Genomic DNA, 120,260 nt, shown 5'->3' with positions numbered 1-120,260 from the left:
ATATACTCTCCCCCGTATAACTAATCCCGTCCTTATAACCCGTTATATCCCTGTATATTCCTCATATTATATATTATATATTCTCCGGCCGTATAACTAATCCCGTCCTTATAACCCGTTATATCCTGTATATTCCTCATATTATATATTATATACTCTCCGGCCGTATAACTAATCCCATCCTTATAACCCGTTATATCCCTGTATATTCCTCATATTATATATTATATACTCTCCCCCGTATAACTAATCCCGTCCTTATAACCCGTTATATCCCTGTATATTCCTCATATTATATATTATATACGCTCCCCCGTTTAACTAATCCCCTCCTTATAACCCGTTATATCCTGTATATTCCTCATATTATATATTATATACTCTCCCCCCGTATAACTAATCCTGTCCTTATAACCCGTTATATCCTGTATATTCCTCATATTATATATTATATACTCTCCGGCCGTATAACTAATCCCGTCCTTATAACCCGTTATATCCCTGTATATTCCTCATATTATATATTATATACTCTCCGGCCGTATAACTAATCCCATCCTTATAACCCGTTATATCCTGTATATTCCTCATATTATATATTATATACTCTCCGGCCGTATAACTAATCCCGTCCTTATAACCCGTTATATCCTGTATATTCCTCATATTATATATTATATACTCTCCGGCCGTATAACTAATCCCGTCCTTATAACCCGTTATATCCTGTATATTCCTCATATTATATATTATATACTCTCCCCCGTATAACTAATCCCGTCCTTATATACCGTTATATCCCTGTATATTCCTCATATTATATATTATATACTCTCCGGCCGTATAACTAATCCCGTCCTTATAACCCGTTATATCCTGTATATTCCTCATATTATATATTATATACTCTCCCCCCCGTATAACTAATCCCATCCTTATAACCCGTTATATCCCTGTATATTCCTCATATTATATAATATACTCTCCAGCACTGCTCCCTGTCCAGATATGATAGTGAGTGTCCCGTAACGATGAAGGAACCGTCCACTAACACCAGCGGGGATCCCTCAAGGTAGCCAGAGCCAGAAAGTTCCCAGGTATGGCTGCCACCCCCCTGAGTTGCTGCCATAGTGTCACACAAGAATATTTTGCATCAGAAAATGTATTAGATCTGCCACTGACTGCCACATACCTTATCTTCCTTGAACTGTAAAAGTTTCTAAGTTTCTAAAAGTGTGACACTGATAAAAAAAATATATATATATTAGCGGCAGGTAGTTCAGTAATTTAGTATTTTTTTTAGTAATTTGTATTGTTATTTTTATTATTATTACTATTATTGTTACTATTATTATTATCATCTTTTATTTATTTATTTAGCGCAAGCATTTTCCGCATCGATTCTTGCGGTCCGAACATTCAAAGGGTCAGACAGAACTAGATCTGACAGACTAAGACGACCCGATACGTTAGATAAAGAGTGCCCCGGGCTCAGAAGCTTACAGTCTGATTTATTTTATAAACCGATCCGGCATGCGGAGACAGCAGGCATTGTGCGAGCGATACAGGAGACATTCCTCCCGTGTTGTGGGACGCCGTGTTGGTGACATTCTTAGATTATTCTGTCCGCGCTATTTTGTTTCTGTCAGGAGCCTCTGAGTCACGGCTGATGATAAAACCACCTCGGCTCTTCTAATGGGCGCTGAGACGGAAATCTAATTGTATATTTTAGGGAAATTCGGTATTGTAGGTGTTAATTTTTTTATGTTTTTTTTTTAATAATTATTTGTAGTTTACTTGTAAACATTTAGTCTGAGGGACCCAAAATTACAGGGGGGGGATTTTATTTCAAAAGAGGAGAAAAAGTTACAACAAGAGACCAGAATCTAACACAAGCGGGTCAAAGCCGTGGATGGAATGGAAGGGAGTTTTACTTTACTGAGGTAGATAAGTGGAACAGCCACCCAGCAGAAGTGGTAGAGGGTAATACAGTGAGGGTGTTAAACATGCATGGGATAGACATACGGCTCCTGAATCTAAGACGAGACCAACGACTGATTAAGGTTTGAGTCGTTACAGCAGGAGAAACCGGCAGACTATAGCGCCAGGAGATTCCGAAGCTCTGGAGATATTGGTACAGAAGAAAAAAATGACCGTGATCCTGTGAGCTTGCAATCTATTGACCTATTTCTAAAATCTTTCAGGTTTCATGGTTATTGTTGATTTGATTCTTTTGGTAGATGGATCGTTGTCTGGAGGACTTTTATTCTCCGCTGGCCACTTGAGTTTTTGGGATGGGGTGTTCAGTCTGAAATAAAGGTTTCTGGGCTGTCATCAGGGCTGGACTGGCGAGGGTCTAGCAGCCCAGCGGAAAGGCATATCAGGTGAGTTTGTGGCGATGTCCTCTAGCAGCCCCAGGGCATTTGTTTGGTGTGCCAGGTGGCCCATCGGGGCCTGGGCATCATCATTCATTGACACAGAAGGACCTCTTTTTAAAAAGCTTCTGTTCTAACTTCCCACCCATTGTCCTGAGTGTCTTGTTTTTATGGTCTTGTCTGGTGATTCCTCATTTGAGATCTTGGAGCATCAACGACACCTCAGCGGCTAAACTTCAACCTCACTCTCAGCTCCCAAGGGCCCTTCCAGCCACAGAAACGTGTGACACCGAGGAGATGGAAATGAATGGAAATTAATGGATTAAAGGATATGTTGATAGCACACGTTTTACCTAAGGGTTTGGACAAAGGGCCTGATAAAACTAGAACGGACAGACTAAGACAACTCGATAACATTAGGGAAAGAGGGTCCGGCTCACAAGCGGGCAACCACAAAGGTTCAAATTGTGTTGAGCTGACAGTCGAGTCAACTTGCCAAGGTCAACCCGACAGAGTTGGCAGAAGAGTGACAAACTGTTTACTTCTTCAACTTGGCTGCCAATTTGGAATCCATTAAAGTCGACTCTACTCAAGTCTACTGGACTGCCAACTCCTAGCTCTGAAAAGCAGAACGTCTCGTCTATTCACAGACAGTAAAGCAGAGCCCGGCTGGCTTTTGAGTTGTTCGACAAAATCAACTCAATGTCACAGGAGGCGAAGAATTGACCCAAAACTCCATTGAACCCAATATGGCTCCTCAACTAGATGATGAACTCGACCGCTCATTCCGTTGACTGACAAACTCAACCTCTTAGCTTCACGATCCATTCGACTGATTGACTCAATGGTCAGGAACTCAGCTTGACCCAACCTGACAGGAGACTCGCCTTTAACGACTCAACAGCACTCAACTCAGTTTGAGTGCCACTCAACTTTATATAGACAGGGTTGTAATTCTAATTGATTTAGTTAAGTGCCATCAAGCTGTTTCCAGTTAAGTCCGTCTGTCTCACCCAAACTTTTGGAACTTGACTTGTGGCTTTGAGTTAACATCTCCGACATACCTCAAAAAGAATATGGCAGCAAATAAAGAACTTTCTCCTAATAAAGAGCCAAAGCATTCGATGGCGAATGGTATAGTTTTCTATATTAACACATATTACTCTTTGGAATGTGAGCTCCTGGGATCACCACGTCCGAAGTATCAGAGATAACATCACCGAAATATTCAGTGATCGATTCTCTCGGACGCTGGGATGACTTCACTCTTCTTTTTAGAACGCTCTGTCATTCAGGAGTTCCGTGCCTCCCCTCATCCCATCCCAACGCTTCCGTCACGTCTGATACCCCTCCATATGTACAGAAATAGCCCCTCTTCCGACCTGGCAGCTATAAAAGCCAACTCTCCCCCCCGTCTCCCTCTATAGAAGGTCAGTCGCAAGAGTAGAGTTGGTTTTTGAGAACGGGACATTAATGTGAGCGGCTGTCAGCTGTCCACCCGACCGAGCTGCCTGGATTATCAGACTCCGCACCCTTTTCTAAGGCGTATTTATTTTTGGGGTGTATAGAACCGGTTTCAGAATGAATGTGGTACCCTGTGCCCGCTGTGGTTATGGAGTATATCCGCCCGAGAAGATAAACTGTATAGACCAGGTTAGTGAGCAATATCAATCATTCCAAATGTGATGCATTCGTCGCTCAGATATTAATAGAATTATTTCTCTTAAACCTTAAAAAGTTGGTTAAACCGAAGGTGCTGCTTTCTTTTAGTGTAGAAAACTTTTTTTGGTCCCCTTATGACATTATTTGCGCTGAACGTTCTTTTCTGTTGTGTATTAAAAGTAGAGTTTGAGATAATTAGAGACGGATAAAAACAGTTGACGTTATAGTTGGATTATTTATCAAACCTTAATCAGTCGTTGGTCTCGTCGTAGATTCAGGAGCCGTATGTCTATCCCATGCATGTTTAATACCCTCACTGTATTACCCTCTACCACTTCTGCCTGGAGGCTGTTCAATTTACCCTCCCAGTTAAGTTATCAAAAAGTTGCCAAGCAGATTAATAAAAGATCGTCTGTGATTTCCCCGGGAGAACTGTGACTTAATCCGTAAAACAGCCAATTATATTCTCTTGACAGATAAACTACTGTTCAAACGTTTGGAGTCGCTTAGAAATGTCCTTGTTTTTGAAAGAAAAGTACATTTAATCCATTAAAATAACATGAAATGGATCAGAAATCCAGCGCAGACGGGGTTAATGCTGTAAATGACTATTTTATCTGGAAATGGCTGATTTGTAATGGAATCTCTTCAAAGGCTTACAGAGGCCTTTATCACTCCCATCACTCCTGCGTTCCAACGGCCCTTTATCACTCCCATCACTCCTGTGTTCCAATGGCCCTTTATCACTCCCATCACTCCTGTGCCCCAATGGCCCTTTATCACTCCCATCACTCCTGTGTCCCAATGGCCCTTTATCACTCCCATCACTCCTGTGTTCCAATGGCCCTTTATCACTCCCATCACTCCTGTGCCCCAATGGGCCTTTATCACTCCCATCACTCCTGTGCCCCAATGGCCCTTTATCACTCCCATCACTCCTGGGTTCCAATGGCCCTTTATCACTCCCATCACTCCTGTGTTCCAATGGCCCTTTATCACTCCCATCACTCCTGTGCCCCAATGGCCCTTTATCACTCCCATCACTCCTGTGCCCCAATGGCCCTTTATCACTCCCATCACTCCTGTGTTCCAATGGCCCTTTATCACTCCCATCACTCCTGTGTCCCAATGGCCCTTTATCACTCCCATCACTCCTGTGTTCCAATGGCCCTTTATCACTCCCATCACTCCTGTGCCCCAATGGCCCTTTATCACTCCCATCACTCCTGGGTTCCAATGGCCCTTTATCACTCCCATCACTCCTGTGTTCCAATGGCCCTTTATCACTCCCATCACTCCTGTGCCCCAATGGCCCTTTATCACTCCCATCACTCCTGTGCCCCAATGGCCCTTTATCACTCCCATCACTCCTGTGTTCCAATGGCCCTTTATCACTCCCATCACTCCTGGGTTCCAATGGCACATCAAGTGTACATTGAGCTCTGAAGCAATAAAAAATACTTTATGTTTCTTATTATGCGGCTCCATTGTCTGACACTGGAATGAATAAATTCACATTTGTTCCAAGTCTTGTATTTATTACTATTATCTATAATGAAAAGAATGTAATAAAACAGGTGAAGAATTAACAGAATTCATACGCATCAGCATTAGATAATAGCAAGTGTGACAGGATCTTTTTTTCCAAAAATAGTAGGATTTTTGTTTTATTAAAGATGCTGTTCCACCCGCTCTGCTGAATTTGCAGCTTTTATAACTAAATGCAGCATTAGAAACATTGTTCCTCATACCTTCTAGGAAATGAATTTGCCTCATACCAATTTTTTAAATCGGGAACACTGTATGGTCATGTGACACAAAGGGAGGCACTGATTGGTCGTCACTATAGAAAGTGAAACAAAAAAGGCTTCTTAAAAGTTTCTGGGCTGTTTTTAATAAAACTCCAGAAGAAACAATAAATTGATAGATAGACTTGTGAAGGTATATTTAGCATGCTAGGCGGTGAAACTAATGTTCTGTGTAATTGGAACAGCACCTTTAAACACAAATAGTTTATTGTCTTCTTTTATGTTAAAATACAACAAAATGACATTAGAAAGGAAAAAAACCAATATTAGTCTATTTTAAAAATGGTCACAAAATGCAGGATTTATATAGACTAAAAACTATGAAAAAATAAAAAATTGAAGCAAAAATAGTATTTAGTCTGTGACATTATTACAATCACAAGACGCAGGGATGGCCCTAGGGTTTCTAGCCCCCTAGGCAAACAATGTTCGGCGCCCCCTGCTGTATCCGTGTACCTGCTGACATAGGGGAGAACCTGGTTGTGCTGCCCCCTACAGCTCAGCCCATAGGCAGCTGCCCCAGGTCTATCCCTGATATGATAAAGGAGGGGATAAATATGTTCATGGACCAATTTTTCATCTTTAACCCCTTAAGGACAATGGGCGGTCCCTAAACCCATGGAAAACAATGCATGTACGGGCTTTGTCATTAAAGGGTTAAATTTAGTTTGCTCTCGGCAGATCTCATGAACCAGAATCACAGGAAGGGGTTCTGAACACTTGGGCGTCAGGTTTCCATGTCTCGAGAAGCTAAATTCACCTCCTCAGCTGTTGCAGTTAGCGGACCCGATCCGTTACGGGAATTTCTGTTAGAAGGATTCTATTCTGAGATTGGGATATTGTGTCGTTACGATGTCATTTTGTAACAAGCAACAGACACAGAGGTCACATAATTAAGGTTTTGTGCGGCACTCTATAGGGTTTGAGAGGTTGGTAGATACATAGAACAGCCTCCCAGCAGATGTGGTAAATACAGTGAGGGAATTTAAGCATGAATGGGATAGACATACAGCAGGAGATATGAGTGACTAGATGGGCCAAATGGGGCCGAATGGGTTTGATCTGCTGGCATGTAGTCTACCTCCAGTTGTCTGATATATGTGTCCTTGGAGTTACCATAAGAAGCTTCTTAGGAAGCTTCTTAGAATTTTTATAGCTAATCAAAAATGTGAAATTATATATTTAATGTTTATTGATGAATCTGCTGCACCATTAAATCTAAAAGTTAAATCTATCGCTAAAGTGGGACCTGTAAATATCTTTGCGTAAAACCCTTTAAAGTCCATTTAGCCTCTGTTTGCATGGAGAACATGGGAATTATACCAAAAAAAACCCAAAATGTAACAGAACTGAGTGATCGCTGATGAATAAATAATGCTAGAAGCAGACAAAAAAGTTACAGTTTCCAGGAATACATCAGATTTGGAGATGCGTTCTAGATCTAAAAGGGTTCTAGGTTCCTCAAACAATGGTTAGATATTTGGAGCTTAAAAACTCAACAAAACACGATACTGTAGATTAAAAAAGTAAATCCTGAAGACATTTGCACGTCGGTATAAAATAAAAGGCTGTCCATTAACTCCATCCTGTCTTCCTTTTGTAGATATGGCACAAGGCTTGCTTCCATTGTGAGACCTGCAAGATGATCCTCACGGTTAATAACTTTGTGAGCTACCAGAAGAGGCCATATTGCCAGGCGTACGTATTCTCAAACCTAGCAGACTAGTCGTTTTATTGAATCGCTGTTTTCTTTAGTGATACAAAGTATCACCGATCTGATTTCCACAATGGAATGAATGACCCGCCTTGGAGAGGACGTTAGCCCCGGATATCGGGGAGAAGAGACGAGAAGGAAATGTAACAGGGCAATGTGTTACTTATTGTATCGCTGCCTTAATGTTGTTGATTAGATTTTTCCACTTAGTTGGAAAACCAACTTTAAGCTAAATTGAATTGTTTTTTCAGCAAAAATGTTAAATTAAGTAAAGCTTAAACAAAAAAATTATAAAAATGTGACCCTTTTTTCTTTTTTTGGGGGGACCGCAGACACAACCCGAAAAACAACACTTTTACAAGCGTTTACGAGACCCCAGTGAACATTCACGTAAAGAAGCAGTCCCAGGCCGTTAGCGAGGTGAGTTTTAGTCTTCTTTGTCCCAGTATGTGCGGGATTATTGAACGTATACATAATAACCTGTGGCTTTGACACACGGGGAACATTTAAAACCATGATATCATTCTACAAATACATATGTGGACAATACAGCTGCTGTCCGATAGATACCCTTAACTACAGGCTAGAGAATATATAATATATAATATGAGGAATATACAGGGATATAACGGGTTATAAGGACGGGATTAGTCATACGGCCGGAGAGTATATAATATATAATATGAGGAATATACAGGGATATAACGGGTTATAAGGACGGGATTAGTTATACGGGCCGGAGAGTATATAATATATAATATGAGGAATATACAGGATATAACGGGTTATAAGGACGGGATTAGTTATACGGCCGGAGAGTATATAATATATAATATGAGGAATATACAGGGATATAACGGGTTATAAGGACGGGATTAGTCATACGGCCGGAGAGTATATAATATATAATATGAGGAATATACAGGGATATAACGGGTTATAAGGACGGGATTATTATACGGCCGGAGAGTATATAATATATAATATGAGGAATATACAGGGATATAACGGGTTATAAGGACGGGATTAGTTATACGGGCCGGAGAGTATATAATATATAATATGAGGAATATACAGGGATATAACGGGTTATAAGGACGGGATTAGTTATAGGGGGGGAGAGTATATAATATATAATATGAGGAATATACAGGATATAACGGGTTATAAGGACGGGATTAGTTATACGGCCGGAGAGTATATAATATATAATATGAGGAATATACAGGGATATAATGGGTTATTAGGACGGGATTAGTTATACGGGCCGGAGAGTATATAATATATAATATGAGGAATATACAGGATATAACGGGTTATAAGGACGGGATTAGTTATACGGGGGGAGAGTATATAATATATAATATGAGGAATATACAGGATATAACGGGTTATAAGAACGGGATTAGTTATACGGCCGGAGAGTATATAATATATAATATTAGGAATATACAGGGATATAACGGGTTATAAGGACGGGATTAGTTATACGGCCGGAGAGTATATAATATATAATATGAGGAATATACAGGATATAACGGGTTATAAGGACGGGATTAGTTATACGGGGGGGGAGAGTATATAATATATAATATGAGGAATATACAGGGATATAACGAGTTATAAGGACGGGATTAGTTATACGGCCGGAGAGTATATAATATATAATATGAGGAATATACAGGGAAATAACGGGTTATAAGGACGGGATTAGTTATACGGGGGGAGAGTATATAATATATAATATGAGGAATATACAGGATTTAACGGGTTATAAGGACTCACTTTATGTTCCTCTCTCAGCAGCAGGTGATTGGGCCCTTTACCCTAAAGCCAGACGTTTTAAATGTTTCTGGGTTTAAACAATGAGCGAGGGAGAGCCGCAGTGTTCTAGAACGCTCAGCAGTCCTCTTTCTATTTCCGAGTCATGGCTGTTATCCCAGACCGTGCTATTTGTAGGTTCAGTCTGTGTCAAAAACAGAAACTCTTCCTTTCCAGCCGAGTCTCCGGTTACCCGCGGTCACCTGTCGGGCTGCGGATACGCCGGGCGTTACGCAACCTCTTCACCGGCTCGGCTAACATAAAAATGTTCTAGAAAGTAGCGGTTAAATTACTAAGTGCTGGAAAGGGTAGAAAGTGTGAAACCCTCCAGTGTTCTGTAGCTCAGGATTAAGAGGTTTAGTCTTTACTCAAAATGTGATTACTTCTGTAACCATCTTCCAAACCGTAACCAAAACAATACCACGCAGCAATAATACCCCCCAGCGCTGTATACAGTAATATAACCCCCAGCGCTGTATACAGTAATATAACCCCCAGCGCTGTATACAGTAATATAACCCCCAGCGCTGTATACAGTAATATAACCCCCCAGCGCTGTATACAGTAATATAACCCCCCAGCGCTGTATACAGTAATATAACCCCCAGCGCTGTATACAGTAATATAACCCCCAGCGCTGTATACAGTAATATAACCCCCAGCGCTGTATACAGTAATATAACCCCCAGCGCTGTATACAGTAATATAACCCCCCAGCACTGTATACAGTAATATAACCCCCAGCGCTGTATACAGTAATATAACCCCCAGCGCTGTATACAGTAATATAACCCCCAGCGCTGTATACAGTAATATAACCCCCAGCGCTGTATACAGTAATATAACCCCCAGCGCTGTATACAGTAATATCTTTATGAAGTCAGTTCTGTAATTAAAACAGCACGATGGTTATTTCTGCCAATTCTCGCAGATGTTAGCGAATTGGTTCTTAAGACAGATACTGGAAACACGTCCAACGCCGACCACGACGGGTTCTGGATAATAGCAAGAAATAAATTATGGTGGGGATTGCAAAAAAGAATAGAACCAACTGTTTCCAGACTTAAAAAAAAATATTTTCAAGTAAAAAAAATTTAAAAAGCACCATCTGCCATTTTTTTCAGAAACCTTGGATTAACTAAAATAACAATAATAATAATAATAATAATAATAATAATGATAATAATAATAATTTTGAAATGTGGCAATTGTACTTTACGCTGAAATTGTATTTATTTTTTATTTTGTACAAATGTATTCATTCTGCCAGCTATTCACAATTCTAACTTGTTTTATAGATAAAATACAGAGAAGAAGGAGAAAAATATAAATCAGTGTTTAATTGGGATTTAAAATCCAGAGAATTCGCTCACGACGGCAAAATGGAAAAACTCATCAATCAGGTATTTCAAGAACCTTCCAACACAAGTGATTAGTAACGGTTATGTTTCTACAGAAATATGTGACGAATGTGGGTCAAAAGCCAAAAAAGTATAATAATAATTCCTGTGTCCTCCTTACATACAAAAGATCTGTTATATAATGTCATTCCCAACATTATGAGATCATCACAGGGACCACGAACGGCCACTAAACATATCTGCTATACTGCTTCAAAATTTACCCCAACGCTGGATACAGTGATATACCCCCAGCGCTGTATACAGTAATATAACCCCAGCGCTGTATACAGTAATATAACCCCAGCGCTGTATACAGTAATATAACCCCCAGCGCTGTATACAGTAATATAACCCCAGCGCTGTATACAGTAATATAACCCCAGCGCTGTATACAGTAATATAACCCCCAGCGCTGTATACAGTGATATACCCCCAGCGCTGTATACAGTAATATAACCCCAGTGCTGTATACAGTAATATAACCCCCAGCGCTGTATACACTAATATAACCCCCAGCGCTGTATACAGTAATATAACCCCCCCAGCGCTGTATACAGTAATATAACCCCCAGCGCTGTATACAGTAATATAACCCCCCAGCGCTGTATACAGTAATATAACCCCCAGCACTGTATACAGTAATATAACCCCCAGCGCTGTATACAGTAATATAACCCCCCAGCGCTGTATACAGTAATATAACCCCCAGCGCTGTATACAGTAATATAACCCCCCAGCGCTGTATACAGTAATATAACCCCCAGCGCTGTATACAGTAATATAACCCCCAGCCCTGTATACAGTAATATAAAAATATATATTTTGTTATTTTACCCCATCTTTATTGATGTCTTAATTTAAAATCACTAGAATCCGGATTGTCTACAGGCAGCTTTCAGAATTGTTAATTTTTGATAATATACACTACTAGTAATATTGCAAAACATAATTGAATGAATTCTCAGATCCTCCAAAAAATACAATACAATAAAAAAGGTGCTTCCCTTGTATTTAGAATACGTATGATGTGGGAAAATCGTGGCTCTCTGATGTGGACCCAGAAATGGTGAGAGTGACTCAAACTCAGAATACTCTCAGCGATGTGAGTAAATGTCATTCTTTTGTATATATATAGAATTTTATTTATACAATTTTTTTGTGTGAATTCTTAATTGTCACGTGACCCAAAAAACCAAGCACTGATTGGTCATTGCCATAGAAATACTCATTTAAGCCTTAATATCTCCAAAATAATGATTAAAAAATCCAGTGATTGTCAAAAAATGCACGTCCAAAGGTTTGGGGTCACTCAGCTGTTTTAATGCAAAACAAGGAAATTTCTGGCTGTAACATAATTACAAAAAAGGTGGGAGTGATAAAGGGCCATTGGAACCCAGGAGTGATGGGAGTGATAAAGGGCCATTGGAACACAGGAGTGATGGGAGTGATAAAGGGCCATTGGAACACAGGAGTGATGGGAGTGATAAAGGGCCATTGGAACACAGGAGTGATGGGAGTGATAAAGGGCCATTGGAACACAGGAGTGATGGGAGTGATAAAGGGCCATTGGGACACAGGAGTGATGGGAGTGATAAAGGGCCATTGGAACACAGGAGTGATGGGAGTGATAAAGGGCCATTGGAACACAGGAGTGATGGGAGTGATAAAGGGCCATTGGGACACAGGAGTGATGGGAGTGATAAAGGGCCATTGGAACACAGGAGTGATGGGAGTGATAAAGGGCCATTGGGACACAGGAGTGATGGGAGTGATAAAGGGCCTCTGTACGCCTATGAAGATTCCATTAAAAATCAGCCGTTTCCAGCTACAATAGTCATTTACAGCATTAACCCCGTCTGTGCTGGATTTCTGATCCATTTCATGTTATTTTAATGCACAAAATGGGCTTTTATTTCAAAAACAGGGGAATTTCTAAGTGACGCTAAACTTTTCAACGGTAGTGAATATGAAGTAAAGTTTTTTTAACAAATGAGTTTTTCCCTATCTTCTCAGATGAAATACACAGAAAACTTTGAACAGCAGACTAGGAAAGGCAGCTTCCCCGCTCTGATCACTCCTGCTTATCAGACAGCGAGGAAAGCCGGTCATCTGGCAAGCAGCGTAAGTCGCTCGGCTCACAATGTTCGGAATGAAAAGCCCACGTGGTGCCAAGGATTTAGACTGATCCAGTGGCCGGGGGCCACGACTTCTAACGTTAAAGGAGACACGTTCTAGAAACAATTGCTGTTCTTCAAACTCCAAAGAAGTTCTAAAGCAGAAGAAATGCTAGAACAAAGAGACAAAATCTAAAACTAGAGTCTTAGATGGAAATTTAGTAAAAGAAACGGCCTCCCAGCAGAGGTGGTAGAGGGTAATACAGTGAGGGTATTAAACATGCATGGGATAGACATACGGCTCCTGAATCTAAGACGAGACCAACGACTGATTAAGGTTTGAGTCGTTACAGCAGGAGAAATGGCCGGTCTGATAATAATAATAATAATAAAAATAATAATATTTCATATTTGTTTAATTTCAAGAGAATAATTCGATTTATTTATTCATTTAATAATAAAAATACTTAGAATTATGATTTTATTTTAAGTTATTTTTAATTTGCTGATGTGCAGCTTTGCTATAGGTAGTCATATGAACTACTTATTACCGGTATTTATTAATTTATTATTTTTATTTATGGCAAGATTTGTCTTTTCCCTTTTAAATGTATTTAATTATTTTTGAATTTATTTATTTTTTACAATGTTACTGCTAGACATAAAACGACCCCTCAATATACATACAGACTAGACAACATTTTAACCCTTCTCTGCCTCTCCCCCCCCCCCGTTGGACATTTATTTCTATGGGTATACAAGGGAAATACTCAATAAATAATATAAAATAATAACAAATAAATAAATATAAATAATAATAATTATAATAATAATAAATAATTATATTAATACTTATTAATATAATTATTTATTATTATTATTATAATAATAAATAATTATATTAATATAATTATTAATATAATTATATCAATATAATAATATAATTATTATAATAATAATAAATAATTATATTAATAATAAATACCGGTAATAAAATAATAAGAAATAAATAAATATAAATAATAATAATTATAATAATAATAAATAATTATATTAATAATAAATACCGGTAATAAAATAATAAGAAATAAATAAATATAAATAATAATAATTATAATAATAATAATAAATAATTATATTCATAATAATATATATTCTGGGGTTTGTCATTTTTTTGTCACCTCGACGAGCAGGTGGAGTACAAGAGAGGACACGAGGAACGCGTCTCCCAATACACCACGGTGGTCGACACCAAAGACATCTTACACGCCAGAACCGGAGGGCAGCTCGCGAGCGACGTACGTTAACAGCCTTCTTCCAAACCTCAACCGGCTCCCAAAATAAGGAATTATGACGATTTTGTGTTTTCTTTAACTCGTCAATTTTTTAACCAAGTCAACAAAATAAAAACAATAAAGAAAAGACTTTCTATTAATTCCAATAATTTACGCCTATATAAACAGCTCGACAAATGAGGTTAAATGTATTTATTTAGCAAAATGTTATTTTTAATGTAATTAAATTACGGGTAATCTTCCCCGGGGCAGAAAGTAGTAATTTTTCTGGTGAATTTTCCCCCCAGCTCCAATCATAAATTAATTTGTTGAATCCCCCAAAATTCTCTTTTTTTAAAAAAAAAAAATCCCCAAATCCATTGTTTATGTCTAATTTCTACTTTGTACACTTGATAAATTTGTATCAAATACATGAATTTTCAATCTTTAACAAAAAGCATAATTAACTGTTGATTTTCACGTGTTTTCAGGCAAAATACACGGAAGATTATGAAGAGCGGAGAGGGAAAGGAAGCTTCCCGGCCATGATAACACCGGGCTACCAAATCGCCAAGAAGGCAAACGAGCTGGCTAGTGATGTAAGTCACCCCAAAAACGTACGCTGTGTGTGAATTAACCCTTCAAAGACCAGGTGAGCGAGGAACGCACGCAAGAACAAGTTCTTAAGGCAGACCAGCGTTCTTTAGAAACCCAGAATCTACGGGCAGATCGGCCCCCGGCGGCCCCCGTCTAGTCGCCCGTTTCTCCTGCTGTAAAGACTCAAACCTTAATCAGTCGTTGGTCTCGTCTTAGATCCAGGAGCCGTATGTCTATCCCATGCATGTTTAATCCCCTCGCTGTATTACCCGATACCACCTCTGCTGGGAGGCTGTTCCCATTTACAACTACTACAGCGCTGTTATGTTTAGCACAAGTGCATACCCTTGAGGGTTTTTACACCATTATTCGCAAATCACGATGCAAAATTGAAATAATTAAAGCAAATCGATCACTTTTTCCAAATTCTACAGTTCTATACAATAAATGCAGGAAATGGAAATACTGGATTAAAACGACCAACCTAAAAAGCCTCAGATTTCGACCTGGTGAATTATCACATATTGGGTGGAGATCAGAGCTTAGTGAATATGCCCCTTTAGTCCAGGTCCGTTACTGATCTGTGGCCAGCGTAGCGAACCCTGAATCTGATTGCGGGGGGATTTGCGGAATTTTGCCGGTAAATGATGTTTTGGGAAAAGCGTAGAAATGTTTGACTCGTTGCTGGCGAGTTACCAGGCAGAGCTCATTAAATTATTCAGCGTTTTCCCGCGGCCAGATGGCGAAGTTTAATCAGCAGGTAAAGCCAAGGAAACGAGAAAAACAGAATCCCGACTTATCGAGGAGGAAGGAGAATTCCGGCCGCAGCGATTCAATATAAATATAATTTACCCAAATACGGATACTTTGTTATTAAACATTTCATTGTTAAACGAAGGCGGCGGATGCTAGGAGAATAAAAACCCTTCCGGATACAGAGAAATGATTATATGTTTAGAACTTAATATTTTTATTAATCTTTAAAAATACGTTGTTTTCTGGGAAATTATTTGTTTGGTACCCAATTATCTCCAACGAGACCGCGTGCCAGGAGAACGCTCGTTAAATCTATTTCTGCCAATAATGAGAAATTTCCTTTATTTAGAATATGCCCCCTAATGAAGGAGGTTTTTTATTTTTAGGGGGGGAGAATTTCAAAGTTTTTGGACATTTTTATTATTTTTTCGGTCTCTTTATAAAGCCTTTTTGGCATCGCTGAGAATATTTATGATCTTCATCCCTCGGGGTAGAACATCTGGACTCCCATTTTGCTGAAAAATGACACCTGGGCTTTATCTGCCCCCCATCTAACACTGCGGGGTCTACTTTTTACCCCTTCACTCCCAGTGCATTCAATTACAGGGCAGATAGAACGGCTCCTTGATCTTTTTCTAGGTGATGGATTTGCAGGAATAAATATTATTAATTATTATTCATTTCTATAGCGCCATCCTATTCAGTAGCGCCGTACAATAAGTAAATAAAGATGACACAGTGCATCAAATAACAATTTGGGCAGAAACAACCGATAAGGAGGGCCCTGCTCAAAGGAGCTTACAATCTAGAAGAGAATTAACTCTATAGGCTACTGCAAAAAGAATGAAGTCCGTCTCTAGGAGCAGCGCGTCAGCCTTTCCTATCCCTAAATATGCCCTGAATAATAAAACCCAGCCAGACAGGCAATTATTCCTATTGCCCCCAGGTAGGGTTCCTTCTATCTGTATATGTGCGCCAGGAGCAGCAATCTTAACTCCCTGTTCTTAGGATCTGCATGCTTATTCCTCCCCATTAAGTTATCGCTAAGTAGCCGACTGATTGGCTCAAACAGTCTTTTTCAAGGGGGAAGAAGAACTTCTGGGGGGGGATGATATTCTAGTTCTGCCACCTTTTGCCACAGACCTCTCTAATGTGAAATTACCCCTTGATTTTTAATTAAATATATCTGAAAAAAACAATTGCACCAAAAAGCACAAACTATAAATAATTTCAATACATTAAATTACTTCTGCTAAAATCTTTACTAGTTACAGCATTCTTATAAGAATTCACCTGCTTCTTGAATTTATGCTTTAAATGCTAGAATTCACAGTAAAATCTGACCCCATACAGCCTGCCGTCTCTGCGAGGTTTCATTAAATATTAATTTTATATATTTTATTTTTAAAAAATATATATTTTTTAAATGCCCAAATCCCCCCCCATATTTATGATGATAATAATAATAATAATAATAATAATAATAATAATAATAATAATAATAATAATTATTATTATTATTATTATTATTATTATTATTATTTTATTTATTTTTATTTTATTTATTTATTTTTTTAATTGAACCTAATCAGTGAAAATATCACTTATCTTTCTGGCAGATTAAATATCACCATCGCTACGAAACGGAGATCAAAGGCAAAGCCAGCCAGACAGCTGCGACAGATGTGACTTCTACAAAACAAAAGCGGGATCGTTACAGCCAGGTATGTAGCGACAGCCGAGGTGGGACCGCTGCGCTGCAGACGTGCCAATCTCACGTGTTATCTGCTGTCTATCAGCGCCCCGACGCCAATTCCCATCCCGACTACGCCGCTACTTTGCATAAACCCGGAAAAGCAAATATCAAAGGAGGGAAAATGCACCTTTTGATGGCTCCTTAAGAGCGAAACAAAGCCGTGGTGGAGGCATTTTGTGAGATCAAACAATTCAAGACGGAAACATCGTCCCCAAACAAGCAATTGTAATTGTAACAAAAGAGAACACCCCGTTCTGGTGCTTTATTTGGCTGATTAAAAAAAAAATAGTTAAAATTTTTTTATCTCATCCGTCTACGCCGGTCCAAATCTTATATTTAATAAAACAGAACGATGGCCCGGAAGATAATAAATACGTTATTAATACTGTGATTATTAATTAAAAAAAACCATACAAAAATAATTACAAATATTAATAAATTAAATATGAATAAATTCATAAATATTAATTGGAAATTCCATTAATGTCTATGCCGTTGGGTGTAGATATCTTGACTAATTGAATGGTGGCTGCTCCTCTTCACTGTTGGGTTCTGGTAGCCTTAGAAGGATGAGTGACGTGTGAAAAGGTAAGTCCATGGGACTAATAGTCAGTTTAAAGGATTTTGACCCCCCCCCATATGCCCCAAAGACAAAGACTTTATCAGAAGCCAAGATGGCGCCATCGATGAGCCCTTTGATGTCATGTCATGTCTGTTCTCCAACAGGATTACCTGGAGGAAGACGAGGAGTATCGTGGAAAGGGAAGCTTCCCAGCGATGATCACCCCAGCATATCTCAATGCGAAAAAAGCCAACGAGATGGCCAGTGATGTGAGTAGCTTCATGAGAAGGTCCAGCGTGACCAAGCAGAGCAGATGACGATTTATATACTCTGTAGAAAGCAATGACTTCATTCCGGTTATACAAACTCGGTGGCCGGTTCTGGAACACTGACCGTAATTTCAACATAAGATGAGGATGATGTCCATGCTTTCATACGTCATGGTTTTTGGTGCCACCTTTACCTCCTTCATTAAAGATCTCAGGAAAAAATGTTCCTCTTTGAAGGTACTTGAAGGGTTTGTAATTTAAATCAATCATCAACCAAACCCTTCCCTGGCATAAGTTATCTAGTAATTTCTCTTCTTTCTTCTTTGAGCTAAAACACCAACCAGCATGGTGGAAAGTGGCAGACCGGGCTCTATCAATATGATTTCATTGGTAGAAGGAGCCGTTAAGTGTTACGATGTAACCGTCCCTCTTGTCCCCTTCTTGACGTCTTCTTACTTTCTGTATTCCAGATCAAATATAAGAAAGATTTCACGAAGATGAAAGGAGCCGCTCATTATCATTCCCTCACCACCGAAGACAACCTCACCCTTAAACGGGCTCAGAATGTCAACAAGCTGGTCAGTGAGGTAAGAAGCAGAAGTCTAGAATGTTCCGGTAGATCGGCCCCGTTCGGCCCCATGTAGTGTCCCCGACGTTTCCTGCTGTAAAGACTCAAATCTTAATTAAAGTTGTAACTTTGTTTCCTTGGGTCCTTCCACCCCCCCCCCATCTCATCTCCAATCCCTGGCATTTTTTTTTTTTGCTTATAATTCTGTTTTCCGAAACTACAGATATTTAATAAAATTCCATTTTTTTCTGATAAGAAATACAGTTACAGTATTTACAGCGTTCCATATTTTAATCTCAGTGGCACTCAAAGCGTCAGTCGTAATTATTAGCGTTGCCGGTTATTTGGTGAAATAAAGTCCATTTTTTTGGATTTTTTTTTTCTTCATTGCATTATTTTGAACTAATCGGGAAATAACGATTTTATAACTTTGCTCACGGACAGGTGGAGTATAAGAAAGATTTGGAAAACACCAAAGGACACAGCATTAATTACTGCGAGACGCCCCAGTTCAGGAACGCCAGCAAGGTTTCCAAATTCACGAGCGACGTGAGTATCCGGCAGCTTGGGGTCTGCTTCTAAACCCCCCCAAAATATAACATTAGCGTGGAAACGCGTGTTTCTTCCTGATAAGCCGACGAGGTTTCTTAGCAGCTCAGATTAACGGCCCTTTTCCCCCGGATTCCAAACAAAATGAAATCTCCGGCCACCTTTTGGGCCGCGCCGTGCGGGGATTTGCTTATCTAGCATTAGCATTTCTTAATTAGCGTTAAGTATTGGCGCGTAATCCCCGAGGAGCGAGTCTGGGGGGGGGAGGGGGGGGCAATCGCCGCGCTAATTGACTTCCTCGGAAATTGGAACTAATGTTCAGGCGCAACTTTGTTTCCTGATTGTTAATGCCCCGAGCTGCGGCGATCTACCCCCCGGGGGGGGGTAATTAATACATCGTTAACCCCGTGAGCACCTTGCAGCCCACATTGAGGGTGATTTAGAAAAGTGTCACAGAAGCAGAAATGGGTGAAAAACCCCAAGATATGTTAAATATCTGCTCAACATCATTTTATGGCAAAAGAACTCATGTTTGTAGTGAATCGCGGAGTCGGTAATCCCGTTCCTTCAGCCCCTGCACCCATCTTTCTTTCCAATGTTTGCGGGGTATGAGGGGATCGCAGGGTTCTACGGCCCTAAAAGCCCCGATAATGTGTATAGAAACAGCAGGGAACGGCTTTATAAATTAAACGGGGTAAATAAACCCCATTATTCTTCTAATAAATGCCCCACTCAGTTACACGGAAACGTGTTTTTTTCTTGCATGTTATTATTGTTTTTGTTTCATATAGCGCCATCATATTCCGTAGCGCTGTACAATGGGATATGGTTGGGATGAAGTCTTCTGCTCGTTGTCCGAGGACGTTGTGTATTTATAAACGCGATGATATTATTATTATTATTATTCTTGTCGCGTTTTAATGACCCCTTTTGCCCCTTTTGCCTGCCTGGCGATGATCTCGTACCTACAGCTCAAGTACAAAGAGAAATACCAGAGCCAGATGAAGGGTCATTATGACGGCGTGGGAATGGACCGGCGCACGCTACACGCCATGAAAGCCGGGAGCCTGGCCAGTAACGTGAGTGAAGCCCGCGCGCCCCCACAACATGCAGGTAGCCACAGACGCTATGATGTCATTCCTGATCCGGACGATGTCATGTCTTCCAGGTAGCGTATAAATCCGAGTATAAACACGACGACGTGAATACCGACCATTATTACTACCCGGCCACGCAGACGCCGTCCTACCAGACCACCCGGAAGTTGGTTCCACTCAAAGACGTAAGACAAACATTCCAGATTCGGGACTTGGGGGGCAGACACCTTTACTCGGGAACTGCATGATTATTATTCCTCCCCACTGAATAACCGGTTCTGTCGCAGCCAGCCATATGTTTCAGCTTCCTTTAAGTGAAATTTTAAACATTAATGCTTGTCTGAGGTGGGTTTTAGCGCTGTGGTCAGCCCACCGGCAGGGGGCGCCTATGCGACACCATGTATAAACTTCATATTTATTTATTTAATACATTTAAAGAAAAAATAAAATTGTCTGAAAAATGAAATTTTCTGCTTCTAATAAAAAAGCCGATTTTAAATATTTACTTTTCTTTTTCTGATGATTGCCTCCCCCGCAGGTCAACTACAGGCAAAGCATCGACAAATTAAAATACAGCTCGGTAACCAATACTCCCGAAATAGTCCTAGCCAAGGCCAATGCCCAGCAGCTGAGTAACGTGAGTCCCGGGGTGTCCCAGTCCTGTCTGTGCGAAAACATGGCGTCCCACGTGCCGCCTCGAGCCAGTCCATTACACAACACACAGGAAACATACATAGAGGGTGAAAAAAATAGTTCAAAACACACAAAAATAGCCATTTTTCCTCGACTCCTACATATTAAAATTAAAATAATCAATATCTGTGTATCAGACCCCACCTTGTGTATAAAATGGGAGCTTCCATCTTAACTTCCTGTTTCGGGGTCTGCAGGATGTTTCCTCCCAACGAAGTTCTCTCTCCCCTGTTGTTAAGTTGCTGATTGGTTCTTGCAGCCTTTGCAAGCATGGGGGGGGGGAGGGCAAGAACGTCAGGGCAGGAAATTGATTAGATAATGCTGACTCTGCCACCGGCTGCCTCCGACCCCAGCATATTTGTCCAGGAATATTTTAATTTTTATAATATTCCAATTGTTTTATTTGGCCTTTCCATACACTGTATATACTGTGTGTATATATATATAGATAACAGCAATATATAGATAAATATTGAATTCTTTCCAAGGTCACTTTATACGCTAATAATGAAGCGCTATAGGCTACTTCCTGTGATTTTTCAAAATGGCTGCCTATAAGTACGAAAACGTATGAATTTATACATAAACGTTAATTCTTTCCTATATAAAAAGGTTTTTTTTTGTGATGTGGGGTGGGTGCTGATCTTATACGTTGCGGAGAAGGACTAAACCTTAATGTTTTTTAGTTGGAATAGAAATGTATATATTTTTTTATATATTTTTTAACTTATAACAGTTGAATTATCGAGCCGAATACGAAAAAACTAAGACGCATTACACGCTCCCTCAAGACGTTCCGGAAATGATGAAAGCGAAGGCAAACGCAGAACTTTATAGTGAGGTGAGCTTGAGTGTCCCTGGAGGGTTGTCAATTCCCTTACAAAAAAATTACTGCAGTTTTTCTGCAGTTTTTTGGACATGAAAAAACTGCAATACTGTACTTTTACTGCAGTATTACTGCACATTTACTGCAGTTTTACTGCATTTGTACTTCACTGTACTGCATTATTACTGCGTATTTACTGCGCTTTTTTTTTTTACTGCAATTATACTGCATTGTACTTCAATGTACTGCAGCTTTATTGCAATTGTACTTCCGTACAAAAATAACTGCAGTACAACTGCAGTACAGTGAAGTACAAATGCAGTAAAACTGCAGTAAACGTGCAGTAATACTGCAGTAAAAGTACAGTATTGCAGTTTTTTCATGTCCAAAAAACTGCAGAAAAACTGCAGTAATTTTTTTGTAAGGGTTTGCATACGAGATCAATATTGACATCACTAAATGGGTGGGGCTTCATGTTCATTACAATAAGTGGTCAGATACTATACTGAGAGTGTGGTGGATAAGTGGAACAGCCTCCCAGCAGAAGTGGTAGGGGGTAATACAGTGAGGGTATTAAACATGCATGGGACAGACACACGGCTCCTGAATCTAGGACGAGGCCGACGACTGATGAAGGTTTGAGTCGTTACAGCAGTAGAAACGTTGTCTCCCTGTCCATTTGCAGAATAAGTATAAGGAAGGATGGGTGAGGAATAAGGGTCACGGCTTCGAGATGCATCTGGATTCCTTGCCAATTCTGGCGGCCAAAGCTTCGAGGAACCTCGCAAGTGATGTAAGTGGAGTACGGCGTGTGATGTAAAGTAGTTTTATCGGCACGTTCTGCAGGGTGGGTGGAAGGGGCTTCGTCTCGGTAAATAACGATAACGACTTCCGCCCCGATCCACAGATTAAATACAAGGAAGAATACGAGAAGAGTAAAGGGAGAGCGGCCGCAAACAGTGACTCCCGGCTCCTCCACTCATTACAAGTAGCCAAGCGGGACAGCGAGGTAAGGGACTTCCGCTAACATGCGCCTCTATCCCAGCCGTACGGCACATCCAGTGGCACATCCAGCGGCACATCCAGCGGCACATCGCTGCCATACGGCTCTATGAAGGGGTACCGGCACTTTAAGGCCAGTGGCCACTGGGCGACATATCTGTGGCCATTACCCGGATACGAGCGGCAGCAAGTTACATGTTTTATTCGTACAGCTTGCCGACGCACAAATCCAGGAGGCGGCCACACGCCGCGAGGTCCGATCAGTTAGTATGTGGTCCAACCAGCCACTAGCCCACAAGGCCCAGTGTGCCAGATGGCCAGTCCGGACCTAGGCCCTACCATATGGATCTGTGAGGGCGTTATAACTGCCTTATCCACCCCTCATTACCCCGCGGTTATACGGCTGTGCAGCCTGATGGCGGAAACGTTGGGTTGAGGCTCATCTCTCCTCAATAACTTGTATAGTTTTCCTTTTTTTGTAGTTTCTGTATATTTTTCAGTAAACTTTTTATTTTTTTGGATGTTTTCTAGATCCACTACAAAAGGGGATTCGAGGAGAGCAAAACGCATTTCCATTTGCCGATGGATATGGTAAACCTCGCGCATGCCAAAAAGGCTCAGGCGCTGGCCAGCGACCTGGACTACAGGAAGAGACTCCACGACTACACAATCCTCCCCGAGGACATGAAGGTGAAATGGGCCAGGAAGGCCTACGATCTCCAGAGCGAGGTAAACACCTGAGCGGTGCGCCATCGCTAAAGACGGACGGTTCCGCTCACTAAGCCTCGAGCGCTCGGTCGGGTCAGGGAAGTAACCGCTCGACGGCGCTCAACCAACCCCACTCCAACAGTAATTGACAATTTCTGAAGGCACTTAACTGGTTAATGGTTATTAATGGTGTAAAATACTCTAATTTTAGTCCACATTTTTTTCTTTTTTTATTTAATTTTATTATTTTTTGCTCCCATTCCAGCTCCAGTATAAATCCGATCTGTCCTGGATGAGGGGCGTTGGGTGGGTCGCAGACAGGAGCCTGAACGTGGAGCAGGCCAAGAAAGCCGGAGACCTGATCAGCGAGGTAACCGGGAGAGATCGGCGAATCCCCCGCCGCGCATGTTTTATAATAGCTGCTTCGTTACATTGTATCAGATTGCATCGAGCTGCCAGCGTGTTACATTAACACAAACCACGTCTATCACCCCAGGGCGTGCGCCCTCATCCTATAGAATTGTGTCATTCCCTTCCTTTAAGTTCTCGGTATATTGAATCCTTCGTTCAGAGATGAAACCAAGAACGGATCAGTAAAGGTCAAATCGAAACGTTACTGATATAAAATCCGACGTGTTTTTTTTTTTACTGTTCCGGGCATTGTAATGTTCTCCTGATCACGCTCAGAACTGTAGGCTGTTTAACCCCTTAATGACAAAGCCACATGTACGGGCTCAAAATGCATTGTTTTCAATGGGTTTTGGGACCGCCCATTGTCCTTAAGGGGTTAAGGAGGTTGTTCCATTATTGACTTTTGATTGGATGTTTTAATACATTGTTTCCATTTTTAAAAAATAGTCCGTTTATTGCAGCCCCAGTCCTGCCATTTTAAAGGGGTAAAAACCAGGGACCCTGTAACCTGCTTGGGGCATAACTTCAGCTTTAAGGAAGTCATTGGAATGTACTAATAAATGTTGTTTTTTGGGGGGGTTATTCCTCTCCGTGCAGCGAAAGTATCGTCAGAAAGCCGACATGCTGAAGTTCACGAGCGTGGCCGACAGCCCACAAATCAAGCACGCCAAGAAAAGCCAAGCGCTGCAGAGCGATGTGAGTCCTTCATCCCGTGCGCAAGTATCTTTGTGATGCATGAGAACAGGTGCGAGGGAGGCAGCGTAACCCGAGAAAACCAGCAGCGGCTTGAAATAGATCCGAGGTTTTACTTCTGATGCCTGGCGAGCTTTTAACTAAGAATCATTAAAACGAAACCATCTGCTAATGTGGCGCGCATGTACGGAGACGTCTCGGTCTGCATTAAGCAAAAAACAAACAAACAAAAAGTCTTTTTGGACGAGTTTTAATTCCTGGAATTATCTGGAAACTTTCTAACGAGTTCCTGATTTCCGCGATGCGTTTATAGAGCAGGAGATGCCGCCGGCATTAAAAATTCTATCATTTCCATAGAACTGTTAATAGGACGTTTAATGGAATCTTTCAATACAACCGATGTACATCATTTATAACATTATTATTAGACTGAGAGGGGGGTAGATAAGTGGAGCAGCCTCCCAGCAGAGGTGGTAGAGGGTAATAGAGTGAGGGTATTAAACATGCATGGGAACGACTGATTTAGGTTTGAGTCGTTACAGCAGGAGAAACGGGCGACTAGACGGGGGCCGGATCGGGCCGATCTGCTTCCAATAAATTTACAAATTCCCAGGTTTCTTATGAAATATTCTACAAAATGAGGATAATGCAGGGAGTCTGAAGACGACAATTTAATGCAAAATAAACAATCTTTACAGCCAGTAAAGACCACAGAATTATTTATTTTAGGGGCTTCCTATTATCTGAAATGAAATGAAAAAAATACTCAAAATCCATCACCAATTGTTGTTTTCTGCCCTTGGGGTGACATTCAGATCCTCAATCATATTATTGTTATTATTTGTTTACAAATTTCTTTACTTTTGTATTTTTTACAGCTTGTGTACAAATCGGGAACGGAACGTCTTCTCCATCACTACACGATGAGCAACGACGAGCCGCTCTTCCTGCAGGCGAAGAGCAACGCGGCCAATCTGAGCGAGGTCCGGAACCCGGAACATTCCCTTCCTCCTTATCCCACCGACCCCAATCCTCTTTCACTACGCAGTCCGCCCCAATATTGGCCAAAAAACATAGAATTTAGAATTTCCCGGCAGATCGGCCCCCATCCGGCCCCTGTCTAGTCGCCCGTTTCTCCTGCTGTAACGACTCAAACCTTAATCAGTCGTCGGTCTCGTCTTAGATTCAGGAGCCGTATGTCTATCCCATGCATGTTTAATACCCTCACTGTATTACCCTCTACCACTTCTGCTGGGTGGCTGTTCCACTTATCTACCACCCTCTCAGTAAATTAATGTTCTCCAGTTCAAAATGTAATTTGCAGACTTGTCCCCAGTTTCCCAACACTGAAATTAACCTGTGACGAAGCAACCTCACTTATAGGCTAACAATTAGATTTTTGGGAAAAGACAAAATAAAAAGTGTTGTTTTTCCACCTGACGATAAATTCTTTTTTGGATATAATCTTTAGAAACGTTATAAGAGCAGCTGGGAGAAGCAGAAGGAGACGGGATTCGAGCTGAGACTGGATGCCCTGTCCATACTGACGGCCAAAGCCAAGCGCGATCTTGCAAGTGATGTGAGTGCAGAACCCCCTCTGTGCCCAAAGGGAACACAGGAGTGATGGGAGTGATAAAGGGCCATTGGAACACAGGAGTGATGGGAGTGATAAAGGGCCGTTGGAACACAGGAGTGATGGGAGTGATAAAGGGCCATTGGAACACAGGAGTGATGGGAGTGATAAATGGCCATTGGAACCCAGGAGTGATGGGAGTGATAAAGGGCCATTGGAACCCAGGAGTGATGGAAATGTACTTTTCTTTCAAAAACAAAATAATTTCTAATTGACCCAAAACTTTTAAATGGTTGTGTAAATAAAAAATAATAGAAATCAGAATGGAATGAGAGGTTAAGGGTTAATCCGTGTATTTTATTAACCGAACGGTTTGAATATTTTTTCAGATAAAGTACAAAGAAAGTTATGAAAAGACGAAGGGTAAGCTGATTGGGGCGCGAAGCGTTCACGGAGACTCCCACATCTCACATTCGCTGAAAATGAGCAAGATGCAGAGCGACCTGGGGTACAAGAGGGAGGCAGAAACCTCCATGTCGCGCTATCGCGTTTCCATGGATACGCTGGACATGGCTCATGCCACCATGGCGCAATCACTGGCCACTGACCTCGGGTATAGGACCTTCCTGCACCGCTACAGAGCCCTCCCGAGTGACATGCGAGTGGAGTGGGCCAAGAAGGCTTACAATCTTCAGAGCGATGTGAGTAAAGACAAAATCTTTCCACGTGGCTACATTGTTACACGGAAACACTTTTACTGAGATGGTGGTAGATAAGTTGCACAGCCTTCCAGCAGAAGTGGTAGAGGGTAATATACTGAGGGAATTTAAAAACTCCGCTGTGAATTTGTTTCATAGTTGGTAAAAAAATAATTCCTGGAAATTAGATTTTTGTTTTTTGAGGGTGAGAGTTATAAATCCCCACTTTTGTGACTCTCTTTAGGTGTCCCCCATTTCTTATATATATTGAACCCATTTTATAATCTTATTATTTATCTAATTCCAGAACCTTTACAGATCGGATCTGAAGTGGATGAAGGGGATTGGCTGTATAACCGCTGGATCCCTGGACGTGCTGCAGGCTAAGAAAGCCGGACAGCTGATCAGCGAGGTATGAACCGACCAATCAGGGAATGTTCTGATCTGTTACAATCAGGGGAGGGCTGGTGCCTTCTGGCCCGGGGGCAGGTAAAGCCAAGTCGCCCCATCTGCCCCCTGCCCACCCCCCACAACACTGGGACACATTTTTACACAAACTATTGACTGGCCCTTTGTGACCAATTTTGGACCGGCCCTGATTACAATGCACCCACACCCATGATGACACTTCTACCCTCCCTAACGCGTCGTAGAGACAAAACAGCTGAAACATAAATTATATACACAACATGATAACAAAATTATAAAAAAATAGTAAAAGCCACTTTACATTTTTTTTAAAAAAAAATAGTTTGGGGACAGAGCCAAAAAAATATATTTTTCTTATTATTATTCTGTGATTCTTCAAACTAATCTGGAACTTAGAAAGAATAAAAATCACCTAAAATCAATAAAATATTTTGTTCGTGGCGTCAGAGGAATTTCTAGAAATAGCCATAATGTTACTTCTCTTCATCAGAGCATTCTAAGAAATTCTAACTTTCCATCATTTTTATTCATATTATTAATAATATTATCTATTTTCTGTCTTCTGCAGAAGGCGTACCGGCAGCTGCCGTGCGATTTAACGTTTACGAGTATCCAAGACACGCCAGAGATGATTCAAGCGAGAAGAAGTTACAACCAGTCTGTAGATGTAAGGAGGGGAATTATTTAAAAAAATATTTTCATATCTTATATATAATAAATATATAAATACGGTAGATATACGGGTTGTAGTATATATATATATTATATATATTATTATTATATTATATATATCGCTTCTGATTTCTGATCAATTCTGATATTGAATCTTTATTTCTCTTCCAGAGCAAATACAAAGCGCAGGGGGAGGACCTAAAGCATCGTTATACGGCCACCGCGGCCCTCCCAGAACTCCTCCAGGCAAAATTAAACGCCATCAACATCAGCGAGGTAGAGAGAGACGCTGCTGCAAATCTGTTAGCATTAAGTTAATAAAGCCCCAAGTTGGGTTTAGGGCTTCTGACTCCGCAGGCGCTGAATGTGTTAACGTAAGATCAGTCTATGTATCTACTGGATGAGTTCCATTTCCAAGTAGTTAAAAAAATGCAAAAATTGTAAGTGTTAAAAGAGGAAACGCCATGTTTTTCGCTTGTTTCTATGGCAGCTCCTGCGGGATCCAAAACAAGAAACCGGGTGATGTCGATACGCCTGCGACATTCATTAAAAAATCATAGGCGCTGTGACATCACATGTAGTCATGGGACCTAATATTATTATTATTATTATTACTATTATTATTTATAATAATAGTTATTATTATTAATCATTTTTTTTATTTTGCTACATTTAAGGATAACTAAAACATTATTATTATTAGAAATAATATTTTTAGTCTTTTTGTTACATTTAACGAGAGGTGAAACGAAAAATATTATTATTATTATTGAGAGTAATAATAATAATAATAATAATATTTTTAGTCTTTTTGCTACATTTAAGGAGAGCTGAAACATATTTCTGAAGTTTTATAGTTTAAAGAATAAGTGATTTTTTTCCCAACAGACGCGATACAAGGAGTCGTGGAGCAAGGTGCGGGATGGGGGATACAAACTCAAGCTGGACGCCATTCCTTTCCAGGCCGCTAAAGCCTCTGGGGAAATCATTAGTGATGTGAGTGTTTTGGGGGGGTTCTTTCCTAATGGATTCATAACCAATGGGGGGGCAATCCTAAAAGAGGGGTCTCTGTTAGGGCAGCGGCCAGTCTGACCGCAAACAATGAATACATTGATAATTCTGTATATGCTGAGGCCTCCAGCTTCTCAAAAGCCTTCCTGGTCTTCAACTCAATATCTCAAAATCATTATAATTCTCTGAGAAAACCATAAAACATTGGAGATTCTGCCAAAAAAGTGATTCTGCTGCAACAAGGTGGCCACCGATAGAATGATCCTCACCTTTGGACCATTCCATTGGCGTCGCTGTCATAAGGCTACCAGAATAACTTTGTATCCATGACCTCCATTGTCTTTGTATAACCTTGAGCTGCTTTCCTTCTCCTGGTGGAATGTGAACGTTTTGTTGACTAATTCGCTCCCTGATATCCCTTTTCAGCACAAATATAAAGAGGAGTTTGAGAAAACGAAAGGAAAGATGATTGGTCTGCGCCGAGTGGAGGACGACATCAATATTGCTCATTCCGTGCATGCGTCTTCTCTGCTCAGTGATGTAAGTGCGATGATATTACGCCAGGAGCTTCTAATATATATATATATATATATATATAATGTACTTAGAACACTGTGCAGCCAGCCAATGGGGAATAAGCGTGGCAGAGATTATTTTAAGATTTTCTTACCCTTATTCCCAGTCTATTCTGTTCCTCTCCCCCTACCGTGCCGGAGAGAAGCTGTTCCTGGAAATACTATTTTCTTGTACCCCTCTCCAGAGGTATAAAATCCTATTGCACAGCGCTACGGAATATGATGGCGATATATAAATCAACAAGTAATAATATGTTAAATTGAGACACAATGTAACACAGGTAATGAGTTACTTCAGCGAGATCTGCTTATCTCTCCTACCAGGTACAATACAAGAAAGGCTTTGAGAAGTGTAAGACTCAGTTCCATTTACCAATGGACATGGTCCATCTGCTGCATGCTAAGAAAGCCCAGTCATTAGTCAGCGACCAAGAGTACCGGCATCTCCTTCATCACTACACGAGCCTTACGGATGACATCAGGATCCTGTCTGCTAAGAGGGCTTATGAACTTCAAAGTGAGGTAAATAACGACAAAAGCAGAAAAAAAACTAGAAAAAAATTAAAAAAGGAAAAAAGTCTCGTTCCTATTGGATGTCACGATGTCCAACATGTTGCATCAGCCAATAGGAATTATCCTACTGTAGGCAACAGAATAAAAGTTATAAAGTTAGATTTTTCCTGATTTCCTTTATCTAGCTCACAAAAAAATCCAATAAAACAATAAGTTTTTAATATTGTTTGGTTTTTTTTTAAATCGAATTTGTTCATGTTGACATCGATACATTTGTGGATTGAACATTTTAAATAAATAAAAAAAAATTTTAACTTGTGCCATGTCATAAATAAATCCATTCCTGGTCATCACAGTAAATAAATTATTATTGGTAGAAAAAAAATATTATTTTAATATTAATATTAATAGAGCTTTTATGTGTAATGACCGGAAATTATTCTTTCCAGAAACTATACAGATCGGATCTTAATTTCATGAGAGGAGTGGGGTGCGTTGTGCCGGGGTCTCTGGAAATTGAAGAAAAGAAGAAAGCCTCAAATCTAATCAGCGAGGTAATAAAAATATAAAGTTACCTGTATCGTTGCATAATAATGAAAAAAGATTTTTTTACAAAGCGATAAACTTTGCAATCTGTAATCTAATATTAAAAAAAACAAGGAAAACCCACAAGGAATATGTTTTTATAATTTAACTCGGTTTGGAATACTGAAAAAAAAAAAACGGAAAACATGAAAAACTGATATATATAACATCAATATCTAAACTTGATTTTACACAGATAAGAAATTAAGTAACCTCTGAGCTATTTCAAAGCAGGAGAAATATTAGAACAAGAGGCCAGAATCTAACTCTAGAGGATCAGAGGCTGAGATGGAATGGAAGGGAGTTTTACTTTACTGAGAGATAAGTGGAACAGCCTCCCAGCAGAGGTGGTAGAGGGTAATACAGTGAGGGTATTAAACATGCATGGGATAGACATACGGCTCCTGAATCTAAGACGAGACCAACGACTGATTAAGGTTTGAGTCGTTACAGCAGGAGCAACGAGCGACTAGACGGGGGCCGGATGGGGCCGATATCTGCCAGCAGGTTTTATTTTCAATTTTGAATTCATCTCACACACTATATTTAAGGGAACCGGACAGAACTAAAAATATTTTGCATATAAAATGGTGATTCCACAGAAATCTTCTCTCCTTTCTCCAGATCCTCTGAGCTTAATGACCAAAGCTTTTTCTTGTTTCTGACTTGTAGAGAAAGTACCGGCAGCAGCCTCATTCCTTCAAGCACACGGCTGTTACAGATTCCCTGGACATTCTCCACGCCAAATTCAGCAACAAGATAACCAACGAGGTAAGGCGAGGCTGGGAGATATTCGGTATTGGGAGACGCTGCTTGTGCACAGGTGATCACACTGCTGATGGTTGTAGATGATGGATTTCCAGCAGGATTGGGCTGGTTACATTGTGACAAAACGGTTATAGCCGACCCATCGATAACAGCATGAGACAGGACAGGGTGAGGACACATCCCCGCGAAGCCCACGTATGGGCAACTCTCAGACCCTCCTGGGAGCTTCCTTGTAGCCTGTCCCATTGGCCGATGGATCCTGGGGGAACCCAAGCAGGTGTAAAGGTCCAAGGAGGGGGCGACAAGATTTACTTCCCTAATTTTAACCTTCAAATCAATCAATGTGGAGCGGCTGGAATTTGACGCAACGTCCATGGTTAACCTCTCACTTCTTAACGAAGAGACCGCAGAGAGAGAAGGGAGACTCTGACCTCCAGGTTTTGGCTGACCATTTATTTTGCCTAATTTACATGGATTTGTCTATTTTTGCCTTGGTCAACATTTTAATGTTCTAACCTTTACAAAATGACCTCTTTCCCTAGCGCTTGTATAAAGCCGCCGGAGAGGAGACCCTGCACCACTACACCACCATTCTTGGATTACCGGAGCACGTCCGCGCGAAGTTAAACGCGGCCAACATCAGCGACGTGAGTCACGGGTTCCGGCCTCCATTCTCTGTAAATCCCAGGTCCAGACAATCAAGTCCATTTTTTAAAAAATAATTAATTAAATTTCTTTTTATAATTTGCAGATTAAATACAGGGAATCCTGGCTGAACATGCGCGCTCAGGGACACAAGCTGACCATGGACGCCCTGCAGTTCCAGTCTGCCAAGTTTTCTGGGAGCATCGCTAGCGATGTGAGGATAATGTGGATTCCTAACAACGCTGTTTGATTTATGTGTATATGTAATATATAGGATTTTATAAAAATATGTATTTTTGAGCACCATAAATACCGTAAAACGCGTATTTTCACAGTAACCGAGAAATCGCACGGTGTGCGGATTAAGACCGAGCATTTTGGATATTGACAATGGATGCCAGTGAATTAAATCGGGATTTAACACAACTAATAATAATAGAAATAATAATAATACATAATAATACATGATAATAATAATAAATAATAATAATAATAAATAATAATAATAAATAATAATAATAATAAATAATAATAATAAGCTTATTAGTCATTATTTTTTGTAGGATTCAGTAAATTAAGATAAGAGGTCACTAAAACTACCATGAGAACTCTTTTGGGAAATCCTTTTGTTTTTTATTTTTTCCGAATGACCGATTTTGGCTTTTTTTTCCCCACAGTACAAATACAAACATAACTATGTATCAGAGAAAGGGAAACACATCGGAGCCAGGAGTATCCTCGACGACCCCAAAATGCTCCATTGCCTTCGAGTGGCCAAGTTACAGAGCGAGCAGCAGTACAAAAAAGAGTTCAGCCACCTTCGCTCTCACTACCACCTTCCTCTGGACATGGTGAACTTAGTCCACGCCAAGAAAGCCCAAGCCTTGGCCAGCGACCAAGACTACAAAACCAGACTCCACGAATACACGGCCGAGCCGGAGGACATGAAGCTGCTGTGGGCGAGGAAAGCTTATCAACTACAGAGCGAGGTGAGTGGAAATAAGTAACGAACCTGAAGACTAATCATAAAGTGGAGGTCCATGCAGGTTCTCCTGGTTGCCATAGTGGTCGCCGTCCACCAGGAACGTCTTCATGGACGCTGAAGGTTTTCTCTAGAGAGGACTTATCTCCTTAGAGATGACTTTTAACCTGATTCCAGTCATGCAGACACTTAGTAGACTGGGAAACTCTCATTAACGTCTCCCGGAACCTGTACTAATAAATGGCTTCCCGATTGGTAGATTGGGAGACACGCGCACTCTACGTTAATGCGTAATACCATTTTCTTGGAAGTGTTTTCACTGGTTCTTGGTAATAGGATGAGATTTCTATATTTAGGAAGATATGTAGCGGTTTATGATTTAAAAGCTTAACATTATAAAGAGATTAGAAATGATCCGATGTGTGATGGAAATCCATAAAACCTCAACCTGTCCATGGATGGTCTAAGAATGTTCTCAAAACTTTCATGGACTACCTACAAGTTTTAATTTAGCATAGTGAGGGATTCTGCAACCAAAAATGATTCTAGTTTTAAAAGTGGTCTTATCGCCATAACAACCAGTGGATTCGTTCAAACAGCCCGATCGTCGTCATGGTTACTGTGATCATAGGAGTACTTAGAAGTTAATAATGAGCGCTAATCCTTCCTGTTTGGGCATAATTGTTTATAACGCACCGGCCTGGAATTATATTTCTGGGGGCCCCTTAATACAAGGGCCTCGGGCTCCCTCCAAATAAAAGGCCTTGTTGGCAGGGAATGGCATTAGATGAGAATGTACAGGGAATGGCAGGCTGGAACTTCCTGTCTCCCACTTCTTATAGGAAACAGGAAAGGGTGTGGCTATAATAGGGGGCAGGGCTAGTCACTGATGATAAGCCCCATTTTGCCTATAGAGATGAGAAGTGGTCTGAACAGGGGCAGAAGTGGGTGGAGCCTGGGCAGGAAGTTGGCATATTTGAACACCACTCCGCCCACTTGGATACTATGGAAAAAACCCAGCTTTGGGTATGGGTGGGAAAAGTATGGGGCAGGAACAGAACAAATGGGCCACGTTAGTATAAATGTTATTGGGCAGGGCATAAACTGAAAGGAAAGGGGCTACAATTGCCCCTTCCCTTCCCCTCCCCCCAAAAATTAACATTTTAGACAATTAAATATAATTTTTTCACTGACCCGAACATCTACAGGGTTTCTTAACCTTTCTTTTAAATAATTAAAAATGAAACATCACATTCTACCCGTAACCAGCGATCCTTTACTTCAATCCAAAAACAAAAAAAATTGAACTTAATGGGTCACAGCGGCCCCCCTGCCCTGTATTGTTAGAGTCACGTTCGACTATATTGGAGCAAATGAGGTCACGTGATGGACTCCACCAACCTGACAGCTCATATAAACCTTCGCGTGCCACAAAGATGAAGTGATTAACGATCTTATTATTAATTAAGAGTCTTGAAAATAATAAAACAAAAAGAATATTTGATGGCCGGCAGAAACAAGCGAGATCGCGCGGGGCCCATTTATGTGAATCCACTCGAGGGGCCGCTCGGTATCTGACGAGATGCATTATTCAACCGCCGCGTTCCGCTAACAAATGCAAACAATCCCACTTGCAAGTTTGATGCGCTCAGAGAACGAAGGAGATTGACTTCAATTATTAATTCAGATCAAAGAGACTCTTTATACAGCTAATCATCATAGACGGAAAATATATAGCGCAGAAAGTGCAAATCACACACTTTTCAAAATGGCCAAAATCGTCACGCAACGCGAGGGGTTTTTTCATTATAACGAGAATACGGCCTTAATGTCAGCCGGGTGACTCTTTGACGAAGGAGATTCATTATATATATATATAAATATATGCGGCCGCTCAAAAGTTTGGGGTCACTGAGCTGTTCTCATGGAAAACGAAGAACTTTCTGGCTGTAACGTAACCCATAATTACAAAAGGGTTTTTAACCATAAATTAGCCTTAAATGTGGACCAACGAACATAACGTGCCAATGGAACACAGGAGTGATGGGAGTGATAAAGGGCCTCTGTACGTCTATGAAGATATTCCATTAAAAATCAGCTGTTTCCAACTACAATAGTCAATTACAGCATTAACCCCGTCTACGTTGGATTTCTGATCCATTTTATGTTATTTTTATGGACAAAATTTGCGTTTCTGGGAGTTGTTACAGCGGTGGGGGTTATTACTGTATACAGTGCTGGGGGGGGGAATAATTTTCTATAGGATCTCCTCTTTAAATGATCTTCAGGGTGTTTCGCTCTTAAAACTAATAACCGGTATTTATAGATAGATTAACCGTTTGTTATTTCCTCACACCTAAGATAAAGCTTGAGTGGTGTTATTAATTGGCAGAGATTGAATTTATCTTCTATGCGTATTACATATTCATGTTCCGAGCGCTTCCGCCATTCCTCGTTGCTTCGCAGTCAGCATTAATCTTGCGCGTCTCCGTCTCCTTGTCATTGGGGTCCGCCGCCGAGTATATTCTGTTTATAATTTAAAGGCTCTGCCCGTTTAACCTGTAAGAAAAGATTTGCGTCTCGTCTGATGGGTCTCCCGGCGGGACCTGCAAGAAAACCAAGTCTCAATCAATTCATTAACAAGCGGCTTTTGTTCTCATCCACAGTCGCGTTACAAATCGGACTTAAACTTCATGAGGGGAGTCGGGTGGGAGGCTGCGGGTTCTCCTCATCTCGAAGGGGCAAGGAAAGCCGGAGATCTGATCAGCGAGGTGCGTGGAGCCAATCTATTTCTGATATATATTGATTATTGATTTCCCGTATGAATTATGCTGCGTCCCTGGCCACGGGGCTTTTTGATATTGACACGGTGATCACGGAGGGGGATACTTTGTAGCAAAGTATCGGAAACATTTACTATTCATAAAGAACGTTGCCTTCGGCTTCAAACATATGAGGTGTCCCTGGGTGGGTCAGGAGAGATCAGGGGTTCAGAGGATCCCTCCGACCGACCCATGACCCCAAAAAGCAGGAGAATGGGGCAGCTACGTGGAAAAGCGCCTGGAAATCGGGATTTTGATACATTTGGGGGTTTTTTTTGTATTAATGTTTAGTTATAGAATGTAAGTTTATGTGAAAATAGCTTAATGTGCCAAAGTGTGCCCAAACGTCAATCAATTGCATCAGAATTTTGTACAACCATAAGTTTTTAGCTTCTCAAATCTATCCTAGACGTTTCATGGATTTTCGTTCCCCAAATTGCAAATGAATGGCGTGAAACGTATTTTTTGGGGGAGATTAATGTGACTTAACGTATATAAATAAATTCAACTATTAACTGATTTGATCCAAACTTTCCACAATGGAAGAGTCCGTCTATCCAAACATATCCTGAAAATGGGGTAAATTGGGTAAAAAGCTTTAAATGTTCTAGGACTGGCTTGGAGAGCAAAAACCTGAGGTTGGGCTAAATTATGAAGCAATTGATTGACGTTTGGGGACATTTTGACACATTAAGCTATTTTCACATGAAACGTTTAGGGACGTCCTGGTTTTGGTGATAGTTTGGTCATTATTAGGGTTACAGCCGCTGACATAGAAACAATATAAAAATATATCATTCTTAGCTGTTACTGTAACCAAAGTGTTTCACCTTGTTTTATCACACAGACAAAGTACCGGCAGTGCCCCGGCTCCTTGGCGTTCACTTCTGTCGTAGACTCTCCGGATTTGGTTCATGCAAAGAACAGTTACCGGCAGTGCAATGAAGTAAGAAGCACGACGTACATCGAGTATCTCTCACCTTCAGTTATGGAAATAAAGCCAGCTGACCCCAGTACCAAAAACACACAAAATATTGGGTTTATTATTAATTCAATTGACTATTGGGCCATCCAAGAATTATTTTGCTTATGGAAGATTATATATCGACTGCCATATTCTTTCCAAACTCTGTGAATGAATAAAGAGATTTCCAAAACAAACAAAAAAAAACACACGACGGGGGCAGCAAGATGGCGGATCCCAAATAGAGGGCAACAGGGAATAAGAGAGGGGAGGTTTTATATAAAAATGAATTTTACATGGTCAATAAATAGCATGAAGATCCGTTAGAATTGGTGCTAACCTTAAATAATATTTCATTAGAGTTGTTCAAATTCATACAAATTTAAATTTTAACAAAATTTGACAATTTCGTTAATTTGTATGAATGTCCAAAAACGAGGAGGGACCCCAATGAAACAAACGAAAATGAAGCAGAGAGCTCACAATTTTAATTTGCGTTTCATTGTTTTTTCATTCACGTCAGTTACTTGCGAACTCTCTCGCTCTCACTCACTCTCTTATGCTCGCTCACACTCATTCTCTGCCTCTCTCTATCTCAATGTCTGCCTACCTTCTGTGCCCACTGTTTCAGTATTCCTGTTTCCCCCCCCCACAGTTCAGCTTCTTGCTTCTTCTTTTTTTTTACTTCTCCAGTCTTCTTTCTTCTGTCTCCTTTCTTCTGTCTTCTCTCGTCGTCCGCTCCTCCCCTGTATCAGGAATGAAATTTGTTGTCCAAAAACAAATGAATGAAAGAAATGAGTCCAAATTGTTCCATGTGCAGAAGAATTTCCATCTCTGATCTGTTTTCTTCTTTCTCTATAACGGTTCCGTTGCCTGTTTAATGCCCCCCCCCCCATCTCTCTCTCTGTTGCTCGGCTGTAACCGTAGCTGTAATTTATTTTTTTCTTTTCAGAGACTCTACAAGCTGGGGGATTCCGAATCCATACACAGGTGCTCCCTGCCCCCAGACCACCCGGACTTTATCAGAGCCCGAATCAACGCCTCTCAGATAAGCGACGTACGTCTCGTGCGGTTAGCGCAGTATTTGTACATTGAAGCCGTCTCTTTTTTGTCACCGCGATGGATTGTGATGTCATCATTCTAATATCGGTCTTTCTTTTGGTAATTTTATTACGTTCATCTCCTGTGTATAGAAAGCCTACAGGACATCTTGGGAGGCTTCCCGGGCCGCTGGTTACGACCTGAGACTGGATGCCATTCCTTTCCAAACAGCCAAGGCATCGAGGGAGATCGCAAGTGACGTAAGCCCCACTTTACTAGTTTATGGGAGTCCTGCCAGGTCACGGATCAGCAGCGTTTACCGAAAACATTTATAAAGCCCTACATATAATTTCCATGTCATTTTACAGGAATAAGGGTCAGAACACATGGGGGGGTATATTACTGTATACAGCGCTGGGGTTATATTACTGTATACAGCGCTGGGGGGTTATATTACTGTATACAGCACTGGGGGTTATATTACTCTATACAGCGCTGGGGGTTATATTACTGTATACAGCGCTGGGGTTATATTACTGTATACAGCGCTGGGGGGTTATATTACTGTATACAGCACTGGGGGTTATATTACTGTATACAGCGCTGGGGTTATATTACTGTATACAGTGCTGGGGGTTATATTACTGTATACAGCGCAGGGGGTTATATTACTGTATACAGTGCTGGGGGGTTATATTACTGTATACAGCGCTGGGGGGTTATATTACTGTATACAGCGCTGGGGGGTTATATTACTGTATACAGCGCTGGGGGTTATATTACTGTATACAGCGCTGGGGGTTATATTACTGTATACAGTGCTGGGGGTTATATTACTGTATACAGTGCTGGGGGTTATATTACTGTATACAGTGCTGGGGGTTATATTACTGTATACAGCGTGGGGGGTTATATTACTATATACAGCACTGGGGGGTTATATTACTGTATACAGCGCTGGGGGTTATATTACTGTATACAGCGTGGGGGTTATATTACTGTATACAGCGTGGGGGGTTATATTACTGTATACAGTGCTGGGGGTTATATTACTGTATACAGTGCTGGGGGTTATATTACTGTATACAGCGTGGGGGGTTATATTACTATATACAGCACTGGGGGGTTATATTACTGTATACAGCGCTGGGGGTTATATTACTGTATACAGCGTGGGGGTTATATTACTGTATACAGCGTGGGGGGTTATATTACTGTATACAGCGCTGGGGGGTATATTACTGTATACAGCGCAGGGGGTTATATTACTGTATACAGCGCTGGGGGTTATTACTGTATACAGCGCTGGGGGTTATATTACTGTATACAGCGCTGGGGGTTATATTACTGTATACAGCGCTGGGGGTTATATTACTGCATACAGCGCTGGGGGGTTATATTACTGTATACAGCGCTGGGGGTTATATTACTGTATACAGCACTGGGGGTTATATTACTGTATACAGCGCTGGGGGTTATATTACTGTATTCAGCGCTGGGGGTTATATTACTGTATACAGCGCTGGGGGTTATATTACTGTATACAGCGCTGGGGGTTATATTACTGTATACAGCGCTGGGGGGTTATATTACTGTATACAGTGCTGGGGGTTATATTACTGTATACAGCGCTGGGGGTTATATTACTGTATACAGCGCTGGGGGGTTATATTACTATATACAGCGCTGGGGGTTATATTACTGTATACAGCGCTGGGGGTTATATTACTGTATACTGTGCTGGGGGGGTTATATTACTGTATACAGTGCTGGGGGGTTATATTACTGTATACAGCGCTGGGGGTTATATTACTGTATACAGCGCTGGGGGGTTATATTACTATATACAGCGCTGGGGGTTATATTACTGTATACAGCGCTGGGGGTTATATTACTGTATACTGTGCTGGGGGGGTTATATTACTGTATACAGTGCTGGGGTTATATTACTGTATACAGTGCTGGGGGTTATATTACTGTATACAGCGCTGGGGGTTATATTACTGTATACAGCGCTGGGGGGTTATATTACTATATACAGCGCTGGGGGTTATATTACTGTATACAGCGCTGGGGGTTATATTACTGTATACTGTGCTGGGGGGTTATATTACTGTATACAGTGCTGGGGTTATATTACTGTATACAGCGTGGGGGGATATATTACTGTATACAGCGTGGGGGGTTATATTACTGTATACAGCGTGGGGGGTTATATTACTGTATACAGCGTGGGGGTTATATTACTGTATACAGCGTGGGGGTTATATTACTGTATACAGCGCTGGGGGTTATATTACTGTATACAGCGTGGGGGGTTATATTACTGTATACAGCGTGGGGGTTATATTACTGTATACAGCGCTGGGCGTTATATTACTGTATACAGCACTGGGGGTTATTACTGTATACAGCGCTGGGGGGTTATATTACTGTATACAGCGTGGGGGTTATATTACTGTATACAGCGTGGGGGTTATATTACTGTATACAGCGCTGGGGGTTATATTACTGTATACAGCACTGGGGGTTATTACTGTATACAGCGTGGGGGTTATATTACTGTATACAGCGCTGGGGGTTATATTACTGTATACAGCGTGGGGGTTATATTACTGTATACAGTGCTGGGGGGTTATATTACTGTATACAGCGCTGGGGGTTATATTACTGTATACAGCGTGGGGGTTATATTACTGTACACAGCGCTGGGGGTTATATTACTGTATACAGTGTGGGGGTTATTACTGTATACAGCCCTTTGTCTTATTTCATGTGGTTTTGTTTAAGTTCCGATATAAAGAAGCCTTCGTTAAGGATAAAGGCCATCAGATTGGGTTCCTGAGCGTTCGCGACGACCCCAAAACCATGCAAGCCATGATGGCCAACAAACTGCAGAGCGACAAGGAGTACAAACGGCTTTCCGCGGAGACGAGGTCTAAATTCAAGACTCACCTAGACCAGCCTGGGTTTATCCAGGCCAAAAAGAGTCAACAGCAAGCCAGCGACGTCAACTACAGACAACACCTTCACCAGTACACGTGTGACCCCCAACAGCTCAACCTGAAACACGCCAAGCATTCCCACAGTCTGCAGAGTGATGTTAGTGTACACGCTGCTTTACTTGGGTAACAGGGCATCAGCGGGAGATTAAACCCTTCCTTTGGGGGCAACTTTTATTTTTTTTATATAGCACCATCATCTCCTGTAGCGCTGTACAATGAGCTGTGCGAGTTAGAAGAAGGGAAATGCCAAGTAGAGCGAGGGTGGTGACTGTAACAGAATTTAGTCTTTAACCCCCTTGGGGCAGCTGTTAGAATGCCTCCCATGAGGGCATTTTAGTGAGGAGTAATCCCATTCCAGGTGCTGCTTGCTTAAAATCCATGTTTTAAATAGCACCAGAAGGGGAGGGGATTTGCGCTCAGGTGGGTGTGGCCAAAGAGCCCCCCTCGGCTGCGCATGAACTTCCTCTGACTTCCCCGCAACATTCTTTTTTTTTACATTCTGTAATGTTTCCCTTTGCCCCAGTCACTCATATTTAAAATTATACTATTGTTATTATTAGCATTATTATCATTATTATTATTATTTTTAGAGGATACAGGGGTGTCTAGCGGTGCCAAGCGGCACTCGGAATCTAAACCCATCTTTGTGAAGCTATCCTTGGCACCCAACGCCCCTGAGGGCAAACCTTTTTAATGTGAAATTCTTTAAAAAAAATAGATTGGTGCAACTTTGAATGAATTTCAGCGTTTCAGAAGATGAGTTTCAGAAAACCAATTCTCGATACATTGTTTTAATCCGAATCAGAGGAGTTTTGCTCATCCGCGGTGTTATCTGCCCTCCCTGTAGTTTTGGGGGGGGTTTTTTGCCCAAATTATATTTGGTGACATTTTTGGGTTTATGTAAAAAAGGTAATTTTAGTAAAGTGGAAAAGTGGCATAAAAAACAAATTAACCAATAGAATGTTCTGGTTTATTAGTCCGTGGAGTTCTATCAGCAATTTCATCGGAATCCTTACTGAAGTTTTGATTTAATTTCCAGGTGAAGTATAAATCAGATCTGAACTGGATGAAAGGTGTTGGATGGACGCCTCCCGGTTACTATAACGTGGAGTTGGCTCGTAGGGCAGCGGAAATGGCCAGCGCCGAGGAAGAAGACCCCCAGATGACAACGGGATCGGATCATTCAACGGTAAGTACCCCTCTCCTGGGGTGTAGAGATGTTTAGAGTCCAGAGATATATTTGATACTCTGATAATATCTTCGTAGGATTAATAAATGATATCATCTCCATGCCTGTATAAACGTTTTTGTATTTCCTCCCCAGAGAGGACTCGAGTCTGCGCAGCGCGGTGGGGTGAATCCGGACGCGTCGGAGATCCTCCAGGTGAAACGCAAGAGAGTGCAGCCCGTGCCGCGGCGAACGCCTACTCAATCGATGCGGCCGGATACTGCCGGCAATTAAACCCTGCGGCAATGATCTGCCCTCCCTCCTGGCGCTTAACGTGTTAAACTGTACCCCCCCCCGCCATCATTATTGGTTTATATATTGGTGATAAATACCAGGATTGGAGGCGATCACCGGTATACACCGCCCGGCAGGTGATTTTATAGCTTAAAATGTTTCTCAATCTGCTTTTGTTGGACGGACGGCGATCAGAATTTTAAATATTCCCGGTTCATCCATGTGCAGTACCACACATAGCCACCAGGGTGTCTGCAGAGTATTAATAGTGTAGAGACGTTTACATCCTGGCTGGATCCTTTTTGTGCTCCTTATATTGGATTTCTCATTGTTTCTGGTGGGCGGGTGCAGGGTATCAGTTGGCGCCGGGGCTGAAAGCTGTCAGCTCGCGGTTTACCCCGCGTCCGTGTCGCCAATAGTGGCTTTAAAAGTTTTCGGCGAGCTCCTCTGCATCGGCTTCCTCTAATAAATCCCTTCAACGCGTTCAATGGATTCAGTACGGACACCGGTGGGTTCTAGAGCCAGATACCATAACCTTGTGATGATCTAGAACCAATCTGATGTTGTTTTCATTGGATTTTTGCTCGTAATGTTTAGCGTTTCAGCACCAAAGGACTGACAGGCTCAGTTTTGTGTTAAATAATTTTATCAGAATTTGTAGAATGTGACGTGTTTCTACCGATTAAACTAGAATGCTTATCTTTCGCCTCGCGTCTCTGTTTCATTTGAGTCTTGGTTTCTTTTAGATGTAATATAAGGAAGTTTTTTCAATTCTGAGAGGGTAGTAGATACGTGGAACAACCACCCAGCAGAAGTGGTGGATTCCATGGGAATCTCAAGATGTGATCTCAGAAGTCTAATTAAAAAAACATTCTAAAATATGATGGAACAAACGTGATGATTGTGAAAATGACAAATAGCGCCAAATGCATTCAGACTTCCGGTCAGTGACCTCGGGGACAGATTAGCCAAAAACGTAAACCAGACGTGGAGTAAGTTACATTTTAGGGGAAAATATCAGAGTCTTTGCAGTATAGAAGCTGTAACCTTCTACGGATACATTGTAACATTTCACATTTTATTTGTAGATTTATAAGTTAAATAAAAACTTTGTATGACAGAAAGAAAAAAAAATCAAACGGTTAAAAATGTCCTTGATTGACAGCGAATCAAGAAGCGGCTGATTTAAAAATAGTCATTTTTTTTAGTAATGTCCATAATTACTAAATGTAGCCACGAGTGAAAATAACTTTTTGGCAGAAAATGTTATCTTTTGGTATATGTTTGCATTTTCAATTTTACATTTATATTCACGACCGTTCAAAAGTTTGGGGTCACTTCCTTGTTTTTAAAAGAAAAGCAGATTTTTTCCAATAAAATAACATGATGAGGATCAGAAATCCAGCACAGACGGGGTTAATGCTGTAAATGACTATTGTAGCTGGAAAATTTTAATGGAATCTCTTCATACAGAGGCCCTTTATCACTCCCTTCACTCCTGTGTTCCAATGGCCCTTTATCACTCCCATCACTCCTGTGTTCCAATGGCCCTTTATCACGCCCATCACTCCTGTGTTCCAATGGCCCTTTATTACTCCCATCACTCCTGTGTTCCAATGGCCCTTTATCACTCCCATCACTCCTGTGTTCCAATGGCCCTTTATCACTCCCATCACTCCTGTGTTCCAATGGCACGTTGTGTTCGCTGATCCAAGTTTAAAAGGACAATTGATGGATAGAAAACTTTTTTGTGATTATTTTACAGCCAGAAATTTCCTCGTTTTCTATAAAAACAGCTGAGTGACCCCAAACTTTCCAGCGGACGTGACAATGATATTTAGACAATTTTGCCGCCGATATGTTTCTCGATCCACGGGGTGAGTTTGTACACGTCGGCATACACACCCGGCTTATATTTAAGGCCACACGACTCTCCCCAGCTGACCACGCCGGCTACCAAGGACACTCCATTCCTTTCACAGATCAGAGGACCTCCGGAGTCTCCCTGCCGCGGGGAAAAGGGAAATTTCAGAATAAAAAGAAAAATCGGTGACTCTTCCCTTCTTTCTTTAAGAAAGAGTGGACTGCGGTATATTTAAGAAAGGAGCGTCATTCTGGAGCGTCTGCAATGAGCACTCGTATTAATTCCTGAAGGAACGCACCTGACAGGAGTCGGTTCCTCCTTCCGGGACCCCGGCACACAGCATGCTGCTATCCACGAGTTTTCCATAATATTTGGGGTCTGAACACGTTTCTTCTGATATTAACTGGACTGTGGCATCGAGCAGCCGTGACGTATATCCTTAAATTACAACGTGGGAGACGTTATCAGCACAGCGAGAGGCTATATAATACATCATATAATATAAGATGAGAGTTGGTACCGTGTTACTATATAGAATATACTAGAATGTACCATATATACAATATACCGTGTTTCCCCGATAGTAAGACACCCCCGATTGTAAGACGTATCGGGGGTTTCAGAGGGGTCGGCTAATATAAGCCGTACCCCGAAAGTAAGACATATGTCTTACTTTCGGGGAAACACGGGGGATTTGCCGGGTCCGCCACTCTAAGGGGCCGGGAAGTCCCCACCAAGGCCGGCCTTACGTGTCTGCGGCCGCACAGGATTTAAATTAAAACATCGGGGTTTTTTTTTTAACTTTATTTAACATCCTCCATGTTAAATAAAGTTTTTTTAACTTTATTTAACATGGAGGATGTTAAATAAAGTTGAAAAAAAACCCCGATGTTTTTATTTAAACCCTGTGCGGCCGCAGACCCCTAAGGCCGGCCCCTTAGAGCAGGGCCGACCTTTGGGGTGTGCGACCGCACAGGGCGCCACACTCCAGGGGGTGCCAACCTGCGGCACCCGGCACCCCTCCAGAGACGGACAGTAATGTCCGCCGCTGGAGGAGCAGGCTCGCAAGGGAGCGGTATCGGAGGTCTTTAACAGACCTCCGGCTCCCTTGAGTGATTTTAAGCCGGGTTCAACCCGGCTTAAAATCACTCAAGGGAGCCGGAGGTCTGTTAATGACCTCCGATACCGCTCCCTTGTGATCTGCGCGGCAACAGCTGTTGTGCGCCGGGGTTTCTTGTCAGATCCCGGCGCACAACACTGAAGCCGCGCCCACCGCTGTCCGTGCCCTCTGACCCGGAAGGAGACAAGAACTGAAGAAGAGGAGCGAAGAGGAGGAAAAGAAGCTGAAAGAAGAAAGGAAAGGTAGGAAAGCATTAAGTGAGAGTGGATTGGTGTATATGTGTGTGTGGATTGGTGTATGTGTGTGTGGATTGGTATATGTGTGTGGATTAGTGTATATGTGTGTGTGGATTGGTGTATATGTGTGGATTGGTGTATATGTGTGTGGATTGGTGTATATGTGTGTGGATTGGTGTATATGTGTGTGGATTGGTGTATATGTGTGTGGATTGGTGTATATGTGTGGATTGGTATATACGTGTGGATTGGTATATGTGTGTGGATTAGTGTATATGTGTGTGGATTTGTGTATACGTGTGGATTGGTGTATATGTGTGTGGATTGGTATACGTGTGGATTGGTAGGTGTGTTGATTGGTAAGTGTGTGAGAGTGATGGGTGTTATGCTGTACCATTTCCAATGTCTTTTTCATGATCTAATTATGCTCTAAAAGTACATCATAACTCCCATCACTCTCAATTTTTTCCCAATATAAGACATACCCCGAAAGTAAGACATAGTGGGGCTTTTAGGGATAAAAAGAAAGTAAGACACTGTCTTACTTTCGGGGAAACACGGTACCAACATATTATACTATACAGAATATACCAACATATAATACTATACAGAATATACCAACATATTATACTATATAGAATATACCAACATATAATACTATATAGAATATACCAACATATAATACTATACAGAATATACCAACATATTATACTATATAGAATATACCAACATATAATACTATACAGAATATACCAACATATTATACTATATAGAATATACCAACATATTATACTATATAGAATATACCAACATATAATACTATATAGAATATACCAACCAACATATAATACTATATACTAACATATTATACTATATAGAATGTACCAACATATAATACTATATAGAATATACCAACATATTATACTATATAGAATATACCAACATATTATACTATATAGAATATACCAACATATAATACTATACAGAATATACCAACATATTATACTATATAGAATATACCAACATATTATACTATATAGAATATACCAACATATAATACTATACAGAATATACCAACATATTATACTATATAGAATATACCAACATATTATACTATATAGAATATACCAACATATAATACTATACAGAATATACCAACATATTATACTATATAGAATATACCAACATATTATACTATATAGAATATACCAACATATAATACTATATAGAATATACCAACATATAATACTATATAGAATATACCAACATATTATACTATATAGAATATACTAACATATAATACTATACAGAATATACCAACATATTATACTATATAGAATATACCAACATATTATACTATATAGAATATACCAACATATAATACTATATAGAATATACTAGAATATACCACATATATATAGAATATACCAACATATAATACTATATAGAATATACTAGAATATACCACATATATATAGAATATACCAACATATAATACTATATAGAATATACCAACATATTATTCTATATAGAATATACTAACATATAATACTATATAGAATAGACCAACATATAATATAGAATATACCAACATATAATACTATATAGAATATACCAACATATTATTCTATATAGAATATACTAACATATAATACTATATAGAATATACCAACATATTATACTATATACAATATACCAACATATTATACTATATAGAATATACCAACATATAATACTATATAGAATATACCAACATATAATACTATATAGAATATACCAGCATATAATAATATATAGAATATACCAACATATAATACTATATAGAATATACCAACCAACATATAATACTATATAGAATATACTAACATATTATACTATATAGAATATACCAACATATTATACTATATAGAATATACCAACCAACATATAATACTATATAGAATATACCAACCAACATATAATACTATATAGAATATACCAACATATTATACTATATAGAATATACCAACATATAATACTATATAGAATATACCAACATATAATACTATATAGAATATACCAACATATTATACTATATAGAATATACCAACATATTATACTATATAGAATATACCAACATATTATACTATATAGAATATACCAACATATAATACTATATAGAATATACCAACCAACATATAATACTATATAGAATATACCAACATATAATATAGAATATTCTATATCGTTATATTGACGAAAAGCTGAATGGAGTTGACAGTCAAGTCGATTGGTGAAGCATTAATGTCGCTGAAGTCAACTTCGTGGCCACCTCAGCTTGACGGCCAACTGCGTCTTGACATTCGCCTCGAGGGCTGTTTTAGAAAGTTCTTCGAGTTGCTTCTGCTGGACTTTGGGGAACAGATCGGAGTTTTATCTATATTTTCTTTAAACCCTTCACTTTTGGGGGCTCGTGTTGGACAGATTTGCGGACATTATCTTCGCTCAACCTCTACATCAGGAGAACTTCAAGGGTCCATCAATGGTCATCATTATCATTTAACTGCCGTATGACATACCCGTCTCTGTCCTCCCCCAGCCGGCGATCACACACGCTTTTCCAGCCGGGAATTCACGCTGCGGTAGGCACGCCGTCTTCACAAACCGTGTCTCCTTGGCACACGTCTTGTTGACCCTTTTCAGCTCCATGAGGGCTGGAATAGAGAATGAGTGAAGACATTGAGATCGCGTTCCACCTACACTCAGGCTCTCAAACCGACCCCTGAGGCTCAGACGCTACGGGTATCCCTATCAGACTCCTAGATCTTGGATCATCGACGGGACCTGCGGACTGTTGGGGGGTCCTCTCTTCTACGCAAGGTAGATGAAGAAAACCTCATGTTTTCGATTTGCCCGGAAACAAGGTGAGTTACCCCAAAATTCTAAATTGTACTTTATTTTTGTATTCGTTTTTTTAAATGTTGCAGATATTGGCCAAGTACTACATTTTATTTTTGATGATTTTTATGGGTCTTTATTATCCATTTAAAGGGGTAAAAGGGGTCAAAGGCCACCTCTGATTGGGACCACATAGACAAAAATATAGAGTCACAAAAACTTTTGTGATCACAAAGGTCATTTTTGGATACGGCTTTAACCTTTTTACTTTCTAGAGGTCTATCCCAGTCTATCCCAGTTCTAACCCAGTCTATCCCAGTTCTAACCCGACTGGTTTCGAGAGACATTGTTGGGACCTTCGATGCCTGGAGCTCAGTGCTGCCCCCTGGTGGTCGGGTTTAGTACTGAACCCAACAGAACCCGGCCGACGCAGCCTGGGTCTGAAATAAACAAAAAAACTGTTATTTTACATTTTTTTCTATATTTTTTAGATATATTAAAATGTACTTTTTTCCCATGTTGCCTAAATATAGGATTTTATTTTTTAGAAAAATGTCAGCTCAGTGTTGACGGTTCTCGCTATAACGTCTCCAGGTGTGCGAGTTGCCACGGAAATAGGAGAGAAATAAGCAGCTTCCGGAATTTCCAGAATTACCGCGATTAGTTCACTTATTTTAAAAAAAATCAGTAAAATGTCAAAATAAACAAGCTGGATGTTTTATCTCCGGCGTTTTGGCGCTTGCAGTAACCGAGTAATTTGTCTTTTTCTGGCGGTTAGAAGATTCTCAGTCAATCACTGGGAGTTTTTTGTAAATTTTTTTTGAATAAATCTTCTTATTTCCGTACATTCCGACGGAATAAAAAAAAGGCATCGAGCAAAGAGGAGGAGACGAAGCTCGCGACGGAGATAACGAGGCCACCCGGTTACCCAGAAAACGCCTTTAACTCCTTTGTCGCCAAATATATTTACTTTTGCAGGTTTTTACATCAAAAAGGGGACCTTAGAGTCCCGAGGGGTAATAACGGGGGGGGGGTATTTGCAGGAACGGTGAACATTCCATCTCCTGACATCACTCTGCCGTATGAAGGTCCAACCTCATTGGTTTCCTCTATAGGAAGGGCTGCGCCGGCCCCGCACTATGTATAGATATAAATATATAAATAATATAAATGGGCGAACCCTGAAAAAGGTTAACCCTTTAATAGCCCATCGTGAAGTGTGAATATAGCGACTCGCGAAAACGTGTCACCCAAACAGTTACAATAACGTTCCTCATGGGAAGCCTCAACTTGTTATAAACTTAACTGAGTCACCTGCATTCAAGCAGGGATATCAAGCAGGCCTTTCCTAGTTCTGAGCATCGACTAAAGAGATGGAAAAATGGACCCAAAGAGGGACTGTTTCACCTAAACAAGGACAAATGTTTGCCGCACGTACCAACATCGTAGTGCAAACTCTTTAACCCCTCGCGGTAAAATTCATGAACGATGATTCTCTTCACATCGAAGGATTGCTGATGGGTTTCATTTTTTTCCAGATCCGCTTTACCCAGAAAAACCTTCCAGATCTGCGGCTGCGGCCTGCAGAGAAACCAATGTGTATACATTATACAGGGGCCGGGGCGCTGATTTATCTATACATTATACAGGGGCCGGGGCGCTGATTTATCTATACATTATACAGGGGCCGGGGCGCTGATTTATCTATACATTATACAGGGGCCGGGGCGCTGATTTATCTATACATTATACAGGGGCCGGGGCGCTGATTTATCTATACATTATACAGGGGCCGGGTCACTGATTTATCTATATATTATACAGGGGGGCGGTCACTGATTTATCTATACATTATACAGGGGCCGGGCACTGATTTATCTATACATTATACAGGGGCCGGGCACTGATTTATCTATACATTATACAGGGGCCAGCTCACTGATTTATCTATACATTATACAGGGGGGCGGTCACTGATTTATCTATACATTATACAGGGGGGCTGTCACTGATTTATCTATACATTATACAGGGGGGCGGTCACTGATTTATCTATACATTATACAGGGGCCGGCTCGCTGATTTATCTATACATTATGCAGGGCCGGCTCGCTGATCACTCCATAGGAAGCCGTGACTTACAGAGGTTTAACACAATGAGCGGCCGTCAGTATCCAGCATTCTCCAATCAAAGTCCCACCGCAAATGTGTCCTGAGGGATACGGGGGGATCGAGACCCTCAGCTGTAACGAGGCCAGCCAAGGATGTTTCCCCGCGTGGCTCCTCTTCCCGCCGACTATCCTTCCCTGAGCGCTTAACGGAAGATCTTTGACTCCACAGGAAGAAAATGAGACGTTGGAGGGAGAGGCGGCTGCGGGAACGATCTGCGGCGCGGCAATTACCGGGTTATTCACCGGCTCGAGAGAACGGAGAACTGAGGAGGAGACGGTGACAGGTCAGCGGCTTCAACAATATTACACAACAGAGCCCCCAGCGCTGTATACAGTAATATAACCCCCCAGGGCTGTATACTGTAATATAACCCCAGCGCTGTATACAGTAATATAACCCCCAGCACTGTATACAGTAATATAACCCCCAGCGCTGTATACAGTAATATAACCCCCAGCGCTGTATACAGTAATATAACCCCCAGCGCTGTATACAGTAATATAACCCCCCCAGCACTGTATACAGTAATAACCCCCAGCGCTGTATACAGTAATATAACCCCCAACGCTGTATACAGTAATATAACCCCCCAGCGCTGTATACAGTAATATAACCCCCCAGCGCTGTATACAGTAATATAACCCCAGCGCTGTATACAGTAATTTAACCCCCAGCGCTGTATACAGTAATATAACCCCCAGCGCTGTATACAGTAATATAACCCCCAGCGCTGTATACAGTAATATAACCCCCCAGAGCTGTATACAGTAATATAACCCCCCAGCGCTGTATACAGTAATATAACCCCTAGCACTGTATACAGTAATATAACCCCCAGCGCTGTATACAGTAATATAACCCCCCGCGCTGTATACAGTAATATAACCCCCAGCGCTGTATACAGTAATATAACCCCAGCGCTGTATACAGTAATATAACCCCCCAGCGCTGTATACAGTAATATAACCCCCAGCGCTGTATACAGTAATATAACCCCCCGCGCTGTATACAGTAATATAACCCCCAGTGCTGTATACAGTAATATAACCCCCAGCGCTGTATACAGTAATATAACCCCCAGCGCTGTATACAGTAATATAACCCCCAGCGCTGTATACAGTAATATAACCCCAGCGCTGTATACAGTAATATAACCCCAGCGCTGTATACAGTAATATAACCCCCCAGCACTGTATACAGTAATATAACCCCCAGCGCTGTATACAGTAATATAACCCCCAGCGCTGTATACAGTAATATAACCCCCAGCACTGTATACAGTAATATAACCCCCAGCGCTGTATACAGTAATATAACCCCCAGCACTGTATACCGTAATATAACCCCCCAGCACTGTATACAGTAATATAACCCCCAGCGCTGTATACAATAATATAACCCCCCAGCGCTGTATACAGTAATATAACCCCAGCACTGTATACAGTAATATAACCCCCAGCACTGTATACAGTAATATAACCCCCCAGCGCTGTATACAGTAATATAACCCCCAGCGCTGTATACAGTAATATAACCCCCAGCACTGTATACAGTAATATAACCCGCAGCACTGTATACAGTAATATAACCCCCAGCGCTGTATACAGTAATATAACCCGCAGCACTGTATACAGTAATATAACCCCCAGCGCTGTATACAGTAATATAACCCCCAGCGCTGTATACAGTAATATAACCCCAGTGCTGTATACAGTAATATAACCCCCAGCACTGTATACAGTAATATAACCCCCAGCGCTGTATACAGTAATATAACCCCCAGCGCTGTATATAGTAATATAACCCCCCAGCACTGTATACAGTAATATAACCCCCAGCGCTGTATACAGTAATATAACCCCCAGCGCTGTATACAGTAATAACCCCCAGCGCTGTATATAGTAATATAACCCCCCAGTGCAGACCTGGAGGCGCCATGTGATATTTTTGGTGACTTTCCGGTGACATGCTTTATGGCGATGCTAATGAAGTCCGATCCTCCATAGACTTTAATTACTCAGAAAGTCTGAATGGGTGATTAAGACTGAGCCATTCTACCCCCCCCCCACAGGCAGTATGATAAGGAGTTGGGGGGTTTAGTAGATCGGGGGTCAGATAACAGAGTGAGAATCATACAAACGGCTGATATGCAGCTGCCTGAAAACATTTTATTACGGGGCAAAAACTACAACTGGGGTAAAAAAGGATACGAAGAATAAAAGAAAACTTAAATTGTGATCATTTTCTCTAATGCAGGACATTTTTTGGGTGATAAAAAGCCCTTTCTATGCCGTTACAATACACACAATGGTTTAATATCACGGCGTTTCCGTCGGTCACATTTTCCGGTTACAACGGAGGTCAGAGAAGGTTACAGGCGAGGGAACCGATTTCAGAATAATTTCAGTGTAAAAAGCATGAAAGGAGGCGTCGGATGTTTAGGGGGAGCGGCGGCGGCCGCGCGGTAATTACACGGAGCCCGCCGTGCCTGCGTTACTCACTCTGCGCACAGACAGGGACGTCACACGAGTCCCAGCTCACTTCTCCGCCGGCGTTTTCAAAGTAACACCACGGCTTTTCGGCACCATCTGGATTCCTGCGTGGAGGAAGCAGAAAGTGCGCTGCTAATTGGGAAAAGAAAGAGGAGAATATGTGCAAATCCACCAAAAAAACACAAAAAAAACAAAAAAAACCCCCAGTAATCACAGAAGAATTCAGCTGGAAAAACAAGACCCAGAACATTAGCATTTCCTTTCATTTATTGAACTTTTCACATAATTATTCTGCTCGAAAGAACTTTTTTTTGTATTTTCGAGGGGTATTTTTTATACTTTTTTATATTCTGTGTGCTAGATCTCTGATTTACTGCTTTTCCCGGTCTGTTGAGAAAAACAAACTTTTGTCAGCCTTGTTTATTTGAAAAGAGGAGAAAAGTTGGTCGGAACCCCGAGGCTCAGATGTAAAGAAGTTTTACTGAGAGGGTGGTAGATGAGTGGAGCAGCCTCCCAGCAGAGATGGTAGAGGGTAATACAGTAACATGCATGGGATAGACATACGGCTCCTGAATCTAAGACGAGACCAACGACTGATTAAGGTTTGAGTCTTTACAGCAGGAGAAACAAGCGACTAGATGGGGGCCGCCGGGGGCCGATCTGCCTGCAGAATCTGTGTTTCTATGTTACTGGTGATTGAATATATTAATGGCCGGTAACATTTCGGCTTCTATGCGATTATTTTATTATTATTATTATTATTTATTAATAAGTCCGCGCGTTTCCGTCAGAATGCTCCGTCTTTGCTGAATGAGATAATTGTTACATTGAAATCTCCTCCACACCTTCTTTCAAGCAGCGAGAAACGCGCCGTCCAGGCCAGAACCCCCGATTGTTTTATTCTACGACGGAACAAATAAAAGTATTTCGCTCTACGAAGAACGGCAATCAGGCTTTCCTCTGGATGTAAAGGACGATTCGCCGGTTATCGTAATTCTATACATTCTTTTATTCCGCTTCATCTATGAATCCCATCCACCCCGTGACCTCGCGGCAACAAACTCTCCAGATTTAATAGGCGAGGAACTTTTTTTTCACCTGCGACAAAGGAGAGGAGGTGGAATTATTCTGCTCGGCACAAGGGGTGGCCTTGTTTTACATGCGAGCAGGTGGGAAGCGATTGTCTCGCAGCGGAATAAAGTCACAGAGAGCAATCGCGATGCCCTGGCAGGTCTTGGTTTTGTGGCGGGAGAAACGCAGACGAGCGTCACGTCCCTCGCCGTTGAAACAGAAGGATTGACTAATTATGGCATTTATTCACAGCCGTGCGGGGCAATAGAATGTTCTAAAGACAAAGCTGTCACGTTTTCCTTGAGTTATTATTTGCCCTTCGACTTCCTGACCCAAGAAAATCCACTCAAATTCCTAGAAACTAATAAATATTACGCATGATAGGGGGGGTCAGTGGGATGATAGGGGGGGTCAGTGGGATGATAGGGGGGGTCAGTGGGATGATAGGGGGGGTCAGTCGGATGATAGGGGGGTCAGTCGGATGATAGGGGGGGGTCAGTCGGATGATGGGGGGGTCACTGGGATGATAGGGGGGTCAGTCGCATGATAGGGGGGGTCAGTCGGGGGAGCTTGCTGACTGCTGGGGTCTTCTCTAAATCTTCTAGACATGAAGGAGCGAAGTGTCGAAGCTTCAGGGTGTGGAAAGCAGATGTGGCTCCTTATCACCGAGACAAAACTAAATGTATGGAATACGAACAGAACACAATCTAAAGAACTATGATCTTCACAATACTGAGGTGAAGAACACCATGAATGGGCCATTAGGGCCATAAACGGACCGACCTATCCCATCCGCTTCACAGGGGAAGACGCTCCTCAAACCGCTTCACAAAGCCTACGTCTCGTAACGGACACCGGACGTGGCTTCCGATCGGACCTCCCTACGATTGTCACATTACCCGGGGGCTCTCCATCCCATCTACACCCAACACTCCCATCCGCAATATCCCCGCCTCCACATTCCTGCATTATTGCCGCTGCGCCCACCAAGATAAATCGATGGATTTCACGGGAAAAAAACCCTTATTCTCTGATTTTTGAAGACCAACTTTTTAGGCTGTAAGCTTTTTCCCAACAAGTCGCTCCAAAGAGTCTCTGGTGGCTCGGTGCTTTCCAGTTTGGGCTAAATAGTTCTATACATTCTATATATTACATTCTATACGTTCTATACGTTCTACACATTCTATACGTTCTATACATTCTATACATTCTATACGTTCTATACGTTCTATACATTCTATACGTTCTATACGTTCTATACGTTCTATACGTTCTATGCGTTCTATACATTCTATGCGTTCTATACGTTCTATACATTCTATACGTTCTATACATTCTATACGTTCTATACGTTCTATACATTCTATACGTTCTATAAATTCTGTACATTCTGTATATTCTATACGTTCTATACATTCTCTGCCTCTAGAATCCCGGCCAATAGAATGTTTCGAGCTCTCGATGGTACACGAGATACTTTGTAACGCTCGGCAGCCTCGCCGCCATTCCTGCACCCCGCGGACACCTCGCTCCGTAGGGCGACCGTGATGTTCATGTTTTCCTCTTTCTTATTAATTTACATTAAAAGAGTAACATCTATAACCGAATGTAAAGAACACAATGAAGATTTATATAAAACAAAGACATAAACGCCCAAAACGAACGGAATCATTGGGTTTTGTCGCCATCCCCATGTTGTGCATTTTAAGGGGACCTAACAGTTAAAAATGTTTTTTATGTTGGGTTGTTTTTTATTATTTTTATTATTTTTAAATTTCCGGAATCGCCGTGAGAATAATTACAGTTTGGGATATTCATTATTTAAGAGACTTTACCTGCAGAAGTTATGCTCGCCAATCCCGTAGAGGTAAATCCCGCTGACAAACGCGTTGACGAGCTCCTTGGTCAGGTGATAGGAGTCCCATGGGAGGCATTTAAAGCCCCCTGCTGTGCGAGTCACGTGACCTCGGTACTGAAGTCCGTTGTTCCTGTAACAGTCATTCGGACCTGTAAGGAAACCAAATCCTCTTAATCCTCGTTTAGTGGACTTTGACTGTTGTGAGAAACCCGTTTTTTATCTACATTTAGATAATTTCACCCCGATTCAGGACTAATCCCAGTATCTTCCCTATTACATCAGGTCACTGGAAAGAAAAGGGGGGCTTCCTGATTTGTAGGGGTCTTATAGCAGTTGCCCAGGGGCAATTATGAGCTCAGGCAAGGGCGATAGTCTTCTGGGACCAAGCGGTGCTGAACAGAGAAAGCCCATAGAGGGAGCCCAACATGGATCTTGTTCACTAGACGTCTGACTACACTTTGTGGGCATTCCTGGAATTGCAGGAAAACTAAAGGGAATACAACAAATCGCTTCAATTTTACTTACAATTACCTTTTTTGCGCTGACATATATTACGTTTTGCACTAAACCCAAACAGAATGTTATTACATAAAATGAGCGGTGAAGAAAAAATGTTATTCTTTTTTATTTAACCCCTTAAGGACAATGGGCGGTCCCAAAACCCATTGAAAACAATGCATTTTGAGCCCGTACATGTACGGGCTTTGTCATTAAGGGGTTAATATATATAATAATATATATATATCCTTTTTGTTCCGGATATTCCTTTAAAATATTAAAGTTATTATTTTTGATATTTAAACCTAGAACCTGCCGGCAGATCGGCCCCATCCGGCCCCCGTCTAGTCTGCCCGTTTCTCCTGCTGTAAAGACTCAAACCTTAATCAGTCGTTGGTCTCGTCTTAGATTCAGGAGCCGTATGTCTATCCCATGCATGTTTAATACCCTCACTGTATTACCCTCTACCACTTCTGCTGGGAGGCTGTTCCGCTTCTCTACCACCTTCTAAACAAAGATATAATGAATGGGAGGATTTTAGGTCTTACCTATTTCACAGAATTGCCCGCTATAGAGCAGAGGACAGACGCATTTGAAGGCATTGTTGTCACGGATAATACACAGACCGCCGTTTTTACAAGGATTGTGATTTACAGAACAAACGTCGGCCTCTGAAACAAAGAGAGAGTTAATAGAAAACCCCTCGATATGCAAACGTTACACGATATCTCCCGCAAACAACAACGACACTTTGTCTGGGTTATTATTCTCCTTCGTTACATCGTTACATCACGATTGTCTTCTTGCGCGTTAAACGCTCCTTAAAGCCACTTCATTATCTGCGAGGCTTTCAAAGGGTTAATAAAATGGATCATTCCAATGATATATCAAGAAATTAGGATCTGTATATTTAGATTTTTATCTTAAATATTTAACCCCCCCCCATTGTGCATAAAATAATTTAGTGACTTAAATCACCCTCTTGCCCTGCGGATTTGGGGTAAATTTCTCTTTAAAAGCAATAAAAGCTACTTTTAGAATTGTTCCTGATTGAGTTGCAGAATTTCCTGAAATATTCTGATGGAATTCGTAGATTCTGCGGGAAATGATTTTTTTGACACCTTATTAAAATTAAATCATTTTTTAAATATTTTATATTTATTAAAATTAAAAAAAAATCTATTGCATCATTTAACATCATATTAAAATTAAAAAAAATATATATAAGAAGGATTTATCTCATAATCCACGGGCTCATCCAGATGCCGTATACCGGATGCCGGATTCACTAAGGTGAGAGGAGTCTCTCCAGCGTGAAATGAATATCCAATTTGGAGAATCCAAATCACTGATAGGTTGTTGCCATAGACACTTCTTAAAAGTATATGTGCTTTTCAATTTTTTGCAGTTTTTTGATCGGCCCCCATCCGGCTCCCGTCTAGTCGCCCGTTTCTCCTGCTGTAACGACTCAAACCTTAATCAGTCGTTGGTCTCGTCTTAGATTCAGGAGCCGTATGTCTATCCCGCGCATGTTTAATCCCCTCACTGTATTACCCTCTACCACCTCTGCTGGGAGGCTGTTCCACTTACCTACCACCCTCTCAGTAAAGTGAAACTTTTTATTTACTTAATATATTGGAGACATAAGTTAATATTAATAGTGGAACGGCAGCTCTAATCGATTCCGTTGATTTTGGTGTTTAGCACTCACCTAGATTACATGTTGGTCCATGGTAGGGATAGTCGCATTTACACTTGAAGTAAGGAGCAGTCTTCCGTAGAACGCACTCACCGCGGTTACACAGGTCTTTGCTACATGACTTCATCGCTAAAAAAGAATGTTGAAGAGCGGACCCTTAATACGACTCGTTAAAGGGGGCAATCGGTCAGTTCAGCACTTTGGGAATTAGGTGCTCAGATCCAGACCCGTTCGTAAATAGGACGCCATATATTAGCGGTCGGAGGGTTTGCGCGTAGACAACCTCCGCTGCTGCCCGGCACTTCCTCTGGGGCTTCTATGATGGAGCGCAGGCGTCACATGACCTTCCGGTGCTCAGTCATAGAAGCCCCGGCAGAAGTGGAGGCCCATCACACAGACGTCCACCCGCTGCCCCCACGAGACACCAGGGGGATATAGGGGGGCAGAGTGGAATATAGGGGGGGTATAAGACATATCTGGGGGGGCAGAGTAGCCAGCCGTGGGGCAGATGTGAATAACTGGGGGGCAGGTTGGCAAAAAAAGGAAATAAAAAAAAAAAAAACATTTTCTCAATCATAGTTTTTATTAAATATGAAAAAAAAGTTTCCGTGTGAATTACTGTAATATTTATTAGTAAATAGGGTTGTCTTATATTCAGGCTTTTTTCCCCCCTTAAATTAATATTCAAATTTTGGGGGGGTCGTCTTATAAGGGAATTATAAATCCGGTAATTCCACTTACATTTCTCGCAATGTTCCCCGGTGAAGAATTCGGCGCAGTGACACTCGTATCCGGGGGCTGTCGATTCGCACCTCCCCCCGTTCCAGCATGGATGGGAGCTGCATGGATCTACAAAACGGGTATTAAATTAATTATTGCATTATTACCGTTCTCGGCCTTTTTAATGTTTCTTGGGGGAAATTAAAGAAAAAAACAATTTGTAAAATTATTATTTATTTATATATATATTATAATTAATCATCCAATTAAAAAGCAGGAACTTTGGACTATTTCGAGTGTTTGGTTGAACTTTCTTTGTTTTATTATATTATATGTGAGCAAAAATAAATTATTTTGGTAAAACAAATAATTTTGGTCCATTTAAGGCAACATTGTGTTTTTTTTATTGTATTCAGATTGTTTCCATTCAAGAGCCGCCCAGATTTTGTTTTATATCTAAAGTTAGTTTTTTTTCCGTCAGAACGCTGTATAAATTATATAAAAACACCGGGATAATCAGCGGTTTCCGGACGCACCGATGATGTAATCATAATAATACGGAGCGAGTCCCAGCTCTTCTTTCAGTCCTTTTTCTATTTTTTCCAGTAATTTCTCTGCAGAGCAAAAAAAAGAAAAATTGAATTAATTAATTCCACCAATTTAGAAAAACTGGAAAAAACTGGAAGGGAATGGGAGGATTCAGGGGCCGGACTGGGGATGAAAAGTGCCCCCCTGGGACACGAAGGCCGGGGGCCACCAAATGAGGTACATACTTTATTACTCATGAGAAAGACCCCAGAGAAGGAAAGGGTTCCTCATACATGACGGTGCAGCGTTGGTCACCGCTGAAGGTTAGCTTGTGATCGCCGACAGCCATGCTCTGTCATCGCATCACTTGTGAATTGCTTTATGGCAGGTAATATGGAGTCCTTGTGGTCATTTCCCACTCACTTCTCTCTCAATCTCTCTATTACTTCTCACTTATTGTTCCAACGTCCTAAAATTGTAGGGTGTTGGAGCGCTAAGTGAGAAGTTATTGTCGTTCGTGGAGGTCTGATACATTTCATGGAAGTTTAAGGTCCGTCGCGGACATTACTTACCCCTGACGGGGGGCCGGGGCGGATGCTGGGGAAAGAAGGGGACAATGTTAGCCGTATAAAGTCAGGTCAGGCGTGGAAAAGCAGAATCCAGAACGTTTCTTCCATCTGACTTCCCATAAAACCGACGATGAACTCAATCCGGAAAACCAGACGCAAAATGCGGATAAAAAGAACACGGAATTTATTCCTAATAAGGACTCTTCCAGCACAATATTTATAGATATTCTATGGGAGAAGCTCTTCTACGCACTGATTGGCCAATAAATACTTGCACTGCTAATACCACCACGTGGGGGCAGCACTGAGCCCTGAGTATGAGGACTTTCTACCCACGAGAGGACCCGACCCCGAGCCAGGAATGTTATTTGTAACATTAATGGTAAATATTATTGGGGCTCAAAAATACATTTCCAGTGGCCAAAAAGTGAGGCTTTGGAGGCATTTAGATTTTTGGGATTTTGGGGTTTATTTACCCCGTTTAATTTATAAAGCCGTCTCCTGCTGTTTCTATACACATTATCGGGGCTTTTAGGGCTGTAGAACCCTGTGATCCCCTCATACCCAGCAAACATTCTGACCTCCTAGAAAAGAGGGGCATCAGGGGAGGAGAGAGGGGCATCGGGGGGGAGAGAGGGGCATCGGGGGGGAGAGAGGGGCATCAGGGCAGGAGAGAGGGGCGTCAGGGGAGGAGAGAGGGACGGGGGGAGAGAGGGGCTTCAGGGGAGGAAAGAGGGGCATCGGGGAGGAAAGAGAGGCATCAGGGGAGGAGAGAGGGGCACAGGCATTTTGGGGCTAGAGAGGGACTGGACAAACCAAACAGGGACACTTGGCAGGTATGGATGAGTTGACTATATTGTAGTTCCTTTTTTTTAAAATAAAAATTGATTTGTGTTTGATAAAACGTATAGTTTTTGATCGCAAGCTTCCATTCTCTCCACATCACGGCAAGGATTACGGACAAGCGGACAGAGGTTACGATCGATAAAGAAGCCTCCCTTTCCTGCGCGTAGATAAAACGAGGCAGCATCAGTAAAATCGGTGAATTGTGTTTATTGGATATTCTTATTATTTCTTGGCACAGTCATTTATTTATGTATTTTTGGTGAGAAACTGAAAAAAAATGGATATTTCTGTGATGTCGCCGGCTGATCGATCGAATGTCAAATTCTATTGGACCTCATATATTAGAAATATATTAATGGAATAAAACAATTTTTTAAAAATCCTAAATTCTAAAAAAAAAACAATTTAAGCTCATTTTAATAGTGATTTTTAACGTCAAAGTAAATGTAAAGAGAAACACAAAGCACGGAGAATACGATTATTTCCTTCTAGATTGTAAGCTCCTTTGAACAGGTCCCTCCTTATGTTTTTTTTTTCTGCCCAAATTATTATGTGCTGTTTAGCCGTTGTACAGCGCTACGGAATATGAAGGCGCTATTTGAACAATTTAAAGTTAAATAAGGACTCAATTCAGACTGATCAGAAAAACATACAAATAAAAGGACGACGAAGCAGTTCCATGTCCATTATTATTTTGGGTTAAACCTATCAATTTTCTATACATTTAACGCTTATATTCCTTAAACATTTTATTTATCTTCTTTTTTAACGTAAGATCACGGAAACATCCCAATTAAATTGAAACCAGCTTCTAAATAAAATAAAAAATGTGTGAAATATATTACATTTGGTGATTTTCCTCAAAATAGAAAAAGTGGAACAGCCTCCCAGCAGAGGTGGCAGAGAGTAATACAGTGAGGGGATTAAACGCGTGGGATAGACATACGGCTCCTGAATCTAAGACGAGACCGACGAGTCTTTACAGCAGGAGAAACGGGCAACTAGATGGGGGGCCGCCGGGGGCCGATCTGCCGGCATGATGTTTCTACTCACGCTTTTGATGGTAGGTGTGAAGGATAGTAAGTATATGGTCAGCATCAGAAACGTCCCCGGGATCTTCATGGCTCTCGGGCGTGTGATAATGTTATCCCGCTGCCGGGGCAGAGTCTATGTTAGTTCTATGTTACCTGATACAAAGTATCCCCGTTCCTGACCTCTGACCTCTGACCCTTTACATTACCCAGTAAAGAATGGAGTTTGTGGAAGATAAGATGGGGGGAATGTCCTGCTGTCTGAAACAAACAAACGAACCAACGCTGGACGATCCACTTCTACGTTAGTAAATCTCTCTGCCAACCCCCCCCCTGAAAAATCCCCCAAAAAATAACGCGAGGCGGAGTCCAGGCGGCTCCGGGGATTACGAGCGAAATGAGCCGAAAGACGGGGAATTTGTAACAACGGAACGATTTTGGAGTTATTTCATGATTGTTATTATTTATTGATTTTTATATCGCCATCATATTCCGTAGCGCTGTACAGGAAGTAATATATAACGTAACGATCTGACAGAAACAACAGGTGAGGAGGGCCCTGCGCACAGGAGCTTGCAATCTAGATAAATGCGTGAATTAGATGCTATTCTATTCCCCCGCAGAGGTGTTATTTACTGCGCAGCCAGATAAAACGCTTAATGTCATCTCAGGGGACCTACAGAGACCCCCCGGGCTCAGGAGAACATTCTAAGGGGCTTTGGGTTTAGGGTCCGTACTGGAGAGGTTCCCGCGGACCAAAACCTCTCTCACCGACCCCAACGCCAGGCAGGTCCACAGTTCTTTTAATTTTAGCGTTTTCCAAATGTAACGCTGCATCTCACACATAACGCTGAGTTTCACCATCAGGAGTTAAAGGTCTGTGCGAGCGACTCTATTGGTCGCCGGCAGGGAGCTCCATTATAGGTCGATGGCAGAGGAGCCTCCTGCCGGCGACCAACAGAGTCGCTCGCGACATTTAACTCCTGGAACCTCCCCAGGCCGGGTACAAGCGACTCTATTGGTCGCTGGCAGGGGGCTCGTCTGATTTCAACCAATGAAGAGCAGCTGCGCCATCAGATTCCGCAGCGCTGTACAATGTGTAATATTATTATTTATTGTTTTATATAGCGCCATCATATTCCGTAGCGCTGAATACCCGTGCATCACATACCAATAAAACCTACAGAAAGAAGAGGCAAGGATGGGAGCTGCTGAAACCACCTCATAGTCCAGAAAACAAACGTTCAAATAAATGAATTTGTACATAAAACACGAGAACCAATCAGCGCTTGCTTTTGTGTCTCATGACGATTACACGTTCCCGAACAAAATCCCGAGTGATGCAACATTTTAGATTTAAGAACTCTTAATGGGAAGGGATCATTTATCCATGAAAATCCATATTTTTCTTCTTCCTCTCAGATTAATATTAATAATAATAATAAATACATTCTGATTATTGGGAACCGGTCAATGATTTTGATTGGTTGTTTGTTTCAAGTCACTCAACCTTTAACAGAACTCAACAGTTTTTATGCTTTAACTACAAATAACCAAAATAAAATAAATCCTTCTGCTGAGATATTTTGCTGCAGTGATTCCGGCCAAACAATTACCGGAGCCGTCGGGCAAACCCTGGCCGCTATCATTAAAATCCCGGTAATCCACACACATTTTTCCTAAACAATTTATTTATTTCCAGGATACATTTTAATAAGAAAAACAGATAAATAAACGATGGAACCTAAATTCAAAAACGCATTGAAGCTGCACTAACCCACAACCCCACCAGGGGGCAGCAAAATAACAGAGAAGAAACTTTAAATGCACAGAACCCTCTCAGCTTAGAAACAGAATCTGCCGGCCCCATCCGGCCCCCATCTAGTCGCCCGTTTCTCCTGCTGTAACGACTCAAACCTTAATCAGTCATTGGCCTCGTCTTAGATTCAGGAGCCGTATGCCTATCCCGCGCATGTTTAATCCCCTCACTGTATTACCCTCTACCACTTCTGCCGGGAGGCTGTTCCACTTATCTACCACCTTCTCAGTAACTTCAAACTATAGAACAAGTCCAGTATCAATCGTTTACTGTGTGCATAATTTAAAAATGTTGCAATACTTTTACTTTTTAAGAGCTGCTTCCTTTCTTTCTTTCTTTTTTTATTTCTTTCCTTCCTCCCTTCCTCCCTTCCTTCCTTCCTTCCTTCCTTCCTCCCTTCCTTCCTTCCTTCCTTCCTTCCTTCCTCCCTTCCTCCCTTCCTTCCTTCCTTCCTTCCTTCCTCCCTTCCTCCCTTCCTTCCTTCCTTCCTTCCTTCCTTCCTTCCTTCCTTCCTTCCTTCCTTCCTTCCTTCCTCCCTTCCTCCCTTCCTTCCTTCCTCCCTTCCTAGACATACGGCTCCTGAATCTAAGACGAGACCAACGACTGATTAAGGTTTGAGTCGTTACAGCAGGAGAAACGGGCGACTAGACGGGGGCCGGATGGGGCTGATCTGCCGGCAGGGTCTATGTTTTCTATGTCTGTTAGATCGTAAGCTCTTGGACCATAAATCCGTTGTCCCAGTAACTCATACAGAAAGTGTTGTCTAAGCCGTCAGCGCTTTATAAATTATGAAGTGGAAAAGCCCCAAGAGGGTCTTCCTGGATGACACCGGTAGGTTGGAGCCGAGGCGCTCCATAACCCATTAGATCCGACACTTCTAGGATTTCTTGACTCCTTCAGATAATGAGGAATTTATAAAGCGAATGCTGTTCAGCTCCATTTTACTCGTGTTTTAACAAGATTTGAATAGATGCTAAAGACGGGAAACTAGAACGTCATTACTTCGACATGATGGCTTGCCAAGATGAAACTGTGTCAAATCCCGGCGAGATTAAAGAGCGCCAACACCCGGGAAGGAATTAGAGCCGTACATCTGCTTAGCGCTCATATACTTCCAGCCTAAAGAACGACAACGACAGAAGCGCTAATGGGGGGGGTACTATGTGAAAGCGTCAGTCATGGAAATCAACGTTAAACGAGAAAAAAAAACAAAAAAAAACTGTGATTTCTTAATGATTCAACTTAAAAAGCAAAAACAAAACAAAAATCTTGTTTTTTTTGTTACAATTTTTATAAGCCAATTAAAACGTTCTACGGCGACGCTTAATTTTTTATTTTTTTTTGCTCCTGCTGTTAAAATGTTGTTTTTTGTTCATTATTATTATTTTTATTTTATTTTTGGAGCTTATTGGCGGGAAAAAAAATGGCAGAGCGAGAAAAGAAATGAATAATTCTACCCCTCTCTCTCTCTCCACAGGGCTCTCTGCGTTTTAGGGTCATTTATTTGTGATTTAATAGTAATGAGGCCCCCCCTCCCCCGCCCCGGCAGACTGATGGTTTCTTGGAAAAAAAAATTGCAAAATTAGAACAAGGAGATATATTATTTATAATCAATTTATTGCGCGATGAATATTTCCTTGGTTTATGACCGATGAGCGACTAACGTTTTCTTTTCTTCATTCTGAGACAAAAAAATTCTCAAAATAAGTAAAAATAAAACGAACACGAAATTCACCGAGGATTTTCTGTATTTTGCTTCTTCCGGGCGCTTCTGTCTGTATTAATGGGCAAAACCTCCAAATATTTGTACTTCGCTCCTCCCCGCGTGAATTACCGCTGCCTCGGCGCTCGGCGACTAACGTTTTGGAGGATTTTGCATAAAAATGGAGAATATTTTCTGCCGCCCTCTCTGAAAATCTGATTATCTTTGTTGTGTTTCCCTTTGCTGATCGATAGGAGGCAGAGCCAGTCGTGGGCCAAATAGCACCCCAGGCATGAAGCCCCTCTGTTGCCCCCCATTATACTTTTCTAATGCCAGGCGTAGCTCTCTTACGTGTGCGTCCTCTACACATTATGGAGGCTTCTACCGAACCCCCATCAGGTCCCAGGGTTGAGTTTCTTGGATGATTGTTGGCGGCCCCGCTGGTCCAGGCACCCCAGGAAACCGGCCCTGATAGGAGGCAAGTCGATGGAGTGAAGAAAGAAGACAATGTGAAGACAGGAGGCAGTGTAATGGAGTGAGGATAGGAGGTTAACCTTCTTTGTAACAAATCTACAGATCTGAGCCAACGCGTTTCACAAATGATTTTATCTCTCGTATTAATTTAATATTTTATGGGGGAAAAATGTGTTTTTTTCCCCACAATTAGAGATCCATTCACTCAGCATCCCTGCGTTCTAATTTTTTTTAATTGGAATTCATGTTTTTGCGCGCGGAATCCCGGCCCCAGCGCTCCCCACACGGCCCTTAACGTACCGTCGAGCAATAAATCCGGCTAACGAAGCGATAACGCTCCCTACATGCAAATCCCGCGTACGAACACGACAAAGGGATGTTCAGACAAGCTGTTTACGCTCCGCCGATATATCGCCTCCTCATTTACTTGGGGAGATGCGTTATCGGGGGGTGGTTTTCGCAGCTGTTCTATCAAACCCTTTCCAATGCAACCATCATAAATATGGAAAGATCTCGCTTTGATTCGGCTTTTTCTATTTGTTTCTCTTGTTTAGGGGAAAACATGAAAGGGAATTTTAAAAGAAGAGCCTGCGCGATATACTCCTTTCTGGATACTGAATATTAACGCAAAAAAAAAATATCAACCATTTGCAATGCAGCAACATACAGGTGAAAGCACAACATCTAAAAGTTTGCCTCCATAGGAAACCGAGACACGTTCTTCATCCACGTCTCCCGTCAGACATCAGGGGGCTCGTATCTGTCACTCCTCGCTCCGCAGAGACTTCAAGGACAAACGCCACTCATCCGGGCTCACATTGGGACGCGCTGGCGCCTCTTATTTCCGCGGAGAATTCAATGACACATGCGCGACTCTTCCACGAAGACACCAGAAGCAATTAATGATCAACTTTTTTTTAAAGAGACTTCTCAGGAGAGCGTGTAAAGAACCCCCCCGAGTCCCACCTCTCACGCGTTGAGACATCAAGGTGACCCTTACATGGAGTAAGACACCAGACCGCCCCGTTTGTCACCGTTCTAGAGAAAGGGTTAATTCTTCAGTCCGCAGACAAAAGGCAAAACAATGAGGCGGTTTTGGAACAGTAGGACCCAAAATGACGTGTTTTAGAGATGACGTCATGATGACATCATGAGTTATAGAGGAGCTAAACCATGATGTTCCAGATTGGCAGGACATTGAGCGGTGAGGTTTGTGGATATTTATTGAAGCCGTAAGATCCCGAGTAATGGCGAATATGGATCAATGGACCACCAAACCTTCATCCTCCGTGGCCATGCTCCTCGGCGGTGGATTATGCGCCAAGACCCCTTCCCTCCCTGGCTAAAAGATCTACAGGAGGGCTAGAGTTTCTTGGCCCTTCTCTGAAGAGAACCACTGGAGTCTTCAATGGGAGACAGGTGGCCAAGTGGACCAAAACCTGACCCGTCGGGGGGCCCAGCTCCGTTAGGGTCGTTTTCAGTCTCTTAATAAAATATCTCCATCAAAAGTATGAATGACCTTAAAAACCTCCTTTAATTATTAATTTGAAAATATGAATGAGGTTTACAGAGGTATTTAGCAGCGGGGGGGGGGGGATTGGAGGTCTTCGTTTGGTCCTGTAGCGGAATTTGGCCCCTTTGAGATTAAGCCTGAGTTTATTACCGCAGACCGTTTGTTATCATTATTTTTTAATGTAATGTCCTGTTTTTTAGTTATTTTCCACCAAGCACAAAGCTGAGAATCTGCCCAAGAGCCCCAAAAACCCCTAGATTTGGGTAAAAACCCTGAGACTCGGGGGGCTATCATTCAGCGATACTACCGAGTACTCGGGTATCCCGTTTTATCGATCACACCTTCTGGCTGGGTGATCCGATGATACATTGTATGGGCTGAAGGTTCCAAAGCATTTCCTTACAACATATAACGTTATTCTCACTGTTAACCCCTCGTTGGCATCTTTCTTTTATGAGGTTTCTTTCCAAAATAACCAATATAATTAAAAGGGATACTTTTCTATCAATGCCATTTTTAACCCTTATTAAAAATGATATCTTATTTTATTAACAGAATTTAGTTATTTTTCACTCCCCCCCCTCATTTTTTAACTCCGCAGGAATTAAAGAAAAAATATCCCATCTCCTACTATTAATATAAATAAAAGATAATAATAATAATAAGTAATATAAAAAATTCCGCAGCGGAACAGTAAGATCGGAGCCCGTTTTCCGCTGTCGCTATCGGTTACGACATCAATACAAAGAAAAGAAAAAGGCGCTGGCCTTCTAAACGGCGCGGTAAATCGGGGAGCCGCATTCCTTCCAAACTTCTCCAACTTGATTTTCTTTTCTCCCCCCCCCCCAGTAAACTCTTCTTAACGATAGCTGGTGACAGACACGTCAAAAATAACAAACCCAGTCCTATGGAATACCCATCAATAATTTACCGCCCCCCCCCACCAGAGACACCGCGTTTCGCAATAATGAAAAATATACGATTTTAAAAATAAATAATAGGCTCTTGTCAGCCCCGCCGTAGCCGGGCGGCGGAGTCTTGACGGATTGACTGAATGCTCGTAGACATCGTCTCTCGTCGGATCAAAGTGGAAGGGCTCTGCTCGCCCAAGGCCACGTGCAATTTATTTAAAGAAAGTGCGTGTATCCCAGCAGGTAACGGCACTGGGCCGAGATACGCAGACAATCCGAGCTTTGAGGTTCTGCTGATTCCAGGGGGGGGGCACAAATGAGATTTATTTTCTCTCTCCTTCATTAAATGATTAACCCCTTTGTGGCTCAGACGCAGAATGTTTTCTGTATTTACAGCGTTTTTCCGATGGATACAGTTTATGGGACGAAGCCTCGAATCCCCCAAACCGTATACCCTTATAGGACTCACCATACCGGACAAGTGTCCTGTTTTCCACGGGGTAGTCCCAATTTTTAGGCACTGCCCACCAATGCCACTGACGTGCCCCGACTGTCCGAGGGGGCTGTGAAATCAATCTTCGTCCGGCCCAGCAGCCCTCTGTCTACCTCTGGTGCTTTTGTTTGTCGGTGTCACAGTTTGGGGGTATTTATAAGAAATGATCACTTAAAGGAAGCTGAGATCGGTGGCAGCCTGTGGCAGAGCCAGCATAATCTGATCAATTTCCCCCGTTCCTGATGTTCTCTCCCTTTTCCTCCCTCCCACCCTTGCAAAGGCTGCCTGAACCAATCAGAAGCAATCAGCAACTTAACAATAGGGGAGATTGGGGAGGAATAATCCTGCAGATCCTGAGAACAGAATGTTCTATTTCTATTATATATATGAATGACTCAAATGAGAGACGCGAGTAACCTCTTAATACAAGGAAATGATACATTATGGCTGCTTATAGAAATATACGGGATCTGTTACAATGTATATAACCAGAAATTCCATACAATGCCTGAAGCGGTAGTATTATCATATATCCCAAGTGTCCCTGGTTAGTCCAGCCAGTCCCCCTCTCAAATCCCTGCGCCCCTCTCCCCCCCTTTCCACCCCTGAGGGTATTAGAGGGTTCTACAGTCATAAAACTTTATAAATAGTTAAAATTTAGTAAGAAAAAAGAAAAACTTTATCTCAGCCGTAAAGCAGCTGGAATTATCTCCCCGAATAACCTTGCCGGTCGCTCGCTGTATGCGGATGACGCTGGTCTGTCTAATTACTTTTATTATAAGGTCGGCTTTCCTGTCCAGCTTCGGCCCCCGTGTCCACCTGCAGCTCCAGAGGAGCCGTTTCACCATCAAAGGCCCTTTCCGTTCAGGGCGACGTTCTCTGCAGCGATTCGGCTTCCTCCTCACCTCACAGTCCGAGGCCTTCTACCGAAATATATTATTCAACAAGAACTCAGTCAATTAATTTCCCTAAAGGTCTCGAGAGACGATTCCTGTCCTTCCTGAGGTGACCTTGGAGGAACGAAGTTATAGCGAATTGAGATAAATGTATATTTTTCGTATTAGCTCTGGATGGAGACATCGTCCAGCCGTCTCCCCTGTCTAACGGTACGGGGTTAATCGTGTTTGTTGCGGGGCCAATAAATAAAGGGCCAACGCTTGCCCTGTATAATGTCTAGATAAATCAGTGACCGGCCCCCTGTATAATGTATAGATAAATCAGTGACCGGCCCCTGTATAATGTATAGATAAATCAGTGACCGGCCCCTGTATAATGTATAGATAAATCAGTGACCAGCCCCTGTATAATGTATAGATAAATCAGTGACCGGCCCCCTGTATAATGTATAGATAAATCAGTGACCGGCCCCTGTATAATGTATAGAGAAATCAGTGACCGGCCCCCTGTATAATGTATAGATAAATCAGTGACCGGCCCCCTGTATAATGTATAGATAAATCAGTGACCGGCCCCTGTATAATGTATAGATAAATCAGTGACCGGCCCCCTGTATAATGTATAGATAAATCAGTGACCGGCCCCCTGTATAATGTATAGATAAATCAGTGACCGGCCCCTGTATAATGTATAGAGAAATCAGTGACCGGCCCCCTGTATAATGTATAGATAAATCAGTGACCGGCCCCCTGTATAATGTATAGATAAATCAGTGACCGGCCCCTGTATAATGTATAGATAAATCAGTGACCGGCCCCCTGTATAATGTATAGATAAATCAGTGACCGGCCCCCTGTATAATGTATAGATAAATCAGTGAGCCGGCCCCCTGTATAATGTATAGATAAATCAGTGAGCCGGTCCCTGTATAATGTATAGATAAATCAGCGAGCCGGCCCCTGTATAATGTATAGTTAAATCAGTGAGCCGGCCCCTGTATAATGTATAGTTAAATCAGTGACTGGCCCCTGTATAATGTATAGTTAAATCAGTGAGCCGGCCCCTGTATAATGTATAGATAAATCAGTGACCGGCCCCCTGTATAATGTATAGTTAAATCAGTGACCGGCCCCTGTATAATGTATAGTTAAATCAGTGAGCCGGCCCCTGTATAATGTATAGATAAATCAGTGACCGGCCCCTGTATAATGTATAAATAAATCAGTGACCGGCCCCTGTATAATGTATAGATAAATCAGTGACCGGCCCCTGTATAATGTATAGATAAATCAGTGACCGGCCCCCTGTATAATGTATAGGGAAATCCTTTTTAGGGCTGTAGAACCCTCAAAAGAGGGCAATCAAGGGATGAAAGTGGGGCATCAGTCATTTGGGAGAGGGACTGGACAAGCTAAACAGGGACACTTGGCACTTTTCCCATACTTCATCCTCCCCTGCACCCAAACCTTGATATTTTTAAAAAGCTTGCAGTCTGCTTTGCCGGCCGGTGTGGCAGAGCCTGGGTGGTCTTATACAGAAGGGCCGGTGTGCGGCCCCCAGTGAAATGACTCAGAAGGCTCTCATTTATTTGTTCTTCCCAATTACTGGGCTTTTCGGGCAGGAAATGAGCTTTTGTTTGCAGTTATTTGCATGACGCGTTTCTTTCGCTGGTTACTTTGTTTCTCCATCCTGGAAAGGAATTGAAGAGCAATAAATATTTGAACGGCTGCGTCGCCCCCCCTGCCCCCCCCCCGGCGCGGTCTGCCCTCTGACAATAACCTTTTCACCCCACAAGCTGCATTTATAAGGAGAGACAGGTAAAAGATCCCCAAAATAATTACTGCTTTTACAATAAATTTATCATAAAACCAGGAAGGTCCCAAATTTCCAAAAAAATTCCTTCTAGCTTTATAATAAAGAAATAATAAATTAACTTTATGGAGGAACGGACTTCATTAGCATCGCCATAAAGCATCAGCTCAGTGCGGTGTTGGACCCGGGAAAGTCACCAAAAATGTCACATGACTGACAGCAACGGCGGCTCCCGGTCTGCAGATAAAGGGGGTTTATTGGAACAAAATGAGATAAAAACAAGTTATAGAATGAAACTAAAGTTGCAACTTCTTTAATATGTATTCTTCAATTAAATTACTTACCTTTCAGAAAAGCTTCGGTTCCAGAGCTGCAATATAACACTTTTTTATTCATCATTTTATTTATCATTTTTATATCTACAGCAAGTGCTTTTGGTTTTTTAATAGTTGTTTATTACATGTATATATATTTATATAAAAAAATCAAATCATTCCGATACAATATGGCTCCTGCTAAAAAAAAATAAATAAAAAGTACTTAAATAAATAAAAATAAATTCTAATTCTCAATATTTTGTGGACAAATTAACCCCCCCCCCGTTCTACATCATCCGCCAACCACTGAACCGCGCGGGATTAGCAGATTCTCATTATAATCGCTAAATGAATATCCCTTCCACTTTTGCCGCATATTATAAATATGTTTTGCATGATTAGCGCTTGGCGGGATTTAAGTCTCTCCCAGGATTCGGAGGTCAGTCCGTTCAGAGCCCGGCTCGTCTCGCGGCGCGCGTTAACCGCAAATCCGTGTCATATTAGGTGGAACAAGATTTCTTTTTTTTTTTTTTAAACCGCGCAGATGTTGATTTAAAATATTAATAATACGTCTTTATCAGGAGTTGTCTGGGAAAAGCAATTTTCCAATCAAACGCGGGCTTCCCCCCTCTCCGCGATCTCGCGTGCCCACGGAGGAGCTCGGTATAAACTTCCGTGTAATTTCACAATTAGCCTACAGCGAGAAAACAAACCCTTCATGTAGCTGCGTTTGTCTAATCGCTGCTTTGCGCTCAGCGTATTCTCATATACATCGGTTAAACATCTGTGGCCCGAGGTGGAACCGCATCTTGTCCTCGTATTTGGGAAATTGCAAGAAAAGTATCTGAGACAAATCATCGGTAATTGAACCGAGCTTGAGAGAACCGCGGAGAACGAGAGTCAAACCATTCCGGTCATCGCCCCTGAGTCCGAGCGGGGTTTACTTATCATTTATTTCATATCGTCTGAAATCATTTTCTGAAACTGGCATTTAATACAGAAACATAGAACTTGCCGGCCGATCGGCCCCCATTTGGCCCGTCTGGTCACCTGCTACTCCTGCTTCAGTCGTTGGCCTCGTCTTAGATTCAGGAGCCGTATGTCTATCCCATACATGCTTAAATTCCCTACCACTTATGCTGGGAGGCTGTTCCGCTTATCTACTACCCCCTTCAGTAAATTAAAAGGTCCTTCTCATTTTATCTAAGCTTCTGACCCTCTCGGTTGAGGTTGTTCTAACATTTCTGCAGCAAAGTTGCCTCTTTAAAAGCATGGTGTACTTTTATTAAGTACGCAAAACTATGAGAAAAAACATTAAAAAGTTCTGTGTCGGCAGAATCGGCATCCTGTCACATGCAGCCCCATATGCAAATGTTTTTTTAAATTGTAACAGAATAATAATAGTAATAATAATAATAGTAATAATAATAGTAATAATAATAATAATAATAGTAATAATAATAGTAATAATAATAATAGTGATAATAATAATAATAGTAATAATAATAGTAATAATAATAATAATAGTAATAATAATAGTAATAATAATAATAATAATAGTAATAATAATAGTAATAATAATAATAGTGATAATAATAATAATAGTAATAATAATAGTAATAATAATAATAATAGTAATAATAATAGTAATAATAATAATAGTAATAATAATAGTGATAATAATAATAATAGTAATAATAATAGTAATAATAATAATAGTAATAATAATAATAATAGTAATAATAATAATAGTAATAATAATAATAGTAATAATAATGGTAATAAATGATAACAGAGTACTAAAGTGTCATGTTAGTTTAATGCGTAGATTTGCATGTTTCAGTGTAATTGCTGGTAATTTGGTCCTCTTTGTTTCTGAATAATGTCTAAAAATACCGTGTCATTTCTGGCACCCGGTAAATCAGAGCGCAACACGGACATAACCGGATAAAGCACAAGTTGCGTAGTCAGTTGAGTCAAGGGATAAACTAGAGGCTCATCTTCGCTCGCATGTTAACCCTTGCAAAACAGTTTGCGAGCTGTTGGTGAGGGAATGCACTTAGATTTTGTGAGTTTCAGGCGAGAGCATGTGGGTTGAATGAAAACCTGCATGTCCAGCAGCCCACCCCCATAATGTATATATTAAAAAAGTCTACTAAATAAATGCATTTTAAAATAAACATAACAGGGCTTTCAAAGATCCCCTATTAACCAAGTAGGGTGACAATAATGAGAGACGGAATTGTTCCAGAGGTGGAACTGATCCGGAGATGGAATGGTTCCAGGCCCAGAAAGATATGGGTGGATGAGTTTGGGGTGGAAGAACTTGGTCGGCCGCACAGATCCCTGACCTCAACCCCATCCAACACCTTTGGGATGAACCGGAACGGAGATTGCGAGCCGGGCGTCTCATCCAACATCAGCGCCTGACCTCACAGACCCTCTACTGGATGAAGGGGCAAAAATCCCACAGAAGCTCCCCAAAATCTTGTGGAAAGCCTTCCCAGAAGAGTGGAAGCTGTTATGGCTGCAAAGGGGGGGGGGGCGACTTCATATAAATGTCTGTGTATTTAGAATGTGATGTCATCAAAGTCCATGTTGGTGTAATGATCAGGTGTCCCAATACTTTTGTCCACTTAGTGTATGTCCTCTGCCTTCTCCCATCTACCGGAATCTTAGTTCTAAAATATCCGGTGAATCCAGTCCTGTACTGCCCTAATTTAATTTTCTAAATTTAAATTTCATTTGTCCCCATAAAATTATAAAATTTGAATATTTCAGGATTTAAAAAGAATGGAATTTTAACAGAAAGCGACAATAAATAGAATATTAAGCATTTGAGTAGAATTCCTAATCTCTGCCTTCCCGGCACTTACAGGGTTAAGTCGAAATAAGGTTTTATCAAGTTTTGTTGACTGGAGGCAATTGAACCCTTTGTCTGTTAAGTTATATTAACCCCTGACTTACTGGAAGGGCTATCACTTTGATTTGAAATAGAACTGATGTCTCAGCTAAAAATCCTCAGAGAATGTATTTTTTTTTCTTTTTTTTTTTATTTCAATTCCCTTAAAAACTCCTTTTCTTAGCGAAAGCAGCAGATAGCCGAGATCAAGCAGGGGAGACGATGTTGTCTGAAAAGTTTAGCTAATATAAAAAGGGTACTTTTCAGTTCTTTCTGTCCTCCCCCTGGTGCGCTGCTGTGATTAGTATCAAATGCTCCGTGGCTGTGATTTTTGTCCGGCTTAAATAGATTTATCCCAGAGATAGTCCTTTGTGAGCTAACAATGTGAGCCGTGGTCCGGTTGGTTGTATTGTTAAATGGAAGAACGGCTTCGCTGCTTGTCGCAAAGACGCCTGCGTTTGGTCTGAATGTTTCTTGAGAGAAACCTTTTCTGGACTCTGCGTGTATTGTAATGTGATCCAGGAACACGGGAACAGAAGGGGGGGGAAAAAAGACCAGGAAAATGTCACAAGCGGAATCAACGGCGATCAAAGATTCTGTTAACTCTATGGCTACCGGTGCCGCACGAGGCAACCAAAACGAAGGCATGTTTAGGTTCTTAAATGGGAGCCTTTAAATTAAATCTATATTATTACTACTATTATTATTATTATTATTACTATTATTATTATTATTACTATTATTATTATTATTATTATTTATTGATTTAAGAGCCATCATACTCTGCAGAAGTGTAAAGGGGGTAAACAGGACATAACATGTAGTGGATCACGTTTGGCTAGAAAAAAACAAAAGGCAAAAAGAACCTTGTTTAAAGAGTTTACAATCCAGAGATTTATGCAAATCCGCAGCCGTAGTTCTGCAGGGGAGGGGCCAGGAAACAACCGGCCCCCGAGGAACAGCATTTTGAACTATATCAAGCCGGTATCTTCTTTGAATAATGCACAGAAACCATCATGGCTTGTTTGAATCTTTAGTGGACCAGCAGCCCTAAATGTTCCATAATTATCCCAACTAGTCTTATTTTGGACGTTTCCCGGTCATCGCGTCTGCGGACGGCTACAAAGAAGCATTGGCTGAAATGGACATATTGGACCCTCCATGAAAGATTTCTATGACCAGAAGATCTGGAAGGTAAGATATACTTACAATGAAAAGCCTGTCCGAACAAAAGACATTTTAATCCCTTAAGGACAATGGGCGGCCCCTAAACCCATTGAAAACAATGCATTTTGAGCCCCTACATGTACGGGCTTTGTCATTAAGGGGTTAAACCTGAATTTCTACATATGCCTCAATCTACAATAATAAACTTTATAACATAAAGAATAAGTGATTTACTTGTTCCGTAATCTGTAGGGCTCTGGGTGTATCTGTAAATTCTTAATAAATATAAATATCTATATGTGATTCCATCCTGTTTCCGACAGAGGAGCGGGGAGTATAGAACGTGGTGGAGTGAGTGCGCGTCTTTAATCTCAGACTAAGTAGAGGACTGTTTTGGAGGCCAGAATAGTCCCCAGAATGTATGGATTCCCATTAAACGTGATGCAATCAGACTAATGGATATACTATAACTGCCACGAGCAACAGAAGCCACGGCGAGCCGGTACAACCTTCTCAACGCCATTAAAATGCGGGGGGGCTTTGAAGAAATGTAATGAGAGGAGAGGATCCATCACTTCATTTACATTTAAAGAACTCTGCACGTCAGGTCACATTATTTAAAGGGGCTTCGCGCTGACCCCCTGAGCCGCCTATTGACACCTTGGGATTAGGAAGCCCGGGATCAATATTTCACGTCTAATAGAGGAGAGGAAGAGAGCGGAAATGAATGCCAAGGAAATGAGACGTATTGATACTATATTACTATTCAAATAAGACCTGGATTGTGGCTTCACCTCTGTATTCACTAAACGCTGAGCTGCACCATATATACCCCAAGGCTGAGAATTGCCCCTGGAAATGACCATGAAGAGGACCAGAGGTTAAAGAGACACTCCACCATCACGCATGAAAGAACGTATGATGGGTGGAATGTCCCTTATTATCAGAACGGCCGGCCAGGGGTAGGTGGCATGGGTTAGTTAAGCCTAAGGCTTGGTTTTCGTGGAGGGCGGTCTGGTGTTGGCTCAACTAAGCCTTGAGCAACGTGTCTTTGTTGCCATTTGGTGTGCGGCCCCCAGCTGGGTAGACAATGGCGAATTGTGCAAAAGTGTATGACTTGCGCACCAGAGCCAAATTTCATCCTCAGTTGACTCCTTACGCTTCCTGACAGTACTTAGGTCATTTATTTTAATTCTGACTTAACATTAATAAAGCTGAGGTTAATCCTCTCGCCCCGGTGGCCATGTTTCACTTGTTTTTCCTGAGTTTAGGTATTGGCCTTGTATAGGGAGAGGACTAAGCAGTCAGCAGCGTTATTTGAACCATTTAGTTGCCACTATTAGCGACTACAACATCGTCTTTTGGGTCTATTCACTAAGAAGTCAAGTGATCAGTCAAGTAAACTTTTTGAGTTACAGGTGAGGGCATGCAAAGTTTCCTATTTTTGGTTAATGCGAGTTGGCTTTAGTTAATTTAAAAGTTGGACTTTTTTCCAACTTGTACAGCAAACCTGTACTTTTGCAACTAACTCTCATTCTCACCAACTTGCAAGCACCCACAGTTTAGTGAATAGACCCTATTGTGATGGAGCTCCCAGGTATATGGGCTGCCAAAATTCAGGTTCCGTGTCCTGCGTTGTCTGGCTTAGTACGGGGACGGTCAACGGAATCCCCAAGGACTGGAATGATGTGTTCCTGGCTTGGCGTCTGTAGATTCATAAGCGTTGTGCTGCTTGCATCAAAATTTGCCTACAAAAGACTGAGCATGCTGGGAGTTGCAGCTCAACCTCCGCAGGTCCCAAATATTTCTGTTTAGCAAATGGCGCATGCCTTACCGGTTACCTTCAACAGCCAAGGAGAAGATAAAGCCTGATGTATATAACCGAAAAAAAATAGAACTTATGTAGCACTTAATCGATGGCAGCTACAAAGTCTTAGCGTGAAATGGCAGAGAGGAATTCGCCGGCGCCGGCGCCGTGCTGCGCAAAGCAACCATCAATAACAACGGCTCCTCCCAGCAGCGCAGGTTGAAACGCTCTGCTTTTTTTGCCCCCGGAGCAGATGCGGTCCCCCCGCGCCTCTGCCTGCTTCTCCTCTGAAGGTTAGGAAACGTGGAAGCCGAGAGAAGAGACGAGGGCTTTCTTTTTCTGCCGAGGAGAAAAAAACGTATTGATTGTGCGCTCGATGAAAGGTCAAAACTACCTTTGAGGGTCAGCGCCGGCAACGGCAGATTTCAGAACCGCCGGCCCGTTTTTTTCCCTTTTCTAATCATTTGGCTGACACCTGGGGTATTAGCAATAAGCTGCAAATGAACTAATCATCGTTATTATGTCGGCATAAACGAGCAGCCCAACCTCTCTCCCGACGGCTCGTAAATGTCAGGGTGACTTGTTCGTGGGGTTTTTTTTTTTTTTTGTTTTTGTTGTTAATTGATTTGGTTAATTAGGTCCCAAAGGCCTGGATGGTAATTATGAGCTCCTGCAATGTAACCGGCTTCATCCTAATGCCAGGCGGTGAAAAAAAACCCCCAGAAAGCACGCAAAAGAAAAATCTAAACAAAAATATAAATTAGAAAAAAAAATAGAATAAATAACAAAACCGGCTTTGTGTTCTTTTACAGTCCGTATATCTTTTTTTTAGTTTTTTTTTGTTTTTTTTTGTTTGTTTTTGACCTGCCACATGTTACTGTTTAATTAATGGGGTTTTTTTTTCTGTTTTATTTTTTCTAAAATCTGTGCAAAAAACAAACAAAAACCCACACATGCAAAATCTCCGATTTTATTACGGAGCATCTGTTCGGAGTAACTTCACGTCCATTAATTTTCTGCCAATTAGCACCAAAAAAAAAAAATGTATATTTTTTTAAAAGTCAAAAGGAAAAAAATAAATAAACTGGATTTGCATCCCAATATGATTGCTTTTTTTTTTTTGTAAAGATATTTTGCAAAGTTAAAATATTCCAGTCTTTTGGGACGTCGTTCCAGGGCTTGAAACGGAGTTATTTATGGGGAGCGGATCAACAATTCGACGAAGGGGGGGGAGGGGCGCGAAAAAAATATGCAACATGCAATGATTTTTTAAGCAGTGATTTTTCTTACAGGTGAGCGCCATAATTCCCAACAGTCCTGAATTAAACCGGTCATTCACAGCCACCCTTTCCTGGAGAGCTCCAGGGTATGATGCCGTAATGCCGTTAACCCTGAAGCGCACGATCAATGAGGAAGGCTATGGCGTTCGCCAATCACCGGGAACCATAGCCGGCAGGTGCAACAAAGGTGAGACGCCGGATTCGAGCAGCAATAATTGTATGGAGACCCCCGTGCACTCTCACTCTGCCGACAAACGATAACATTCTGACAGGGCTGCTTGTGAAGACCTTTTTTATGCAGATCCCATCGAAAGAAACAAAAAGCCAGGAAATAGTGCTTGACGCGTTTCGCCTGCTGATTCCTCTTTTTAAGGGCACACGGCGCCAGGTAGAAGGAAGCTATGCTGGCTGCGCCAACTCGGCACGGCCCTCTTTGGTGTTATTGGTCCAGTTGGCGAGATCAATGATCTCCTTTCTTATCAGCCCTTTGAGCTGCGGAGGCTGATCGTCCAGCAGGGCCAAAGCCAGGATATATGGTACTGGCCGTGTGTCCTTATATTAGGACTGCTAGCAGCTCAGTGCACGTAATGTCTCTGCTCATCACTTTACATCAAGCCACCGGCACAATAATAAAACGCCCAGTGGGCCGCTGGATACCGGCTGGATACGCCGGGCCGCACGCTATGTGATATGTGGCCTCACTTACATGATTTAGCAACCGCTGGCCTAAAAGTGCCCTAAAATATTAGACGTTCCGTGGATGGAACACCCTGAGACATCACAACTCCATCTATTTCATGCGGGCAGAGGTTGCGCAACATCAGGACCACTGCCTCTGTCTGTTCGGTGACTCAAATTGGATCATTTTTAAGTCGTAAATATGGAGTCAAGGAATATCCGGTAGTAATTAATACGAGACACATGCTATATACCCCCCCATCCCCCGCTTCCCAGTCTAAAAAAATTGAGTTCATACTTAAACGGAAAAAAAAAAGGATGGAGAGAAAAATGAGAGTCTGGGATCCGGCAGAGAGAGATCGGGCACTTTGAGCAAAACTCCAGAATCCCCAATACATCAATGCATCTAAAACTACGGAAATTTAGAATAGTTATAAAAATCCAATGAAATAAACCCACATTCGGATCCCGTGTCAGATCCCGTGTCAGATCCCGTGTCAGATCCCGTGTCTATTCAGCGTGTTTATCTTGGAGCTAAAATTCACTTCTGGCTTAAATCAGAAGGGAATTCAAATTCCGAAGTGAATGGGAAGAGATTGAGAGAGTGATAAAAAAATCACATTTATTAAACTGAAATTCAAAAGTTTTATTAGCCCCTCCCACCTTGTTTTTGGACATTTGCATGAATTAACACATTTTTAAAAAATTATTTAAATTTGTACAAATCTGAACCCAGAAGTCCAACACGCAGCTGCCTGAAAACACGGGGCCCAAAAAAACAACAATATTTAAAAAAATAATAATTTTTAATCTGAAACTAGGAATAAAAAAAACGTTGCTTTAAATGTCGATAGAATTCGAAATAATTTAAGTTAGAAAAGTCAGGTATTGAGTTTGATGCGATTTTACGTTTCTTATCAACTCTTAATTTTGGAAGGAGTTTGTTGCGCGGCCACAGAGACCGATAAGCAACAATAAAGATTAAAAACACTTAAAAAAAATCAGCATTTTCCAAATAGTAAAAAAAAAAAGTGATATCTGAATTAATTTCATTCACGGACTTTAAATATCATTCTGTTTGCTTCAAAACCGGGCAGCGTTCGAGATAATAAATAATTACTCAAAAGGGCATTTTATGATTTATTTTCTCCCCTGATATTTTTATTAACTCTTTCAAAGGTCAGCGTGTTTTTTTTTTTGTAATTCAAATAGTTTTTTCCCCTAAGATTAGGTATCGGTCGCGTTATTTAAACGAGGCTGGGTGGATATTGACGGGGGTTTTTTACGCTGTGTCCAAAACAGATATTGATGGGAATGTCATCCCGCTCGCCGCTTTCATGTTTGTAAACAGTATTGATCTGCATAATAAACTCGCCATCGGAATGATGGATTAAATGCGAACGTTTGGGAGAAGAAATCCGGAAACAGTAAATTAAAGAGAAATCAACAAACCGAGACGGCGAGCATCCAATTAGCGGCGTTACGCAATCACCCGGGCGCCTTCTGTTCTGTGAAAGTAATTGCACGTTTATTGTTACATCGTCACGCGGCTCAGCATTGTTACAACAGAAACATAGTATCTGCCGGCAAATGAGACCCATTCAGCCCATGAAGACTCAAACCTTAATCAGTCGTTGGTCTCGTCTTAGATTCAGGAGCCAGATGTCTATCCCATGCGTGTTTAATCCCCTCACTGTATTACCCTCTACCACCTCTGCTGGGAGGCTGTTCCACTTATTCACCACCCTCTAAGCAAAGTAAAACACACTGAAAACCTTAAGACATTCAGTTGTATAAGAGAGCCGCAGAGCTTTTTAGACACTGGTGATAACTTCGAGCCGTCATTGGGTGAAATCAAGAGTCAAATAAGCTTTTAAGACCTTGTTACTCTCTTCTTTTGTTATCTAGGACCAATGACGTAATTTCAATGTTTGTGTTGCTAGGTGAAAAAAAGTGATTTAATTTTTCTGGACCTCAGAGGTCTCTTTTTTGGATGGTTTGCTGGAGAAAATGACTTTTAGTCTATCATTGTCTCATAAGAATTGCTTTTGGACAGAGTTTAGGACTTTAGAGGAAAAAGCGCTCAATATTTTATTTTCCAAGGAAAGAAATTTGTGTTGCTTTCAGGTACAGAAAAAACTCGTAGAGAGGGCTTTACCAACTAAGAAGAATATTTACCCCGTTTAATGTATAAAGCCGTTCCCTGCTGTTTCTATACACATTATCGGGGCTTTTAGGGCTGTAGAACCCTGCGATCCCCTCATACCCCGCAAACATTCTCACCTCCTAGAAAAGAGGGGCATCAGGGGGGGAGAGAGGGGCATCGGGGGAGAGAGGGGCATCAGGGGGGGGAGGGGCATCAGGGGAGGAGAGAGGGGCATCAGGGGGAAAGAGGGGATCAGGAGAGGGAAGAAAGGGGCAGAAGGGAAGGAAAAGGCACAGGAATCATCAATTTAAAGAGGGACTGGCCATTTAAACAGAGGCAGTTGGGATGAATACATATTACTACAGATACCATTAAAACGGCGTTGAAAAATAATCATAATAATGGAGAAAAGCCTTTTATATTTTTTCACCAAAACTATTTTATTACTTAAACCATAAACACCGTTATGCAAATAAACCATATTATCCGAAAAAATATTTAATGTAAATAAACACAAAAAAAATAAAAAAAAACCCCAAACCGATAGAAACTTAACGCTGGATACATATTTTTTTTTTTGCACGATAATATTAATGAAAATGTCTTCGCTTTTATCGTTTCCCTCGTTGCATAAAAACAAGGCTTTTTTTGTGTGAAATCTGTTTTTCCTGCTGTGCTTCTTGACAAAGAGAATCTCTACGCATCGCCAGATCCCGATCCCACGCAAACATAAAGCATCCAGCGATCGGGTAAGTAAGACGCATCGCGCAGTCCGAGGGGCCTTTTCTTTATATATTATCGCAGCCCGAGGGGCCGCCCGGTGCTCTGTATGCGAAGACACTTATTGTCAAAAATAAAAACAGAATTTTACAGCTTTTTCGACGATATGTTGCTTGCAGAAGTCGGGCGCTGTTTACGGCATCCATGTTTATAAAGTCGCGCGAAGCACTTTTTTTTTGCCGTGTGGCGTAGTTGGTGCGGTGCTCCGATCTCCAGGAGGCTCCCAGGTGGCCAGGACTAGCTTCAAAAGTAGCAAAGGATTATGGGTCGGTGAGTATTTGAGTGAAACATGATAAAAGTTACTATTTATGGGAGTTTTAGTAGAAAGCATTAAGTATATATTACCTGTATACCTAACGCTTCATTGATTGAATTGATTTCAATGGGAGAATTTTCTGGCCACTGATTGGCAGCCAATCACTGCTGAGTATTGCCAGACCAGAGAAGAAACAGATAAGCTGCAGCTCCGTGGTTGCAGCTTCTCCCTAAGGTAAGTAACTTATTATTATTATTACTATTATTATTAGTAGTAGTATTATTATTTATTTATTTATTTTGTTTTTTAATAAATATTTGAGTGAATGCAGTTTAAAGAACTCATAACGTAATTTAAGACGCATTCTTCCTGGGTGTCCGGGACATTAAACTGCCCCTGCAAGACTCTCGGGCTCAAACTACCTCCGATTCTCGGGGCGGAACAGCTTTTTAAAGGCAAAATTCCATCCACTGCAAAATAACCACAAAAAAAAGAAGCCCCGCATTCTTGGGAATACTTGTCATTTTTGAGGTGGAGGAATGAGGGAGGAATGCGAGTTTGGGGAAGGGGTGAGGATTATGCTTTGTGGTCCCCGGTATTCTCTGGAGCCCTTCCCACGATTCCTTGCAGATGTTCAGACAATAAATTCAATGAATTGTTTCCCACAATGGAATCCCGAAACCCAAAGAATTCCGAATGAATGAAGTCCAGTTCCTCGCGCTGATCTACAGCCGCTCTGCGGATGCCCGTGCCGGGGGTCTCAGTCCGCCCCTCCCCCCCGACCCCTGCCAAAAATAAAGTGCTTCATTTTACAAACCTGGAGTGAATTATCACCGAGCCGCAGCGATACATCTGATAACGTTAAATAGTTTGGAGCTCATCCAGCGACAGATGTTGCTGCGCATGATCCATTAATACGAGGTCGTAACCCCTCGGCTTTTTCTGGGATCGCGAGATATCTCATTCTCGGTTTTATTCTAGATGCGGATTATTATTAATGCGTAGAGATGATGTAAGAAAAGCCTGTTCTGTGTTCATTTAGGTGTTTCAGCTACAAGTTTCTCTACATCTATAAAACGCTCCGGTGCTCTGCGGGGAGAGGGGTAAATTGGGGGAGATCGGGGGTTTCTTGGTTTCTTCTGGAAAACTGGGCATCGAGTTCGACGATTAAGAGCAAAAGAATAGTTTGTTTATAAACATGAAACTTTGTATCATTGAAGATGACCCCCCCCCCCGGGTCACAACAACCTTCACAATGTTGAAGGTCACTTTTCTTTATTACTTACAGAGAGGTGACCGGTCCCTAATTACTATTCATCACAGAAGGATCTCCCGAAACCGTCTTAGGCACCAAACTAAACTTTGTTTCAAGAGTAACGGATTTTTTGTTTGTTTGCTCTGTAAATGCTATAAGATGAAAAGATTTTGGGTTCCTATCCAACGCCTCTCTGCTTCTTTTCTCCACATTTAGGGCCCAAAGTATCTGGAGAATAAGGTCCGATACAACACATCTCACTGATTTCTCTATACATTATACAGGGGCCGGGTCGCTGATTTATCTATACATTATACAGGGGGCCGGTCACTGATTTATCTATACATTATACAGGGGCCGGTCACTGATTTATCTATACATTATACAGGGGCCGGTCACTGATTTATCTATACATTATACAGGGGCCGGCTCGCTGAGTTATCTATACATTATACAGGGGGCCGGTCACTGATTTATCTATATATTATACAGGAGCCGGTCACTGATTTATCTATACATTATACAGGGGGCCGGTCACTGATTTATCTATACATTATACAGGGGCCGGTCACTGATTTATCTATACATTATACAGGGGCCGGTCACTGATTTATCTATACATTATACAGGGGGCCGGTCACTGATTTATCTATACATTATACAGGGGGCCGGTCACTGATTTATCTATACATTATACAGGGGGCCGGCCACTGATTTATCTATACATTATACAGGGGGCCGGTCACTGATTTATCTATACATTATACAGGGGGCCGGTCACTGATTTATCTATACATTATACAGGGGGCCGGTCACTGATTTATCTATACATTATACAGGGGCCGGTCACTGATTTATCTATACATTATACAGGGGCCGGTCACTGATTTATCTATACATTATACAGGGGCCGGTCACTGATTTATCTATACATTATACAGGGCATCTCACTGATTTATCTATACATTATACAGGGGCCGGTTCACTGATTTATCTATACATTATACAGGGGCCGGCCACTGATTTATCTATACATTATACACGGGGCCGGCTCGCTGATTTAACTATACATTATACAGGGCCGGCTCAGCCCTTCCTGCAGGAGAAGCTATCTTCATCCAAATCACCGTGGTCATAACCCGGTGCGAACTTCCGACAAAATGGCGGCGCTTCCGGTGACGTCCTCTCGCCCCATTCTCCAACTGAAGGGGGGGGGTGTCGCCAAAAGCACAATCCCCCACCCCCGGCAGCGGGATCGCCCACCCGCATCTCAAAAAGTAAGGGTTGCTGCAGCCTGGATGTTCTCAGGTTCGGCACTTCTTCAGTCTTCGCAGGGAGACTTTGTTTGATCCGCCCTCCCCCGCTTGTGACTCTGATTCTAGGTGAAGATCAAGAGCTGCCGCGACATGTTAACCAGATCCCTCCTTTCATGTGAAGATATTTCCTGACACCGCGGTTGCCGATAGACACAACTCCTTAAGACGAAGCCGGCTTTGCATTCAGGGGAGAGTCGCCTACCTGCCGCTGACAGGCCTGTCAAAGGGAGATGAAGAGCTTTCCCCGGGCCTTTGTGTCGTTGAAAGAAAGTAAAGTCTCCCACCGGCATCGCACAACCAACAATGGATGTGAGACCGAGCCGTAGGATCCCGGCAGCCGCTGCCACAGACCCTCCAGATAATGCCAGATATTGGATCGAATCGCCCAAGAACGCGGATAATTAACAAACGGAGATAACGGAGATAATCGCCAAGCATTCCCGGGACTCGGAACGTTCGTCATGAACGGCGATCTCGGTGGGACGCGGGGATATCGATTACCGGCTTGCGTTGGAGGCTAATCCCGCCAATCAATTCTCAAGAAGGCGTCCCGGTGCTCGTTATCGATACAAATAATATCGTTGACGGAATCCCCTGGCAATAAATAAATCCCAGAAAAATCCGACCCTCTAAACCGGCTGGGAAAAAAATGATGTCCCTCGAAAAATTGTTAAAAAAAAACCCTTTTGGCTATAAAGAGATTTTAAGTTTTGGTTTAGAATGTCGTCTTTCATTTAGTATCTCGCGTAATAGGAGTTCCCAGAATGCACCTGTCACCTATTTCTGTGGGGAAAATTGAGTTTTTCTGTGGCCAAATCTCGTGATTTCAGGATATTTTATCTCAGACACCTGACCTCGTGGAAGTTACCCCATTTTATCCCGACGCCCCCCCTACACGCTCATAGCTTTTGTGCGGACCCCATCACATTCCCATCATTCCCATCATTATTTAATGATCGTCCCGCTGAACGTTACAATGTATCCCAACCGCTTTATTTAAAGGACGGACTCCGGACCTCCATCGCGCTCCGTTACGTAAAACCGTCCTCTCCCTCCCTCCTCCCGAATGCCTTTCCTCTACCTGCCTCTTGGATACTTAATCCTTTCTAGACGGGGAGAAAAAAATCATCCAATAATTCTTGATTCCGATTTAGCCACAAATTCCTTCTGGGCCGAGGAGTATTTAGAGCGAAACGAGTTTCCTGCTGGAAAATAAAATCCCGGATCTTCGAAACTCATTTCTTGCTCTTAACGGCTCCGGAAAAAATAGGCTGGGGGTTTTAAAGCCCCCCCCCGTCTTCGGGGAATCCTCGGAACACCTGCACAGCGAAGCCCCCCGAGCGCACGTCTCAAACCCTTCGTACGTATTGTGTCTGCGTCCGGGGAAATGAAACCCTCGCCCTGAAATTAAGGACAAAAGTACATTCGGAACGCCCAGATTTAGTTTTTATTCATTTTTATAGTTAATGACCTTGCGGATTTTTTTAACGGAGGTCCCGCGCATGCTTAAGGCTCTTTTCTCTGATTGCTGCGTTTCTTCAACTCAGAATCCAAGAGGCCAACAGATGTCAGCTTTTAAAACTCTCTCTTTGGGATTTTTTTCACCGCCCCCCCCCCTTTATATATTGTATAAGAAAAAAATATGTAATTCTACAAGGTTAAGATGAAACTTTTTTTGTGGTTTTTCTGCTGAAATCATAATTAAAAAGAGAATGGCTTTCTGGCCGTAATCTGGAAATCTCTTTGATCTCTGCCGGTAATCGGCGCAATTGTTGGGGTAAAAGTTCTGAAGTTCTATTAGAAGCCGAGGTCGGTGGCAGCCGGTGGCAGAGTCAGCGTTATCTGATCAATGTCCTGTCCTGAGATTCTCTCTCCTCCTCCCCAAAACCCAGCTACAGGGGCCTGATCACCCAACGGGGAGGAATAATCATGAAGATCATGAGAACCGTGGTTCATTCGTTTTATTGGGGCTCCGAATACATAAATCCAGCGGATTCTATATGGAGCTCGTATACAAGTATTATTTGTGTAGATGTATAGATTCTGTTAGAGTGATTAATGACAGACGATCCTTAGGGAAGCCGTGACTGGTCGGGAGGTAAAGATATTCTCAATTGAGTCACCTGTATTCAAGCAGGGATTCCAGCTGGAGAAAAGCACCAATCGGGACGCTCAGATATCATTAAATGAGAGGAGAATATGAAGGAGTCGGCTCCAGGCTGCGTGATTTGAGTATCTGCCCCATTCACCCCAAGACTGGGGTAAAAACTGTGAGAATCTGCCCTTTCACCTCAACACCTAGAGATTGGGGTAAAAATACTTAAAATATGCCAATTCACCCTGCAAATGGTGTAAGAACCCTAGGAATCTGCCCATTTACCCTGGCGTCGCCCTGCCGCTGTTTCTACATGCGCAGCATCCGTTCCCACGCAGTAACCTGGCTGGTTTTGGCCGCTGAGCACCGCCATCACATCTCCTCCCATCACACCTAAAATAAAACATGGCTTCCTATTTCTTCGGGTTTTAACCTCATTTTATTGCATCAATTACAGAAAGGTGACTCTGTTCTCATCACTCGGCCCGCAGACGGAGTTCCGACACCCAGACGGATTCCGCGTCCCGTTTCCCGAACCTCCGGGGGTTCCGGGTGCTTCTCTCAAAAAAGCCGAAATGATTTCCAGCTCCACACCTCTCTGGCTCTCAGGGGGTTAAGCCCGGCGGACCTCGGGGTTATTTACGATTCCGTGTCATTTTGCGGACTCTTATCTTCCGTCTCAGCCCCGCGGAAGCCTTGAAGCCGCCGATGCTTTGTATCTCCCATCATCCAAGGTTGACGGAAGCGGAGAGTTAGGTGCTAAGCCGCCGCGGGCCGCGTTCCCCCGCTTTGTGGAGGCACTCGGCGTGCCCCGCGCAGGTACAGACTGCGAGCGCCTCTGTTCTGAATCAAAGGCGGTATTGTTAAAAACTGCTTTTTTCTTCTAAAAAGCGTGAGAGTGGAGTACTTTCTTTTCTGCTCGATGATCTGAGCCGTTCGTTTCTTCTTCTTCTTTTTTTTTCTGCTGCTCCTTCAAACAGACAAAACTGCTCTTTAGCAAAAAACCAAACCAAAAAAAAAAAAAGGCAGAGAGGAGGCATCTGGTGGCGTTTCGGAAGTTTTTTTATATACGGGATTGATTCAGAGACTTTATAACGAGGGGCGTGCGATGCGGGGTCTGCCGGCTTTCACCGCTCCGACACCTCTAGAATTTTTGTTTTGAGAATAGGTTACGCACCACTATTCCCCGGCGCCCGATCCGTTCTCTGCATTAAACCTCCGAGCGACTTCTATGACCCGGGGTCTATGTATTAACCCCGCGGTGTCAGGGAGAACCGTCTCTAACCATGGCTTTTCTATCAATTCTATGTATGCATATATATACTATGTGGACAAAGGTATTGGGACACTTGACTTCTATGCAGGGCCGGTCCAAGACAAAATACCGCCTGGGGCGAAGTTTAAAATGCCGCCCCCCCATTATCTACCCTTCCTCTCCCTCCGTCCCTGCCGCCCCCCATTATCTACCCTTCCTCTCCCTCCGTCCCTGCCGCCCTCCCATTATCTACCCTTACTCTCCCTCCCTATTATCTACCCTTACTCTACCCCCCCTTCCTTGTACTTACCTTTCAGCAGTTCTGCGGCGAGTCTCCTTGCTCGGTCTCGGCTTGTAATGCTGAGCGCTGGAAATGACGTCATCTTCCGGCGCTCAGCATTACAAGCCGGCACCGAGACCAAGCTAGAGGGCTCGCAGAGGAGAAAGAGGGGCGCTGAGCGGGTACTGACAACTTGGTAAGTGAAAACCACTCGGCGCCCCTCTCTCTCTCTCTCTCTCTCTCTCTCTCTTCCGCTTTAAAAAAAAGAAACTGCCGCCCCTTCAAAAGTGCCACCTGGAGCAGTTGCCCCACTTGGCTCCATTGTCGGGCCGGCCCTGCTACTATGCCAACAGGGACTTTGATGACATCACATTCTAAATACATAGACATTAATATGAAGTCATCCCGCTCTTCTGGGAAGGATTTCCACAAGATTTGGGGAGTTTCGGTGGGATTTTTGCCGTTCATCCAGTAGAGCGTTTGTGAGGTCCGGCACTGATGTTGGACGAGACGGCCGGCTCGTAATCTCCATTCCAGTTCATCCCAAAGAAGTTCGATGGGGGGTTGAGGCTGGAAGCCGAGAATCGTCCCAAATGTCTCGGTGCTGAAGATTTCTCTTCACTGGAAGTAAGCGACCAAACCCTGATTTCAATAATTACGCCCTTACAAAAAAATTACTGCAGTTTTTCTGAAGTAATACTGCACTTTTACTGCACTTTTTTTTATATTGCAAACCTACAGTTGTACTTCAATGTACCGCAGCTTTATTGCATTTGTACTTCCGTACAAAAATAACTGCAGTATTACTTCAGAAAAAATGCAGTAATTTTTTCGTAAGGGCGGTACGTCCCGATACTTTTGTCCATATAGTATATATATACACACATACAATGATTGATTGATTGGTCTCATCCAGGGCTGGCCCTCCATAGTGTTATTGGGCCGACCCACCGGACCTGCCGCCTAGGCCAATAAACGGCACTGATTTTCTATGCCAGAACTACTAAGGGGGCATCTTAAAGTATTATAGCGAGTCGGCCCTGTGTAATGTATAGTTAAATCAGTGACCCGGCCCCCTGTATAATGTGTAGTTAAATCAGTGACCGGCCCCCTGTATAATGTATAGATAAATCAGTGACCGGCCCCCTGTATAATGTATAGTTAAATCAGTGACCGGCCCTCTGTATAATGTATAGCTAAATTAGCGAGCCGGCCCCTGTATAATGTATAGATAAATCAGTGACCGGCCCCTGTATAATGTATAGATAAATCAGTGACCGGCCCCTGTATAATGTATAGATAAATCAGTGACCGGCCCCTGTATAATGTATAGATAAATCAGTGACCGGCCCCCTGTATAATGTATAGATAAATCAGTGACCGGCCCCTGTATAATGTATACATAAATCAGTGAGCCGGCCCCTGTATAATGTATAGATAAATCAGTGACCGGCCCCTGTATAATGTATAGTTAAATCAGTGACCGGCCCCTGTATAATGTATAGATAAATCAGTGACCGGCCCCTGTAGAATGTATAGATAAATCAGCGAGCCGGTCCCTGTATAATGTATAGATAAATCAGTGACCGGCCCCCTGTATAATGTATAGATAAATCAGTGACCGGCCCCTGTATAATGTATAGATAAATCAGTGACCGGCCCCTGTATAATGTATAGATATATTAGTGACCGGCCCCTGTATAATGTATAGATAAATCAGTGACCGGCCCCTGTATAATGTATAGATAAATCAGCGACCGGCCCCCTGTATAATGTATAGATAAATCAGTGACCGGCCCCTGTATAATGTATAGATAAATCAGTGACCGGCACCTGTATAATGTATAGATAAATCAGTGAGCCGGCCCCTGTATAATGTATAGATAAATCAGTGACCGGCCCCCTGTATAATGTATAGATAAATCAGCGACCAGCCCCTGTATAATGTATAGATAAATCAGTGACCGGCCCCCTGTATAATGTATAGATAAATCAGCGACCGGCCCCCTGTATAATGTATAGATAAATCAGCGAGGGGATTGCTAATCAAAGAGCACGTGCTATAGGTGATTTTAATGAATGAATTTGGTAAACGGGGGCAGTTTAAGGAGGCAGCAAAGCTTGCAATTCCACACGCGGGTCGCGGGGTAATAAGTTACACCCCATCGCACGGCGCGACTTTGATAAATGTGGCCGTAACCTTTGGCAAGGATGGAAAATGAGTATTAATAGCGGCGTTGGCGGCTGCTCAGGTGCGGACGCCTCGGGATGTGAGATGTGGAAGCAATTTTCACGCTTCTGCTTCCCACAAAAATATCAGCAATGCTGAGGACGGGCGACTCGATTACCCAGCGAACGATTACCCCCGTCACCGGGCGGCGGACTCCTGCCGGCCACGCCATGGTTATGGGGGTCGTGTGAAAGAAGAGATATAGCAAAGTGTGGAACTGTAAAGCATATGGAAAAGGAAGGGTTAATGATCCATGTAACAAGTGCAGAAATCAGTCGTCGGTCTCGTCTTAGATTCAGGAGCCGTATGTCTATCCCATGCGTGTTTAATACCCTCACTGTATTACCTTCTACCACTTCTGCTGGGAGGCTGTTCTAATTATCTACCAAAAAAAGAGAACAAAAAAAAATGAAAACCTTGGACCCATCAAGCAAGCGATTCCCGCTGTGCATTCGCTGTGAATCGCTTCCGGAAAGTCGTACGCTGAGGATTAAGAGATGATTTACTTGAACTGGAATTGGAAAGTCCTCATTAATTATTATAATAAGGGGGTAATTACTAATTATTCATTTTCAAGGGGCAGAACCAGAAGAAAGACATTTTTTACTTGAAAGACTAATCGCCCCCTAATCTGTAGGATTTACTATAATTTAGATGCAGATTCATTGTATTTACTCAGAGATTGCAGAGAAAAATCCCAAAATGAATCATTTCCATAACTAATGTTTCTCTACATTCCATTCTTTCCCTAACGGATCGGGTCGCCTTAGTCTGTCGGTTCTAGTTCTGTCGGGCCCTTTAAAAGTAGGGACTGTAAGAAGCGCTGCGGGAATTATAATAGTAGTAATAATAACAATATTGTTATTAGTATTACTATTAACATTATTATTTTTATTGTTTTTATTCATATTAATTGTATTATTATAATAATTATTATTATTGTTGTTATTGTTATTGTTTTTATTATAATTATTATTATTATTATTTGTATTGGTTTTATTATTGTTATTATTATTGTTTATTATTATTATTTGTATTGTTTTTATTCTTATTATTATTAATATTGTTTTTATTATTAGTACTATTGTTTTTATTATTATTATTATTATTATTATTATTATTATTATTGTTGTTATTGTTATTGTTTTTATTATAATAATAATTATTATTTGTATTGTTTTTATTATTGTTATTATTATTGTTTATTATTATTATTTGTTTGTTTTAATTATTATTATTGTTATTATTGTTTATTATTATTATTTGTATTGTTTTTATTGTTATTATTATTATTATGATTATTATTATTATTATTATTGTAACAGTAATAATAACTTACTGTAAGTCTCCGGTTCTCGGTAAGCGTTGGGCGTATGTTTGGGATGTAGGTTGTGATAAAACCTCCCAGTGAAGCTGCTTTTTACACCCTGACGCTGGGAGTTCAGACGCTCGGAGTGGAACCCGGATAACTCGCTTTGTGGCTGTCAAGAATCTTTAGGGAAAATCTTCAAGGAAAAGTTTTTAAGGAAGAAAAAAGAAAAAAATGCCTGGAAACAACAACAACGCCGTACTGCGAATCTTCTGTGTCGGGAGGATAATGAGAAGACGACAAAACCGGAACGCGTTTAGTTTTATTCAGTGACGGAAAATTCGTCTCCAAGAAAGAATAATAAGAATAATAATACCCATCCCCCAACCAGAAACCTTTTACTCTCCTTTCTTTTCTTTTTCTTTTTTTATTTTATCAAATGTAATTATAAAAATTAGAATATACTGTATACAGTAATTTAACCCCCCCAGCGCTGTATACAGTAATATAACCCCCAGCGCTATATACAGTAATATAACCCCCAGCGCTGTATACAGTAATATAACCCCCCAGCGCTGTATACAGTAATATAACCCCCAGCGCTGTATACAGTAATATAACCCCCAGCGCTATATACAGTAATATAACCCCCCAGCGCTATATACAGTAATATAACCCCCCAGCGCTGTATACAGTAATATAACCCCCAGCGCTGTATACAGTAATATAACCCCCCAGCACTGTATACAGTAATATAACCCCAGCGCTGTACACAGTAATATAACCCCAGTGCTGTATACAGTTATATAACCCCCAGCGCTGTATACAGTAATATAACCCCCCAGCACTGTATACAGTAATATAACCCCAGTGCTGTATACAGTAATATAACCCCCAGCGCTGTATACAGTAATATAACCCCCAGCGCTGTATACAGTAATATAACCACCAGCGCTGTATACAGTAATATAACCCCCCAGCACTGTATACAGTAATATAACCCCAGTGCTGTATACAGTAATATAACCCCCAGCACTGTATACAGTAATATAACCCCCAGCGCTGTATACAGTAATATAACCCCCAGCGCTGTATAAAGTAATATAACCCCTAGCGCTGTATACAGTAATATAACCCCCAGCGCTGTATACAGTAATATGACCCCCAGCGCTGCATACAGTAATATAACCCCAGCGCTGTATACAGTAATATAACCCCCCAGTGCTGTATACAGTAATATAACCCCCAGCGCTGTATACAGTAATATAACCCCCCAGTGCTGTATACAATAATATAACCCCCAGCGCTGTATACAGTAATATAACCCCCAGCGCTGTATACAGTAATATAACCCCCAGCGCTGTATACAGTAATATAACCCCCAACGCTGTATACAGTAATATAACCCCCCGCGCTGTATACAGTAATATAACCCCCAGCGCTGTATACAGTAATATAACCCCCAGCGCTGTATACAGTAATATAACCCCCCAGCGCTGTATACAGTAATATAACCCCCAGCGCTGTATACAGTAATATAACCCCCCAGCGCTGTATACAGTAATATAACCCCCAGTGCTGTATACAGTAATATAACCCCCAGCGCTGTATACAGTAATATAACCCCCAGCGCTGTATACAGTAATATAACCCCCAGTGCTGTATACAGTAATATAACCCCGTTGACAAAAACCTGCTTTTATGTTCCAATAAACCCCCCTTTATCTGCAGACCTGGAGCCGCCGTTGCTGTCAGTCATGTGATATTTTGGGTGATGCTTTAGGCTAGGTTTCCACTTGGGTTTTTTTAGCTAAAAACGCCTATAAAAACGCCAATAGCGCCACCTGGCGTTTTTTTGTGAAAAACGCATGCAGCCAGATGTTAGCTGTAATTCAATAGGAAATCGCAAAATGCCATTTCCACCTGGCGTTTTTCTGTTTGGCGTTTTTTTAGTCCTCTTTGGCGTTTTTCTGCTTTTTTGGGCTCTGTGGCAGTTTTTCAAAACTGCAGCATGTTGACACTCTGGCGTTTTTTGCAAGAAATCTTGGCTTTTTTTCTCCAATAGAAGTCTATGGGAGAGAAAAAACGCCATGAAAAAGCCATGTGGGTTTATTGCCTTGGCGTTTTTTATGGCGTTTTTTCCACGGTTACAATGCAGAGGATGGACCCAGTATCTGTGTGTCCTACGAGAAATAGGCTGAAAACAAACAGTTTCACACAAAACAAAGTCCTGGACTGGTTCATATTGAATTTTACACCATTTGGAACAAACATGCCATTACAAACAAACATACGCGACCGGATCCTGCGTGCCAAAAGCAACAGCAAACAATTTGCACCATCATTTGGGGCCAATCTTCCCAGAGGAGCAGACATTCGAAATAAAGCATGCCTTACAAACCACAGAAAAGTGACAAAAGGGTCTACCAAGTAAATGACATCAGGAGAGGGCAGATACTTGCCATTTATCCTAATCCCTTTTAGCTGGGTGAAACTTCTAACTTGTAAAGGCTGGAAAAACTGCCTAAGGTCAAAAAAAGCAATTTCCACAGAAAGGCTAAAACGCCAGAAAAAACTGCAGAAAAAACGCCAAAACGCAGGTAAATGCAGCGGCAGTTTTCTTGGCAGTTTTCCTGGCGTTTTTCATCAAGAAAAAAACGCCGGACAAAAACCCAAGTGGAAACCTAGCCTTATGGCGATGCTAATGAAGTCCGGCCCTCCATAGACTTTCATTTCTCAGAGAGACCGAGCTATTCTATTTTCCCTCACAGGCAGTATGATAAGGAGTCTGGGTGTTTAGTAGGTTATTATTATTGTTATTATTATTATTGTAACAGTAATAATAACTTAGTGAATGTCTTTGTTCATGATAAGGAAGATTGGGGAACAGATAACTAATTTTTTTTCTGATAAATAATTATTAGGAGATCCCCTTTAAGTGCTGCACGTGTCTTGGTTGTAAGATAACAATGTGAGATTTACTGAGACATGGTAGATAAATTTAGAATTAGTGAATAGACCCCACATACCTTTAGAAACAGACCACAGTTTTTGGAAATATTTGATTAAGGAATTTTGTTGTCTGTCTTGGAATCGCACACTTCCCAAATGTCCCTATTCCCTGTGGCTATTCCCTCTCCCAAACACCTGTGCCCCTCTCTCCTCCCCTGTACCCCCTTTCCTCCTCTGACACCCATCTTTCACCCCCTGTGTCCCTCTTTCCTCGTTTTACTCAATTATTCTGTATTTTGACACTATATACAATGTTTAAACAGTGAAGTACTTTTAAACCCTTTCAATGCCACTGGTTTTGATGTTTTTGCAGATTTTTGTTACACTTTATTTGACACTTTTAGCCTCTCTGTTACGACTCAATGATTGGTTTTGTTTACAAATCATTTTTCTCTAAAACTCAAACTGGACCGAAATGTCACGGAGCCGCTGAATAAATTATACTTCTCAGCTGGAAGCCTTTTCTGCAAATATATCCAAAATAAACTCCGTTAATTGGTGTTAAACGGGTCCATGCGCTACTCGGATATCATTCCCACATCACGCACGCTCCTACAGGCGTCTGAAGGCTTTAAATATTAACCCATCGACTCACCTGATATTGTAGATGCGTTCTTAATACTAATGGGATCATAAGGTTTGGGGTTTGAGGGCAGCCTTTGTCTTTGATTAGTTGATTGAGTAATTGGGGGGGGTAGATAAGTGGAACAGCCTCCCAGCAGAGGTGGTAGAGGGTAACACAGTGACGGGATTAAACATGCATGGGATAGACATACGGCTCCTGAATCTAAGACGAGACCGACGACTGATTAAGGTTTGAGTCTTTACAGCAGGAGAAACGGCGACTAGACGGGGGCCGAATGGGGGCCGATCTCTTTATCTCTCCCTCTATTTCTATCCCTCAAATTCTTTCTCTCCCCCTTCCTCTGGTGAAAGTTCTGTGTGTATTGTAGACATTATGTTAACAAATAACAATGCTGATGTTACTAAAATACATAACTGATACAAAATTACAAATGAAAACATGAAGGAAGTCGCTCCCTTGCTTTCTATGCAGCACCTGGCCGATTCAGATGTTACATTGTTTCATTAAAAACAGCCATTTTCACGTTATCCTAATATTTTAGAAAAGAAGGCATACTTATGGTTTTCCGAATTTTTTATATAATAAATGTGTTTCAGAAAAAGCATCAAACAGGTTTTCAGAAGGTTGTTATTTGCAGTTTTTTACCAGCAGGTGGCGATAATGTATAATAAAGAAAGGGAACCAAGTGGGCCCATTGTAAAGGCATTAGGGGGGGATTATTTTAAGCCCAGTTTGGTTTTACAACCAAATGATTACCCAGAAATGGCTGCGTATATCATCTTGCCGTTTTAATTATTTACATTTAATAAATGGATATTTGCACTTAATCTCCTTCCCTTTTCCAACGAACGTGGCCAGCGATATGCACTGCGAGACAAAGGGTTAACATTATATATATATATATATATATTTATATGTATTTCCATATAATTTCTTGAATTTTGGGGAAAAATGCATTAATTCTATGTAACTTCCATGTAATTCTATGCAACTTTGAAATCTTGCTTTTTTTTTTTGTGGCCCCCAAGGGCCTGATTTGGACAGCCCTGCACAGGGAGAGGAAGCTTCTGGAGTGCATTGCGGCTTTAAGCGAGAAGCCACATTTCATACTGAATACCTGTTTTCAGGACTTTTTTTAATAAAAATTCTAATTGTGTCAAAAGCCCTGATTTTGGGTTGTTGTGCAGGTTGGCCGCATTCTCACCGATGTCCAATGGGCTTTAAGTTCTGATGCAGGTGTGTAGGACAAAGGTTAAAGGTGTTTTAGAGGTAGGACCATTGGCAGGGGCTAAGAAGGATGTTATGTAGTCATAAAGTGTGGCAGAGGGTAATACAGTGAGGGTATTAAACATGCGCGGGGTAGACATACGGCTCCTGAACCTAAGATGAGACCAACGACTGATTAAGGTCTGAGTCTTTCTTAGATTTCAGAATTTCAGAGAAATTGGGAGAAAAATATCCAGAGAGAGCTCAATAGACCCAAAACTGCTTCCCAGTCGATGTCTCTGCAGTCAACCCCCCCCCCCACGATGGTGGCCAGATGCTGGAAGCCATGCGCCGATTGATGCTGCCGTCTTCACGGTTATTTCTGTTTCTTGAAACATTTAAACAGAACTCTTACTTTTAGCGTTTCTAATAAACAATGCGTGTTTCTTGTCTGCGTGAGTCTAGCAATCGTTTTACCCCGGGGCGTGTTTTCTAAAGTGTTGAAATGAGGGACAGGGAGGTGTCAGACATGACACGATTAATGAGCAGGAAAGGGAGGGTGTCTCAAAAATCAAAGATCAATCCCCCCAAAAAAATTCAAAGTCCAAAAACAATGAAATAAAAAAAAACTAGAGAGAACACTCAGAATGTTCGTTTGGAATTTGTTGTCTTTTTCTCACTATCTTTCACTCTCTCTTTACCTTCTCCTACAATCGCTTCCGTATCGCCGTCTCCACTTGCCCATCTCCGCTTCTCCATCTCCACTTCCCCAACTCTGCTTCTCCATCACCACTTCCGTGTCTCCGCTTCTCCATCTCTGCTTCCCTGTCTCCATTTCTGGTGGTCACAGGATGTAGAAGAAGCGTGAGGGAATGAGTGTCAATGAGAGGGAATGAGGAAACAGAACAATAAAAGTCTATGAAGTACATCACGTGCCGGGAGATTTGTTCCCATTTGACCACAGAGAGGTCCCTTTGCATTTTTGCCCTTTCAAACAAATGTGATGTTCTGCGGAACCCCCCTATATGAATTTGCCCCTTTCCTCACCCACCAGCTGTATTCAGCGCAGGTGATGAGTTCGGCCGGACACCTCTCCTTGCATGTGATATACTTACCTCCAGTCAGGTCCAGTCAGCGAACCATGGAAGAGGGGGGCTGCAGCTTCTGCCTCAGGTAAGTGCTTTATTTTTATTTGGTTTTCATTTAGAAGAAACTCGCAGAGCGTTTGGGTTCCTCACAGAGATTTTCTCGGTATCTCGTTTGATAGAATCAATAATTCATTTACTGATTCATCTGAGTTCTAAATTCTGTTTCTCATTTACAGGAAGAAACTCAAGATGATCATTTGAAAAAAATATTTTAAATCTTTAGTGTATTTATCATTTGGCTCGTGCAAGTGGACCAAAAATGATTCGGGTGAGGGGGGCTTTTTTGTATTTGGAAACGAAATTGGTTGTAATTCACTCACACTCACTCACTCATTCTTACTCCCTCTCGATGTCTCCCTATCTTATCCGCCAACTGCTTCTCCTTCTCGGCTTTTCCTTTCGCATTATCCTCACCTCCTCTGAGTGAGACAAAAAAACAAGAAATTTCAAGCAAAAATTCAGAGCTTTTCTGTTTGTTCCGTCGGGGCACAAATTTGCACAAATTAACGAATTGAACAAAATTTATTAAACTGAAAATTCGTAACAATTTGAATGCACAGGACTATTTTAGTCAGTGAGAAATATTTTTTAGGTGAATGTCCCTTTAATTTTGGTTTCTGAAATTTAAATAGTTTTCCGCTATTTAGGGGGGGGGATGTTGGTTTGATATTTTTAGGTGGCGGGCAGTTTATGATATTTGCCAAGGTATTAATGGGACCTCTCTAAAATTATCGTTGGCTCAGCCGCTTTTTCGTTGTGGTCTGGGTGACCTCCAAAAACTTCATATTGACCCAAAAAAAGGAACATGAGAGCCCGGGGGGCAAATATTTCAAGCCGTTCATTATGTAAAATTGGTGCAATATTGGTTCTCGATCACAGGGAAGTTCAACGAATGATAGTTCACCTGACTGATGAGTGGAAACAATTTATCCACATTCTAAAAATGGCCGAAAGTAACCCTTTCTGTTTCGCAGACTATTTTCTCCGGGCATTTCGAAGGACGTTTCAAGACATACGTAACGTATAATGATGTAAGTAGACTTATTGCATGCACTGTGATGTCAGCAAGTGCAGGTGGGTGCAGGGAGTGAACAGCAAAAGAGGCGCCCAGCGGGGTCATAAAATACCTGACCCAGCGGTCAAACATAGAATGGGATCTGCCCTGAAGACAGGGTCAAGCACTAGGTAAGAAGAAGGAGTTGTTGGAGTGGCACTGAAGTTGAAGAGAGAGTGAGTGTGTGTGTGTTAGTTTATGGTGTTCTCGCGATGGTGTATTTATGTATGGCGTTAGCGTGTGTGTTAGTGTATGGCGTTAGCGTGTGTTTTAGTGTATGGTGTTAGCGTGTGTGTTAGTGTATGGCGTTAGCGTGTGTTTTAGTGTATGGTGTTAGCGTGTGTGTTAGTGTATGGTGCTAGTGTGTGTGTTAGTGTATGGTGTATGGTGTACATGTGTGTATGATTTTAGAGTGTCAGGGGTGAGCCTAGGGTTTGTAGCACCCATGAGATGGGGGTAGAGAGAGTGTGTGCGCATGCATGGGACAGGCAAAAGGTTATCCTGAAGGTAAGTCAAGGACCAAGTAATGGGCTGATTAGATGGGGCAAATTTTATCTGCCATCATATTGTTTGTTTCTGTATTGGAGGTGCTGCATCTCGTTGAGCTGGGGGAATCTTTTTCCTTTTGCTCTCTGTACTTCCTGCTTTACCCGAGAGCAACTTCCTGCTCAGTTAAATGAAGCGTGTAACAGGAAATCGCTTCCCCTGTCCCTGATGACGGCTGAGGCCAAATATTAATTATTTTTGAAGGAATGGAAACCTTTTATTATTTAATGAAATAAATAAACAGGTAAATGTTTTTTTCTATGGTTTCCAAAGAAAAGGTTAATAATTCCTGCTGAAAATAAATCAGACTTTTTTCCGGCTTCCGCTTTCTCTCGCTCCCCGGTTAATGGTCTGCAGGATACTTTATTTCAGGCGATGTTTACACTTTCTGCAGTTACATCTGGAGTGTATGATTTAGACTTTTCACAATATAATTAGCAGCTGAGAGGCAATAATTAAGGGTGAAGCCGCTATTACCCCGGGCGTTATTTAGACTGGGGTTTTTAAACTGGAAAGAAAATTATATTTTGGGTTCCAACTCCTCGCGCTCGTAGCGTTAACTCTTTCTGCAGTGAATGCAAAGGAGCAACAGAAAGAGTAACACGCACTATACATTATTCACAGAGCATAGCTCCCAAGTGCCCATGGTTCATTTGTCCAGTCCCTCTCCTAAACCCCTATGCCTCTCTTTCTGCCCCTGATGCCCCTCTTTCCCCGCCCGTGCCATCCTTTCCTCCCCCGATGCCCCTCTTTCCTCCCCCGATGCCCCTCTCTAACAATTTGCTAACAATAACTGCTGAACTGCTTAAAAACACGTCGTTAACCTGTGATATAAAATATTATTAAGTCCGTCATTCAAAGAGTTAAACTTCTAGCTAAACTTCTAGAACCCACCGTTCTAGCCAAGCGGCCCCTGCACACCTTGTCCGGACAGCTAATTTTGTATCAGTACCCAGAAATATCACGTCTCTTAATATAACTCCCTCAACAAACTTTGCCAACGGCCAAACGCATAAAAATAAACCTCTCAAAGATACAAACAAGGTTTTTTTAAAAAAAATTATTTAGCAATTTCAAGCAGTTTTTTTCTGCCCGTGGGGTTTGATCAAAACCTGCGAAAGAAGAGGGTAATTTCCAAAAAAGTGTCTTCGGTGAAATAATAACAGCCAATAAAAAAGATAATTTATGCTGATTTATTGTTCTGGAAGCAATCTGGGTTCCACTGCTGAGTTCTCGTCCATCGCTGCTGCTTTCTATTGGTTGTGTGATATCTGTAGCACTGATCACCAGGAAGTCCTTTTGTACCCTTTATCTACCGTCACATTCTAGTGAGTAACAAAAACTTTCAGGTTTCAGTAGTGGATTCAATACAAGAGATTGTTGTAGTTTATACAATGACTGAACGACCAGCATTTAAAGTGCAGTTTTTTTCCTGACGTCCACAAATGTATCGATCAATACAATGAGAGAATTTAAACATGCGCGGGATAGACATACGGCTCCCGAATCTAAGACGAGACCAACGACTGATTAAGGGTTGAGTCTTTACAGCAGGAGAAACGGGCGACTAGACGGGGGGCCGGATGGGGCCGATCTGCCGGCAGGTTCTAAGTTTCTATGTTTCAATTTAATATCATTTTGATCAATAACCCAACCAATAACAGCATTCGGAGACACGTAACTGGCAAAACTCTCTAAATTGACCATGCGCCCTCACTAATAAGGTCTTGTCTTCCACTCAATGAACTTGAGTCACTTACAGCTCTCGCAAGTCACAAGCGATTGTCCTCAACAAACGTCACTGGAGGTGTCAGGATGCACCAAGGGGCTTTGGGAGTGATTTGTATGAGTTGATGAGACCTCTGTAAATCAGCAGGTCGTGACCGCGGACCTTTGACCGCTTCCAACTAGTGAGGAACGACCTCCATCTCTGGAGCAGGAGGTCAGCGCAGCTGTGAGGAACCCTTCAATTGTTGGTGTCCTGGAGCTGCTCCCGGGATAGACGCCTGTTTTATGTCACTTCCAATCTGTTACTTTATCCGCTACAATCCCTGTCACTTCCTAATTTTCTTCCAATCTTTTCCAAGCAATCCCTTTTCTCCCTGGACTGAACATTTTCCGTCCCCCCCGCCCCCCCCCCCGCATGTGTTACTAATAAGTGGAAATGAGCAGAGGACGCAGTTTTTCGGACCGGGTTGTAAATGGAAGCTGCGTGGAATTATTGGATCATTTTTTGGGGGTACGCTCACTGGGGGGGGGTTCTACGATCTATTTCCACGAGCTGGAAGCGCTGGGTGGCTGGAAGTTCACAAGACGTAGAGGAGAAGATAAGGAAAAAAAAAACAGATCGGATGATGAATGAGTTACTTGGTAACAATAACCGTTATTATGCTAATAAAACATCCATCATGCTAAATAATACCCGTGATAAAGCTCCGCTAATGAACGCTGGAGCAGGGGAGACAGTTACTTATTACTCCCATTTTCAGTACCCTCAACTGGAAAATAGAACTCTTAATTCTAAATAAATGGTTGGACGAGCCTGTAGGAGGAATACCGGTAAGGTGGTCCATGGCTAATGTTTTAACCCGCTTGGCTCCTGGTATTTTACTAGAAAAATGATGCCTTGAGCCAGGTAGAGCCAGGCAAACAGTAAAAGAACTACTTTTCCCCATTTCTGAATACTGTGCATTTACCCCGGGAACTGCCCTGGACCTGACCCAGCTGCCCCCTAGATGGTTGCCATTTGACATTTGGTGTCATATCCCTGCATTATGATGTCATATCCTCCCCATTGGGCACAGTCTGGAGGGAGCTGACCACCCAAGAGTGAGATCTGTCCCATGGTTTTGTGGCTCGGGGACCAGCTTAGAAGTGTTACCTCTCAGGTCAGCTGTCAGGTCTGTGGCCTAGAGGGCAGGTCAAAGAGGGGCCGTAGCAACCAGGCTCCCCAGGGTACCGCTGCTCAATGGGCCAGATACAAGGGAGCATATTGTACCTGGTGTCAAGCGTTGGGTTATGATGTCATAACCTGGAACTTGGCAGTAGGAATGGTGAGCGTGGAGGGGAGCGACTTGAGGAACTTTGGCTTCTCTCCTGTGGAGTCCCCACCAGCTCATCGGAATAATGTTTTTCTGCCAGCTTCACTGAACATTAAACGTGAACTCTTTCGACAGAACAGAGACTTCCTCACCCATCTGATACCCCCCTAAAGTGTCGTCTCTCTCACCCACACACAAGCCGAATGAAAGGACCCCCTCGCTAAGCCGCAAACCGCTGTCTCGTCAACTTTTTCCGTTTCCCTCTGATACGCAGACTTATTCTATGGACAGGACATAGATTTATTTAAACCATCAAGGGGATGTTTTTTGTGTATAAATCTAAATCAACTTATTTACTTACTTTTCCATTTTTTTTCCAATCCAAGTTGTATTTTAGGGGGTGAGAGAAAACCTAGAAAGATATCGGTCCCGAGAAATCAGCTCACGCATATTCAGACTTTCAGATGTTTACTCTGCGGTGGCTTATTGGGAAATCTCAATCCTTCTGGTTGGAATAATTAAACATCACAGTCACGGCTTTAATGACTGAGGTTTTTAGAAATACTTTTTGATTAGAAGGGGAAAAAATACCAACATTTTTGTGTCGCAATAAAGACCTCGCAAGACTAAGTGTGTGGCCAGCTTCACATCTCGCAGAGACATCTGTATCAAGATCTAGAGGATCCAGAAGGTCTTAATCAGTCGTTGGTCTCGTCTTAGATTCAGGAGCCGTATGTCTATCCCATGCATGTTTAATACCCTCACTGTATTACCCTCTACCACCTCTGCTGGGAGGCTGTTCCACTTATCTACCACCCTCTCAGTAAAGTAAAGCTTTCTTCCATTCCATCTCAGTCTCTGACCCTCTATTGTTAGATTCCGGTCTCTTGTTGTAACTTTTCTCCTCCTTTGAAATAAACGTCCCTCCTGTTGAATCCCTTTAAGTATCCCCACTCCTTCCAGGATTCCGTCTACATTCATAATCTTATCAAAGATCAGATTTAGGTAGGAAACGTGGCGAGGAGGAACTACGGTAACATTTCCAAAACGTGAAGCTTTGCCAGAACTGATCACGCTGTCTGACGGTCACAGAATCCATTCTGGCAGAATGGTTACAGAAGGTCCAACCTGTTACAATACATTTCTGAATCATTCGGTTGAGAATCTGACATCTACGACCTCTAGTTCCGTACTCACCGGAGAACCGGCAGCTACTCGATAGCCCTCTGGTTCCTTCTCAACGGTGTCTCAAGGTTTCATTTTAAAATCTCCAATGACATTTCAGTCTGATTCCAACAACCCCCACTATATGGCCAAAAGTATTGGGACACCTGACCGTTACACCAACAGAGACTTTGATGACATCACATTCTAGATACATAGACATTGATTTGAAGTCGGTCCCCCCTTTGCAGGTATTCCACTATTCCAGGAAGGCTTTCCACAAGATTTTGGGGCGTTTCTGTGGGATTTTTGCCCGTTCATCCAGTAGAGCGTTTGTGAGGTCAGGCGCTGATGTTGGACGAGACGCCCGGCTCGCAATCTCCATTCCAGTTCATCCCAAAGGCTTCGATGGGGTTCAGGTCGGGGCTCTGTGCGGCCGGTCAAGTTCTTCCACCCCAAACTCATCCAACCGTGTCTTTATGGAGCTCGCTTTGTCTGCTGGGGCGCAGTTCTTTCGGGAACAGAAATGGGTCTTCCCCAAAATGTTCCCACAGAGTTGGAAGCAGAGCATTGTCCCAAATGTCTTGGAATGTCCTCTTCAGCATATGAACACATTTTAGACGATGCTCTGCTTCCAACTTTGTGAGAACCGTTTGGAGAAAACCCTTTTCTATTCCAGCAGGACTGTCCGGTGTCCCAATACTTTTGTCTACATGGTGTAGATTTTGTCCCTCGTGGTCTTCATCGGTGGGGTGCAGTTGGTCTCCCTCTAAACTCCATCCTCTAAACACCGGAGAGCTCCTGTCCTACTTTTGCGATTAATTTCACATCTGTACAGAAAATTGTTCTTCATTTATCGCGAACCTTTAGTGAATTTCCCGCGGGAGGCAGGAAGGATCATTGCTTGCGCATTTTGCCCATCGTTAAGTTTTATGACATAAGAAAACACGTGTAGAAAATTAAATTGTAAAAAAATATATTTATGATTATTCCACTTTTTTCATATGGTTTTCATGAGCTATTGATTTAGCATTCGATTCTCTCTATATCTCAAAAAATATATACATCTATATGTAGAGAAATAATACTCTTTTTTTTTCTTTTTTGTTTAAATCTTGATTGTGAAAATTATCTATTTACAGAAAAGCCTGATTTGGTATAAACTATAAATGATTTGTTTTTCTTAAGGGAAAAAAATATTAATGGAACGCAAGTTTTTTTTTTTGTTTTTTTTTTAAATGGACAAAAGGTTTTCGAATCCTAAACAGCTGAAGTAAAACAGAGCAAAATGCAGTCGCAGGAGGAATGCGGTGGTTTTACCTTAAATGCCTCCAGAGAAACATTTCCGAACTGATGAGTTTAAATCACAATCTGTGATGCTTCATCCCCACGTTGAATAATTGGCCACAGAACAGACTGACCGCGCGGGACGTCCTAAAGGAGAATCCAACAACTTAATTCAGCGTTACAGTCACAGACCGCCAGCCGGGAAAGCTTGTCTTCCTCTCTATACCAGGAAGGGGACTGTTTATAGAGCAATTGTCACCATTTATAGTAACTAAGATTAGATTAAAAAATATTCGGGTGTTTTCTTTTTTTTACCCCAGTTGTAGTCTTTTCCCCCCATAATATAAAGTTTTCAGGCAGCTGCATATCAGCCGTTTGTATGATTCTCGCTCTGTTATCTGATCCCCGATCTACTAAACACCGCGACTCCTTATCATACTGCCTGTGGGGAACAATAGAATGGCTCAGTCTTAATCACTGACACTGTGACTGATGAAAGTCTATGGAGGAATGGACTGCATTAGCATTGCCATAAAGCATCAGCTCAGTGCTGAAAGAGCATTATGGGAGATGTAGTCCTGCAGCAGCTGGAGGGCCGCAGGTTGGACACCCCTGTAATAATACCTTAAAAAAAGAAGTGAAGGTCGGATTCCGTCATCTCAGATACGATAAATTTAAAGCCTTAAAAGCAGGAAATTTATGTGAATAGTCAAAAAACTGCTAGTGGTAAGAATGTATTTTTGGGGGGTTTCTGTGTGTTTTGGAAAGTTGCGAAATGTAATTATTTGTCATTTGTGACAGTTGGTTTTTATTCAAATCCTCCTTAAACTGCGATCCAACCCTGTATTACAAAACATTTTATTGATTTATTGTAATTTCACTGAGAAAATTTATCTCACCGCACGCATGCGCCGCATAACGGCCGCTCACATCCAGCTAACCGAGAAAAAATTAACAAAAAGCTCAACGAGGCACAAATATATGTGCAAATAATCTGAAATTATGCTATAAAAAATACTTCAGAACTTTATATACGCATACATTTTCACGATTACTGAACATTGTCTGATGTAAAAAAAAGGAGATTTCTGGCTGTAACAGAATTACAAAAAGGGTTTCTAACCATCAATTATCCTTAAACTTAAACTTGGATCAGCGAACACAACGTGCCATTGGAACACAGGAGTGATGGGAGTGATAAAGGGCCATTGGAACACAGGAGTGATGGGAGTGATAAACGGCCATTGGAACCCAGGAGTGATGGGAGTGATAAAGGGCCATCGGAACACAGGAGCGATGGGAGTGATAAAGGGCCGTTGGAACACGGGAGTGATGGGAGTGATAAAGGGCCATTGGAACACAGGAGTGATGGGAGTGATAAAGGGCCATTGGAACACAGGAGTGATGGGAGTGATAAAGGGCCATTGGAACACAGGAGTGATGGGAGTGATAAAGGGCCATTGGAACACAGGAGTGATGGGAGTCACTAGTCCCATGACTACAATAGTCATTTACAACATTAACCCCATCTGTGCTAGACAAAATGTGCTTTTCTTTCAAAAACATTTATATGTGACTCCAAACTTTTGAACTATGTATATACTCCACAAATGAAAGATACTGTATATCAGTCTACATATAACAGGTGATGGAAGATGGTGGCTCAACTGCTCTTTTTTTTTAATAATAATGATTTTATTGAGACTTACATAAAAAAAAAAAACAGAAAATCTTATACAGTTAGAGTCTGCAGTATTACCCATACAGCCGGTCTATACGTATTATACGTATTATACTTACCGTAAGTTTCATTCACAGTACGTTCTTTCTTGTAAATAAAAACATAAAAATCTTCCATAATTTTTTAAATTAAGTTTGAATTAAAGCAATACATTAAAAAATGTTGTGTTTTTTTGCGTTTTATATATTTAGCAATGATTAATTGATGCAATCATCCCAACAGAAAATGAGTGAATTTCTGCATTGTCAAATAATTTATCGCTCCCGCATTCCGTTAAATCTATTTTGTATGGGGATTGAAGCATAAATAAAATAATAATAATAATAATAATAATAATAATAATATTAATAAAAAACACTCTGAATTTAAATAGTTAAAACAAATACTGTTCTGAAACATATGTAATTTAAGGGCTTTGCAGGCCAAATTAGGTGTAATCCTCCTAGAATCACTCACAGCCCATAAATATATTTTAATGAGAATTCCAGGGAGTCCAGAAAACAATAAAGACATAAGAATACACAGATTTATAAAAATATATATTTATTGTGATTCTTCGACGTAACATTTTTTAAGAGGGAAAAAAAGGAAAAATGGGACAGAAATTTTATTAAAAAAAACACAAACTGATGAGATTGCCCCAAAATGCGACTTGGCTCGATACATTCGCGGCGAAACCGACCGCTGATCAACTGTAAACGATCGGACGAAACCTAAAGCATGTCCTGGAGTTAAGCAGCGAAATAAATCAGATTTGGTAAATGTTATTTACGTTTTTTCACCTGTCCTGAGAATCAGAAACGTTGGCTCGTGAATGGGAAGCACATGTTGAAGCTCTTGGCCGGGGGGGATAGTAATGAGGTGCGCAGAACGCTCCCCAGACAGCCCCCAGGTGGGATTCAATACAGAGATTTCCCACCGAGTAAAACGAATAATTGCACAGTTCAGTGTGCGTGTGTGTGTGCGTGTGTGCGTGTGTGTGCGTGTGTGTGAGCGTGTGTGTGAGCGTGTGTGTGTGTGTGTGCGTGTGTGTGTGAGCGTGTGTGTGTGTGTGTGCGTGTGTGTGCGTGTGTGTGTGCGTGTGTGTGTGAGTGTGTGTGTATGCGTGTGCGTGTGTGAGCGTGCGTGTGTGCATGTGTGTGTGTGTGTGTTTGTGCGTGTGTGTGTGAGCGTGTGTGTGTGTGTGTGTGCGTCAGTGTGAGCGTGTGTGTGTGCGTGTGTGTCAGCGTGTGTGAGCGTGTGTGCGTGTGTGTGTGTGAGCGTGTGCATGTGTGTGTGAGCGTGTGTGTGAGCGTGTGTGCGTGTGTGCGTGCGTGTGTCTGCGTGTGTGCGTGTGTGTGTGTGTGCGTGTGTGTGAGCGTGTGTGCGTGTGTGTGTGCATGCGTGTCGATGGGGTGGGGGGGTATTTCTCTGGGGTTGTGGCGATTGCTCCTTCTATATTGACTCTTCCACGCGACCTCATGGGAAGCAAAATTGATTTATGGGGATACGTTTGGTAAATTGCGTTGTCCGCCTTGATGGATGACATCATTTAGAGCGATTTGCTGATCGCATGTATGACTGGGCTGCGTTTTGCGAGGTTCTCTGTTGGGATTGAACTCAGGTGACAAAACTAAGAGGGCTGTGAAGAAGAAGAAGTAGAAAAAAAAGGAATCCCATTAACTCTTTCATCATCGCCGTCTCCATTTTTAATAAAATATCAAAATGAATGTATTTACCAAATATATTGACAAAGCACAAAATAAAACAATGACAAAAGAGAGCGGGGTAAATCATCTTTTTCAAACATTTTCCTCGCAGGAGGAGCTCCGTGCGCATGCTACTGTTTTCTGATGTAAGCTGGAGCATTTACCAAGACTATAACCTATGATGTCACCGCCAGAGATGGAGAAGCGGGGAGCAAGTGAAAAGGGAGCGCGAGGATATGAGGTCAGACCCCTGCCCTCCAGCACAACACTTGGCATCACGCTGAGAATAGGAGCACAGACTGACAGCTTCTAACACAGCTGCGACCATCACGAAGCACCATCAGCCCCCAAGGTACAGAACCGGGTGTACCTGTGCCATCTTTGCCCCAAACAGCTTAATCGTGGCAACTTTGTCTGCAAACAGCTTATCAGTGCCCCCAAACAGCCTGCCTGTGCCACCTTTGCCACCAAAAAAGATGAGAAGAAAACATTCTGGTGGTTGGTGGGATCATCCAAGGAGGGGGGGGCAACTTTTTGTTCTGTAAGGGACCCCAAATGTTTCTGTCGGTGGCTCTGCCATCAAATAACAAGTTGGACAAAAATGAGGAGGACCCTGCTCAAAGGAGCTTAAATGCCCCGTGCATTCTGACCCCAAACCGGGTAAGAGCCGGACAGCAAGATCCGGGTCTCATTGAAGAGATGTTTGGGTGGTGACTTTGCTACAAGATATAGTCAGCTGCTGTCCTTTAAAAGGTTAATCCCTCTTTCCTCCCCTGATGCTCCTATTCCCCCCTGATACCCCCTCCCCCCATGCTTCTTTTTTCATCCTCTAATGCCCCTCTTTTCTAGGAGCTCGGAATGTTTGCTGGGTATGAGGGTATCGCAAGGTATGGAGGGCGAGCATAAAAATCTTAACCTTTAGGATGGGAAGTGGGCAGCGAGCGGGGCGACCTCAACATAAATCACCTGGACTCTCACCATAAATCAATTTTAAAAAATGTGGATGTTTTTTGAGGTCTGTAGCGTGAAAACAGTAACTAAATGAAGTTTTTAAAGGTAGGCAGAATAACTTATTACCAACAAATGAAAATAAATTAAATGAAATGTCATAGACCACCCTCACACGTCTTTTTTCTCACTATTTAAAAAATTATTTTCATTAAAACTTTCTTTTTCTTTTCAACCATTTTTCTTTCTTAATGAAATCTGACAATTTTTTTTTTTAGTGTAAAATTGTATTTTTTTTTTTTTATCAGCTCACTAACTCTTGGCAGGAAAACGCTCCGGCACCTACAGGGTCTATTCCCTAAAACTTTGTAGTTTTTGGAAAAAATAAACAGAAATGGCTATTTACATTATAACAATAAGTGTCATTCTGAAATCCTCTTCAGGGTGAGGAGTAACCGCAGGCGAGTTTTCATTTGTTCACAGTAATTTTCTGGATCGTTTTTTCCAAATGGAGATGAAACAACTTTCCATCGGATATTTGTGATTCCAGAAAATTCTACTGTTTTGAGTATTCCAAATATTGTAAAAAAAAATAATGTAGTTGTCCAGATTTCAACCAGCAGGTAATGAAAAAATCTTTGAGGATTTTTTTATTGCCATCACAATAATGATAATAATAATAATAATGATAGTAATAATAATAATAATACTTATTATTATTATTATTATTATTATTATTAATAAAAAATATTATTATTATTATTATTATTATTATTGTTTCATATTTTTAAAAAGTGATTTTAGGCAAAACATTTCTCTATTATTCAAACCAGCAAATAATTCTCTTTAAAAAAAAATGTCATTTCCGCATCTGAACTAAAAAAGCATTTACGAACTGAATTTCACTATCATTGTGATTTTTAGGTTGCGTGACATTTAGGTCATGTGACCACTCATGATCTTGACATGAAGTTGGGTGCTTTGTCTTGTTAACCAACTAATTAAGATAAGTTTCCAACTTTTTAACCAAGCTCTACTTATCACCGTAGCCACCGATAAAATGGTCCAATCAGCAGGCGGGAATCTGGTTTGAGACCCCTTTCCACACCTGAACCAAAAACAGCTGGGCAACTTGACTCAAACCCAACGTCTCGGTTAAGCCTGGCCCGTCGGGAGCGGAGAAACGAAGGCCAGAGCTGAGCCGACCCCAAAGTCCTCTTCTCATTCGGGATTTTAGTCCTTCTGAGGTTCCATTGGCCTGTTTTAATTGGAAGTTCAGCAAAACGGTTACTTCCAAAAAGTTTGGACTCCTTTTAGTGTTTGGAACGTGAGGAGTTCCAGAGATCAGTCAGGTGGACTTAGATTTTCTGGCAAAAGGTTTAAGGCTTTACTATCCCTTTTATACATTAATACAATTTGTTTCAGACTTAAACATGCGCGGGATAGACATACGGCTCCTCAATCTAAGACGAGACTAACGACTGATTAAGGTCTGAGTCTTTACAGCAGGAGAAACGGGCGACTAGACGGGGGCCGAATGGGGGCCGATCTACCGGAAGATTCCATGTTTCCATTTCTCATGTCGAGAGTCTCTTTTATGGAAGAAGAATGAAACATTGTTATTCTAGCATATTTCATAGAAACTTCAGATATTATGAGACTTTCTGCCCTCCTCTAAATTTTGCCGAAATTTGGGGAAATGTTTCTTATTTGCCCGTTTTGGGGGATCGTGCGCAGTAAAAATCCGCCTGTCCTGGCTGCGTCTTTGGTCGTGCAGTTTGGTTTTTTAATCACCTGGTTTTCATTATGAAAGTTAAGGTTCTCGTTCCACATCTGGAAAGGGTTTGGAACCTCGCTGGGCGAACGAGTGAAAGATTTCATCCACCCCTGGTTTTTTTTTTGTTAATTTAAGGAGAATATGATATTTTCTTATGTTTTAACTGCTTGGTTTCCACAGGAGTAACAAATAACTTAATCCCTGTGTAATGTTACAATCATTTTTTTTTACCATTTTTATGAAGTGTAAAAGTTACTGATTTGGAAAGAAAAAAATATGCCATTTTTTTTATACTGATTACTTCCAGAATACACCGTCATATTCTTATGTATTTTATTTTTACAATTTTGATATGTTTTATAATCTGGGTACATTACAAAAACGTTTAAAATGTAAATTTTAAAAATATTAATTTAAACACATCTTTATCAGTGTAATGAGTGAAATGTAGATATAATTAATTAATTAATTATTAGTTATTTTTTGTAATAATGTATAACATTTTTGTTTTGGCAAATCCAAATGTAAAATTTGTCAAATATTGGCTTGCGCACAAAAGAAAACGTGACTGTCTGGATAAAAACAATGGAACTCAGAACATGAGATCGTATTTATAAAGAACGTTGCACAACCAGCTGGAGAAACCCGAAGATCCATTTTTTTCCCAGTTGGCCACCAAGTGCTCATGTTCCACAACTCACATAATTCCCCCGTCCTACCAAAAACATCAGTTTCCATAAATGCTAATATTTTAGATATATATTTAACAATTTATACACTGATTATATAATTATAAAAAAAATAAATACCGGTAATAATAATAAAAAAAATATATATATATGTATATATAATAAATACATATTATTTTTACGATGATAAATGCTAATATTTTAGATATATATTTAACAATTTATACACTGATTATATAATTATAAAAATAATAATAATTATAATAAAAAAAATATATATATATATAATAAATACATATTATTTTTACGATGATAAATGCTAATATTTTAGATATATATATTTAACAATTTATACACTGATTATATAATTATAAAAAAAATAAATACCGGTAATAATAATAAAAAATATATATATATATAATAAATACATATTATTTTTACGATGATAAATGCTAATATTTTAGATATATATTTAACAATTTATACACTGATTATATAATTATAAAAAAAAAAATAATAATAATAAAAAAATATATATATCTAATAAATACATATTATTTTTACGATGATAAATGCTAATATTTTAGATAAATAAATGCTTATTTTTTAAAATAAATTAAAGTTAATTTAGATTTTTCGCTATATATTTAACAATTTATACAATTATTATATCATTATATTAAAAAATATATATATATATCTATATATAAATAATAAATACATATTATTTTTACGATTGACGGTTCTCAAGTCTAGTGGCTTAAATGAATGATTCTGTTGAGAAAAATCTAGACCAAAGACGAGTAAAAAATCTTGACGTCGGATCACACGAGCAAAACGAGCGAGGTTTGTTAGGAGGTTCGGGGAGGGATGCACGGATTAATAATTCCTCCAGTTCTTTTCCAAGTAAAGTTTTTAAGATTCCGATTTTCGAGTTCCTCTGGTGGAACATTTGAAATGGAAATCTGGATGAAAGAGGTCTTAGGATAAAGTTTGTAAAGATTCCTCCAGAGCTCGTATTATATATATTTATATATTATTTTTATTTATTTTTTGTATTTATTTATTTATTTTTTTACGTTTTTAATTTACAACAACAGAAACGAACAAACAAATTGATTTCTCGGGGAGCTTTGAGAGTTGACATTAGCAGTGGTTTGTGTCTTTAATCTGCAGTCCGCGTTTGTTCTCCTGCGATTGCAGGCAGGATAGGTAGTTTGATTTTACTGAACCAACTTATAGGTTTAAGAAAACAAAATGGCAAAATTTATTGATTCTCTCTTCTTTTAAGTTGGTTTTTCGATAGAGGATTAACCACAAGATGAACTCGGCTACTTAGGAGCCCTTAAGGCTCTGGAAGGGGAAAATCAGTCCTGGGACCATCTGGCCAACGTCCGATAAACCGGGAGGACAATAAAGCTACGTGGCCTCAGTACCGGACTACAAGGGGACCATGCTCTATAGACACCATGGCTATGCCCTACCTACAATCCCTTTAGTTAAATCTATTGATTTACATATTTAGGTTCTGGGGGCTCTAGTAGACTTTGCTATGTGGCGGCTCGTGGGCCACAACAATAAAACAAGTTCACCAAAGCATCCCAGCGCTGTGACGTCATGGAGCAACAATGGAAGTTCTACCAATTCTTCTGAAACTCAAAAATGAACATCAGGCGTTGGTCCCAAAGATGAGGATCCAAGTAACTTTGCGACACCTTGTAGTGACAAACATTCAGCGAGTGGAGTCACGTGAGCTTCCAATCAACATGCTTCACTCACTTCTTCCGGTGTCAGCGTCTCTCGTTGTTTCTCCAAACATTCTGTAGGAACGCGTTTCACCATCTACCGGCTTCCACCAAGTTCCTCCGATACTTTCTCTACACGTATAAATTACACGTGACTGCACACATGTGAGGGTTACATGGATGACGTTGAGCTCTCTGTTTACAGATAAGAACAAGATGTATTTATATTATATGTTGCCAGAAGAGATACACTGAATGCGGACGTCTCTGTCAGGCCTGCACTGTGAACCATCAGAGAGAGATAAACAAACTATACAATAATGGATACGTTATAATCAACGGTATAAATATAACGCGCCAGCCCACGACCTTCATCGATATACAGGAACCCCAAGAGACTAAATGTTTAACTCTCAATATAGTGCAGACATTGAAGATTAATTCTGTAACACAAACGTCCCAACGCTATATACAGTAATATAACCCCCCCAGCGCTGTATACAGTAATATAACCCCCCCAGCGCTGTATACAGTAATATAACCCCCCCAGCGCTGTATACAGTAATATAACCCCCCAGCGCTGTATACAGTAATATAACCCCCCCAGCGCTGTATACAGTAATATTACCCCCAGCGCTGTATACAGTAATATAACCCCCAGCGCTGTATACAGTAATATAACCCCCCAGCGCTGTATACAGTAATATAACCCCCAGCGCTGTATACGGTGATATAACCCCCCAGCGCTGTATACAGTAATATAACCCCCCAGCGCTGTATACAGTAATATAACCCCCAGCACTGTATACAGTAATATAACCCCCCCAGCGCTGTATACAGTAATATAACCCCCCAGCGCTGTATACAGTAATATAACCCCCAGCGCTGTATACAGTAATATAACCCCCAGCGCTGTATACAGTAATATAACCCCCAGCACTGTATACAGTAATATAACCCCCAGCACTGTATACAGTAATATAACCCCCCCAGCGCTGTATACAGTAATATAACCCCCCAGCGCTGTATACAGTAATATAACCCCCCAGCACTGTATACAGTAATATAACCCCCAGCGCTGTATACAGTAATATAACCCCCAGCGCTGTATACAGTAATATAACCCCCAGCGCTGTATACAGTAATATAACCCCCAGCGCTGTATACAGTAATATAACCCCCAGCGCTGTATACAGTAAAATAACCCCCAGCGCTGTATACAGTAATATACTTTTTTTACTTAGAGGGTGGTGGATAAGTGGAACAGTCTCCCAACAGAAGTGGTAGAGGATAATACATTGAGGGACTTCCGGAGAGAATAGAGGGGTGTATGGATTTGTGTGCCATAAGAATCATTCCCATCCCCGCTGGTTATTAATCCAATCCCGAACCGCTCAGACTCGCTTCTTAAGACGCGGAAATAAGGGGGCCGTAAAAACGTCACGTTGGGTTAAGGGAACATTTGGCCGCTCGCTCTCTGGGATAAATCTCTAACGAGTTCCGAAAAGCCATGTTTTTTTGTAATGAGAAGGAAAAGGTCAGGGCCCAGAATTCACAAACGATATAGTTTTACAGCGAGTCCTTTCGGTGGCCTCTCGCGGGGGCTTTTTTTTTAGCGTGAATTAGCGTGTAATAAAGTGCAGGTGTGCGGGACACGCCAGATAACCCAAACCTGATGCTCCAGAACGCTCGAAAACACAATGCGGCCCCCGCGTTCGGGGCGCTCTGCGTTTAATTTACTATTCACCTTGGTTACCGCTTATTGGGCTGTTTTGGGGGATTTATTAGGAACTACATTTAGCGGAATTATCGCTTTTTAAATGACTCCAAACGGAATGGAAAACATATTTATTTTCCGGGGGAGATTTAGCGTAATTAGTGCTTTGTTTCCATATCGAAGTGAAACGGAACGACGGGAAGTCGCAGGGATTCTGCTTTTCATTTCTTGCTCCTGCGTGTTCCGAAGCCCGGGCTTAGCCTTACGTTAAGACGGGGTTAATCCCTATTAAGACCAAGAGGAAGATTTATCGGGCAGAAGGTTGGGATTTTCCTCAAATCCAGAAATAAAATCTTAAGAAACCAAAACTGCATTCTTGAAACTTTTAAGTGTTGCAAATTTTAGTTTTTTTTTGGTTTTTAAGGGTTTTTTTTTGTTCTTAGTGTAACATTTTTTTTTAACTGTTTGAGTTTCAGCAGCCTCCAAAATTTGTTTCTTAAATATTGTTATGGTTACCAAAATGTATTAACCCCTTAGGAGGAGAGAAAAGCAGCCAAGAGAGGCAAGTAAAAAGGCCGAAGCGGGGGAACGGACAGAAACTGTCTCGCTTGGCTGTTATTCTGGATTTTGGCACCCAAAAAAGTTTCATTTCAGGTATGTATATTGGGACACCTGTTTTAAGAGGCGTGGCTATACATGAGAAGGGTGAATCGGGACTGGCCCGCGGAAACCGAGACACTCGGGAGGTATGCTAATGAGTACCAGCTACAAGAGTATAAAAAGCTGTCATTTCTATAGATACTTTGATCACATGACGGGCGCAACGCCTAAAATTGCCCTTCCTCATTTATAATACATATGAAACAAATCAGCCGTCTTTACACGGCCCATTATGGATGTGCTACGGGGGCTTCAGAAATCCCATAAAAAGTGAATAAAATGAATAAAAATAAAATAATAAAAATAAAATAATAATAATGATAATAATAATATAAATACAATAATAGAAATAAACTAATATAAATAAAATAATAATAATGATAATAATAATAATAATAATATAAATACAATAATAGAAATAATATAAACAAAATAATTTAAATACAATGATAGAAATAAAATAATATAAATAAAATAATAATGATAATAATAATAATAAAAATATAAATACAATAATAGAAATTATAGAAATAAAATAATTTAAATACAATGATAGAAATAAAATAAATAAAGTGTCCTGTTTATTAGAAACATGTTCCCGCGGTCACATGGCTCATGTGTTTGGGATCCCGCTTGTGAAGAACATGCCGTGTTTGTCCGACAATCCTCTGATCTGATTTTGTCTCATGATCACAAATGGCCTTTATACAGAAATTCCTGCAGGATTTTGGGTAACATTCTAGACAAAAACAAAACAAAACAAAAGTTAGATAATTACTGTGAAAAAAACAGAAAATCGACTGCCTTTCTCTGTTACTCAGCTAGAGACTCCCTAGCCATACCTCCCAACAGTCTCTGTGTTCTCAGTACAGTCCTGATTTTTATGCGCTGTCCCGCATATCTGCCCACCGTTCGGCTTCTGTGGGTAGTGGGGATCACGGGCTATTTGGAGGGGTCCTCCGTCCCCCCAACTGGCCCAGGGAAGCTGTAAAATCTATGGAGGTCTGTGCTGTTGTTGCAGCTCCTGCGTGGCAACATTGATCGGTGATTGGTTCGGTGAATGGCCACTCCCTGACCCTGCCCATTTCTGCTTTTAGCCACACCCCCTACACAGTTGCCCTTAGCTACATTGTTCGGATTTCACAGATTTCTCTTAAGTTAGTTTTATTAAAAGTATCTTGACCTTTACATTTCTTTATTTTGGGGTAAAAATACAGACGACTAATTTTTATATTTTTTTGGCACATTTCAAACACCGTATTTCTAGTCTTGATTTTTTTTTTTTGTAAATTTCAAAGTCAATATAAAGTTGTAATGAGGGGCATGATGTCATCATCAATCCAGGGACCCTATGGCGTGTGGAAGGGGTGAAGATGGGTCCACGAGGGTAAGGGAAGAAGTAGAACAAGGGGGGGGCTGAGCCTAAAGCCCCCCTCAAACACTAAGTACAAACAGCTGCCCCAGAGGTGGCAGGTTGGGCACCACCCAGGACTCACAGTGTATACAACATATATGTATAAGAAACCTGCCTCATCTGTATGTCATGGGAGCCGCCATTTATCATGGGGATTCCCTCCACATTAAGTTATCTCTCATCTGTTATGTTGCTGATTGTTGTTGATTGGTCGGCAGTCTTTGTACTCGTCGGGGGGGGGGGCAGGAACAGCAAACTAAACAGGTAATTAAATTATATTCTGCCTCATCTTCAGAGATCTCCGAAACAATTCCACTGATTGAAGGACAAGAAGCAGGAACTGTATTTAGTTTAAATAAATTAATTTGATGGAGAGACGGATCGGCTTTAAGTGCTTTTTTTTCAAAAAAAAGGCCCAAGTTTTAAGATCTTTCTCTTTCCTTTTGCAGAAAGAATACGAGGAGCATCAGGAGCACCACGCTCATTAATTTCAGCTCAGCCAAAAGCTACTTAGACCAATGCGAGCGTTCAATTAATACCTCGACTAATCAGCCCCTTTCATCTCCAAATGAAGAGTTACAAGCGCTGAGACGCCATCAAAGAGCTGCGTATCCAGAAAACAATTTAGCCGGAAAACATCTTATTCAGCTGTCAGGGCTCTTTAAGTAATAAGAAAAGCATGTGATTTGCTCACAATAATTATATGATTGGACACTTAAATATAGAAAACCAGAACCTGCCGGCAGATCGGCCCCCATCCGGCCCCCGTCTAGTCGTCCGTTTCTCCTGCTGTAACGACTCAAACCTTAATCAGTCGTTGGTCTCGTCTTAGATTCAGGAGCCGTATGTCTATCCCATGCATGTTTAATCCCCTCACTGTATTACCCTCTACCACCTCTGCTGGGAGGCTGTATAAAGCGCTGGGGGGTTATATTACTGTATACAGTGCTGGGGGTTATATTACTGTATACAGCGCTGGGGGTTATATTACTGTATACAGCGCTGGGGGTTATATTACTGCATACAGCACTGGGGGTTATATTACTGTATACAGCGCTGGGGGTTATATTACTGTATACAGCGCTGGGGGTTATATTACTGTATACAGCGCTGGGGGGTTATATTACTGTATACAGCGCTGGGGGTTATATTACTGTATACAGCGCTGGGGGTTATATTACTGTATACAGCGTGGGGGTTATATTACTGTATACAGCGCTGGGGGGTTATATTACTGTATACAGCGCTGGGGGTTATATTACTGTATACAGCGCTGGGGGTTATATTACTGTATACAGCGCTGGGGTTATATTACTGTATACAGTGCTGGGGGGATATATTACTGTATACAGCGCTGGGGGTTTTATTACTGTATACAGCGCTGGGGGGTTATATTACTGTATACAGTGCTGGGGGGATATATTACTGTATACAGCGCTGGGGGTTATATTACTGTATACAGTGCTGGGGGTTATATTACTGTATACAGCGCTGGGGGTTATATTACTGTATACAGCGCTGGGGGTTATATTACTGTATACAGCGCTGGGGGTTATATTACTATATACAGCGCTGGGGGTTATATTACTGTATACAGCGCTGGGGGGTTATATTACTGTATACAGCGCTGGGGGTTATATTACTGTATACAGCGCTGGGGGTTATATTACTGTATACAGCGCTGGGGGTTACATTACTGTATACAGCGCTGGGGGTTATATTACTATATACAGCGCTGGGGGTTATATTACTGTATACAGCGCTGGGGGGTTATATTACTGTATACAGCGCTGGGGGTTATATTACTGTATACAGTGTTTGTTTCTTTTTCCTCTCGGTGCTCTGTCAGAATGTAAGAAAGAAAATACTTATTTTTAACGCACTTTCTGGTGAAATCCGCAGCTTTATGTTTATTTAACGTCCCTCTGCCTGACTCTGATTACATTAGTAAGAGGAACATCAAAGAAATACAAAACTAGGTTTATTCATTTTTAATGTCGCCGTAGAATGAGTTCCCTCGTTTGTCACTTTGTGTAACAGTTTCTGTAAACACAGGCTTGATTTTTAATTCCAAACTAAATTATATATATACCACGCGGCCGCGGCTCATACACAGCGAGCACATAAACAACACCTTTCCGACCGGATAAAAACACTAA

The 120,260-nt window shown here is 41.5% G+C and overlaps 2 protein-coding genes across 4 annotated transcripts; one reads left to right on the top strand and one right to left on the bottom strand.

Moving 5' to 3' along the window:
- The first annotated feature begins 3,894 nt into the window (after positions 1-3,894).
- On the top strand, positions 3,895-42,462 carry NRAP (nebulin related anchoring protein). 3 transcript variants are annotated; one of them, XM_053450858.1, is made up of 42 exons: positions 3,895-4,028; positions 7,449-7,543; positions 7,892-7,979; positions 10,679-10,783; positions 11,799-11,885; positions 12,797-12,904; positions 14,091-14,195; positions 14,663-14,770; positions 17,144-17,248; positions 18,007-18,111; positions 18,582-18,698; positions 19,124-19,228; positions 20,200-20,307; positions 20,397-20,510; positions 20,864-20,962; positions 21,755-21,859; positions 22,530-22,637; positions 22,752-22,853; positions 23,378-23,575; positions 23,820-23,924; positions 24,563-24,661; positions 25,537-25,641; positions 26,130-26,237; positions 26,621-26,932; positions 27,237-27,341; positions 27,927-28,025; positions 28,202-28,306; positions 28,919-29,026; positions 29,468-29,581; positions 29,941-30,138; positions 30,579-30,683; positions 31,387-31,485; positions 32,025-32,129; positions 32,234-32,341; positions 32,805-33,116; positions 35,776-35,880; positions 36,779-36,877; positions 37,848-37,952; positions 38,089-38,196; positions 40,727-41,038; positions 41,981-42,130; positions 42,266-42,462. In XM_053450858.1, the coding sequence occupies exons 1-42, from the start codon at positions 3,957-3,959 to the stop codon at positions 42,401-42,403; spliced, it is 5,238 nt and encodes a 1,745-aa protein (XP_053306833.1). In that variant the 5' UTR covers positions 3,895-3,956; the 3' UTR covers positions 42,404-42,462. The 3 variants fall into 3 exon arrangements, with proteins under 3 accessions (XP_053306833.1, XP_053306831.1, XP_053306832.1); XM_053450856.1 differs by having other exon boundaries at positions 11,799-11,906; XM_053450857.1 differs by having other exon boundaries at positions 11,799-11,906; positions 20,200-20,311; positions 20,401-20,510.
- Positions 42,463-44,147: 1,685 nt separating this feature from the next.
- Positions 44,148-62,114, bottom strand: HABP2 (hyaluronan binding protein 2). Its single transcript, XM_053450888.1, has 13 exons — positions 62,007-62,114; positions 60,111-60,135; positions 59,547-59,624; positions 59,032-59,139; positions 58,303-58,419; positions 57,140-57,262; positions 56,071-56,242; positions 53,174-53,268; positions 50,643-50,934; positions 49,939-50,081; positions 48,182-48,316; positions 44,566-44,705; positions 44,148-44,408 (listed from the first exon to the last, which is right to left on the bottom strand). Exons 1-13 carry the CDS (start codon positions 62,073-62,075, stop codon positions 44,241-44,243), a joined length of 1,665 nt encoding a protein of 554 aa, XP_053306863.1. The 5' UTR covers positions 62,076-62,114; the 3' UTR covers positions 44,148-44,240.
- Between the last annotated feature and the right edge of the window lie 58,146 nt (positions 62,115-120,260).

The sequence above is a fragment of the Spea bombifrons genome, chromosome 11, assembly GCF_027358695.1.
Source record: "Spea bombifrons isolate aSpeBom1 chromosome 11, aSpeBom1.2.pri, whole genome shotgun sequence".
NCBI lineage: Eukaryota > Metazoa > Chordata > Amphibia > Anura > Pelobatidae > Spea > Spea bombifrons.
Note: the sequence above shows the minus strand (reverse complement) of the source record. Positions and strands in the feature narration are given on the sequence as shown.

Coding starts and splice junctions, on each gene's coding strand:
- NRAP (XM_053450856.1), top strand. CDS start 3,957: ATGAATGTGGTACCCTGTGCCCGCTGTGGTTATGGAGTATATCCGCCC. Junction 28,307..28,918: donor ACGCCATCAACATCAGCGAG/GTAGAGAGAGAC, acceptor TTTTCCCAACAG/ACGCGATACAAGGAGTCGTG. Junction 30,684..31,386: donor CCTCAAATCTAATCAGCGAG/GTAATAAAAATA, acceptor TCTGACTTGTAG/AGAAAGTACCGGCAGCAGCC.
- HABP2 (XM_053450888.1), bottom strand. CDS start 62,075: ATGAAGATCCCGGGGACGTTTCTGATGCTGACCATATACTTACTATCC. Junction 53,269..56,070: donor GGCGAGCATAACTTCTGCAG/GTAAAGTCTCTT, acceptor TCCTCCACGCAG/GAATCCAGATGGTGCCGAAA. Junction 48,317..49,938: donor GAGTTTGCACTACGATGTTG/GTACGTGCGGCA, acceptor TCTCTATTCCAG/CCCTCATGGAGCTGAAAAGG.